Here is a 144,179-nt window from a genome sequence, read left to right as displayed (position 1 = left end):
CACAACCAGCCAGAAAAAAGCACAACCAGCCACAACCAGCCAGAAAAAGGCACAACCACCCACAACCAGCCAGAAAAAGGCACAACCACCCACAACCAGCCAGAAAAATTAAGCATATGGCAAGCATTACTTGAGCCTACGAAAAATCTTTTTTTTGCTGATTTTGGCTTTTTTTGGCTGGAATTTTACGGATTTTCAGTATTTCCCTAAAATTTATGCTTTGGATTTAAGCATCCCCTCAAGCATTTTCCAGCCTTATTAAGCTTTCGACCTAAGCATCTCTGAGCCTGTTTTTGGATTTTTGTATGCTATAAAAAAACATGTAATCATCATTTGTGAATTGGTAATAGTATTGCCAAAGTTTGCGGAATCTTTGAAATTGTTTTTGTCCGAAAATTTATTAGCTTCTTATGTTTAGATTTAATTAGTTTAAATGGTATTTTCGTTAATAATTCGAGAAACAAATTAGTTCGTTATTTTACAGCTTTTATTTAAACTTTTTAATGATTTTCAAAGTAAATTTAACAAAAGAAATCTATGAAATACTTTGACATATAGTAATTTACGTATAGATGAACTGTATATTTAAGTCCTCTGTTCGACGCAAGAAATTCGATTTCCAGTTTCTATGACTTCATCAATAGCGACTTCGAATCCCGGGGGTAGGGATGCAATTCAGGGTCCCAATCTGAGCTTTCTAGAGTCCCACTCGGGGTACTTTTTGTTAGAAAAGCAGAAAATTTTCCAGGGTCTCAAACAAAAGAAATAAAATTAATGACAATTAAAACACACACTGTTCCTAAATATATACATTGAAAATTGGGCTCCAAAGAATGTTTCGATCTTAAGATTCCCTTAGCGTTTGGTATGGTTTTCCCTCAACCATATTACATGTCCACCATTAACCTGGAGCAATGTAAGCTCTCGAAGTTTTCATGACGCCATTATAGATTCAAAAGATTTAAACTTCAGTGCACAAAAGATAAACGATTGATTGTCTTAAAAATAACAAGAAGAACCAACAAACAAAAACTATGCGATATCTATTCCATTTTCTTTTAACTGCTCCTTCTCCTCCTCTGTTAAAATCAAGAGAGTTTTTTCGTCCATTTTAAGCCTTTTAAAATCAAATTCTTCTCCTTCAGCGTATGCAGTATTTGTATCTTGCTCTTTGTCATAGGCTCTTAAACAGGATTCTCTGAAATGAATATATTGAGTCCCAACCCGTTTTTCCTGTCGTCCACGGGACATCCACTTAGTTTCTCCATGCGATCGCACAATAAGCTTTGTGTTATTGGTTATATTCTCCCCACATTTTCCTTGGCAAATCTTTATCTTGCTTGAAAGTAGACTTCGCAAGTGAAGGGTGAAGGTTCGTGATGGTTTAACCCTGTAAACAGATGATAGATTTTGGTGTGTTAAACAGAGTGGACAGTGTTTGAGCTCGAATCAGTTATCTTTAGTTACATCATAGAGTCAAATGAAGAAGAGTAGTGATTGGGCCGTCCTTAACCTTTTTTGCCTACAATGTTCGATGACCATAAAAATAAAATGTTTATTATTTTATTTGCAATCAACGGCCTCACTTGTAATGGCAATAGCGAGGTTAAGCACGGGTTTATTTTGACCGTAAAGTGCGATACCGTAGCCCTGTACATAACTTGCCAAAGCAAACCAAAACTTGTTATGTTTGATTTTCTATATTTGAACTTATATATAAATAATAAAATCTAAAGCTGGGAGCAAACCATCAAACATGGTTCTTCAAACATTTGAACTTTCTTGTTGAATGGTTTGCGCGGCATTTTCCAACATTGTTTCAAACATTCATTTTGTTGAATTACAACGGCTTCTTTCTTTTGTTTACTTTTCAAATCACGCTTTCAAAGTCTTTCAATGTTCGATTAGCAATGCAATGACTTCCTTCTAGGGAAACCCCGAGTTGAATGTTTGAAAAAAATATGAGCTTGTTCAAACATTGTTTCAAACATATTTTTTGATCTTTTTGTTGAAAAGAAACGATTTTTGACTCCGCAAACCGTCAAACATCGATTTCAAACATGAAACGTCACAATGTTTGAAGAACAATGTTTGACGGTTTGCTCCCAGCTTAACTCTTGTGTATACAGTAAAAAGAAATATAGAAAAAATGAATGTAATATTATTATAATGCGTGAAAAGATGGTATTAAAAGATCACCTGATATAGTAGAACAAAGAAGTGATTTAGTCTCTTTCGTCAAGAAAATTGTCTAAATTCAACCAAGTAACTTATTTCCTTATCCTTAAAGAAACCATATCTGTGTTATCGGTCTTAAAAATAAAATTAATGACTGCATCGTCTATGGCGGCTGTACGGTGTACAAGTTCTCCTTCTTGAGGAAGATCGACCTCTGCGGCGCGGTTCTTCCTCGTCACCCACTTGTCTACCGCCACGACCAACACGACCACCTTGTCCCCTCACATTCTCCTCTTCTTTCATGAAAATATTCATTAATGGGGAAGTTAAGTAATTTCTAGGGATGAGCTGGCGTTTTTATAAGATACTTCACTAATTGGTCATTTGAAATAATAGAGATGACGCGTTCTTTAGAAAAAACAATAAAATCCTTTGTCTCAAGATTCAACCATCAACCGAATCATCGAAAACCTTGTAAAACTCCAGCTTGACCCAATTTCTAAGGTACCCATTTTTTGCTGTTATCATCATTATATGACAATATCATGTGCCTCGGGTTACTTTTTATTCGTTCGAAACACTTTTTTCTACGAGATATAGCTCCCTCTTTTTTGCAATAAAAGTGAGTTTTTAAAGAGAATGCATTTTTTAAAGAGGAATGGCACGAGCATCTGTTCTGACGTAATTTGCTCCAAAAGACGAACAGAAATTTTTCTTTTAAACAAAATCTGTACTGATAAAGAGTGTTTTGTAAAGAGATTCTGCTAGACCTGGCTAGACATTTATTATTTTTTTCAAGATTTCTTCACGTTTCTTTGATCCTATACTTTCTCATTCTTTCTAGCTACAAGATTAGTAAGTCCTTGACCTTTCGTGATAATTTTAGTTTGATGAAGCAACCGTAAATGCTAGATTTGTAGATGCTTCGGCTCTCCAGAGGAAAATGTGTCCACGAATAGTCCTCATCCCGATTGGGTAAATCGCTAATTCCACTTGTGGCTGAAAATGATTCCATCAAGAAAAAAAAGAATTAACATATCCCATTTAAAAGTCTTTTATTTTGACTTTGACTTTACTGTTCTAGATTCAAAAGTTCCCTAGAAGATTCTCCTTCCTTTACTTCTCCTAGAATTTAGAAAAATATATATTTAACCCAGTTGCTTTCAGACTTCAATTTCCCACTGGATTAGCTAGCCTTTAGAAAAACCTACTGCTAAAAACAAGTTCTAGACTTTAGATATAGGGCGCACAACGTACGTTAGCATTAACTCACTAACGTTGACTTGTCATGAAATAGGAATTATTTAACACAATTTTTCTCTTTAAAGAGCGAGGAATGATCTAAATACAATTTTTATATCTCTTGTCTTTCGTGTTTCATAACTATAACTTTACTTACGGCCTCTTCACACGGAAAGAAGTCCAAAACTTACTAAGCTTACTGGACCTTACTGAAAACTCAAAGATTCTTTCACATACCTAGATATTGTGGCTACAATTGAATTTCTATTGAAAAAAACAAGGTTTTTGGATTCTAGTATGGTAAGACCGTATAAAACGTCAAGTAATGAAATATTGAAAAAAATCAGGGGTTGAAAAAAGTTTTGATCAGTTATGATACAGCTCTTTTCTACTACAAAGTCGTCTAAAAAAGATTCTTTCTGGAGCAAATGACGTCACACGAAAGAGAGATTAGAAGAAATTTTAAACAAAAAGGGGGTCTTTTAAACACCGGTTTTTGCGTTTAAAAGAGTTTGTGTTTATGAAAGATATATCGATGTTTAGACATTGAAGTTGAGATTTTCGTGAATTCTATGATGTTAGGATTGGTTTTCAGGGGAAAAAATATACCTTAAAAATCACTTTACTTCCCCTTTAAATAAAACGGTTTAGCTTCGGTTTTCATTAATATTCCACTTCTGTGTTGTTACAATCGCTTTTTTTATTCTCCAAAAAGCTTTAGATTTTTTGGTGTTGTCAATGATTATTCTTAATTCAATCTAAGAATGAAGAAGATGGGTAGCCTGGGAGTCCAAGCGTTAAACTTTGTTCACAGTCTAGTTTATGATATTTTTGCTGTTTGTTTAACCCTTGGCAGGTAACTCGCCTGCAGGAAAATTTTTCCCTGCAATGCAAGTTCGAGCTGATTGGCCAGCTTTCGGCGTATTACTCAGCAGTACTTTCGCGCGCATTTTAATAATTTCGATGCGCGCGCATAATTTATGGAAAAAGCTGACTCTGCAGTAAAAATGAAAACATAGATTCATTTAGAAACAAAATGGCTGTTGGCTGGATGTCTAAATACATGTGGCTGATGTTTTGATGTGGTTTTTAGTAGTTTTGAAAGTCTTTAGAGCCTGTAAAAGAGTTTTTATGGTATACTGATTATGTGTGTTTGACTGGGTTTCCAAAGCTCGGAAAGTCTGTCAACAAGGGTTCACACACAGACTGCTTATAACATTCTGTGTCAGACTAAATCTACCTGCAACAAGCTCTATAATCTTAGAACTTTGTGAGGTGAGGTATTTATTTGTGTTTTTCTAAGATTATGAGCTTGGATTCCCAGGCTAGAAGATGGCGAGAAGAAAAAAACGAACTTTGTTCACTTTTGAGCTGTTTTTGAAATGCTCAAGGACAAAGACAGTTGCAATGAGGTTAGTTAACTTTTATATTCATGTCATGGAATCAACTTTTCCTGGATTTTCATGTCTCAGCACCAGGAAGTTTAAAATATATATTGTGTATCAAAGAGTCACCTTGTTTTTTTCGTTCTAAATCTTGTACCTAGTCCATCCTTTTTTAGATACATCCCTGTCTTATGAATGACCTAAAAATTACTCCTTTTGGGACATTTCGCCTGTTTTTTCTTTTCGCCTCCTTCCTAAAAAAACTCACTTTTTCTGTGCCGACCAGGTTCCGCGACTTCATCCCGATCACACCAATCACAGCGGCTTTTAGGGGGCATTACGTAATTATTTGTCTGCTCTGTTATTTTGAAGTTTCCTCAAATCCAATGAATTTCCTTTAGCAGAGTAATGGGTCCCACTAAACCTCCAAATGCAGCGATTGTATTGGCTATCAAAAGGCCATTTTAGATTTTCGTGAAAGCCAGATAAATTGTGCACCGAACCGTGGGTCAGGACTATTTTTTCATCATGCCTACCTCGAATAACATCAGCTCAATAACGTGTGGAAAAAACATTTAAGCACTAAAATTAGCCCTGACCCTGGATCAGGTGCCCCAGGTGCAGGCCACCCTAAACAGTTGTTTTTGAAGCTTAACTCTTGGCCGAGCAATTTTGGGACTTTACTTTTTTGGTCAAGTGCTTGCGGCTTTTAACAGTTTTAACATAAAAGATCACTCTAAACTTGAGCTAAAGGGTTCGATTTTCACATCAAATCAATAACACAATATTTTGAAGTTGTTTATCTGCTCAATGCTTTTCATTATGAAAATCGCGAACATTTTACAGACCAGCAAATTCGCTTCCTTGACGCACTCGAGTCTTCTGGATAAAAAAATTCATGTCACGTGTATTCAAGAACATCATTATGTTCACAAATTATCAGACCCTGATATTGTCACCCATAATCTTGAGTGCTCAACTCTTTTCACTGCTTCAGCCATCAGAAATGAAAGCAGAGCAGCCATTCACAGCGTCGGCATCATTATTCAATCAAAACTTCACTCATTACTTCTTCTGTAAAGAAGATCAGAATCGAATCATATGCGTAACCTTCAAAGGGAACCCGAAAACAACCATCGTCTCATGTTACACACCTCATAGTGGTTACTCTGACGAAGCTCTCTGAATGAGGTAACGAAGAGGTTATCACTTTATGGTTATCATTGGTCGCTTTTCGTACGATGACTCCACCAACAGAAATGAAAACTTGCTCCTCGACTTCACCAGCCAACACAATCTGATCATTGGAAACACTAACTTCCTAAAACCTCGTCCAAAGCTCTGAACGTATCAATTTCCGAACAGAACACTTTCCCAAATTGACTTCATCTTGTATCGAAAGCGCTGGAGAAACATCGTCCCCGACTGCCAGGCATATTCCAGCTCCAACCCAGTCGGTAATGATCATCGAATGGTCATTGCGAATGTTAAAATCAGCGTACCCCGACCTCAATCTCCCCCGTCAAAAAAGCTATTTTGGCAATCCATCCCTTTGAACAAGAATCTCGCCCGCCGAATGGACAACTCAATTTCCGGCAGTTGGATATCAAGAGTCTCCAGGTTAACCGTGCCCATAAGAAAATTATGACCAGCCGTTATCGGGTTATGTTTTGGTGGACTCGGTACGAATAGCTTTAGGCCACCATTCTCTTTCTTCTCTTTGCAGGACACACAAATTACTATTGGTTTAGTCGAGACTTGAATCACAATGCTTTTTTTAGTATGACAGACAGTGTCCCTTGTTATCTAAATATGTTAGTTATGTTATTTAGAAGACTTAAACGACAAATCATCAACCCCAAATATTGACAACAAATGGCCCAAGCATCGGGGGTATAGAAGCACACAATGATACAGGTTGTGAAGCTTGTGTGTTTACGTTGCTAACTGGGATTAATGATAGAGCATGACGCAGCATTCTTAATGCGGGTTTTACTTTTCTTGGTCAGAACTTTAACTTTTACTTTGTTGTTTGGATTGATTGTTTGAATTGATAATGGAATCAGCCTCTAAATGATAGCTTAGATTATTCTTTGGAGTGTGCTGTGGTGTCTGAAGATTGACTAAATCAACCCCATCACACGTTGAATTTGGATCCCTCAGCATAGTGGAGATTGAAGCTGGATTAACTGACCCATCAGATGTTGAAGTTGGATCCCTCAGCATAATGGAGATAGAGTACCGTCAACGGATCTTGAGACTTGTGAGCTAGAGCCCCCCCCCTAGAGTACTGTCATGACGAATCTTTAGATTTGAGTGATAGTCATTAAGATTTGCCGTAATAAAATGACGGATCTTTAGGTTTGTGGGATATGGAACCGTCACTAAGATTTGCCGTAATGAAATGAAGGATCTTTATGTTTGTGGACTAGAGAACCGTCACTAGGATTTGGCCTTAATAAAATGACGGATCTTTATGTTTGTGGGCTAGAGAACCGTCAGTAAGATTTTCTGTGATAAATTGACAGATCTTTATATTTTTGGACTAGAGACCCGTCACTAGAATTTGGCTGTAATAAAATGACGGATCTTTAAGTTTGAGGACTAGAGAACCGTCACTAAGATTAGCTGTGAGAAAATGACGGATTTTTAAGTTTGTGGCCTTGAGAACCGTCACTTAAGATTTGCCATAATAAAATGACCGATTTTTAGGTTTTTCGAACCGTCAGTAAGATTTGCTGTGAGAAAATGACGGTTTTTCAGGTTTCTAAGCTGGACCGTCACTTAAGATTTGCCGTCCATAATTGAAATGACGGGTCTTCAGATTACTCCTTAAGGGAGTAAATTAATGCAGACTTAAGTAATGCGAATTAAATTTAATTAGTAAATTCCGCAAAACTTGAAAATGAAAGAAAAAAATTGTTTTTTAAGAGAAACATTTTGAACGATTCTTACCAACTTTAACACTATTTCGTATTAAATAATTCCATAAAATCCGGGGGGAGGGAGTCAGGGTATTAACCCATAGCCAAGCGTTGGTGTCTATTTTTGCATTTCAAGTTTAGGGGTGGGGTGTGTATTATTCACTCTTCTAGCAAGTACAGAGTACTATTTGGGTACTTTTTCACAAAGTTTTGTTCCTTTTCCAATAAAAAAGTAGTGTTTTGTAATATTTTGACTTTTTTCAAATATTATTTTCTTGATTTGAAACTTTTTTTTACTCTTTCGAGAAATTTTTTGATTTTTGTGAAGACGAAACTTCCGAAATGGTCAAGAAGTGTGTGATCAAAATTAAAGGACAAAATCCTCTGACTCTATCTATAATAGTTAGCTTGAATTATCTGTCCATTTTCAGTCAGAAAAGCGAACATAGTACCCCCTGTTTTGGTCTAATCTGTAAAATATAAGATTTAAGGGGTGGTGTACCGGTTGTTACTAAAACGAGGAACAAGAAGTAACGAGAAGTACTTAAATGAAAGTAACAAGTACGAGACCTAAGTAACGATGCCTATCTGTAAAAATGCCTATCCCCCAAGGTTTTTGGACAAAAATAGCTCACAAATATTATCTTTCGATCTTCCGAGAGAGAAAGAAAAGCAATTGTAAACTTCTTTCTTCTTCTTGACTCAAACAGAAAACTTCTTTTCATGTAGACCAAATTTCGTAGCTGTGCTTGGAAATAATCTGCAATATATATGTGAGCCCCTCTTTTTCTTCTGTATTTATTATTTATTTTCGCGTTAATTTATTCACTTTTAGGGTAGAGAACGATGCACTTCGAAGAGGAAAAGTGTCAAAGAACTGAAGTGCTCCAAATTGTTGTACGTTATTTAATATAAAAGAAGATAAAAAAAACTAGACGTCCTTCAACATAAGAATATAATCAACAACCATCATTTTAACATAAATGAGGCGAGTTGCACCAACATCACCGATTTCCAATTTAAAATGTTTCTGAATAAAAGCTGCGATCAGACCATTTAGATCAACCTATCGTCATTGTCCATTAATTGGTCATAATTAAAACTAACGAAAAATACTTTATTGAACTTAAAAATAAAGATTTGGAAAGGAATAAGAAAAAAAAAGACTGCTGGCACTTACCAATTTATGTTTGAGGCTTCATTTCCAATATTTTCAATGCTTTATTTAATACCTCTAGATTTTCAAGTATTCATTCAATCAAAAGTTATGTTTATTAGTGATTGACCCCAAAAAAGCAGCAAAAAAGGCGTTTTTAGAGGTCAACCATCTTTTGACGGAATATTTTTGAGAATTTGTTTCACAGTATAATGACGTTCAATGATCAAAGAATCACTCCAGTGAAAATGATAGTTATAGCACTTTTGAAGATCTTCATTTTGTTCTTCTTCGTTTCATCTTCATTTTTATATTTTTTTAAAGACATTTTTATTCCAAATTGTTCCACTCACTAATATCTTTCCAACGATATCAAATTTATTAAAATTGAAGAATTCCATCAAAAAGAGTGCACACTTATCGTGAACAGACTTTAATACAAACAGAAGAATGCAATAATGAAAAACAGAAGTGACAAAAATAGAGAAATTCTTTGAAACAGATAGGTAACTGCTTTTGAAAATGTAAATCAATTCAGCAACAACCTGTTCATTAAATCTTTTTACGCCAGCGTGTAAGATTTTATATACATCGTTCAAGAATCAATCATCATGTTAAATCTGAAGTTCAGAGTAGAGTTCCTCACACTTTTCCAGTAATTCAATAGGGGCCTTACAGTTCCCGAAGATGACCCATTGCATTACTGTAAGGCAAACTTCAATATTCTTTGGATAGTCTTGATTTAGAAAATAGTATCATACTATGTATCATGATGTGCCACGAAGGCTGTCGAAGACTCTTCGTTTCCATTAATACCCGTCTATTGATAACTAAAGTTGAATTGACCAATCCTGATTTATTGGTTGCAATTAAGATAACGGGTATAGAGGATTTCACCTTTAGGTAAGGCTCTTCATGACTCTGAAAAAAAGGAAATAGAGATAAGTAAATGTGTCCTGCCAAGCGATTTCCATACAGCAAAAACACACACCGGTTTTGACTCGGTTTTGACTCGCAACACACCGGTTGAGATCGGTTTTTCCCGACTTAAACCGGTTTAAAACGGTTGAGAAATCGGTGTCAAAGTTTCTAAAATTGAGTATCTCGAGCTTGTTGATTTTTACATACAAACCGGTGCAAAACGGTTTGAAAAGTGATCTCTACCGGTTTTGGAACCGGGTCAACCCGGTTTACGGAGCCGACAAAATCAAAACAAATATTGATAAATTGCAGAATGGAATGAAAAGGGAAGATCCTATTGCGACATTACGTTCCGCATTTTAGCCTGAAAGCATGAGCAGTTTGAGCTCTGACCGTGTCTTTCGATGAAACCTTTTTTCTTTGACCTTCACCTTGAGAGGTAGAAACAAAATTTCAATAAATTATTACAGTGTGTTGTTGTCTTGGGGGTGTTTCGATGATTGAGCAAATCAATTTGTTGCTTGGTTTCTGTTTGTTGAAATACCATTAATCTGAAGTACAGTAAGTGTGTTTTTAGATTTAGTTAGTTCTGATTCATTCTGTCTTTGAAATGAGTTTCTAGCAGGGTCCAAGCAAAAAAAAATACGAAAGAGGCAGGATTGGAGGTCAACATATTGTTATTGATATGATAAATTTAAGATTTAATCAGTAGCAAAAACTGTAAATTGTTTCAAATTACTGACTTAAATCCTGTGTTTGGAAGGTGGTTGGTTGCTGTCACCCAATCCTGAATTTAGGGAGGTGGGTCTGATGGTCTATCTTGAAGATTATAACATTTTGAACAATAATCTTTACAATTTACAATCGTTAAATTTAAGATGAAAAAGCTTCTGCAAAAGTAGTTCCTCCCAAAATAATACCTTTAACGCCACTTTTTCAACAAGTGAGTACCAAGCTTAAGGGAACCTTTTTTGGTGAGCACTAATTTGACGAACGAACTAATCTAAGATTTTTTAATTTCGGCGAGAACTAATTTTGGTCAAACAGGAATTTTTTTAAACTTCGCCGAATCAAAGATTTTCTAATTTTGGTAAAAACTTATATTGGCGAATGGGCGAATTCCAGAAAATTTTTGTTACCCCCCGTCGGACGACGTGCATTTTTAAATTTTTTCTAGCCTCGGAAATAATTTTTCTTTTCCAGTGGTGGTCGGAAATTCCGATAAAAATCCATTTACTTTTCCAAAATGCATCGGAAATTCCACTCTTTTTTGCCTACGAGTTTAGAGCAGTTGAATTGAATTGAATTGACGGTACTAATTGGACTCTGTTAGCTATTCCCAAAGATTTTCCATCAAAATTATTCACAAGTAACATAATCTGACATAATGAAAAATTATAACTAATTGAACTGGACTAATACATGAATGGTGTCAAAAATAAACACTCCCATCCTGCTCAACTTGCATGAAAAATTTACAATTATAATCTGTAATGAAACTTAAAAAAACAAAACTTCTAGTTTGAGTTGAATCTTAGAAAATAAAACTTTGAAAATGGTTCAGGTCAAATAGATCTAGACTTTAGACGATTTAAAAAATTAGAAAACTTATTTTACCAGCTATTATGCAAAAAAAATATGTTAACCAAGAATAATCCTGCTCAACTTGCATGAAAAATTTACAATTATAATCTGTAATGAAACTTAAACAAACAAAACTTCTAGTTTGAGTTGAATCTTAGAAAATAAAACTTTGAAAATGGTTCAGGTCAAGTAGATCTAGACTTTAGACGATTTAAAAAATTAGAAAACTTATTTTACCAGCTATTATGCAAAAAAATTTTTAATTCAAGAAAAAAATATGTTAACCAAGAATAAGAATGAACTATAAAATTGCTCAATAGAAGTTTCTTGGACAAATGTTTTGAAAAGTGGCAAATATTGATTTAAAAATCTGAGAATTTCAAATATGGATTCAAAAGTCAAAGTTTCTTTAAATAAATAACCTTTCTTACTATTTTTAGACATTGGAACAGCTACACATCATACACAAACAGCTACACAACATACACAAACAGCTATATAAAATACACAAACAGCTACACAACATGACACAAACAATGCAAACGAGGATGCAGTTCTTTGGGAACTTATAGAGGTAAGTTTTTCTTTGAGATTCACAAAATTTAAGAACGAACATTACGATGCATCTTAATCTATAAAATATCACGGATACCAAACCTGATTAAAGAAAGTCAATTAGATTCAAACTATACTTGAAATTTCCAAATAAACCTCGTCACTTGTACGATTTGCATTAACTTTTCAAAAATAAAGTGGATTTTAAGCAGTTGACAAGTCAAAGGCAATAGGCTTATAACATCTTAATTCTTCAAAAGGGCTATATTATTACTTCTTTTTAAAACTTTACACCTATTTCTAGAAAACCCAGTAATATAAAATTGTTCTTGTAAAAAGTGTGTACTTTAATTAGATCAATTTTTTGCAAGATGGACTTTTTGATCAGATTGAAGAACAAATGCATTTTCAGTTTTTTTTGTTTTTTTTTGGACCCACTTAAGTCTTGCAAAAAGTATCAGATCAAAGTACACTCTAGGGATTTGAGGCTGGTGGTAGTTTGATGTGTTTTCGGTACTGTCTCATTTTCTCACCAAGCTTTGAGGCAACATGCCCTTTGTTGAAATCAAACCCAGGCTCAAGGTTAAACTCTTCCTTGAGCTGTGCAAAAACAATCCGGACACGTGCCTCGTTCAATTTCAACAGCCCATAACCTCCGCCTATATTACCAGTTTTTAATTCGTAAGCATGAAATTCGGTTTTCATTAACGCTAAGCCACGCAAAGCTATTCTCTCAACTTCAGTGCTCTTCAACTCTTCACTTCGGTTCCTCACCAATCGGGGGGTGTTGTCTTGGGTGTGTATCGATGATTGAGCAAATCGATTTGTTGCTTGGGTGTTGTCTTGGGGGTGTATCGATGATTGAGCAAATCGATTTGTTGCTTGGGTGTTGTCTTGGGGGTGTATCGATGATTTAGCAAATCGATTTATTGCTTGGTTGTTGTTGTTTCTGTTTGTTGAAATACCATTAATCTGAAGTACCTCATCCAAATATGTACTGTCCAAATTATTAAAAATTAAATTGTTATCTTCTAGGTCAACCAAAGATTGTTGGCAATTACCCAGGTCCGGTAACGCTTGTTGTGATTTCAGTATCTGGAGGATTGCCGAGATGTCCTGTGATTGACGTTTTACAACAGTGGTCAGTGATTCAACCTCTCCGCGCAGCCTTCTGATCTCTTCCCGCAAATTACAATTGTTGGGGTACTCGTTAGACAGATCAAATGATGGAACGTTTTGTAAAGGAGTTAACCCTATGGGTGATAACGGGTTTTTGAACGATTGAAGGACTGCACCAGGCGATAAATTTATTGAATGACTGGAAGAATGATGTGAGGGAAATTTTGAACGATGGCTGCTGGGTGTTGACGTCAAAGTGCTAATGGTTGAAGATGTTGCTCGCGACAAAGGTTTGCGGATAGCTGTCAGATTGGTCAACGTTGCTTGCGGATTCAAGGAAGGATTAGCTGACGTGGTTATCGTAACCAGAGAACTTGTCGACGTAACCAGAGAACTTGTCGACGTAACCAGTGGGCTCGTGTACGTAACCGGAGAAGGATTCGTTGACGTAACCGGCGAAGGATTCGTTGACGTAATCGGAGACGGATTCGTTGACGTAACCAGAGAAGGATTCGTTGACGTAACCAGAGAAGGATTCGTTGACGTAACCAGAGAAGGATTCGTTGACGTAACCGCAACCGGAGGAGAATTCGTTGCCGCAACCAGAGGTGGATTCAATGACGTAACCGCAACCAGAGGAGGACTCGTTGTCGAAACCAGAGGAGGACTCGTTGTCGAAACCAGAGGAGGACTCGTTGTCGAAACCAGAGGAGGACTCGTTGTCGAAACCAGAGGAGGACTCGTTGCCGCAACCAAAGGAGGATTCAATGACGTAATCGGAGCAGGATTCGTGGCTACAAGCGGAGCAGGATTCGTGGCTACAAGCGGAGCAGGATTCGTGGCTACAAGCGGAGCAGGATTCGTGGCTGTAACCAGGATTCGTGGCTGTAACCGGAGGAGGATTTGATGAAGTAGAAGCACCTGAAGATGGTGGAGGTTGCTTCTGGCAAGCTTTTGACACGGCAGCTACTTCTTTGTCCGGCTTAGGTGAGTTTTTCTTCAGATTCACTTCCTCGAATAAGAAGGAATTCACCAACTTCATTTTGGTACCATTTACAACAGTTCGTTCAGGCTGTAGAAATAAACGATTCTGTTTAAAATTGGTACCCGCTAAGTGAGTGGGTAACATAGACAAGATGGCGCAAGCATTGTTCAGTAGGAAAACTTAGATTAGTGATTTTTACAGTTTTCTGTCCGGGTGACATTTAAGCACAGGCTTAAAAAGCCCAAAAGGCTAGATGTCGTGCTTAAAGCTCTTCCAAGCAAAAAAGTGAATATTGTTAAAAATATTGCTACTATTGTTTTCAAAAACCCAAGAAGCTTCTGATTGGTAAAGCGCTGTGGTTCTTTAAATGAGAAATTTAAACTTTTTTAATTAATAGGGTTGATAGGGTTCCAAATAGGACAGAATCCTCACTTTAAAGACTAATTCAAATTAGCTGACAGTGTTTTTCAAACCTTGTTAACTTTTGATTGAATTTTAATTAAAGTCTGTCTCAAAATAGTTTTCAGCTGAGAAAAAATGGCTGTAACTTTTGACAGAAACGTTAAGATGAAAAGATATTTTGAGCATAACAAAATGCTGTAATAACAGTTAAGATCAAAGCATCATTCTACAGGAAGTTAATTTTCTTCTTCTTCGTTTTTCCATTTTTTTACAAACTAAAGTCTGTCTCAAAATTACAATTTTGTGCCCATTGAAAAGATTTGTGAGTGGAATATTATCAAGCAAAAAAAAAACGAAGAAGAAAATTAATTTCTTGTAGAATGATGCTTTGATCTAAATTGTTATTACAGCATTTTGTCCATACGGGACAAACGAATCTTAACTTTGAAAGGTGACTTAAAGAATAGAAAATTTTACTTCTTGAGTCTTCACGTGTTCTCTGTTTCCCTCTGCTTCCCTGACCTTCTCCACTCTGCTTTTTCTGCTCTTCTTTTCAGCCAATTTCTGAAAATTTAACAAAATATTTTGAAAGTAAGCATCCCAAAATATAACTGGAAGTCTCATATGCAAAGATCCCCTTGAAAAATTATGAAAAAGATGATGTGCTATACAGAAAAAATGTCTTGTACCACTTCTATAGGAAGAAAGCTCTTGTGTGTATTTCAATAAAATTTGCAATGTTTATCAAAATTTCTTTCTGTGTCATATTGTCATTAGACACCTTTCAGAACTTTAAAAAACAATTTTCAATAACTTTAAAAGTTTATTCCTTTTAATCATAATGACTGTAAAGAACATGTGATAAAAAATTCATTCCATCGAAAGATACAGTCCAAATTTTATCTATGATAGACCTTTTCATAAATTACGTCACGAACATCACTTGCCTCGTTTTGAAATTATTGCCATGGTGATTAACTCCCAGCGGATTTTATCTAAACTACTTTCTATTCATAAAAAATCATTTATTGTCACAAGGGACACAATCACCATGGTAATTGTTTGAATACGAGGCAAGTGATGTTCGTGACGTAATTTATGAAAAGGTCTATTGACTTCAAGAAATCATAATAAAAAATGACTGACTATAGTTACCTCTTCCTTAGTCTTTGGTGGTTTCGCTTTCTTTGCGGGTCTCTTCACAGGCTTTTTTCCTCTCTTGCCAATCTTTAAAAAAAGGACAAAAAATTCTAATAACATATCCCCACGCACTAACTGATTGAAATTTCTACTTCCCTTCTTTTATAGGATCGTGATATGAAGTTATTCGCAAAGTATTCTCGGAGCGGTGTCTAGATTCATTAAAGAGAAAATGAAAGTCTTTTCACTGAAACTTGGATTCTTTGCACCAAAAGCTGTGCTGAATTTGAGTGTCAACATTGAATAAATTTGGAAAAAAATTACCTTTCTCGTGTTTTTTTTCTTTTCCTCTTCGTCAGAACTACTACTGCCACTACTGCCCTCGTCGTTTTCAACGGTGTCCTCTCTGTTGCTGTCCCACTCGTTCAATTCCTTCAATGTCCCTATGGTAATAAAATAATATACTTGAAATTAAAACTGATAGAATAGATTTGGGAAATAGGTGCCAAATAAACGGGCCCACCACCGTTGATTAATTTTTAAGAATATTCTCAGTTGGTAAAAAAAAAGTTGCTCCAAAAACCTGATTAACTAATATTTTCCTTAATTTTGGGTTTTCAGTAGTACAATTTCCCTTTATTTGGCACCTATAGCAAAACTAGAAATGATGAGAGTAATTTGGGAAATAACCCTTTTAAGTTCTTTTCACGAGAACGTGAATTTTTATCGGTTGTCATAGCAGTCTCGCCATATAAGGAATTTTTTTTTCCCGACATTATGTGAAGTTGACTAATTGGCGTTTCCTTTGGGTAATTCCCCATATTTTTCCTTACATGGTTAAAATTTCTTTTTAACATCGACATTGACTTTTTTAGTCCTTATTAAGTGAATGCATTCCATATTGTACGTACGCAAAGATTTTCCAAAAATTCATACCCTCTCCCACCCTTGTACGCTGAGAACAATCGAAATGATTTCATTTAAACAATAAATGTACGCCTTTGGGGTACCCCCTCCCCCCTTCACTGCGTACGTACTATATGGAAGGCATCAAATAATTTAACTACCTTTCATCTGCAATACATTGCCGTGAAATTCTACACCGTCCTTCCTGATAACGCACTTCTCGCCTCGTACTGTCCAATTTAACGATTCTGTTTTACGGACAATCGTTCTTCCGTCCACATCAAAATGAATCAATGCCCAATCAGGCAATGGTTGCAGAGGTTCGCGATTTCGCATGACACGTTGTTGAGTTGAAGCCATCTTTAATAATTTACAAATTTAACAGCACCAAACACCGAAATAAGAAAACACTGAGAAAAGAATATGGCGACAGACGACGCTTTTATAGGGGGCTTTATTCTTATCTCCACAACTATAGAACGACATGGGAACGACATTTGAGTTTGCACCAGTCAAGTTTCGAGTTTTAGCGACCAGGAAATTTTAATTGTTCATCCTTTTCTGTATCCACCAATCAAAATTTAGAATTCTGACGACCAGTAATTTGACTGAGGGTGGGCTTGATTTCCACAACTATAGAACGACATGGGAACGACAGTTGAGTTTGTACCAATCAAGTTTTGAGTTTTAGCGACCAGGAACTTTTAATTGTTCAACCTTTTCTTTATCCACCAATCAAAATTTAGAATTCTGACGACCAGTATCGAGACTTGTTTTTGATTTCCACAACTCTAGAACGACATAGGAACGACATTTGTGTTTGCACCAATCAAGTTTAGAGTTTTAGCGACCAGGAAATTTTAATTGTTCAACCTTTTCTTTATCCACCAATCAAAATTTAGAATTCTGACGACCAGTACTTTGGCTGAGGGTGGGCATTACATGGATGTGACGTAAATCAGTGTCCACGATGACGTTTAGAATTCGAACCTATGTATTGCTTTCGAATGTTGAAGTATTTGACTTTTGAATTGATGGTCATTTCGCTTTATTTACTTTTGATTTTGTTGAGAGTAAGAACTAGGATTTAAAATGTCTGAAAAAAGACCTCTTGACGTCGAAGAAGAACAAAAAGTGGATAAATTTTGGACAAATGGCTGTGGTTGCAAAATTGGACCTCAGAAGGAACAATGCTGCCTTCAATTTAGTAAGGATGAAATCGCCGCACTTCGGGACACTATTTTAGAGTTGAGTAGCACTGAGAGGGATTTTTTGGTGTTAGGTTTCATTTTAGCAAACAAACCAAAATCTGGCGATACTACGTATCTTCTTTATGGAAAACGTGTTTGTCGTGCGACCTTTTTATTTCGTTTGGCAATTTCTTCCTCAGTTCTTAATACTTTGTGTAAACATTTTGAGGAGAAAGGCCCGGTAGCTCGTGAACATGGGAATAAGGGACGTTTACCACATAACACTTTTTCGCAAGCAACAAATGAGCACGCGGTTAGTTTTCTTAAAAATTTCGCTGAGGTTAATGCTTATTACCTGCCTGGCAGAGTCCCTCATTATAGAGATGAAGATGGTTCAATACAGCTAATTCCATCACATCATACTAAGAAATCAGTTCATCAAAATTACCTTACTGCTTGCAATGAAATCGACACTCGTCCTATGGGTTTTAGTTCTTTTCGTGATTTATGGAAAAAACATCTGCCCAACATTAAGATTGCTAAGACCATGGCTGACCTCTGCTGGACTTGCCAGCAGGGCAATACTAAATTGATTAGAGCTCGTGCTAAAAATGCAGCAGGTAATCACACTGAAGCAGATGAAGAATATGATGAAGTCCTTCGTGAACACGAGGATCATATTATTCAATCGGCCGAAGAAATCAGATATTATCGAGCTCAAGTAGAAAAGGCAAAGGAACATGCCAAAATTCTTGTTCAAAGCTCAGAAAATTTTAATGCATTCGAAAGCAAACCTAAATGTTCGTTTAGAGGCATTGCCCATTTTTCTTGGGATTATGCACAACAGGTTCACTACCCTTATCACCCACAACAACCTGGGCCAATTTTTTTCAAAACTCCGCGTAAATGTGGTCTATTTGGAGTTTGCAATGACGGAATCGGCCTCCAGTACTGTTATTTCATTGATGAAATAAACAGCACTGGGAAAGGTGCAAATGCCACAATCAGCTACGTCCACCACTTTTTGGAGAATTTCAATTTTGGTGAAACTGAAACTTATCTACATGCTGATAACTGTTCGGGTATGTTAGCTTGTGTCCCTTAATTCTTAGCAGCATTGTTTTTATAAAATTATAAAGTGAAAGGCTAAATGTTCATTTTCCAAAAAATGTAAACAGAAAATTCATTGAAGAAGATTCTCATAGACTGCTCAAGGTTTTTTTTAATTCCTACTAAAAATACCTTCTACTAAAAAACCAAAATTAAAAAAATGTTTTTTGTCAACTTATTAGGCCAAAACAAGAACAATGCTTTCATTCATTATCTAATGTGGAGAATCATCAATGGATATCATGAGAAATTGGAATATTCTTTTATGGTAGCTGGTCATACCAAGTTCAGCTGCGATAGGTACTCATGATGTTACATCTTTCTTTGTCTTTTTTTCAGTTTCCCTGTGTACACATTTATACGAAATTCCTACCTAAATGGGTTTAACTTGTAAGGGGAAAATGACTCTAGCTACTAACGTTCTGCTCTTTTGCTTGCTACTAGCTTTTTCTACTAGGCTTTGAGTTATAAAAATCTTTTGCCAATTTGGATTTTCCAGGGCTTTTGGTGCATTCAAAAAGAAATTACGACGAACTCAGGTGTCATCATTGTATGATCTAAGAGATGTTTGTGACAATACTACAGGTAATGTAGCTGTTTTAGTGGGAACTCATGATAAGCAAGTCAATGTTCCAACCTATGAGTGGACAGAGCATTTCCATACAGGGTACAAATTTAAACCGATTGACAACATGTTAGAATATCACCATTTTACTATGTCCTCGGAAGAGAAAGGCATAGTATATTGTTCGAAGAAACTAGGTGATACACCGGTAAAAGTATCTATCCTTGGAGATGTTCCAATTGAAAAAATTACTAGTGATTTGCCAAAAATTGTCAATCCAAAAGGTTTCAGTACGAAAAGGAAAGAATACCTTTATACAGATATTCGTGAATTCTGCACAGAGGAAACAAAGGATCTCACAGCGCCTGATCCAAGAACATATTAGTATTCCTATGATAGGAAATAAAGGAAATATGTTATTTATTTCTTAGTTCCGAGCAAGAAAAGTGTTTCATCAATTCATTGCGAATTGATGTTAGTTGCATTCAATGTGAATTGCATAAGTCTAACATCTAAGATGTTAGATACTCTTTCTTTATTGCAAATTAAGAGAAAAAAAATACTAGTAGATCATTGCGATCGGTATCACTTTTTGATATGCTCGGTTTTTGTTATTGACTATAAATTACAGTCAGCCCTAATAATTAATTTATCTTTTTTTTAGGGCGGAGTACTAAATCCTATTGGCTTACCTTCACGTGGTGTACTCTGTTACGTACTTTCAACAATAAAATCTTACAAAGTTGTGTCCATTAATACCTTTACTTGTATATACTGACTCTGTTTCAATGTGTTGAAAGTGCAAACTAAAAGCCAAAGGTAGAACAAAGGGTAGAGCTCTGATAATAAGAACAAATCAGACATAATTATTTTCTTGGCAAAACAAATATTCTCTTCTTTTTTACGTTAAGTTCAGTTTTTACTTTTCTTTTTTTGATAGTGAATATTAAAAAATTTAAAAAATGGAATTGACGGTGCAGGCATTCCGTCAATACCGAAAGAAGAATCCGGGAGGTGTTAGCCCGGAAGCATTTCTTATATGGAAGAAGGAAGGTGGGAAAGACAAAGATGGATATGTGTATATCCCAAAAAAAAAGAAAAAACCAAAAAAAACAAAAAAAAAGCAGAACAAAGAAAAAGAAAAAAAGATGACTACATCAATAAAAAAAACAAATTTTATATTTAAAAAAGGTTCTAAACCGACAATTCATTACCATTAAAAGATGTTAAAGTGTGAATTTTGATAATCCGTACAAATTTTGATGATTTCTTTTAGCACCAAAAAAGTGTTGAAAACCTGAAATGTGTTTCTTTTAATGGTAATGAATTTAACATTGTATTTTATTAACCTTATTATTTATTTCTATTTATAAATTTTTCAAAAAAATAAAATTTCTACTTACATGATTATGTATGGAGTTTCAAATTCCATATTATAATTTTGTAGTAGAAAGAACATTAATTTATTATCTATCTATATATCTATATTTTTGCATTACATGTTTTTTTTATAAGCATTGCACTTGTAAGCATATAGGCTATGGGGAAAAATTAAGCATATACTAAAGCATTACCTCAAGCCTATGAAAAAAATATAAGCTACTTTGTAGTATGGATATAAGCAGTATTAGCGTAGTATGTAATAGGCTATGATATCATTTTTTTTTCGGGCTGTACTGAAAATATTGCCCTCGGTCAACGCAACAACCTCGCAAGCTCGGTCGTTACTTGACCTCGGGCAATATTTCTCAGTACAGCCCTCACTAACCGGTCATTATTGTATTAGTTGCAAGTGCAATATGAGAAATATTTTACGAGTTCTGAGATTTTTCCGTACAATATTTACGGAAAATCCGTAAACTGACCCAAAAATTGCACTTTTTGTGTTGGAGGACACTTTTGTAGCAATGTGACGTTAGATTGCTTCTACCGCTTCAATGCAACAACATCTTTTCGTCAATTTATAATTTTACATGTAAAATACAAGATATATTGTACTCTTTTTAACCAATCCGATTGCAGATATTTTTTGGATCGCCGATAAAGCAGTATATAAGCAGTATTAAGTATTACCGCCAACTGCTCTAGCTTGGGACAATTGGTCAAAACATGGGACTGTTGCATATCTGGTCTGTACTTTCACTTACTGTAAAATCGAAAGAGAAATCGTGTATTTTTAATACGCCGTTCCTTAACTCAAATCAAATGACTTTGGAGGTTCAGTGAAATGGTGGCTGAATTGCCGTCCCATGTTTTGTTAGGAAGTCCCAAATTAGAGCAGTTGACGGTAGGATATAAGCATTCATCCTCAAGCATTTTTCGGCCTTATCAAGCTTTTGACCTAAGCATCATCTCTCTCTGAGCCTGTTTTCGGATTTTTATAAATATGTAATAGCTGGACTAGGACTCATTATCTGTTAAAAAGAATGTTACCATCAAAAGAATTTTGGCTGTAGTCATTAGTTCAATAGCTCGTCGTCATAATATCACCTATAAACAACAATATTTTTCTTTGCTTTCAAATAATATTATATCGTATGTATAGAGTACCCTGCCCAGTTGGCGACCAAATTTTTTAATTAAAATTTCTCACTTACTTTTTACTTTTTTGAAAATCCTTTTCGACTAACGGCTAGACAACTTTTAACATGCTTCGTGTTTGTTAATTATTCAAAAATGTGTGTTAAAACCAAAAACCCTTTTTAGTACACTTAGTGTTTTCTATTGAATTCAATAAGAGATGTTGCATATAGACAGGCTGTGTCTTTATTTAGTAAAATAAAGATTGGTACGTCCAGCCAAACACAGATTCGATCTGTAGCTCTCACTATACCATTATTCAAATTATTTAGAATTTACGAAACAATTCTCTCTCTTCAAATCACAAAGAAAACTCCATTGAGAAAAAATGGAACGCTAATCTATGAGCGTTTGATAAAAAAATTCATCACTCTTCATAAACAAAAAAGAAAACATTTGAAAGAAACAACGATGGAATGAAAATTAAACATAACCTTACCTATCATATCTTTAAAAATTCAATTCCTTCCGACTTCTCTGAAGATAGATTTGTATGGAGGGGCTTTGTTTACTTTTTTTTTTATTAAACGCATGCGCAGTATATTACTTTGGAACTGCCAGCAGCCGAAATCTATTGCAAAACCGATCTTCTTCTCTTCCAAACCGGTAGCAACCGGTTCTGATTGACTGAGATTTCAGATTTTTTGGAAACCGGTTCAGATCGGTTTGAACCGGTTGCACAAACGATCGGCACTGGTTCGAACCGGTGTGAAACGGTGCAAAGATCGGTTCTTCGATAACCGGTTCAAATCGGGTGTTATGGAAATCGCTTGGCAGGACACAAATGTTCGAAAACACGCTTTTGATTAGCAAATCTCCTACGTGGATTTGCGAGTTTTAAAATGCTGACGGTATATAGGTTTTGATGATGGACGATGTCATATTTTTTTCTTACGTTGTTTTGTAAAAAAGTTTGAAAGAAAAGGGGTAAGGGTAACCTTTGCCGTCATCGGTCTTTTCTTTGGCGAAACTAACAATTAGAATGAAATGAAATGAAATGAGAGATTAATTTAGTTTCTCGTAGTTTTTAGCACTACGATTTTAAATTTTAACAACTGTAGTAAAAAATAGCTCTTGTAAAAATCCAATTTTTCAATATTAAAGGGTAACTCAACAAATTTGCATTTTTCCGTTTCTATCCTGAAATCGTTTGTTTCAACGATAAATTTCAAGGTTGTAACTCTCCTTTAACTCTAAAAATTTCTTTAATGAGCTTTCAAAAAAAGGCTCCCCTCTACTAAAATGAAATTATTTATCGATCGCCTGAGGGCGATTTTAACAGTGTAGATATACAAGTCAAATCTCGTTTTTGAAACCGAAAGTAAATGTTTGACTCGCTTACCTTTATAAACTCATTAGTTTCCTTACATTTTGTCTGAATAGGAGAGATTTTAAATTTTTTTCAGGCTATATCCCATCCCCTTCCTCGAAGTGTAACTTTTTTCTCTAGGGTCTACGCTTTACTTTTGCTTTGATCATGTGTTATGTACTGACTAATAATGGCAAAAGTTGCAGATCGAATAAAATGTATAACAGCCTTAAGTAGTCTATTGTATTCATCACTTTTGTATTGTTTATGACGTCATTCCCCTATCATTTCAATATTCGTCTCATTTATCCATGTTCATTATGCCACATTATGCTTAGAGCTGTTAAATTGATTTACTTCGTTAAGCGAGACAATAATTTCACAGCTGTTTTAAAACGCATGCGTAAACATTTTGTTTTTTACTACAACGATTTTGATAGTGAAATAAGTGTCCTGAATTGAAATTGCATGGCCTTGGTAACAAAAAAACGATAAAGTAGGTTTTAAAGAGGTAAGGTTCACTCGACCATTTTACTCGACTTTATAATATCGTCTAGCTGCTCTATTCTTGACATAATTTATCAGAGACAGATCCGCATCGCAGGGTGTAAAGTAGGCTATGTTATAGTCTAAGACGAATCACTATGTAAGAAAAAAGCCAAAAGCCGAAGAAAATTCGCAAACGGGTTTTTTTGCCGAAAAGAGTTAACAGTCGGTAGAGTTGCTAGTCGCAGTTGCAGTGGCGGAGATGTTTACAGCGTTTCTTCGAAACTCTCCCGCCGATTTTTTTCCGTATACCGCCATAACGCCATACCGCCATTTTTCCCGCCTTTACTATCACTGTAACGGACGATAACATCGTCTAGGCGTAAAGTAATAAACCTTGCCTTCTACGAATAAACGAACAAATGGACAAAGTGAAAATTGATTTCTTAGTGAACACTACAGAAGGTTCTTTCTCCGATGATTTTGTCGGAAATAAGCGATCGCCAACAGTGTGTTTGAAACACGCTGACCTAGTCAAATAAAAAAGACGCACCTTCAGCTGTTTTATGACGTAGCTGTATTCAGAAAGCCGAAGATGCTTATCTCTCATGCTAAAAAACAGTGAAGACAGGCCTTTCAGTAGAGGGTTTGTGACTAAATCTTTGTGTTTCATGTTGGATTTTTTATTGTTATTCACCCACAATTTACCAGGAATACTTTTCTATGTATTTATTTCTTATTTAAAACAGAACTCTGAAAACATACTGTAGTCATAACTGAATTTGTTCTGTTTTCTGAATACTGTGACGTCTATCTTTTTAAAAAGGAAGGAGTGATTTTTTGAACTTATTTTTAACTGAAGTGAAGAGAAATCTTTCATGATTTTTATTTGAGAGATCGGTCTTATATACTTTCTTTCTCAATTTTATATATAATATTACCAAAAATCAGGGAAAAAATGAAAATGACAAATTTGTTCCCCTTTAAGTAAGAAGCGTTCACATTCATAGTTACCGTTTGTTTGAACGTATCGGGGTTTTCTTCGTCGCCGTCTTTCTTGGGCCTTTGCACTTCCTTAAATGAAAATAAGAATCAATTAGAATACAACTGCTTGGCAAATTTACATGTAGAAAAGGAACGTTGACGTTAGAATGGACTTATAAATAAATATTTAAAATATATATCTATCTAACTCGTCGCTTTTCGGTTTGTTCTCGTTGGACTGCTTCCAAGGAATCCATTATTTTATGAATTAGGTTGAGGGATTAGCAGGTGGATCGAGCGAATTCTTTATATACACAGATGTTGTATGATTTTCTAAAGCTTGTCTCGGCCAATCAAATCAATTTCATAAAAATAGTTGGTAAGATCTCAAAAAATCGTACGAGTTATCAAATAGACTCATAATAATTATTTCAATCCAAACTTCTAGATGCATAACATTCGAAATACATTTTATAAACAAAAAATATCGTACGATATCGCATAAACGTTCTGATTTCCATAATAAAAGCTAAAATCTAATTTTTTTTCATCACGTCTTATTCTTTCAACGAACCAGAATTATGGAGCCAAAAGTTTTATTTCTACTGAAATTAGCCTGACAGACCACTGGTACAACATTATCCGATACAATCAATATAGATTAAGAAATAAATGGCAACGCCGACTTTATGTTGGTATCAGTGCGCCCAGTATGGCATACCATGTTTTTTGAATTAAGCCAGAGGTAAATGTTCCTCTATCCCACCGCCGTGATTTCACGAACGACTATGATATTAATGCTGTTCAAGTTTGTTATCGGGGTGATGTGATTGGCATGATGCCTAAAGATGTTTGTGTCATTGTTGCAGGCCTCATGTTTTTTAGGGGCACCGGTAGGGCTGGGAGCTATTATATATAGAGTCTTTAAATCACACCCTTCAAGTATTTGTTCGTTTCAATTTATGACGTGTCTTGTTGGCACAACCGGTTAGGCTCGGGTTTGGAAACCAGGTTAATTACATTTGGTGGTTCGAGCCGGGTAAGGGAGCATATTTCAGAAATAGGTTAAAAAAGTCAGAATATAACTTAGAACAGCTCAAAAACTAAGAATAACATCAGAAAGTAGAATGGAAGATAGGGAATAGAGAAAGTAGAAAACATGGAGAGTCATTTACAATCCATCCACGACCTTGTGAATCAGTCTAAAATTCACACTGCCAGTCATTGCAGACACATTTTGCCGCTTATATATTTATTTACATACTTGATTGCTGTTATTATATCAACTACGTATCCATACTGTGGCTGTTTTTGCTGATTATTATTGATCGACCAGTAGTTATTCATTCAGCTATCACTGTTATTGGAATTAACAAGCTGGAAAAGGTTACTTTTACTCTTATTTTTCTTGTAATTTTGTGCTAAAAGAGCTTTCTTTATAATCGAAGATATTAAAGGGACATTAAAGTAGTAAAATGTAAACATTGCACGAACCACGTGTCATTAAAGAGAACAATTGAAATCACGTGTCCAAAACAAACTTGTAAAACAATTGAACAATCAAAATTAGCCATATTTGGTTTGATTTTTTATTTTGACATGTGACATTTGTTTTGATTTTGTATCCGCTGCATACAGTTTGTTTACAAATTTCGCAAGTCCTGTTATGTCCCTTTAAGAACCATGTAAACGCCCAGGCCAATCGAGCAGACAAACTGAAATGCAAAAAAAGAGAGAAAGACCGAATTCGAAAAGCAAATGCTCCGTCTAATCTAACGGAAGAACAAAAACAAGAATGAAAGACCGAACACAAAAGGCTAAAGTCCGGGCTAATCTGGATCTGACAGAAGAACAAAGACAAGAAAAGAGGGAGAAAGAACGAATAAAAAGGCTAAAGTCCAGACTCATCTGACAGAAGAACAAAATTATGAAAATAGAGAAAAAAATCGATCAAAAATGGCTCCATCTCGGCAAAATCTGACAGAAAAACAAAGACGAGACAAAAACGGAAAGGATAGAATACAAAAAGCTAACAAAAATGATGCTTTAGTCAATGAATCTGGTAGTATGCGGCGAGTAAATATGTTTAAAAAGGAAATTCGGAAAGGTCCTTTTTATATTTGCGTGATTTGTAACAGAATTCTTTATAAAGAATCTGTTGTTTTATTTAACGAAAATAAATATGACTGTGCTAAAGAGAAAGCGTTTTCATATTGTGTTCTTACTTTGCGTCGTATATTAAAAGATTTGGTTACTGTCATCATACATAACCAGGAGTGGAGTATAGGTCCTTTGTGGCCCCAGGGTTAAGAAAGCAATCGACGCAACCGAAAAGTCTCGGTTCGAGAAAAGAAACAAATTATTGAAGGTAAATTTTTGAAATTTGTCCTTGCCTTGCATAACCAACACTGAAGTTTAGACAGTAAGTCTGTCTCTCTTCCATCTTTGTTGACGTCAACATTCATCTTTCATTCTCATCCTCATTATATTTACTTATAATGCTTAAACTTGTTATTTCATTTAAGGGTTCAGTACAAATCATTGGGCAGTGCAGAGATGGGCACTACTCACGTTGGCGTACAGAGCGCGAACGCATGCAAGAGTTTATGTCCATGCCAAGAGATTGCAAACATCCAGATTTCAGCCCAGCAAAAATCAAACGCGACAAAAGGGCGTCAAAGCAGTGAAGGATATTATTGATTCCATGTTTATTAACCCATTTAAGAAGGTTGATTTGACGAGTATCACATCAGGCGTGGCCCGAAGTTGTTCGGAAGTCTGCGACCAACTAATTGATGCAGAGGTGCTAGGCACTCTCTGCACTAGTGAAATTCCAGCAAGAGAGATTGGAAAGTACCGAAGTTGATTTCTTCACCACCTTGACCAAGCTTAATTTTGACCTTTACAATACTTCTCAAGAAAACTGTCAAAATGAACAGTCAAAGATCAAAGAGGCGCATTTTTCAGCACAAAGTAACATCTTTGGAAAGATTGCCCTGATCCAACAGTTTCGTTCACTTAATCTCAAAGAAGTCTTTGTTTCCCTCTTGGCCCTCAAGGCGGGCAAAATCTGGCGGCTTTGTGTTTAAAAAAACTTCAACATTGTTTGCTCAGCGAGCGGTAGTGGTAAAATCGCTTGATACGCACTCAGTGTTGATGGGTCATCTCAGATGTATATTTGTTCCGCATTTTACTCTATGTTAGTAAACCCAGGGTAATTGTTGGCTTCATGTAACAATGTACAGTACAATGTAACATACTCTATCATGGTTGAAAGTTGGTTTGTTTTCTTGTTTTGGACCAGTAAAGTTGGGGAATATTTTCACATCTTCACAAGCTGTTTTTTTTACAAACTTTGAAGTCTATAGAAAGCTTAATACTTTATTCTCTTAGAAAGCTGTTGCCATCTCTGTGATCTTAAACATTTTGAGAAACTTTCTACAAGTTTAAATTTTTCATTTCGATTAATTTTTCCTGCGGAATTTTTATTTAAAGTGATGATACTTTTTGAGATTCAATTTTCTGACAGCCTTTTTGGATTTTTCTTCACTTTTTGTATGCAAGATATCTTATTGCATGACTTAACTTAGTCTCTTGACAGACGGAAAATATCAAGCAAGTTCATATTTTATCAGTACCAAGATCATCGGATGCCTCTTATATGACTTACTACTTAATGAAATATGTTTTATATATAATTGAGTTTATTTTCTCTATCTAATTTTAGATAAACAAGATATAAATGGAATCATGGACATAAGTATTTAAAGAAACATCAATCAGAAACAAAGAAACTTGTATCTTGGCACTTCAAACTTGTATTAGAAAGCTTAAGAAGAAAAATTACATGACGTCAATATTATCGTGACCCTTATACAATAACTGTAACAACACTGGTTCAACCTGACGTCTACTATCAAGCGTTCAGAGCGTTAAGGGATATTGGCACCGCTATAACAGAGAGAACAGCCAAAGGGAAAGTGAAGCTGCACATACTGAAATTTGACAGACTTTGAGTATTAAAATACCACTTCAACAAAATAACCAACATCAAAAACATTAATGATTTCTTCAAGAAAGATTTTAAAGGGGGGGGGGAAGGAATGATCGAGGTTTCCGCTGAAAAACGAGCCGTGCTGTCTTATAAAATTTCCAAAGGGACTTTGACATTCCAATGCAGCTATTTATGTACCAATAGCTTTGGACATGTTTGTAGCTTTTAATTTATATATATTTTTTCTTTCATTTGTTTTTGAATTATGTCCCCTAAAAAGAAGAAAAGTTATCTAGGCAAGTTCTCAGAAAGTGCAGAAGAAACTCCAAGAACAGTTGATAAGTATAAATCAGAAAAAATGAATCCTGCTAGAATTTAATCAATTATAAAACATCGCTTGATTTGATGAGTACGTTAAAGTTTAATAATGATCAAATTGAAAAAGAACGACAAAAGCTTATTTATCGCGGACGCAGGCTTACAGAACTTGAAGAAAAAAATTAAGCATTTAACCTAAAGAGTATCACTAAAGCTAATTGTCTTATCAACACTATTTTTATTTCTTTGACTAAAAGAAATAAACACAAACTTAACCCTTCAATCGCAGATACTCCTCATATGGCAAAAAAATCTTTGTCGTAGCGAAACACTCCAAGCATGTAACGCTGTACACAGGGGCAATATAGACAACATCACTCCCACGGTAAGTCGGTTTTTTTTTTTTAGAATGTACCTGATGGACTTTTCAGAGGTCTTTAAAATCATATTTTTAGCGATATCTTCTTTGATGTTAGGAATTTTTTGACCTTATTTTCAGAAATGACGTATTTTTCGGAGTAATTTGTGATGAAATATTCCAGAAAATCAAGATTTTCTGATTTTTACCATAGCAATTTTTTAAAACGGTTTTATCATCTAAACTCTTCGGATTCTATTATTGATACCATAAATTTTCAAATTTTAATTTAAGGAGTAGAAAAGGATGAACAATTCCACAATTTTCGATTCCAGGTGCCATAAAAACTGGAATATTTCATCCTATGTCACTCTTTCGGTGAATATATTGCTATTTTCTGAAAGATGCACTCTTTTCTATTACACTCATGTAATTTTCATCCTTAAGATAATTTCCATTAGTTTTTAAAACATTCTTTTGAACAACCCGTTTTTTTGTCAATATTTTTGGAATATCTCATCTTTTTCTACTCTTTTAATCATTTTGCTTACATTTTCTAATAATTTATCGACGGGTATAAAATGCATAAAACATAATAGTATTGTGTAATTTACAGAACGATTTTATATTTTCTAAAACTCTCCTTTGTAGAGGCTAAAACCGCGAAAACCTCTTTAGAAGAGTTTCTTGTAAACATTCCAATAAGAGAGATTTCCCGAGACATAATATTTACTTTTTCGAATTCGAACGAAAGAGAAAAAATTCGAATCATAAAAACAAAGGATCTTCCGTCAGCATAAATAATAAGAAGATACAACAGATCAGAAAGGTTTCCCCCTTCTTCTTTCTCAAAAAAAGGTAAACACATTTAAATATTCGAATGTAAAATGATTCGAAGTCTATTTTCTTTGATCTATGCATTAAGCTCTTTAATTTATATTGGCTGGATATTGGCGAAATTTATTAGAAATTGTTCAAAAAGATCTCCGAGAAAACCCAGAATAAAGATCTGCTTGCTATAAAATTTACATTTTCGAGTTCTCGCTTTCGAAAAGTAATATACGGAGGAGATATTTTCGTATTTTTTCTACACTATACTACGTTCTGTAAAATACAACTATGAAAATCAAAATGGCAAAAAACATTTTCAGTGGATCATGGATTTTCTTCATCATCTAAAATTCAAACTTACAGCTTTCTACCCTGTATTTTTCGGTAGAAGATGGTATATTTGTTTTGTTGAAAGGAACATCTTTCAAATTCTCCTTATTATAGACTCTAAAATTGACATTTTTCAAATATTACGCATTATGCATTATGCATCATGTTCTATGCATTATGTACCAGTCGAATAATTTATATGGTATACCATTTGAGATAATAATTTCAAAACGGAACTTTTCATCCATCCGCACAGAAGAAAGCTCTCATCCTAGATTACTCCTAATTGGTCAGCCTAAGCTGAGCATTCAAATAGGTAAAATTTTCTTCCATCATCAGCATCATCATAAGACGGCAAAAAAAAAATCCGATTTCCCGATCGATCTCACTTTGATTTCTAAACTTTCTTCCGATCGGGTTAACTTTTTGGGTGCTTTTAACGTGCGTTGTTTTTACAGATCATAATGTGGTGTTTCAAGATGGCGGCTCAAGCGATAAGTCAGATGTGATAAGTCAGTGTTGTACCAAAGTATTTCCAGTGTAAATCTGTTGCAAGCTTCAATTTCTGTCATTTGTTTTTTTAACTCGGCAAATCGAGCACATGATTTTCATCAAGGGGATTCTTTTTCTACATGTTTTGAAGGTTTAAAGCCGTTTGCTCAAGTTTTTGTTTATGTTGAATTTTCTGATACTTTTTATTGCTGCTTTTTATTAGTTTTTGCAATAAAAACATATTTTTCTTCTTTGCCTCTAGGTGGGATTGATGGTGTTATAATGTTATTGGAATTTGATAAAGTTTACAAAAGTACAGCTACTGTCTAAATTTGATAAAGCCTGGATGCAATCGTGCTTTTTTGGACTTGGTTTGGACGTGTTTGATAAACAGTCTGGGAAATCCTCTCAATTGCACGCTTATGTTCCGAGGCCGTAAGCGTGCAATTGCACGGTTATCAAAATGGCAGAATTTTTAAGCGTGTAATTACACGCTTATCGAAATTGTTCTGAAACGGGCCGTAAGCGTTAAGCAAGATTGATGGGTGACGGCTTTTGTGGTAAGCGTGTAATTGCACGCTTAAAAATTTCCTATATTTTTGACACGTAATTCTTTTCCGAAAGCTCTGTTGAATTCTAAAAGCCTAGCGCAGTTTTACTCAAAATTTATCGTAGAAGAAGATTCCGTAAAAATGGATTGCCCGTTAAACCATTCCTTCGCCCGAATTAGAGAATTCTGAACCCCTTGAAATCCCTAAGCAATTTCAACAGGGCAGAAAATCAGAGTATTTCATCCTATCTCTTTATCTCAAAATAAATTGAGTTCTCTTTTGTTTACACGCGTTTCGTTGTGACGTCACTTATTCGAAAGTCCGTGATTGGTTAAAATTTTGAATTTTTTTTGAAATCTTGAATTCTGATTGGCCGATCGGAAGAATGGTAACGAGAAACGATTCCCGCGCTATTTGTCAGCTGATTTTCTAGAAAGAATTCTAGAGGCGAAGAGGAGAAGAGAACTACCAAGAAAGAAGACAAAAGTTAGGTTATCTTTTATTTTTATTTGACTTTTCATCCTGCCAGCATCTTTCAGATTTGTAATGAGTTTTTGCACAAGGGATTTTCTTTCAGAGTTTAGCTGGCAGGATGATTGGGTTGAACACCCAGACAGGATTCAAAAGGTCCAAGATCCTAAACTTCTGACAGTTCAAGTGATCTTGGCTCTTTCGAAGCTTGTTTTCCCTGAAGATATAAAGGGGTTGTTTTCTTCTTTTTTGAGTTTACTGCCCGAGGGTTTTGACTTGGCTTTGGTAACAGAATCGAACTTCAGGAGATTGCTAAAAGGGAGGAAGGAAAAAGAGATTAAGTTAGGCAAGAGCAAGAACAAACCTGGCTCGAAATCTGACAAAATGACAGGAATGGAGAAGTATAAAATATTTTTGAATGAGATTTTTATGCCACCCCTTCTGTTTCATCTAAAAGCAAAGATGCTTCACCTGTTTCAGGCCCCTGTCGACCCATTTCTTGCTCTCAATGCTCAACGTTTACACGGGAAATTAAGAGCTATCAAACAAAAGTTGAGACCCTTACCCAAGAAAATCTTGAATTAGTTGCTCAACTGAGAGAGGAGAAGTTGACTTCTACTTTTTTCCGTGAAAAGAGTGAGCAGTTAAATGAAAAACTGACCTTTCTCAGAAGAGTAACGCAGGGTTAAAAAACGCAATCTCCAAAAAAAACTCGCTTGATAAAGTGGTTAAATGTTCGCATGACACTGACGGTTTTGGCTTCGTTACCGTCACTAAGGAATTTCCTGATTGGAGGATGTTTGAAGGCATTCAATATTTCGGCAGCCAATCCTCAAAGAGCAGAAGTAATAGCGGCAAGCCAGCTACTTTTTTTGCTTTTCCATCTGCTACAAAGTGTAATTCTGGTACCTGCAACAAGACCTTGAAAGAGCGTGTCTCCCACATGTTTAACACTGTCTGTCGGTTGTCTGGATTTTCATCTGGACGGATCAGTAAGGGTAAATTTGAAAGTGAGGAACTTCGGGTTCTTATTTCAAAGTTCATCAAAGACCCCAAGGTAAGTGCCCTGGGTAATGTGGGGGTTAGTGTTAATCGTAAGTTGAGCCCAGAAGAGGGGGTGGGATTGCGGGCGATGTTGCGCTTGTCTAATGCGACCTTTCGTTCATTACGGACCATCTTATCAAACGACGGCTTATCAATCCTTCCATCTGAGAAATCTATGCAGCTTTCACAGTCTGTTGCTCTCTTACATTAAAGACGCAAAGTTTTACGTTGAAGTTGAAACTATGCGGCTTTTGGGTAAGAAAGAGGGCTACAGGCCGATTAGAGTTCTCAGATGTGGGGAGCAAGTAAGCTTCATTACTTCCATTGTGAGGAACATGAGACTGAAAGGCCTTATATCTTACCAAGATGATGCTGAAAATGTAGTTGAGTTGCTCTTTGGGGGGGGACAAAGGGGGTGAGCGAATGAAACTGCATTTTGAGGTAATCTTCGGTAATCAAGTTCTTTCAGTTCACGATGTTCACATGTTTGCACTTTATCGTGCATCGGATTGTTTGGAGAATTTGTCCATAGTACTTAAACCATTTCAAGATGTATTGAGAGCTTTGCAGGATGAAGACTTTCGTCTCAGATTCAGGGTTAGAGATGATAGGGTTGAAGAGTCGTACCGTGTTAAGTGGTTGTTAGGTGGTGATTACCATTTCTTGGATGACGTCTTAGGACATCAAGGTTCTTCTTCCACTTACCCTAGCCCTAAGTGGAATGTCACTCTAGCACATTTGAAGAACCATGATGGACCACATACCCCCGAGGATTGTCCGGATATTACCCCCCCCCACTGTTGATGATCTTTTAGCCATGTACACAGGAAATCTGATTGACGAGCGTATGGAGGGTAAAAAGGGTAAGGGCGCTTGTGCGAGGGAGGGGGTTGATGATGATGATGATGAGATGAGTGTAGATGAGGATGATGATGAGGGTGAGAGTCTCCTGTGTACAACCCTCCACGATGTGAAGGGTGCTCAGGGTAGGTTAATTCGTCGTTCCCGTGGTAAACACCACGGGAACATACACCACGCTCTGCTGATTCCCATTGTCTCCTTAGATGATGTGGTTCCACCAGTTCTTCACATAATGCTTGACGTTACGTTAAAACTGTTCTTGCTATTGTTGAAGCAATGCCGATCGCTTGATGCAGCGGAATTAGCACATGCCCAGAAGGAGGAAAAAGAAAATCGCGATAAAGCTTGGCGCGAAGAAAGTGAAAATTTGATTGAACTTGAGGTAGAATTGCGCAAACTGGGCATTATTCATACATACCTGTACAACTATTCTGAAAGACTTGAAGCTTTTTTAGCTGGCGACGAAAACGAAGTAATTGAGGTTTTAAGGCATTCTACGAAGGGTAAGGCTAAGCCTAGGCGCAGCGCAATTCACAGATGTACAGGCATAAAATGCATGGTCACTGAAGAGGATGATGCGCATAATTCGGTTGAATGCGATACGTGTCATGAATGGAAGCATTTCTTGTGCGAAGGTATCCCTGATTCGACAGCAGCTGAAGTTCTGGACAATGAATACATTTGTCTTTCATGCTCCAATGTTGATACTGATTCTTGGCACCAACATGCCAAGAATTTGGTTGAGCAGGCAGCTCGCCGCATGAAAGATCAAAATGAATTGAATGACGCGTGCTTCATCAAATGTTCTGCTCTCCTGGAAAAAGCGCGTAAATTTATGGTGAAAAAAGAACTTGAACTCATTGCATCCTTGGATGCAATGAACGTGGAACGTCAGGCCTTCCATGGTAAAGTCTTTGTTGGAAATCATTGCAAAAACGTATTGAAAAACCACGTATCTCTTTGCAATGTCCTTCCTGAGGACCCGTTCAAGCCTGTGATTGTGGAGCTATTTCGAATTTTTTCTGATCTTCAGCCTCTGTTTTTCACTAAAAGAACCCTTTCAGAGGATGAGATCACCCGGGTTGTGACCCTTTGCAAAGACTTTGGGAAAAAATACCCTGAGGTTTGAAAAACCTTTCCAACGGAAAGTATCACGCGCAAAGTTCATGAACTGATTTTCGACATCCCCAGGTTTGTTTCTATACATAAAATTATTGGGAGGTATAGTGAAGAAGAGGGGGAAAGTCTCCACAATTTAGTTAACCAGGACTGCAGAAGATTTGCTTGTGTCAAGGATGCAGCGCTACATCTAACACTACTTCATCAGGCACAAGAGCTCCGGGCGTGATTAATAGGTCTCCCGCTATACCAAAGCCAAGGAAATGTGCTAAGTGTAAAGGGCTGGGTGGAGCTTCCCCCTTTTATAAGAAAGGTTTTTGTAAGTCTTGTAACACAGCCCAGCCACAAAAGCGAGTAGGAAAGTAATATAAGAAGTTTAATTAGGAATGTTTTGTATTATTTACTTAGATTTGTTTTTCTAGAATATATCAGACATTGCAAGTTTATCCAGAACAGACTCGGATGTTACAAACTTTTCAAGTTCAGAAAGATTTTACAAGTTTTGAAAGTACTTCTCCAGTCAGCTCCAGTCAAATTTGAGAAGACCCAGGTAATTTATTTATTAATCATCATATCTGATAATAATTTAGATCTGTCTATTTTCACATTTTTGAAGCTCGAACAATAATCATCTCTCTACTTTCTCGTTTTTAGGTATTGGATTCAACATTTTCCCCGAACAAATATCCAACCTCATCGTGGCAACATGCCAGATTTTCACAGTCTACGCATCTCACTTTGTCTCGTTATTTTCCAAATCTTTTTGTGTCTTCAAAATAAATGACTGTGAAAGTCTGGCCGACAAACGGAGCTCTGGTACAATCTTCGTATAACGAAACGAACCGTAAACGATTAACGAATGACGTGAGAGAATGCTGAACCATTGCGAGACGTACACGTGAATGATTAACGTAAGAGATTGCTGAACCATTGCGAGACGTGAACGATTGACAAGTAACGTGAGAGAATGCTAAACCATTGTGATACGAACTATATTTCTTTGCTGAGTTACACCAACTTCTTCCAGAATCCAGTTATATTTTCCTTTCCATGAATATTCTCAAAAGAAATGAAAACAAATGAAAACAAATTATTACAAATCACTATAATTAATACCTCGGATTTCTGTTTGTCGTTTATATTTTCTATATCCTGCCCTGTCAAAATTTACCCTTAGACTTTTTCAAAGTTTTCATTCGTTATTCTTGACTTATTTTAAAGCTGTGTTAGATTAGAATCCCCTACGAATGTGAATTGTATTTGAATTGTACAATTCAAATGTATTTCAAAGAAGGTTCAGTTACAATTCAAATAATAATTCATATACATTTCGCAGTTAATTCAAAAGCAGTTCATGAACTGCTTTTGGATTGTATAATTTGGATTGTATTTGAATTATGAATTTCTAAGAATATAGTTAGCACTTCAAATGCACTTCATAATGAAATTTCAAAAGCAATCCATGAACTGCTTTTGAATTGTATAATTTGAATTGTATTTGAATTGTGAATTTACAAGAAAATAGTTAGCAATTCAAAAGCATTTCGAAAACACATTTCAAAAGCAATCTGTGAAATGTTTTTGAAATATCTAATTTGAATTGTATTTGAAACATAGAAGTCATTCCATTGCACATTTCACATTTCAAATGCAATCCAAATCATGCATTGTGGGTAATGCAATTAAAATTGGACAAGATGGCAGAATTTGTAAACACCAGAAGATTCAGAAAATTTGCAAAGTTTATTACGAAAATAAATTTCATTATCAAGAAAGATTATTTTATACTCATATGAAATTTAACAAACCTGTTACCTCCTTTTAATTCAAAACATTCAAGCATTCAAGAAAAAGAATGAGGTTGTTTAGTGGAAATTCAATCAAGACTTCCAGAACATGGACTCCTACAAAACGTAAGATTTTATTTAAAAAGTATACAAGCAGCTTCTCTGATCTCTGTTTAAAGGTCACAAAATAAATGGCTAAAAACTCGGACCCCTCTTTGCTATCTTTTCCTTTAAAACCAAATATATTGATGCAAACTTAGAATGAAAATCCTGTCAAATTATCAACAGGTACAAAAGTCATAAAAAATCAACAACTTACATACATTATTGCCAGGGCGGGAACTATATGAAAATATATAATGTAACAACCATTTTTCAAAAAAGCCACAATCAACAACCTCATAATACATTCTAGAGTATTTCACATTAAAAATATAATTTGTAAAGCTTTCCGTCTTTCAAGTAAAACCTTCCTTGACTATGAAAAATCTTGAAGTGGTTTGTTTTGATTTTGGAGTTCGATTTTCTGACAAGCCTGGGCATGCTCAGTACTGGATTACATTTGAATTATCGAATGTTGCTATTTTTGTTTTCCTGGACATTTCAAATACCATCCATTCTGGATTGTATTTGAAATACATTCGAAAACTCTTTTGAAAATCAAAAATACAATTCAAAAGCATTTCAGATTGTGAATCACATTTGGATTGTTCTTCTTTTATTTCCAAAATATTTCAAATACATTCAGATTTTGAATTGCAAATGGATTGTCCTTGGAATGTATTTGAATTGCAAAACAATTCGTAAGGGTACTACTGTCCTATTAAATCAAACCTATTCAAAGACCTTGATACGCCTATACTAAGACCTATTCTGGACCCTAATGGACCTTCTATCCTACTGCAATATTATCGAGTGTCTAGTTCTTTTTCACCGAGAGCGTTTGCCATCTCTCACCTAACCAAATTGTTACTTGACTTCGAGACTTTACCAGTGATAATTTAGCAATATTATGAGAAATCAGTCTTGTCTTACTACAGCCGATTTAGAAGAAGTATATCTGGCCTATAATGAACCTTAATTGACCCCTTGCATTTAAAATATCCTTTTGGCTGATTTAAACCCATATAATGCCTTGGAATCCTGTTGAATCCCGTTGCACCTTCCGAGAAATGACATTTTGTGTTTTCCCCCACGGACTTCCATCGCCTGTCATGGGCTTGTTTTAGACGGAATCAGGCTAGTTTTTTTTACGTGAGCCGAAATTCTACGTGAAATCAAAAACTTTTTACAGAATATAAAAAGCTTTCTTAGTTCTTGAGATATTCAAGGTTTTGTTGGGCAAGGTAGGTGAATTTTCGAAAAAAATCCAATTACGTCACTTTCTCCACTTTGGAACAGCCGTGAACGATACAATCTAACCGCTTACATGTCAAAGGAGGGTACCTCTGCTCTCAACCTATGTATGTAAAAGCAGAGCCTCTCCATTTGAATAACAATGTGTGCAAAGAAAGTAGCAGGTTCCTTAACAAAAAGTAGGGAGTCCTTGTACAAAGACTTTAATGAGAATGACTTCTTACAGAAATTTATTGAGTTTACACGTTCAAAAATGGGCTGTAATCAACTTGTGAAATGACTTATCAAATAGTATAATGAAAGCGGTGGTGAGCTTGAAGGTGAATTTTCTTACCGTTTTAGGGGGAAAGAGAGCAATGTTTATTTAAGAAAATTTCCATTACTAGCACAAATGATGTTACAAAATTTAAGCACTAATACTGCAAACTTTTGCAGTATTGATGATATTGGTGATTTTCAACTATTTTTTTAGGAGAAACTGAAAATTACGGGGAAAAAATTAGAGGAGAAAATTCTGCAAAATTTTCATAACTTCCAATGTTTTTAAAGACCTTTAAGCATACAGAGTGAAATGCTTTTGTCAACAATCATGTATGCCATAACCTGATAACAGCTGTTCATAATTTTCTTACGCGCACGGTTAACCTCTTAAGGCGCTTGAAAATTATACATCTGAGGAAAATGGTTCTACCACGGAAAATTTTACAACAAGAATCTTGTTGTGCGCCAGAAAGTCAAAAACTGATACAGCGCCCTATTCATAAACACAATCACGCAACTTTGTTGTCATCCCCAGTCCTTTTAGACGAACGCGGTCCTTACGATTTCGAGATTGCATATTCGTCAGTAAGTAAGTAAGTATTTATTTACCATTTAACACTACAAAAAAGATAAAAGTGATGATATGCACAAAAAAATATATGGAGGGAGACCGCCTTATAGTCTAGCTAATCAAAAAGATGCGGCCACCTAAGTACAGATTGCGTTTATAACACTTAGTAAATTATTTATAAATATTTATATTTCTTAAGAATTTTTTATATAATGAAGAATAAATTAAAATAAAGTTTTCTAAACTTTCTTCGTAGGGGAGGGGTGTGCTCAGTATCTCCCAAGACAGTGAGTAAAGGCGAGAGATTTAACAAAACTGAAATCAGATGAGCTCAGGGTAATATTTGGGTGAGATCGCTGGATGCTGTTCCAATGTGTTATGCAAAACTTAGAGAAAGATTTGTTCCCAAAGGTAATGGTGTTGTAGGAGGGAACAAAAAGTAATTTCAAACATGCTCCTCTGGTACTTTGAGTGTTTTCGTCTTCAGCATCGAGCTGAATAAAGTTAAAAAACTCCAGAAGGTCAAAGGGTAATTTGTTATTTAGGAATCTGTGGACAAAAGATATATTAAGGCATTTGACAAGGTCAAAAATCTTGAGAATTTTGAGGTCAGAAAAGAGTGGAGAAGAAGGGCATCGAAAGTTGTTAAAAGTAATAAGACGTAAGGCTTTCTTTTGAAGGATAAATATAGGCTTAGAAGTGGTATTGTCAGTGAGACCCCAGAGTTGGCAACCATATTGAAGATGGGAATGAAAAAGAGCATAATAAATGTTAACTAAGGTTTTTGTTGAAACATAGTGCCTGAGCTTAGATATAATACCATTTGCTCTGGCAAGTTTAGCTGATAAAGATGTGGTGTGGGCTTTCCAGTTGAGGTGCATGTCAATCAAAACGCCAAGATATTTGATATTTGAACTTTGAAAAATTTTCTTACCTCCAATTTTAAGAAAAGGGACAAAAGGAAGAATTTTTCGACAGTGTCTGAAAATTAAAAATTCTGTTTTTCCAGCATTAAGGGATATTTTATTGGCTTTGAGCCAAGTTTGGAGGGATCTTAGGTCACGATTGACTCTGTTGCAAAGGGAAAGAAGATCATCATTAAAATGTAAAATATGGGTATCATCAGCGAAATGAAAAGTTTCACTTGAAAAGATTGCATTGTGAAGATCATTAATATAGATTAAAAATAAGAGAGGTCCTAGAACAGAGCCTTGTGGAACACCATGAGGGATTATTTTAATAGAAGATTTATTAGATGAAATAGAGACAAACTGGGATCTGTTAGATAAATATGATCTGAACCAGTCATTAGCCTTTCCTCTAACCCCATAGTGGTCGAGTTTTGAAATTAGAATAGAATGATCAACAGTATCGAAAGCCTTTTGCAAATCAACAAAGACACCACACACATCATCAAGAGATTTCCGAATACGTTCAATAATATTAAGTAAGGTATGGATGGTTGAGTGAGATCTACGAAAACCAAACTGGCGCTCAAAAAATACTCGATGAGAATCTAAGAAAGTAATAAGACGAGAGTACATAAGTTTCTCAAGAATTTTCTCTATGTTGGAAAGGAGAGATATAGGGCGATAATTGGATATTTCAAGTGGAGAGCCTTTGTTTTTGAAAACGGGAATAACTTTTGAGAGTTTAAGCATTGTGGGAAAACAACCAGATTCAAATGAAAGGTTAAAAAGAAAAGAAAGGGGTCCAGAGAGATCAAACTTTAGAAGACGAAGAATTTTTGGGGAAATGCTATAAGGGCCAGATGATTTGTTAAAGGATAAAGAATTAATTGTTAGTAAAACTTCAGCAGGGTTAACACGATCAAGAAAAATAGAGTTCCTAATGCGATTTTTGAGATAGTGAGAGAAGTGACGATTGGTTGGACCAATTTTGGAACGGACAGTATCTGCAATAGATGTAAAAAAGTCATTGAAGCCATTGGCAACAATGTTTGGATCAGAGCTGAGATGGCCATTGACACGAATAGATGAAGGAGAAGATTTGGAATCAGATCCTATGATATCTCTGATCCCTTCCCAGACTTTCAAAATAGAGAAAAAACTGGAATAATAATTATTCTTACTTTTACGTGTAAGAGTAACTATGAGATTTTTGTATGTTTTAAATCTTTGATAGTAAAAAGATTTCATAATAGGGTCCTTGGTTTGAATATATTTCCTCGAATAAAATTGACGTTGTGAGGTTGACTTAATAATTCCGGGGGTGATCCATGGTTTAGCCCGCGTTTTTTGTTGGCGTTTGGTCACAATAACAGTTGGGACATGTTGATCAATAAGGTCTTGGATAAGATCATAAAAAGTTTTGAAAGCTTGATCAACATCTGTTATATGATATAATTTATTTACCCAATCAATATTAAGAAAATCAAAAATAAAATCTTGTTGTTTAAAGTTTTTCCAGTCCTTTCGAAAGATTTTTTCATTCTTTGGTTTTACAGAGGGACCACAGACAAGATGAAATTGAGGAAGATGATCAGAGATAGAATAAAGCAAATTTCCTGAAAAGGTACGCTTTTCAGAAATTGAAGAAAAAATATTGTCAATAAGTGTCATGGAGTGGTCAGTAATTCGAGTCGGAAGAAAAATATTAGGTATTAGAAAGTGTGATCCAAGGTTGTTCAAATAAGATAAGATATTGGGATCAGAAGAAGTATTCAAAAGATTAATGTTGAAATCACCTAGCAAAAGAATTTGTTTATTTTCTTTGTTGATTTTATTCAAAAGTGGTTCAAGAAGTTTATCGAATTCATCAAGCGAAAAAAGAGGGTGTTTATAGATGGATCCAACAATAGTATTAGTAGAATTTGGATGAAGGATTTCTGCAAAGGTAGATTCAAGAAAGGTTGGGCTATACACACATAGAGTCAAGATCTTTGCGGGGTTCAAAAGAGAAATTGTTTGAAATGTATAACATAGTGCCACCTACAGAAGCTTCTGTAGGCGTGTAAATTGGTTCCTGAAAATTTTCAAGATTAAAGTTGAAAGATGGTTTTTTCCCCTTCAAAATACGGGTTTCGGTGATTGCCATAACATCAAAATTAAAGTTGAGTTTAGAAATAAGAGTGGTTAGATCATCTATGTGTAGAGCTAATGATGCAATGTTAAGGTGAAGAGAAGAAAAAGAGAAGGGCCCGCTTTCACGGACAAGCTTTTGGAAGTCAGGAGTTTTGTAGTACTTACAGTCAGCAGCCATGAGATTATCAAGGTCCAGACAGTTGTTTTGGCAGTGGTCAGAAATTAGGTGAAGATTACGAGCAACGTCAATAAGTTTAGGGTTTATGGCACCAGGGGGGGATGGTTTGGATTTGAGATTAAAGGGAAGAGCCCCAAGGAGACATTTGGGGCAGTACCAGTCGTTAGGACTGGTAGATAAAAATTGAAATTCAGCAAGAGTTAAGCCTGAGCATTTTAGGTGAGTCCAAAGTTTGCAGGAGTCACAGAATATAGAGTTGCCTTCTTCTTTGACTATATTAGAACATACTGAGCATGGGAATAGTGTAGGCATAAAGTAAACTTACTTAATCATGGTGAGTCACAAACAAGACAAAAGTAAAACGCAAGATTTGTAAAACGATAAAAAGTGTGCAGCTAGGCTGCAATTTTGAATGAGAAAGCAAAAAATCAAAATAACAAAAAAAAAAAAAACAAAAAAAAACCGAAAGTGAAAGTAAAAAGAAACTTGCGTGGTTGTCATCTAAACTAAAAAAAGAAACTTGCGTGGTTGTCATCTAAACTAAAAAATGGGTAATCACAGCACAGAGCAAGCGAAAGGGAAAGAAGGGGTGTCCCCGTAAGATGAATTATCAGAGTTATGAAGTTACAGTTGTTTTAAAATCAAATCCTTGAAATATTGACTGTAATTTCTCAAAATGTTCAATCTTCGTGTTGACATTTTCACCATTTTCTATGGTAGAAATAAAAACTGAACCGTTGTATACCCAGAATCTGTCTATGAGTTTTCCATCATAAAGTTTTTTACACTGACTCCACAAGAATCTAGAGTAGGGAGCTAAGACTCAAGTTTTTCTTTCTCTGATGCAGAAGGTCACAAAATTTACGATTGACAAATCTCACGATGGTCCTTGGTGTTTTTTCTTTTCTGTTCTTTTTCAAGCGATGGCAGGCTTCGATATCTTGCCTTTTAATTTTGATTCCAATGGTATCTGCAATGCCTATCACTTTTGATTCCAGGTCTTCCTCATCATCCTTTGGGATTCCACAAAACTCAATGTTGTTACGTCGGTTGTACAGTTGAAGATTATATAGTTCAGTTTCTAAATTGACAACTCTTTTTTGGGTGCTCTGAAGTTCACTTCTAAGCATTTGATTTTCATTTTTCAGCTGTTTTATGATATCTTCCTTAGCTTCGGTTAACTGAGTGGTGAGATGTGATGTATGTTTTCACCAATCCCTTTAGAGCTTCAGCGTGGTGGGCAGAAAACAATCAAAATCTGATCTCAGGTTAGTATGCCATGAATAGAATCATTTAGCAATGAAAATTTGATAATCAGAGTAAATTGAATTTTTGAAAACTTGGTAAAATATTTTTTAGGAGATTTTAGGAGAAAGTATTCAAAATTTCAATTTCCTAAGGAGATTTGAGGAGATTTTAGGAGACTTTTCAAAATTTAGGAGAATTTAGGATTTATTAGGAGGCGTGGCAACCCTGTCATAAGCTGAAGACCGAAGTCTGAGATCAGGTGCGGTACCTTGAGTAAGCATCTCCTGCCACTTTAGAGTCACCTGTCAGTTTAACAAGAAGAAAGAAATTTATAAAACATAGGCACAAAGTCTGACCATACAGTTTAAGTTTAGTACACCAGAAAAGGAAAGGTTGAAAGTCGGCCTAGAACCCGGTTTGGCGTCCCATGCCCGAGCGACCGCCTCAAAGAGGGAGGGAGGAAGAAATGATCAATAAATTTAGACGAGATTGTTGTTTGTCAAAGCAGAAAGTGTCGGATCGGTTCTTTTCATATTTGTTGCATTGCTCAAACCAATTTTCAATCTGAGTGGTATTGCAGAGACTGTTCTTGATTTAAATATTGTCTGTCTCATAGTAAATTATCAGTAGACCATTTTTTCATACGTGGTGTAATTATACTGTAAATATGATATACTTATTTTATACAACTCTTAGATTACCAAATTGTCTACTAACTGAAATCTGCAATAATATTTATGAAAATGCACCTTTTATATGTAATGTCCGAAGTGGTACTAGATGATATAATTTCCAAAACCCGAGATTTTTACGATTTTTCTACCCAATAACGTCACTTTTGCAAGACATGATTTGTTAAAGACTACTGGGCAGAATAATAAAAAACCTTGTAATACAATGCAGGGGTGCGAATTCAATGGTTTCTAGTTTATAATCTCTTTAAATGACGGGCCATTTATTTTTTATACCGTACTACTTTAGGCGTACAAACTTTCCAAAGTCGAAAAATCGAATTTTGGGAAAAAGTTTTTCGCGATCATAAACTAAAATAAGTGGAAAATATTCTTTAAGATGGTTGTTTCTCTTTAACTTTAAAAAGGCATTAAAAGATGAGAATATGTTGAAAATTGAATATTTATTACGATTTTGAGGTTTTTTAGAATTCCAATCTTTTAAAGAATTTTTCGCGAGCATAAACTTTCGCAAATCGCTCTGTTAAGAATTTTCAAAGAAATTTACTTTTGCGAAAAGGGCCAAAATTCGTGAAAGGTTTCTGCTCGCGAAAGTTTGTACGCCTAAAGTACATTTCTTTTAATATTAAAGCAAACGAGTTGCTAAGGGTCCAACCCTAAGAATGCCAAAGAATTAAGCAATTTGGCCTTGGCAAACTAGCCCTGAAACGGAGTATGAAATTGAAAAGTAATCAAAAATGCCTGAAAATAGAGGCTTTTTTGGCATTATTTGGCGTTAAAATGTGTGCCGCTGGTATTTGAATTTTGGACGTATAATGAGATAAAGAGCCAAATATTTGAACCTTCTAAGCATTTTTGGCTCAAAATTCATTCGCAACTTTTTGGCTGAAATCCTTAGCAACTCCGGCTGTAAGCCAAAAATTGAGGCTGCTTATAAAAAAATGTGTATTTAAAAATATTTACACTACCATTAGAATTATCGTGGATGATCACTAACTCAAGCTGATTTCAAAGGTTTAAAGAAATTCTTTTTTCTCTTCTTTTTTTTAACATGATATAAAATTTTACAGGCTAGTAGTAGGGAGTTTCTAAACATCGACCAGAAATGGCGACCACGACCGGCGACCAGATAAATTTGGGTTATCGAGGTTTTTCTCTTTCTCCAGTGTAGAGTGTCTCTTCTTATCATTTGAAAATAATATTGAAGAGTAAGCTCCCCTGTCTCACTTAAATAGAGCCACGTGTCAAATGCTTAAAGCAGCTATTTGGGCGTTCTTGCAGCTTGATTAGGCTATCATTTTCTATCCTTTTGTATTATCAGCATCAAAATAATGACACAATATATTTTGAAATTGGTTTGAAAAGCCTTGTATTTAATCATCAGATTATTATTTCTGTCAAAATTAGTGATTTTGTCAGCGTAAAGACAATAGAATAATTGATTAGATTCATATCTCTATAACTGGCCTTCCCATTTTTTGCCTACTAAATAGTTCTATCTATTCATACTAAAAGCATCTCATTCAGCATGATGAAAATATTCAGTGTAATAAAGTTTATAGACGTCATACTTAATGACCCTGTCAATATTTTAGTCAAATAGTTTCACTTTGTTAAAAAAATGACTGGTTACTTCAAAGGTCACTTTCTAGTATTCTGAGGACTTGATTTGAACCTTTCCACGGTGGAGAGAGCAGATCAACTCGATAACCCAAATTTATCTGGTCGCCGGTTGTGGTCGATGTTTAGAAACTTCCCTAATATTGGGTCATTTCAGACTGCGTGATTTCTGTGATATGATAAACAGTTAACAATAGGAAAACGAAGATAATAATATGAGAAAGATTTTTGACAGTGTGAGCACTTAAATACACGGGAATCCCCCTCGCACTGGTCGAATATCATTAAGCCTGGACACTAGTAAAGATATATTGAATTTCATCAAGCGCTAACCCAGCTTTGGTGCACCACTTTTGATGATTAGTAACAATAGAGGCGTGGGTGTCTATTGTTTGAAAGTAAGACGTTGTGTAAACAGAGAGAACGAGAGAGGGATAATAAAAAATTCAATTTGCTCTAAAAAGAATTATCTTCTAATTATGTGTCTAATTTTGTGTCTGAATGCGCCCTAAATATGGATTAAGGGGAATCTGTGTGATGATTTTCTCTCGTTTTCAATTAAGAGTAAATAACCGATTAAGACAAACTCGTATCATATCTCGCAATGTGAATTGCCCCTATTATTTTCTTGGATTTTAGTTTCAAGTGTAGGTTGTGTGGGTTCACTTTTGAAGTTGGGGTTCGTGATTCGTCAAACAATAGGGCCTGTTCACATGGTCTGCTTGAGATTTGAGGCTAATTATCTTTTTGCCAGTGTGAACGGAAAAATAATTTCCTTTTCAGCAGTCGATAATCAAAAGTAAAGCTCTTTGCTTTTCCTCCAACGCTAGCCCAGCTTTTTCATTTGATTTGAACTTTCGAAACAAAAGAGCTCTCGAATATTTGTTTGTTTAAAATGTACAGCAAAATAGACAAAAGTACTTGGGTGTGTCGCGTCTAAAATTACAAGAAGAGAAGAAAAAATATTTAGAATAATGGAGCTGTGACGTCAGAGAAAAAAAAATCAAGAAGGGAAAATGAATGGTAAAATTATTATGTTTCTAATAAAGAGGAATCTTCTGATTTTAAATCGAGAAATTATCGAAAATCGTATCGTATTGAAATTTAGTGAGAATAGGCCTCTTGTCATATTTGGCCTAATATAATGTTCTCATATATTTTGTTCTTATCTAAAAAACGTATATCCTTGGTATAGTCTTCATTTCATATTACCAAATTAAAGCTAAAATATTCAACAAATAATTTAATAAAAATTCGCCAAAGTTAATTCTCGCGAAATTTAGAAATACCTTATTCAAAGAAATTTTGGCGGGAAGAATATTTGGTGCATTTACCGAATTACGAATCCTCCAAAAATAAAGTTTCCGCCAAGTTTAATTTTTTTTCGTTTTATATCGCAATTTAGCCACTAAAAGTATGCAATGTCAATGTTTTGACCTCGATTTTCAACCTAAAGTCTGTCCAGATATAATTGACAGTGGAAACAAGAATACCTGTAGCTTTTGATAGTCAAATGTAATTATGGAAATTTTTTTTGCTTGTTTCAGAGAATCAAAAGCGCTATATTTGAATGTATTTTTGGTTGAAAAATTCGCGATTTTTAGCGGTTAAATTTGCGATTGCAAAAATTGAGCTTGTTTTCTACCTATGCAATAAAGTTCATTTTTACACCAGTGGTAGTTCAACCTTAGGTTTAGAAGTTTGTTAAATTTCAAGGCGAACAAAAAAGTCCTTCAGAAGATATGGGACCCGAAATACCCCTTGGTAGCACTTTTCTGTGAAATATCAAATCTCCAACTTATTACTAAAACGGGGGTAGTGACATGATAAAACAATTGTTCGATCATAACACATTTTACGATATCTTTAATGACCTCATAGCCAAACTGTGTTTAGTGTTTTGGGAATTAGCAAAGTTCTTTAATACCTTAAAAATAGCAAAGGCAATATAAGTTCATGGTTATCTTTTCAATAAAAACAATTATACTGTGATTTCACTTAGTTTAGAAATAATCAATGATACCAATAATACCAATGCACCAACACTTCCCAACTTTTAATTGCACTGTTCAAAAAAGATAACATAACCCCCGTTTTTAGTAATAAGTTGGAGATATTTCACAGAAAAGTGTTACCAAGGGGTATTTCGGGTCCCATATCTTCCGAAGGACTTTTTTGTTCGCCTTGAAATTTAACAAACTTCTAAACCTAAGGTTGAACTACCACTGGTGTAAAAATAAACGTTATAGCATAGGTAGAAAAAAAGCTCAATTTTTGCAATCGCAAATTTAACCGCTAAAAATCACGAATTTTTCAACAAAAAATACATTCAAATATAGCGCTTTTGATTCTCTGAAACAAGCAAATAAAAATTCCATAATTACATTTGACTATCAAAAGTTACAGGCATTCTTGTTTCCACTGCCAATTATATCTGGACAGACTTTAATATCTGTCGTCTGCCAAATTAAATTCCCGGCAAAAATAATTTTGCCCCTAATCCGCCAAATTAAATTCCCTGTAAAGACTTTTTCGGTAACTAAATCTATAATAGCTTATTGTTTTTGTGTGGTATCGATCGAAACGTGCAAAATCTAAATAACAATAATTAGAAGATAATTCGAATAAAAACTCCAGGACTAAAACGAAGATTGGATGCTTAGAAAATTAATTTCAAGTTGTTTTCTCGGTTATGTAGGAATAAAATGTTGTTACAATTAAAAAGTACTACGAAAACAACACTAAGAATTTGCCGGAAATCGATATACTGTATTATACTTCACGGGTAATCAACAAGAGTGACAGAGTTCAAAGGCAAAAGTTTTTGGATGAGATCGTTTCTTTTTTCTATGTCAGCAAACTCGAAGAAATATATACATCTAAGTTTTGGGCCTAATACAGAGGCACACGATGGCATATGATAAAAATTACCAAGATAATACACTGTGATGTGCTTTATGATGTTTCTGTCAACGTAATCAGCCACATTTTCACATACTTTCCTAGGCATCATTCCGATAGCCTTTTCCTCTACTGGAGAAGGTCCAAAAATTCGAATTGCGTTTGAGTCGTTGCTGTTGTGCGGTTCCCTTGGAACTCTCATCGGCATTTTCACTTCTGGTTTATTGCGTATTTTGTGATACCCATTAGCGGAAGCATAGAAACCCAAATAAACGTATGCATGATTCCACTTCTTTTCATTTCTATACAAATTGTATATCAAAAAGTCCTCAAGATCTTTTTTCCCAATTTCTGATTCTAAGCAGCGAATCCTGTCTCCCTGAGGAATGTGTCTGCGTGCCATCGTCATAGAATAAAAAAAGTAAAGAAGAGTGTTTTGCTTTGTTTTTGAAACAAGTAGCTTTTAAATAGACAGCTGAGATTCACCTGACATATAGAGACAGCAAAAATCAATTATGCATTACCAGTAATGTAAATTATTTGCCGCATATTTTTAAATAATTCTTTTGGAAAGATTTAACACAAACAAAAAGTGTGAAAAAGAAATTGAAAAATCTTTTATACTCAGGCTATATAAAGATATAAGAGTGCAAAGGAATCTGGTGACAAGTTTGATTTGAGTAATAAAAAGAGTGAAAATCATATGAAGACGTTCATCTCAAAATGGATTTTTCCTTAGTATCAAATTCTAGCTCGGAAAATACATCTGAAGAAGAAACAATCAGTGATCAGAGTGATGGTGAAGAAACGGAAGAAACCAAACAGAAAGAAGTGATCCAACTATCATCTGGCGATGAAGAAAGTGAAGAGCCGTCAACGAAACGAACAAAACCAGCATCTGTTTTAATAAATGAAATGAACGAGAAAAGAGATGACAAAAAGAAAGAAGAGGAAGCTCCAAAAAAATTGAAAAAAACTTGCAAAGAATGTGGCAAGGTCTTGCGACTACATTTTAAAACTAAACATGAAAAGAGTAATTCTAAACAATTCAAGTGTACAATATGTAACGCTGGATATGCAGCCTCTTACAGATTGAGAGATCACATGAAGTCAACCCACACAGAGGAATTCGACTACAAAAGTAAATGGTGTGGAAAGGGCTTTTTACGGCTGGGTGCTAAAATAAAGCACGAAAATAAATGTAAAGTTGAGGACGATGATCTTGATGTCTAATCAACATAAAAATTCGAAATTTAACTTTAGTTTGTAAAAATATTCTCATGTTTTTTTTCCTATTCATTGTAATAAAAAACACATACATTAATGATCTAATTTTCTTAGTGCTCGCTATAGTTTATTTTTTCCCTAAAAGTTTCGCTAAAGTTTCATTTCGAAATTCAACTCGTTAAAAGCGCTAAAAGCGTTAGAAGGTTTTTTATCATATCGTAAATTCAAAACTTTCAATGCTCCTGCCAAAACTTCTTTTTCCGCCATCTGGACCAAGACACATGTCCATTACAAAGGCCCCCAGCGGTTTTCGTGATGGCGTGACGGCGGAGCTTTTTCCAGCGTAATTACGTGATTTGAAAATTTTTTCTTCGTGATTGTGTGATGTGAAGTCAGAACATGATCGTGATTTGAAAGATTTTGAAGCCGTGATGCGTGATTTGGACTTTTTTGAAAGGGATTCGTGATCAATCTTTTTGCTCATTTTCGTGATCGTGATTGAAAGAAAAAAAATTGCGTGCTTGGCGTGATCAGACTTACCCTTTTTTTGTGGGTCATTACATATCACCTTGAGTTGGAGCCGAGTATCGAGTATTGAAATTCATCGTATCACCAAATCAAATTCTACCCGAAATACTCATTTCATTATTTTACATATGTGCGAAATTAAAATTAAATCTCGGTTCTAGATACCGTATTTCCTCTTTTTAGCGCCGCCCTCTAATGAGCGCCGCCCCTAAAACCTCAAAAGATTTTAAGAGCGCCGCACCTCTGAAGGGGGCGCTTTTTAGAAAAAAGATAAAGAAAACAGAATTCTATAGTTTTCTTGTTAATAAACTCTTCCACATCTAATTCTAAGATAAGAATGTTCTTTAGTGGAAGATAATGTCTAAAAATCAAAAGGACAGTTGTCAATTTCATGGCATGGGTTGTTTCTTGAGTCTTTAAAGGGACCCCTCGCTTGTTTGTGATCTTTATGAAATCAAATTATATTGGTCCAAAAACCCCTAACAGCATATTCAAAGAACATAAAACTTACTGCTAGTTCCTGTAGAGATATCGAAAAATTCCTCTGAAAACAGTATGGCGTCTCCGTCTGACTGAAACCAACACAACCAGGGCTCATTGGGAGTTCTGAAGCCGATACCGATTCTCCATAAACCCGCAACTCGACTCCAAGCAAAGGGTTTTTCTTAGGAGAAGAGCGCGGATTCTAGACTGTTCGAACCAGAGCTGGCCTCTACACTCGTACTCTAATTTTCCGGTGCATTTGTGTCGACAACTTGGTGCGACAAGAGCGCGAGAAAATTCGAAGGCCTTCAGAAGCCATTTGAAATTTCTGAAAGTTGAGTGAACATCAAAATTTATAATTTGTAATTATGGAGCGAAGAAAGAGTTTTGCGTGCTAATACTTTGGGAAGTTGCTTTTCATATGATAATGAAGTGAGTGTCTTGTTATCATTTTTAAGCGGGGGGTCCCTTTAAAAGGTAGGAAATAAAAAACTTGAAAAGAGCGCCGCACCTAAAATTACGTAAAAATTTAAGAGCGCCGCGGCGCTTAGTTGAGGAAATACAGTACCTAACTTAGGAGTTTACTAGGCAACTGGCACCCATTACAGTAACGGATTCGATTTGAACGATTTGATAACGATTAGAATCTAGAACAAAACATTCGAAAGAGAATTCGTCACTGTAATGCCTTCAATTTTTCTCAATCGAATGCGAGAAGACAGGATGCCGCCTATATCGCACCTCGACGTCTTATGACCAATTAAATCGCTAGAATCTTACTGACTCGCTGTCTTAATTTTTCATCTTTAATCTGCTCTTCCGCAATCGATTGAACTCATCGTTAATCTATAAGAGAAAAGATTTATAGGATTCAGTACTTCGCCCTTACTCCGTACTTAGATTAGACTCAATGGACCCAGCCAGACAGGCTTAAAAGCTTTATGAAAAAGGAGGCCCGAACATGGCCCAAATGACTCGGGGCATGTTCAGGCCAAAAGAATTGATAGGGCCTCTCGGACCGAACGTCAAATATTATGTAAAAAGTAAAACTTATCATAGCAGAAACTTTTTCCAAACTCTCTCGGTACTTGGTTTGCTATTGATTTTGCGATAGATCGAACAACCATATGCATTTGTACACCTTTTCTTGTTTGAGTCTCCTTATTTTCACCAGTAACAATCTTGAATTCTTTTGTATCAAATATTTCTTTGATAACATAATGACCCTTATCCAAATTGATACTAGATATGAGCTTTGCTTTGAAAACCTGTCTCCATGTGCAAACTCTTCAGTATCAACGACAAATTTGGCAGTAAATGGCTCATTCCATGACCCTGGATGAACCGAGTATTCTTCCAGAGCTAAGACAACAACCTTCTTTTTTGAAGTGACCAACTGTCCAGCTTTCATGAAATCGGTAATTGATATACTGAAGCTGGAATTATTGATTGTTCAGGTCTTTTGCTACCAGTATGTGAGATTATTTCTTTAGATTTTGACTTTTGTAGATAGGGGTCCGACTTTTGTAGAAAACAAAGGTATATGAATGTAAATTTCACTAGTACTAATCTGGCTATTCTTCAAAGAAGTATTACTAGCAAGTAGCTGTCACTAAGAATGCCCGGCGAACGCATTCATAATCGAGAATGAACATTTGAAGGCTGCATTCCACCAGATCGTTTTATTGGAGCGCCATCTAATAAGCGCACAGCTAGAGATTTCTATTCGCTGAGCACTTTTCTCGTTCCTTTGAAACCATTGAGAGCAGCACAATATCGAAAGTGTTTTTACGCAACAAAAAAAAACACCAAAATCAAATGTTTTTCTTCTTTCTAATTGGCTGACAAAAAAGAAACGAGGTGTACAGCTTAGCGCACACAGTAAAATATCTTGGTATCCCTTAACTTTGTAGAAACTATTCACCGAAAGGTATATGGCTGTCTATCAAAAGTTATAGATCTGATTCTTATAAAGTAGATACTTATAACAAAAATAAATATTCTCACATTATGCGCCATCTATTGTTTACTTTGTAAGAACTAATACCCAAAGGGTATATCCCCGTCTATCAAGAGTTATTGATTTGATGCTTATAAGAAAAATAGAAATGCTCATGCTATGCGCCATCCCTTTGTTTACTTTGTAAGGACTAATTACTGAAAGGTATATGATTGTTTATCAAAAGTTATTGATTTGATTCTTATAAAGTAGTTGCTTATAAGAAAAATGAATATGCTCATATTGTGCACTGTTCCTGTTTTACTTTGTAAGAACTAAACAGTAAAGATCAATACAAGTCGCAACAAAATAGATAAAATGCTAGGTGTGCGCGAGCATCTTTTAACCGTGGCAGCCTGCTCAGAATCAGAAGAAACATCGACAACAACAACATCATGAATATTTTTCTGGCGAACAAGCCCACTACGTGAAGCAACAAAAGCCCCTGCGGGGCAATAATAATGGGTGTCTGTAGTTGTAGGCTTAATAAACATGTGAATATCATGGATTTTCAAAGCCGGTTTTATTATGGATCTAAATCAAATTTTTGAGTGGATTTCAACTCATTTCGACGCAAATTAAAAGATAATTTCGAGACTTCACTTTCGAGATTTCACCCTTCAAATACTTTGATTTAAACATGTCAAAACAACGTTGTTTACGTAAATTCACTTTTTCTTTTATTTGTGGTGCTTTCTTTTTGTTATCGATCCAGCCCTGTCAAGAAAACTAACAATCTATTTTAAATCATAATACAAAAGAATTATTCAGCAATGTCACAGAGAACAGCATGACCAAAAGCTAGCAATTTCTAAGGTGTAGTTTATATGGCCGGTTTTTTGCCGTGCCTAATTCAAATAACTTCATCAAAAAAACTAATTGAGTGCAGCAAAAGAGCGGCTGTATAAATAAAATTTTGATTTGAGGTGGAACTTAACGATTGAACACGGCAAATTTTGCTGAACTTAATTAAAAAGAGCGGCAAAAGATCGACACTGGTTTAAACGGCCTACTTTTTTGTCGATCTTAATTCAAACAATAATGTTTTCATGTGAAAAGACACCAAGCTTCTTTGTTTCTTTTGTTTAAAATAGGGGTTTCCTCAAATTTAAAGTCAAAATAAATTTTCCAGTTTATACTGTCGATCTCCATTAATATCAAACTTTTGCTTCGTTTTTGCCGATTTTATATATTTGAATCAGACACGGCAAAAAACCGGCCATATAAACTACGCCTAAGATATTGCCAATAAAATTTTCGTTGTTCCTTGAAAGATTGAGTAGATGCAAAAAAACGAAAATTTAAGTAAAATTATTACTCCAACGTTAGCTTTTACAAGACTTTTGTCTTCACCTGAAACTCTTGAAGATAAGTCTTTGATATAACCTCCGAAATCATAGTAGATGCATCTATGTGAAGACTTCATTCCTTTTGCATAATGTTCTTAAGTATTTCTATTTGTTCTGGCGTTTTCTTAATTCTTTTGTGACTTTTCATTTTATTTTGGTAAAGAAGAAAAACACACTAAACATAAGACTTTAACAAACAGCCAATGAAAAATTACTTCGAACGAACAAGGAGATGGAAGTAACAATAATGACAATAGTATAAAGAAAAGGAGCCAAATTCGCATTCATTTATACTCTTAAGGTAAAAACGTTTCTTTTTTGTATAATAATAAGAAAATTCTACAATAATGGGCGGTACTGTACATGGTTGGACATGGGAAAGTATCTAACCGTGAGGCCTATTCACTTAGAGGTATTTTCCCATGTCAAACTAGTTGAATACAAATTGCTTGCTCTTGCTTGAGGCAAGAGAACAAAATTGACTAACAGAAATCATTTTATGACCAACAACTTGATCCATCAAAGACTTGGCAGGGCGATCATTAAATGTTAATAATTTCAAAGGACGAGAAGAATACGAACGTCGTGTGCAGCATAGTGATTTTGCTGTGATTTAATAAAATAGCTAACATCAGAGGTTCCACATATCCTGTGGAGGTGCGCATTGTTAATTGAAAATCTGTAATAATTTTCATTCGCATTTAAAAATTTGAAACCACCACGTACTATTCGACGCAGAAGTCTTTCTTGTATTTTTGGTCCGTTTTCCATTCAGTGTTCTACAAAATAAAAACAACACAAAATTTTAGCGTTAAAGCTCATGATACAAAATGCCTATGGCAGGCTAATTGAAGAACAGTCAAAATATTTTTTCAAAATTTATAAATGGGGTCCAGGGGCCATATACCAGTTTTCCTTCTTATCACTGAAATTAATCCAAAAATATCATCATTTGTCAGATTTGCTAATTATTGCTAAAATTTATTTTGCTACTGCTTGCTATAGTTTCTGGATTAAATTTCAAAAACAGTACAGTAAAATAGTACTTTACCATTTTTTCTTTTTGAAACGACTCAACTTCAACTTCATCATCGTTTATACTTGTTATTGATTTCTATGGAAGTAATGAAATAACATATTTAAATTATATTCAGCACTTTAAATTGCAAATGTTTTACAAATGTTTCATGTTTTGGCCAGTAATTAACAACATGAAGGACTAAAACCCCACTAAAACTTCCCTTGCTTACTGTTATTTGGGCAGATTCGATAAAAAAAAGAAGGTTGATTTTGGTTTGAAGCAATATTAATTTTGACGAGTAAGCCATTTTTTTAAATTTTGACGAGAACCTATTTTGGTGAGGTAGCGATTTTCTCATAAAGTAAGTTGTTTAAAAAATTGACGTTACAGTAAATCATAAATTAATCTATGAAATACTTTACTAGTCAATTGTTCACTTTTTGTACTATAACTAAAAAAAACTTGCCTTGTGGTTTTGCATCAATAAGTTGATACAGTTGGACTGCCGGCCATCTGCGTTGCTTCAAGCTCAGAAATCCTCTGAGTCAAGTAAGGCTGTGGTTACACGTAGCCGGGGTAAAATAAACAAAATTTCACCCCAGGAGAAATTCACTTCGGTCTATAAAGAAAACACTGTTTCTGTATACACATATTTAGGCGGGGTTAAATCGTTTTTAGGTGGGTTGAACTCACCCCGGGGTTGTTTTTTTTGAGGATTTCTTTTGTAAATTTTTGCAGATTTTTACATGTAGACACAATTTTTTTTTCAGCCCGGGTTGAAAAAAAATGTGCGTCTGTTCTTTTTATTTTATTTTGCAATCCTGCAAAGTACTAATTCATTGATATTTTAGCCCAGAGATACCAGAAAACAAGGGACTGTCAAACTCTCACCTCAAACGTAGACGATGATATCTTTGCCTTGCAATGTTTCTTGAAAGAACAGCCTCCATCTGCGATCCCTCAAACTCCTGTTTTTGGGCCAACAGTTTTACAATTAAAACTGAATGAATTTGCATTAGCAGAAGGCTAAGCGATAATATTGTGGTGACACTAGAAATTAACATCGATAAGCTTTTTCTATCAAGAGGAGCCATCTTTCCTACTCGCGAAAGAGTGTGTTTTTCAACGCTACTCGGTGTTGTGTACTGATAAAAATCTAAAGGTTATGCATGTTTCGGTTTTCATGTCGGGGTGAAAATAAGTTAAAATGTTCTCCCCGGATTGAAGAAAAGGGGCCTTATGTCGACGTGTATCCCAAAATAAAATGAAATGAAATGGAAAAATAATTTCACCCCGGCTACGTGCAACCACCGCCTAAGAACAGTTACACTGGCATGATTGTGTTGTTGGAAATACTTCTTTTTTTTAACTGATACCCATCACCATGCAAGTTTATTTTCATTGAGCTTGAATCAGTTTCTCTCAAACTCAAACTTTCTGTTTCAATTGAATCAGCCGAATTTAAAAAGGCTGTGTAACTGGAAAATTGATTATTTCTAACAGTAGATAGATTTGCTCCACCTGGAAGGCTGATGGATTGTCGATCAGATGCAGATAGGTGTGGCTGTATAACAGTAAATAGATTTGCTCCACCTGGAAGGTCGATTGATTGTCGAGCAGATGCAGATAGGTGTGGCTGTGTTGTAGGTGTTGTTGAAATAGGTACGGGTACGTATGATTTTGCCTTTGATGAATGGCTGATTGTGTAGATGCTACAGGTGCAACATACATAACTTTTTGCTTTTTGAAAGGCGAGATTTGCTCAATTTCTGCCAGGGGCAGAGACTTTATTTCTTCGCTATCTGAAGAAGAAATTTATTCAGCCTTGGAACTGAAGACACCCCTAGAGCAATTTGCATTCTCAGATCAGAATGCAGTCCGCTTGCTTGGAAAGAAACAGAGGCGAGTTCATTTTCCAAGAAAATATGGTTGGTCATGGTGGCACATGCAAACTTGTTTATGGACTTTGTTGTAATCTTTAGATGTTTTAAATGGCTTTAGATCTTGTAAAGCTCCTTTTATCGACTTTTGTTTGGCTGCCCTGGGTTGGCTAGGAGAGTTTTGGAAACATGGGTTTACACTTTCATTCTCTAGTGAGACCAAGCTCTATAATTTTAGAACCTTTTATGTTGAGGTAAATTTTGTTTTTTCTTAAAGTTTTGAGCTTTGATATCCAGGCTAGCCTTACTCTAAGATGCGAACAATCTTACTCGCGCTCGGTAGGGCGCTCATAAATTCAGATTTTCTTTGTACCCGCTAGATTTGAGGACGTCGTTGTATAACGGTACTGCTCGATCAAATATTTTCTTCGTCGAGGAGATATTGCTTATCTTATCTGAAATCATGGATGGTATGCGTTTAATTACATTTGGAGGGTGATTTGATTGTGCATGAACGTAGACGGGTTGCTATTTGGTCTGTTATGCGGTCTGTAGGTACCACTTTTGAGGTCCAATGTGATGTCAAGAAAGTTTACGGGGCTAAGGTTAGCGTCTAATATGATTTTCAATTCGAATTCCCCCCAAAAAAGTTCTATAAGATCCTTTTTTGGATTTTGTCTGCTATATTACCAGTGATTTTCAATGGTACTAATATCTTTTTGGTTAGCAAAGTAATGAAACAACCACACTCATAAATTAAATAGCTGAAAACACTTTCTGAAATAATTCGGCAGAAGTTTCGGAGGCTGCTGTGAGAAGTGCTGGGAACAGTTTAGTCTGGATATTTTATTGCAATCAATTCATATTTTCTACCGGGTGCGCCATAAAAAAGTTTCTCTTTTTGAAACTAATTTTTTCGAAATCTAAAATCTTTAAAAGAGCCATTCCTATTTCATTGAAGAAAGAAAGATAAACTTAAATTCTGATGGGTCATTTCTTAAATTAAATTCATTAGATCAAAAGTTATGCTCAATTGAATGAAAAACTTACTTTCGGAAACTGCTCAAAAACGTTAAAAATCGACCTATCAAATTAAACAGAAGCATAATTACATGATAAATCAGTACTTTCATTTCAGTCATTCAAAATGATAATTAGAATTGTAAATGACCTTTTGTTATATACTCGAGGAAATCAATAAGTTGAAATTTGCCAATCTGTTGTTTCTCCATGTTTAAGGCTAAACAGAGCTTTACGCCGAAAATACATGCGAATTTTCAAATGTAAACAGCGCTTTGAAAATCGAATTTTTTGAGTGTTCACACGATAGCGCAAATGGGTTGGTCTAAAAAGCAGGGTAGCCAATTGGGGTAGCCAATTGGGCTAGGTTGTGGGGTACCTAAATATTCTACAGACCAGAATAGAAATACCGAAAATGAATGTATAGAACCACATTTTACTGACCAGGGAGCATGAATCTGATTGATACTTAGATTGATCATGTATGATTCCAAAGATAAACAAAGATATAAATTACCACGTGTTAATGCACGAGGAGTAAGAAATAGAGCTTCATTATAATAGAGCTATTTCAAAAGACTTTTTGTACCTATTATAAGCTGCCATATTTAAAAATTTTGAAAGGAATTAATTGTTTGAAACATCTAAACATGATTTAAATTAAACAATAGATTCAATAATAAAGGATTGTTAAGATATGACAAGATTAGAGATCATATGGCCCAAAGGCGATTCTAAAGCTATTATCATCGAATTACAGCTTCACGGAAATAACAATTAAAAACATAAATAAATCTAAATCTGAAATATTAAAAACTGTTTTGTATATATTTTTTATTCGGGTCTGTAAAGTTTCAAACGAAGCCAAGAAGGAAGACAAAATGGCACCAGGTCTCTTGAGAAGTAACAAAATTCAGTACCTTTGGAAAAAAGGCTATTGTGGCTGAAGTTCGAAAGGAATCTTAAATTATATTACATGGAATCATTAACAAGATGTTGTAATAGTTATTTCCACATGAAAACAGGTTTCAGATTTTCAGATGTTATTTGTCTCTTGATCTTTCGAAATCATTGAAAACTTTTTTCTGAGAGGGGAAGGACTTTCATGTTGTATATTCCTTTCATGGAACAATGTCAAAAAAACTTTTTCAAAGATTTTTGATTTATAGTCAGGAAACACTTCTTAGTAGTTTACACTGTATTTTGGATGCACAAGTTTATTGGGAGGGCGTTATTTTTGCCCAGAGATATAGCTTCAGTTTTGATTTTGATTCACTTCTTTGTTGTTTACTTTCTTTTATTCTGCGTTGTCAATGATGATGCCAGTGCAATTTAAGACCGAAGAAGATGGGAAGAAGAAAAAACCAAACTTTCTTCAGCTTTGAGATTTTTTTGATTTTGAAATGCGTGCTGGAAGCTGCAATAAACCAAAGGTTAGGTTACTTTTATTAATTGTGGATTTTTTATATTTTTCATGTCGCAGATGACAAGGGCAAGAGAATTCTCTCACTGTCAACTGAAGAAGGAGTTGTGAAACTTCTACCACCTTAAATTTGGTCGAAATTCATTGAGAATCCAGCCTGACTCGGCTCATAATATTATTTGTTGACATATGCTAAACCCCCTCCACCCACTTCAATTAGATATTTAATTTCCCTACAGATTGTTCTGGTAGAAAGTAGATTAAAATGCTATGTTTTGCTATGGTCTAAAGAGAATGAAAAAGTAAAAGATGGTTATTTATGCTAACCATCCCTGTCTCACTGAGAGTATCTCCTTTATCTCTAAGGAATGACGACACAAGCCTTGATTTATATTCGATTTATTTATATTCTTTCTTTAGTAAATCAAGTTGATTTTGATGAAGATTTTAAACCCTTTCAACCCTTCAGTTTCAAAATGTATGTGTTTAGTTAATGAAAAATGCTCTTAATCATGTAAAGACTATTGCGATTGCCAGATTTAAAATAAAAAATTGATAGGTCGATTTTTAACGTTTTCGAGCACTTTCCGAAAGTAAGTTTTTCATTCAACTTTTGATCTAATGGATCGAATTTAATAAATGACACATCAAAATTTCTTCCAATGAAATAGGAATGGCTCTTTTAAAATTTTTGTATTTTGAGAGACAATTTTTTTTGTAGCGCACCCGGTATAGAAAGTAAAAATTCTATAGAATGTATCTAGATCTAGAAACAATGGAGGAAAAATAGACCACCTCGGGTAAGTAATGGCATGTCTCAAAATTGGACCAAATTGGACCGAATTTATCATAATTTTTAGATCGCATTAGTTAAAAGATATGAAACAAAACAACTTTTGAGATATGACCTATGGATGTTTAAGTTTTACCTGAGATGTGTAACCTAAGTATTTTCGCGCCCATTACGTCATAATAACGATTTTCCCGCAAATTTTTGAATTTTTACGGGAAAATAAACTTAAAAAAGTCGCGTGAAATGCTGGAAAATAATTATGTTACACCTACCAGAAGATGGTGCACCTACCAGAAGATGGTGCACCTACCAGAAGATGGTGCACCTACGCACTTTTGGACACAGGTGGTCAGAGATGACGTTGCCAAGAAACTCAAACTGAACAAATAAGACAAGAAGATCATCATAACAACAATCAATGACATTGGGACAAAAACTAAAGTCAAAGAAACGTCAATGCGTGTCGAAAACAAAGACGATGGAATTGGTGTCAATATCGACCACTGCCATATTGTGCCAAAATCAAGCTTTCACATGCCAAACCAGCAATATCCTTCAACAATTGTGAAAATGATGAAGGAGGAGAAAGGCATAAAACTACATAATGCTCTTTATGAAGAAATTGGAATTCTTATAGGAGCAAACATTCCATCCGTCCACATACCTTTGGAAGTCAATGAAGGGGAGAATTCCGAACCACTGGCTATCAAAATGATTTTTGGATGGACCCTTTTCGGTGCCAGTGGACAACCAAAGACGGTATCGATGAACAGAATCGTTATCGAACCAGAATCTGATCTCCATCAATGTGTACAAAGAATATGGGATCAAGACTTTATTACAAACCCATCAGACCGTGACGAAGCCCTATCGATAGAGGATAAACGGTGTCACGAAAAACTGGAATCGGAAACTGTTCTCGCTGATGGAAAGTATCAAGTACCAATGCTTTGAAAGAAAGATGTAACACTTCCAAACAAGCTGAGGAGAGAACCAAACCTTCGAAAGCTTTACGACCAAACTATGACCAAATATCTTGAGATTGTTTATGCAAGAAAGATGACTTCAGAAGAGGCAGCTACCGAACACCCAAGAACATGGTATCTGCCGCAATATGGCGTCTTCAACCCAAACAAACCAGGCAAAATTCGTCTTGTGTTTGATGCAGCTGCAAAGTTTCAAGGAACAAGCTTAAACGATGCTCTATATACTGGACCAGACCTGCTTAACAATATGCTTGGAGTACTGATGAGATTCAGAACACACCACTTTGCATTTTCTGCATACATTGAAGGGATGTCCAAACAAGTGAAAGTCAACCAAGAGGACACACAATCATTGAGGTTCCTTTGGAAAGAAGATATTGATTCACCTGACCAATCGGACACATATCAATTGTTGGTTCATATTATGGGTGCTCTAAAATGATGTGCAAGGGATCACTTAGAAGACTTCGACCCAAGCACCATTGAAAGAATCTTACGATTGTTCTATGTGGATAACCTATTAAAATCTACAGAAAACATCGAAACTGGTCAAAAAATTATCAAAGAAGTTATTGACATTGACATTGGCGGAAATCGCTTAACAAAGTTCGTTAGCAACGACGCGGAACTACCCAAGAACGTACAAGAAGAATTGACATCACCTTCAGTACATATTCAGATGGAAGATGGACAAAATCATTCTACTAAAGCACTTGGCATCACTTGGAATACCAAAGAACATGTGCTGACATTCCTACCAAACATTGTGAATGCTTCTTCAACCAAGAGGGGAATCCTTAGCGTTATTAGCTCACTGTATGACCCACTGGGGTTTCTTTCCCCTTTCACCACTACTGCAAAGATAATACTACAAGATGTAAGGGAAGATGGCACAAATTGGGATGAACCATTCAAAGAAAGTGGAACAGATGGCAGTCTGGCCTATCCACTATCGACATGTTCAAGTTGGAGAGATGCTACAACATTCCGATATCATCCAAAATAGTAGAGGGCATTTTGTAAAATCGCTCGATCGTTTTGTTAGAAGCACTTGCTTGTTATACATTTTTGGAAACTTCAACCTTAGAGGAATCGAAATTACAGTGTTTCCAATTTTTTTTCGGACACTTTGGTGTGATGTGAAAGCTCTCAAAAAATTAAGATTAGAGATATATTGCAAGTATAGGTGATTTTTGTACCTAACTCGAGATATTGAGCTTCAAAAAGCGCAAAAACTACTGTTTCTGGCTGAAAAATACAGTTTTCAAGGGTTAATATCTCGAGTTAGGTACAAATATCACCTATACTTGCAATATATCTCTAATCTTAATTTTTTGAGCGCTTTCCAAAAATATACAACAGGTCTCCGTTTTCTCAAGCTAAAATTTCATTAATTTTTGACCCTATGATTTTTGCCTGAGACCGTCATATTTGTCCGAAAATCACACCAAAGTGTCCGAAAAAAAATTGGAAACATCGTAATTTCGATTTCTCTAAGGTTGAAGTTTCCAAAAATGTATTACAAGTGCTTCTAACAAAACAATCGAGCGATTTAAAAAAATCGAACAAAATTCCCCCTACTAAAATTCAACTACATATCTTTGGCGATGCATCAGAAAACGCTTATGGTGCAGTTGCTTATCTCAAAACAACCACAGAACCGATCAACGTTAGCTTTGTATCAGCCAAAGGAAGAGTTGTACCGACAAAACAAGTCCCTCTACCAAGATTGGAATTGAGTGCAGCAACAATTGCAGTACTATTATACAGCTTAACCATCAAAGAAATTGACTTGCCAATCGAGGACAGTCATTTTTGGAGTGACTCGACACTGACCCTCCAAAAATAACAAATGAAAGGAATCATTTCAAAATCTTCGTAGCAAACTGAGTCTCAGAAATTCGAGAATTGGCACAACCTACACAATGGCATCACGTTAATGGTAGAGAAAATTCTGGTGACATTACCACAAGAGGAGTCTTCAGCGTAGAAGAACTACTTCAGGGAAACAAAAAACGAAGTTGGCTCAAAGGACCATCATTCTTAATGGCAGACGAATCAACTTGGAAGGACAAGAAAATTGAAGAAATCGACCCTGGTGATACCGAAATCAGAAAAACCTTCATTTCAATGATTAGACAGGACAATTCAACCTGGTTACCTTACACGGATTACTCAAACTTTAACAAGATTGTACGTTACATGGCTTGGGTTCTAGAAGCTAAAAGAAAACGTAAGAATTTCAAGAAGAAACGAGACAAGGGAAAACCTTACCTAACACCAGAAGAAATCAAAGCTGCAACAATTATCGTCATCAAGGATGTTCAGCTATCAGAATTCGATGAAAAAATCGATGACCTTACAAAGAAACAGGAAGTTGAAAAGGAGAGCAAACTCTATCAATTCAAACCATTCCTAGACAAAAATGGTATCTTGAGAATCGGTGGTAGACTCAAGAATGCCCCTGTTTCATTAGAAGCAAAACATCAAATTGTTATCCCCAAAGGACATGTTGCATCACTCACTGCTGAGAAATATCACAAAGAGAATGGTCACAGTGGTGTAAATCAAATCTTATCCGAAGTTATACAGAAATATTGGATATTATGTGGAAGACAAGTAATCAATACAGTCATAAAAGCGTGCGTGGAATGTCAAAGATTTAAAAACAAACCTGAGATTCCGATGATGGCTGACTTACCTACCAGCAGAATGCAACTCAACCAACCACCATTCACCAACACTGGTGTGGGTTTTTTTCGGACCAATCCTCGTTAAACAAGGTCGCAAACGTCTGAAGCGCTGGGTTTCACTATTTACATGCATGACGGTCCGATGCGTCCATTATGAAGTTGTAGCAAGTATCACTACTAGGTCTGAAAACATCAATTGTGGACACGGTTGATGTTTTTTATCCACAGTCGATCGTTTTTATGGACAGTTTTTTCTTTTTCTTGACAGTCGATGCCTGGAAATAGACAGTCAATACTTTTCATGAACTGCCGAGATTATTTAATTGACTTTCGATATCTGATATCCACTGTCGATTAGCTGATCTCGGCAGTCGATAGCTGATCTCGGCTGTCGATAGCTGATCTCGACTGTCGATAGCTGATCTTGACTGTCGATTAGTTGATCTCGGCAGTCGATTCTTACCTTGACTGTCGATTAGCTTTTATCTCGACTGTCGATGGCTGATCTTTTACTAGCCAAGAAATTCTAACTTTCAAAGGATCAGATTATTTTTTAGGTTACGTCATATCTTCCTTCGTTTCGAGCGTAAAAACTCCTACACTTCGTAAGTAAGGCCTAAAAGCCTGGAGTTGTTTATTGTGTGGACTACACTTTTATTTTAAGAAACTAGTTTTACCAAGCAGCCTCAATGTTTCTTAAGAAATCGACCTTTTGAGCCTTAAATGTTTCTTACATGTTTCTAAACTTTTTGACATAATCAGCCTATTTTTCATGCAAAGAAAAAGCATTTGTTTTGATTGGAAGGTTCTTAAAAAACCGAATTAAAAAAATTCTATTTTCTCATTCTCAGCATGTTTCTAAGATGTTTCTCAGTTTTTAGGCATTCTGAGCCTCCTGTTTCTTAAAAGTGTGTTTCTTAAAAAAAGAAAAAACGTGTAATTCTTTTCCTCACGCTACGAATATTATGTTTTGTTTTGACACGTGATTACCAATTAGCCAATCAACATTCGGAAGAAGGGAGCTGAAATGGTTAGGATAATTGATTTTGGATTACTTTATTCAACGGGCTCGGATGGTGCTCAAATAGTTGGGACCAAAGTTCGTAAATATGGATTCAAACGGTTAGGATTGGAAATGATCTTCAAGGGGTTCGGGACTGGTCAAACGATTAGGAGCAAAGTGAAGAGAACTGTGCACGTGAGGATGCTCGAGGTCACTACTCAAGAAAACACAAGATTGGTATTTTCATCAAAGGATGCAAGATTTTTTAGCCGTATATATCCAGGATGTTTGCTGTTTGAGTCTTCCAATTTGAGGAAAGGAAAAGAAAAGGCAAAGGTAAATATTTTTTGGACACTTTTGCTTTAAAAGGATAAACAGTTAAATATGAAATTCAGTCCAGAGATTTCTTTTTATGGTCCTGAGCAAAACCTCCAAATTTTACAAGCTACAAGTTTTTCAAAATTGAGATATTTAGGTTTGGGATTTACTAATTCTGCTTGAAAAGAAATAATTTTAAGGTGAGGTACGATAACCTCATATTTTTTCCAAAAGTCATATATATTATATTGACTTCAGGGTGTTAGTTCCTAAAGAATATTTGGAAGACTTTGAGTGGAATCTTTTAGCCAAGTTTCATTTTTTCATGTTATTCCTTTTAAAGCAAGGCTTTATTTTTATTACCACACTCCTTACACAATAATAACAATAGCCTGATTAAATTCTAATCATACATATTGGGCCATTCAAGAATTTGTCTGTATGTAACAACGCAAGGGGGGGCAGACGACACAAGAATTTCAAAATTACCAAGGCAAGAGAACAAACTATTAATTTCCATTAAAAACATAAAAAAAGAGTGGAATTTTCAATGCATTTTGCGTCGTTCGACAGGTGGGTTACAAATATTTTCTGTAATTGCCCATTTCAAGTACACATTTTTTTATAGAAGAACAAACTATTTTATAAAAGAACAAACTATATAAGAACATATAAGGCTTTGGTAGCCAAAATCTTAAGAACAAGTTAAGAATATTTTTAAGGTTTTGTGGGCTTAAAACTGATCACTCAGAAAAATAAACAAAGATACTAAAAAAATGCTGAATAATATAACATAGTAATAGTAATAACATATTAAACATTTTTAGGCTTGAAATTGAAAAGTTACACCCTCGACTCCATGGCTTATCTAACCCCCTTACGCTATTGATGATTCTGATGGACGCGTTGACGGGGGATATAAGCCCTGGTGCACTTTAAAAACGAAAGTACTTTTAGGCATGTACGCGAAACGTATGTCGATTAGCATAATCCCGCCATTTTACAAATTCCGAGAATTTGAAAAAATCAAAACAAGCTAAATATGTAATGAATGGCTGATGTAAATAGTAAATTTAAAAGTCAAAGACAGATTCTCAACATGAAGAAGTTGAAGTATGAAGAACTCTTGGCAAACCAATCAATTGACAAAATTGAAAAATGTCATTTAAAAAAATGAAACTTGATTGGCAGAGAAAGATACTATGAGACCTTGATAAGCAGTCTATCCCTGCACTGAGCGAACTGGAACTGCTTGTAAAACGATTTTTTACAGAAAGACAAAAGGACTATGGAAAATAGTTTAAAGATTCACTCGAAAAGACCCTCTGCTGTCCACACATAATTGTTTTGCTTCAACTGATTTCCAACAGCAATCTTGCATGTTTCTTTATAATCTGATCACTCGTGATGAATGACTGACTGATGTTTATGCATGTTTATGCATTTTGACATCTTGTCCATGACCATGGCATGGGCATCAGGAGTATGAAAAAGAAAAAAGCATACATCTCCAGTGATTGCTTGACTGGTAGTCAAAATGAACTGATCGGTGAAGAAGCTTTTTCAGAAAAACTTGAGATTACGTACAATACAAACTCACTGCAAAAATGTTCTGGTTATGGTTTATACAATTAAAAGCTTGGCAATTATGTGAACAATTCTAATCAACTGATGAATGTGTAAAAGCAAGAAACTTCAAGTATTGAAAAAGAAATAAATCTGTTTCTTTAAACATATCCTATTACCAGACTGAAAATTTATTTATATTGACCGTAAATGTCAAAAAGTATACAAATTAGTATGGTACAGTGTGTATATTGGACTAAATTTGACAAAAAATGTTGAAGCTGGAAGTAGTTTTTTTATCGGGATACAATTTATGCAAACATATAACAAATCTGTCATCTAGATTATCAATTATGACATGTTAGACTTTTTTGGATTTCAGTTGAATTTATTCTGACCTAAAGATTATGTTTCACTGTCGTCATCATGTTCTGATTTGCTACATAACAAAATTTTTGGAAAGTTTTCCATAGAGTCTTCAGTTTTTAACCTATTTTGAGGATAAAATCAAATAGGAGTACAGTCATCTAAAGTATTATTAAGTGTCAAATTTTATTATTTTATAGATGAATATTTCTGGACATTGTTTCAAAAGATAGCAATCAACTACATTTTGGTCAAAATTCCAGAATAGAACTTTAAGATTATATATGTCTTTTCAGTTCAAGTTCTGTTATTTTGATACAAAATGATTGAGAAATTTACTACAAAAAATACATATCTCTGCTTTTTTTTTGTAAATGTCACATTTTCTTTGGAGCAAAGCTGTTTCATTTTAAAGCATCTGATACTTTGAAGCTGAAAGGACTGATAAAACAAGATTAATTTTTGGAACTTTTTTCAATCAAAATTAGGAACCATTAAAGGCAAAAATAAAATTTGGAATTTGTACTTTACCTTCACTGTTCTCGAGACTTGACAAAATTGATAATAATACCTTGAAGCGTTGAAGGAAGAAATTTTTTGGCAGGAATTTAATTTGGCGGGTGGTTGAAAAAGTTTTTTCAGAGGAATTTAATTTGGCGGATGTGGCTCTTCCAGAAAAAATCCGTTCATGGGGGAGTGGAGGATATATTATTTTTTTCATGAATTACCCCTGGACATTTTGATTTTTAACCCCCTGGACACGAGTTATATCCCTGGACAAACATCAAATCAACCCCGTGGACACAAAAAATTACCCCTGGACATTGGAATTTACCCCCTGGACATTCTTTGGTATTTTTTCAATACCCCTGGACAATTCATCCTCCACCCCCCATGAACGGATTTTTTCTGGAAGAGCCCATTGCTAGAAAAAAGAAATTAGGCGAGAATTTAATTTGGCGTTTGAAGGATATTTTTGGCCAAAAAATGTTACCAAATAAGTAAAAACCTGTTTTTAAGGCCTGAAATAGCACAAATTTGGAGAATACACGAGATAAATTAAATTTGGCGGGAATTTAATTTGACGTATGGCGGAAAAAAGAAACTTTGGTGGAAACTTAATTTGGCAGATTCCTGGTAAATCCGCCAAATTTTATTTCCGTCATAATTTATTCCTTTAAGGTAGTCCTTGATTACAATAGACCTCTTTTTAATATTGAAATTCAACAAAATCTAATATTATTTTCAAGCCTTTCCCATGAACATTTTCCATAGGACCAGTAAATATTTCTAACTTTTTTTGTTAATTGAATAAAACGAAATGTTCCAAGTTTATTAAAGTTTCATGTAAAATGTATTTTTGATCATCTGCCAAATCTCTAAAAAACTTATTACGCCATGTTTTTATTATCAAAACCCTGAGTTGAAAATCGTTTAAAGATTCACAAGAAAAATCTTAAAAATGGCACGTATAAAGATTCACACAAGATTATCAAATTCATTTTACTAGTCAGAAAACTCATATTACTGTAATTAGAATTTAACTTCAAACTCTATACAATGATTCATAGCTAGCATTAAAATTTTCATAAAATTTCAAATGGGTATTTTACATAATTCAATGTGTTCTCTAAATAAAAAAATAAATTCTTAATGAATGATGATATAGTAACAGAACAAAATTCACCAAAATTAGTTATCGCCAAAATTGAAAGAATTGCTTCCTCACCCTGCCTCACCATAATAAGGGCCCCTAATAAGTTCTTGCCAGAATTAAAATTTCCAGTGATTTTCCTAAGGGGCCGTCCACATAGTACGTACACACTAAGGGGGAGAGAGGGTGTCTTCTCAAAAGCATATGCTTGCGTACAGAGGGGAAGGGGTCGAAAGAAAAAGTAAGTACGCAGAAAAGAAAAATTTACAGCCCTTTTTTTGCTTGTAAAATTGGTTGAAAGAGAATAAAAAGAGAATTATTATTCGCTTGTTCCTTACAAAATATCAGCTGTTTCTCTCTCATAGGAAAAGGGGAAAACCCAAGCCTTTTGAATTTGATTTTTTTTTCAGCCAGGGGGGGGGTGTGAATGAAAAAAGTACGTACTCACCAGGGTGTATAGCTATTTGCATCTGCTTGCCTATAGGGGGAGGGGTATATATACTCAATTTTTGACATTTTAGTGGGTACGTACTATATGGACGGCCCCTAGTAACAACAAAGTTCTATTTGAAACACTAATTTTTTAGCATAAAAGAACCACTTTATACACTACGTGCTATTTGCCCAAATTAGTTTTTGCCAAAATTAAAAATTGGATTTCTCTTCAAAACCACATTTATAAAAAAATTCTATTTTATTTAGCTCCTTGCCAAAATAAGTTCTCTCCAAAGTAATTGTATTCCCCAAATCCTTATTTTTTCGCAAATTTTGCCTCTTGCTGATTTCACCATTTTATCTCCAATTGTCCCTTTTCGTTAAATAATTGTTTTTCAGCAGTGAAGTGAAAGTAACAAAGATCAAGCATTTTCACTCTTAATTGTTGCACATGTCCATAAAGTGTCCATCAATCTTTTCTTTCTTATTATTTAAACCAGTTAAACATCATAACAGTGGCCAAATGTTTAAAATTAACTTCAACTGACACTGATGACTGAGCAATGCATTTAGTTATTTAGCATCCTGGAAAACCAGGGCTAACAAATAGTGCAATCTCTCAGAGTTTTTATAGCTCATGCTTACTCCAATCAGCCAATTAGTCACAAAAGCAAGATGCAATGATGATGTTGAGGGCATGATACTTTTCATGTTTTTACACACAAAAACATTATGTTGTTGTACAAAATTCTGATTGAATTCAGCAGGCACGACGCAACGGGTACGGCAGGTACGGCGGCCGCCGTACCAGATTTTCACAAAAATACCCGAAGTTTTCGTCTTCGTCGGTAAAATCGCTACAAAATTGCTTAAATTTCCTCATTCGCCGTACCAGATATAAAAAGCTTCCGTCGTGCCTGAATTCATCCTACTGCTACTGTCACTGTCGTTCATCTTTCCCAGCTGTGGTGACATGATATGGGTGGACAATTGGAGTTTACGTTCTTGAGGCTGGATATAAAAATTCTATCGGCTACTTTTTGGATGAGCAGCATCAGCATCAGAGTCAGCCAGCAAAAGCATTAAAGCCGATGAAAATGTTTTATTTATTTTTCACATAATCTAAAAGTGAGAAAGAAAGCAATAATTTCAAGGTTGAAATTTCTTTAGATTTGCTGAGTGTGTTTAAAGCCAGTTAATTTATAGCTTTAACTGTTTAAGACCAGTTCACAGCAGTTTTCTGCACCAACCCTAAAACTTCACCACAAAAAAATATCCATATCAGAGAGCCAAATTTAAAAAACAGTAATTGGAAGTTGAGACTTATTGCAAGGCTACTAATTTATTTTGAGCAAGTAAAAAAACATTAAAAGACAGAGGAAAGCCATTCTCTATTCCAAACAACAGACACAGTCATTTTCTACTTGCATTTCCCTTCCAAATGTCCAAATCAACATTATTTTCGTTTCCCATGCCAAATGGTCATACGGAGAAGAACTATTTACAGCATTTTGATATAAATTATTTTAGTAAGTGTGCTCGCAGCTCGGCTGTACTTGTCTTCGCAACATATTGCCCACACTCAAGCTGCCAGAGTCCAAAGGTCGAAAAATATCAAGATTCTTGATATTTTCTCTTCTAAAGTACCAGGGCCCTAAACGATTCCTCCAATTATACGGTACTGGCCTCTTTAAGTCGCAGAATCGTTTATCGGCCCTGGCTCGCGAGGGTGGAAAAGTTAAGAACATCTGAAGCCTTCAAAAATTTTGGACATATTGTTATGAAATGTGTAGCTATCAGTGAACTAAGACCAATGCAAATATCTAACATAACAAAACGAATACCTTCAAGAGACATAAAAGTAGTAAAATGTAAACAATTAAAATCACGTGTCCAAAACAAACTTGTAAAACAATTGAAACAATCATTTTTTTATTTTGATTTTGTATCCCGCTGCATACGGTTTGTTTACAAATATCGTCAGTACTTTTATGTCCCTTTAAGTGGGTAAATTTTTGTGTGTACTAATTTTTGCAAGACGAGATAATATGAGTTAAATTTCGCGAAATGACCTTCTTTATTTAATTTAGCGACTATATAAATTGTAACTAGAAAAGAGATGTGTGTTTTTTAAAGGAACAAAGGCAGACAAAGTCCAAAAGCTTTCAAAAAAATTTTAGGAGGTTCATTGAGTTTACAATTGAAATGAAGGGTTGAACTCGTAATGTAATAATTTGATTTCTTTCTTTCATTTCGCGAACTTCTATTTTCGTGATTGTAAAATTCCAAATAATTTCTTGTGGACTAATTTTCACAAATCAAAGGCCTTCAAAATTTTTGCGTGGACTAAATTTTGCAAAAATGGCCAAAATTCACGAAAACTGTGAAAATTTATCCATTTTTAAGGTACGTAATAAATTAATATAATATAAATTGATAATCTCTGAAATTTAAGGAAATCTTTGAGACAATCCAAGTCACTCGTTTTCAACAATTATAAAAAATATTAGTTTAATGATAGATATTCTGATATCGAAGTATAAAAACAAAACAAAACAACTAAAGCTTAATGTGTGCTTTCATCCAATGAAATTCTTCAGACTGCTCATGCCCAATAAACCAAATGTTATCGTTCTCAATGGCAACAATCATTGGTCTTGTAAGAGAACTAAGCAACACAGGATCTTCAATAGTGCCCACATTATTCCCATACCATAGGCCAGTTTCTTGATCTTTGAAAGCATTGAAGCTTGTTATTTCTGCATATACTTCATTTTCAATTTTGATCAACTTATTGATCTGAACAAACAGTTCTTTGGTTTTAAAATAACAAAATTCTCCAACTTTATAAAAAACATGATCCTCAATCTCATCACAATCTTGTCCAATTTTCTTGAAACTTTTAGCTATCAAGCTGTTTGTTTTGAAAAATGTTTGTTGTTCTTTGGTTAATGAAAACTCTTTTCCTCGATCAACATTTTCAATCACCCCTTCACGTTGAAAAACAGCATTACTCAGTGCACACAGGGTATTGTTCCGATCGTATAAATGGCTGAATTTTCCCATGAACTGTGAAAACAGAACCCAGTCAAGAATCTAAAAGTGGAAGAAACATTATTTATCAATACCCCTATTCTATCAGTTTACCCTTTTTTTATAAACAACTCCATTTTTTGTCATGCCTGGATTTGCTAACGATTTTTCGAAATAATTTTTGCAGGAATTACTTTTCACTTTTTTCATGGGTTTTCGGCAAAATCCTGAAAATTTGAACCCACGAAATATAATTTTTGCCAATTTAATTGAAAAAGGTTTTTAGATATCAAATACTTGGGTAATCTTACTTGTGTAGTTTCCATGATACATTCCTCCACTTTTGCTCGATTCATGACTCGTCTTGTTATCCAGCTATTCATCCTCTCAAAGGCGTACATCCAAAAGGCGTAGAGTGGACCATTATCCCTGATCTTGTTGATGATATGGTGTAGTAAATGGGTTGTTATATTCGCAATTTGGATTGTACAATCCCTTTCAAGAAAAGTTAGTGCGACTTCCATATCTTCTGTCAGTGCTGTCAGTTCTTCTTCGTCAAACTGCCTGGCATGACTTCTAGCCAGCACGTCAAAGAAGAATACCAGAGTGCGCCGTTGTTTCAACTCCAGCATATCCTTCAGGAGATATGTCCAAACACGATTTGCGGTGTACTAGAAGTAAAGGTTACGAAATGTAATTGTAATTTCAAATCTTTGTTATTGGGAACTCTTTTTGAACATGCTGAGAATGAACAAACTCAAAATTATTCTACAGCTCATCTGGTAGTCTATTACACAATATTTAAAACATCCAAAAGTTTACTCCACCATTAAAACATAAAAGTCATTAAATTAATTCATAAATATTGATCTTATTTGCTTCATACCTCTGTACAACCATGTGTATTTTTCAACGCAACTTTTGGTGCAGTGAAAACATCCCCAGTGAACCCAGAGCAATGACTTGGAAACCTTAGCTCCTTTTTACACCTGTTAGAAAAAGATAATTCATTCATTTCTAAGAAATTAAACATTAGGCGTACAAACTTTCTTCACGAGCAGAGATTTTCCAAATTTCAAAGTACACTTTAAATCTAGGCAAAAGAGTTTATGTAAAAATTTTGTCTTTAGCTGCTAATTAAGAGGGAACGATTTTTGTTTCAATATTTGGTAGATAGCACTCACCTGTGATTTCCAATGTTAATATCATCTTCAGTCAATGTTTTGAATTTTTTTGGACGGCAATTCTTCTTCGATATGGCAAGTTCATCCTCAGCATATTGCATTTTCTGTTCATCCACTTTACCTAAAGTCAAAAGGAAAATTGCATAGTGTGCATAGCAGTGCATAGGGGTCTGAACTCCCTTTTTTTCATACCAGTCTGTACCAGTAGGGTATAAAAAAGAAATTCTGCCCAAAGATATGGAAGGAATCTGGAATTTCAAATCGTCATATCTTTAGTTCTTAAAAATATTTGGAGATGTTACTTCAGACCATGGAAGGCTATTTTATTCTGCCCATCCAATTTTGATAACAAGATGATGCAAATTTATGTGATAAATATTTTACCTATCAGCCAGTTAATGATTGTGTGAACAACATCAGTGATCGTGTGCATACCATCTGGTTGATAATGTTCATGGTAGCGATGGTAGCTCAATTTCATGAAGCAGTATGTTCCTGAAAAGAAAATCAATTTCAGATGAAGTCTTTCACAATTTACTTCTACAAGTGACAAAAAATTAAGAGCCTCTAGCTCCCTGGTGAGAACGAAATGACTAAATTAGCATTTTTACATTAGATTATTATCATTTACCTTTAGTGCCTTTTTCTTTGGCGTAATTCTTTTTTTGGTTTTTAGATTTCAGAGATTCAAATTTCTTCCTTGTATCAGCTTCTTCCTCTGGTGTAAACGAAATAGGTTTTTCTCTGTTCTCGATTTTGCTGTATGACTTGCTTTTCCGGAGACAATGAGTTGCTTCTAGATATCTGGAAGACGAATGAAAAATAGGAAAAGTCAAATTGAAATTAATTGTTGGGGACTTTTTGCAATATTTGGGGAAAAATCGCCTCATATCACTTTAGAAAGAGCACCTCTACTTTTTTTCTAAAAAAGTCAGGAAAAGTATGGCGCAAAAAATGCTAAGAATTGACATTCTGCGGTACCTCGAATCTAATTAATCGACTTAGGTTGACAAAATTATTTTACATACCCCTATTGTTTGGGTACAGTTTGCTCAATGCATGGCAGTAGCAACCTTCGATTTTACACCATGGACAAGGCATCCGACCACCAGTACCTATAAAAGAATGAGATAAATTTTAAAAACAAACAATTTAACAAATATTTTTGCAAATTTTTCATTCTTTCTCTCAAAGGTGTGAAAAAGGCTTAAAATTTCAGGGTAGTTCAGAAACTTTTATGCTTATATAAAAATAGTGTAGAGCAAGAGAGAACCAATTTGAAATTTTTTTCAGATCTCAAAATTACCAACCTGGCTGTTGTAGAACTTTACCAATAGCAGGGAAGTCCAGGATGTACTGTAAAAGGCGCACTTTGATCTCAATAGGAGCAGCCATATACTCTGGTTGGTACATTTGACAATGGGATAGAACCATCAACTCGTCAACTAAGATGTCTAGGTACGGGTCTATATGAAAAGCTTCTTTTCGGCCATTGCCTGGGATTATGCCAACAAGCATGATACCACCAACTGACTTTCTTAGTGCACTGGGGAAGTTCAGCAAGGAAATCATCAGGGGCCACATGGAGTAAACTGTGTGCATAGTTTTGAATGGGTTGACCCCATCACTGCAGAAACTCATTGCACATCCATTTGATCCGTCAAATTCCCCATCTTTACTGAACCATTTTCCCCATCTTGCAGTGTCCCAAATATCCTTTATGTACCCATCTTTTGGGCGAACAGTGTGTGCATTTAGAATTCTAACCGAGTTCTCGTCTCCATATAGGCGAGCAATCCTCGGTCCTATTGGAAAATACTTGAATGTCTTTTGCTTGCTTCTGTCTTTGCCACATGTTGGACAGTTTGTGAGCGTTGAAAATTCATCACGGAAAACAAAACAGTCTCCTTCACAAGATTTGAAGGTTTCAATCGGGATCAGAAAATCCTTGATCTTTGCTTTGGCTTCATCATATGATACACACGATTCATTAGGCTTTGGCAATTTGAAAAGTTTGTCACATCGGAAACTTTCAGAAACTGTAGCTTTTGCATAGCTTGGGTGTGAAACAAACTTTCTGAACTCTAAATAAATGTGGTCTAGGACTGAGATGTCAGACCCTTCAAATAAATGTGTGGTTGCAGCTGGGTGGTCATTGAAGAGGGTAGGGTAATTAGGACATTCAATTGTTGGTAGTTGATTATATTGGTCGGATTTGGCTATATGTAGCAATGCGTCTTCACTTGCGTGTCGATAAACTGTCTTAGAGCAGCGGATACGACCATTACATCTATGGCTGCTGCAGAAACAAGCGACAGCTATAAAAGAATTGAAGTTGAATTCATCTTTTTTTACTTTCACAGCCATTCTACTCGAGAGGAAATCAAAGACACAAATATCAAGAGCTACTCTATGGCTTCTACCAGAACTGTAAGATTTATTGTTTAAAACCCTCACGTGCTTCACAGCTTCTCTTGCCTTCTCTCCCCGGACAAAATACATCCTCCACCCGGGGTGTACGAGCATTTTCTAGAAGAACCCAATCGAGTCTAATGCTTAAATTTTCATAATATCTGAGTCTAGATATGCTTATAAGTGTAATGCTTATGAAAAATGTATTTATATGTTAAGAATATTTCACCCTAAATTTTAGTAATTTTAGTAATTTCTTAAATACTTGATGTATTGCTTATTGTTTTAGGTTTCAATACCCGTTGTCGAAATGCTTCACAATCAACCTGGCAATAAAACATCAAGTAAAACAAGCGATCATAATTTCAAGCAAAATTAGTGATTATCGAGAAAACTGGGTAAGTGAAGGATATAATTGTAATGTTAGATTGACCTTGGTTAACCATAATCGTTTATCTCTATATTTTTATCTCCACTCTTCAAAGCTTGCATGTACTTAGCAAAATCAGGTCAATAGCACTTAATTATGCCACCCCTCCCTATTTTGTTAATTTTTATTTGGAGTATCCACCCCTAGGTAAGGATTGAAAATTATCGGTTAACCTGGAACTGGTCACAGTGTATAAGACAGTATCACTGACTAGTGATAATAGAATATAAGGAGAACATTTATTTATCACTTATTTTCTTTTAGATAACAGTGTTGGAATAGACAGCTTTACGTACTAATGACGCTCTTTTTCGTTTTGATATGACGGCAAAATGCTTTATGATGCTTCAAATTTTTTTATTGTATTATATTAGTAGATCACATATTTATTTTTATAAGCATACATGTTTTTTTTTTATAAGCAAGTGTATGCCCCTTGGTCAGGCTCGTGTATGCTTAAGTTCTCAAAGCATCCAGGCATAGTTTATGCTTATTATATGCTTAAGAATTATGCTTAGGATTCACCCCGAGCCAAGTTTTTTAATGAAATTTCAGAAATTTTGTAAAAAATTTGTTCAGATTTTGGGAGCAGTGGAATGTAGCTAGCCGTGGAATGTCTTATTTTTTACTTGACCTCTGGTAGAGGTAAAACCAGATAAAAATGAAACAAAAACAGATAAAAATGACCACTTGAAAAATATTTTAGGCTGACATATATGCTCATGTTATGCTTAGGAATTCTGCAAATCTGAGCCTTCATATGCTTATAAGCGTTATGCTTATAAAAAGGAAAACATGTATTAAGGTAGAAATTTGAGTAAAAGATAAGCATACGACTTCACGAAATGCACCAGTGCTTAGAAAATTTGTCCCCGTTAACCTACCCTATTATTTTTAAATCAGGGCACTCTATTTTAACACCCTCCTTGAGTTGTCGAAAGAACCTCAAATTTTGCAGGTATGTTCCCTATGAACGATTTTGGGCTTATAAATTTTGTAATTTCTCGGTTTCCCTATTTTTATTTAGGAAAAAAACGATTTTACCCCCGATTAAAAAAAGGTTACCTTGCAACAAGAAAAATGCCTAAATTAAAAAAGTCTATAAGTCCAAAAAAATTTTTTTACTTACTCTTAGGTGCCAAATAAACGCCCCCTCCCGCTTGTTAATTTTTCGAAAATTTTCCAACTCCCCCCCCCCGGACCTTATTAGGACGCCCCCTCGTTTATTAATTTATAAGAATATTATCAGCTATCAAGGAGAAGGCCCCCTATTTTGCTCTAAATAGCCTTATTTTGGGTTTTCAGAAGTACAATTTCCAACCCCACGGCAATTAGCCCCCCCCGTTTATTAAAATCTCGAAAATTTTCAACCCCCCCTGTTTATTTGGCACCTAAGAGTAGGCTATCCCCCCTCTAAGCATTTTCAAGCTGAAATGCCTAGATAATCGTTGACTTTTATAATGTACCTTAAAGGAAGAAATTTGGTGGATTGTCATGACAATAGATCTAAAAGGATTAGGATTAAAAGTAAATCCATTTTCGAACACTACTGGCACTTTTCAAGAACTACTCTTAGTAGGTGCCAAATAAACGCCCCCCCCTCTTGTTCAATTTTTTCTTGTTAAACGCATTAAGGCCGGGGAAAATATTCGTCATTTTTCCCCGATAAGGTATATAAGAAACCGAATTTTGTTATTTACTTTCTCGTGTAAGAGCTTTATAAAGATGATTCATAGTTGGCGGAGGAGCGGAATCGGCCCTGTTTTTGGACGGAATGGCGGAATTTTGCGAAAATTAGACGGAATTTCGGAAATTGGGTCCTCCGACGGAGACGGAAAATTAGACAATTTTATTGCAGAAAAACGGAATTCAGCAAGAAGTTTTACGGAATTTTAGAATTTGCAAAAAATAATCACAATTCGCACCCCCTGAAACACCCCTCCCCCTGACAAATGATATTAATTGGTCCGATATTAAGGAGGGGGTAATACTAGGGTTGAGGGGATACGGGGTAGCCAGACCTCCAAACCCTGGACCCTTAGAGATACTGATTTTTGCTGAAATGGTGACCCTTAGAGAGACTGAAAAATTCCCTACCCTTATTATTATAGAGAGCCTCTTGGTTGCGTTAAAATTGGCTTGACACGAAAATTGGAGTTGCTTATAAAAAAATGTTCAAGGTTTACTACTCAGGGAGGCATGTTTTTCAACTTCTGTCAAGGTAGAATATAGTAGTGTTCATCTCTATCTGTCTACAAGTTCTTTTATAAGAACATTTTATTGCATTTTTAACCTAATTTTTCTTTGGAAACTGCATGAAATTGTTCACAAATGTCCAACATTCAAGAAAAGTGTTGGAGTTGCTTATAAAAAAAAATGTTGAATGCTCTACGTTGGAGGGTTACTCTTTCGAATGTATTACGCAATCAAATAAAAACAAACTTTAAAAAACAAGAAAAAAAAAGGGTTTACGAATTTGAAAGCTGACTGTTCTGGACTGTTAGTAGAACCCTTAGAGAGACTTTATTGAAAAATTTTCTTCAATTTTTGAAAAATTCCCTACCCTAATTATAGAAACTTAGTTGCAATTTTTACCTCAGTGGGCAACACCAGGCTTGACACGAAAATTGGAGTTGCTTATAAAAAAAATGTTAAAGGCTCTACGTTGGAGGGTCAGTCTTTCGAATGTATTACGCAATCAAATCAAAACAAGAACGTTAAAAGAGAAAAAAGTAGATTTACGAATTTGAAAGCTGACTGTTCTGGACTGTTAGAAGAAAGATGAAAGAAGTTTGGCATATTCTTGGACATCATCAGTGAAGAAACCCCCATTTTTACTGCTAAAACAGAAGCATTTCAAAAAGTTAAGTATACCTCTTTTATTTGAATTCATTTTTCAGGAAACCATATTCTTTTGAAAAAATCTGAGACAGTTTGTCGAGATTGTCTTGATTGTGTAAAAATTTTTAAAGAAATGCATATTTCAGAATTTTTGAGCTGTTTTATAGCTCCAAAATCTAATTTTAGAACAATTTATCAACAGTCGTTGCCTTAAAGAATAAAATCGAACGATCCCTCGACTGTCGATAAGGTAAAATGGAACGTTAGAACACATTTATCGACAGTTGATATCCAATCGAACGGCAAATAGAACTTTTTCTTGGCAGTCGATAGTGAATCGAATTATCGAATTTTTTTCGGACAATTTTTGACGTGAATTCAAATCTTTGTTTCATTATTTTATTTCACGACTGGATTTCAACGCTAAAAGATGTCTGCCAACCAACAACAACAACAAATTTCAACATCACCACATTCGTCAGCCGGTATTTCACCAGAATTTTTACGCCAAGTATCCAGCTACAGAGCACTGCTGCAAGAACCAACCAACAACAACTGGATCATGCAAGCACTTCATTCCGCCACTCTACCTAACAACAATCAGCTTCAACAACAACAATTACACACCCCTCCAGCAGCTTCCCTCCAGCAAACTATCGATTTCAATTATTCGGACGATGAAGATCAAGAGACCGCCGACACGACCAAAGGCAAACCATCTTATGAAGAACTTTATGAATTTTATGCTAAGTGGAAAGATGTTGTACCCTTTTGCATGTGTAAAGAGGTAACCTACGATTACCGGGACTTCATTGACAAAAAGTCGCTAAAATACAGTGCTGCACACCCTGTTTACGTGGTAGGTTTCACCTTTCTCCCTTCAAAGCCCTTTGTGTTAAAATTAAAGTAAAGGATTTTTTTTTAAGAATTTCTGGGATTACATGTCTTTTTTATAAGCATTACACTTGTAAGCATATCTAGGCTCAGATGGGGGAAGATTAAGCATATGCTAAGCATTATCTCGAGCCTATGAAAAAGTATATGCTACTTTGTAGTATGGGTGTAGCAGCATATAAGCAGTATTAAGTATTAGGATATAAGCATCCCTCAAGCATTTTTTCAGCCTTATAAATTTTCGACCTAAGCATCTCTGAGCCTGTTTTCGGATTTTTGTATGCTTATAAAAAACATGTATTTTGGTATTTTATTTCACGGTTTACACGCTTTTTTTTATAAGAACCAATAAATTTTGTGTCAGCCTGGACTGTTCATAAATTTTCGAATTTGTTTAGTGTCTTTTAGTGATATTTTATAAATTACTAGTTAAGATTTTTTTCGCTTTGCTGGGAGGGATTTTTAGAATATTATTGAATGTTGTGACATTAGTTTCATGGTAATTTTCACTTGATTCTCTTAAATTAGCAAAATCATACGTGGAAATCACGAAAAAATGGCAAGTAAACAAAGGAATTTTCTGTCAGAAAGGTCTCCATTTAGTAAAGAATTTGATTAGCAGATAAAATAGTTGATCAACCTGACACCGAGGCTCTTGCGTCTACCAAAAATAACGAACAACCTTTTCTTTTTTCTAGAATATTGCTAATGTTGCTCTGGATCGATACAAAATTGGTATTGGTATGGAGAATATGAAGAACACATATTACAAAAAGAAAGCTGTCAATTGGGTATGTTTTAACACCCCTGTCTCAGTGCCCCAGTGGAACTTTTTCTCAGAAATTCCTATAATGCCAGTGGTGATGGTTTTGGATCTTTTCAATGCAATTTCAAATGGGGATTTATAATTATAGGGCAATTCCCCAGTAGAATTGAAATTTTGGTGCTTTTTATTTTACCAGGACGATTTTTCGACCATGTTTTCCAGAGGGTGTGGGGGTCCACCGGAACTATGATACAGGGGTGTGTTTTAAGTAGAGTTCGTTTAGTAGCCTTTGATTGAGTATTCATTTGTATTTCATCTTGTATATTTATATATATAACACTTTCTTTTCTCTATACAGATAATGCAAACCTTGAAAATATCGGCCAAGCAACACCCGGACGCTTCAACCGAACTGAGCAAGAAGCTTTCGTCAATATTAGCTGGGAAAAGATATTCTGAAAAAGAACAGTAAGCCTATTTCTACCACAGCATAATCACTTACTACTCAGGGAGGCTTGTTTTTTCAACTTCTGTTAAGGTAGAAGAATATAGTAGTGTCTATCTGTCTACAAGTTCTTTTATAAGAACATTTTATTGCATTTTTAACCTAATTTTTCTTTGGAAACTGCATGAAATTGTTCACAAATGTCGAACATTCTAAGAACGGTTCTAGTCTTAAGATTTAAAACTCAAGATTATTTTTCAGTTTCATTTTCCAAAATTTCATTTTTGGAGTCTGGGAAAAGGCTTTTCATCGAAACGAGGCTAGACTGTAATATTTCCTTTTTTTCGTTTCTTTTCAAGGAAAGAGGCTGATTCAGAGGGTGTGTCTGTGTACCAATACAGACAGAACAGAAAAAGGAGGAGGCAAGAGGAGGCAAATCAAAACCAAACATTTACGGACGAACAACGGGACATTATCGAGCAAGCTGTTCAAGAACTGGCCGAACAAGAACCAATTGAGCAAGAACTAATAGAGCAAGAACGATCGTCCCTCCTATTACAGTCATATCCACCCAGAATTTCAAAAGGACAGTATGTTGCAGTGGCTTGGAACACGCGCCTTGGATTGGCTGAGGTAACGGAGGACCTTGAGGAAGGAGAGGATAGAAAGGTGGATTTAATCGAAATCAAGACAAAGGCGAATGAACTTATGTTTAATTGGAAAAGAAAGACTTACGGCGATGTGGAAAGTAAGTATATTTTGGGAGTTGTCAAGAAGGATAACAATAACCAAATTACTAATATTGAGGAGCTTGAAAGTCATTATGAAGCCTATTTTGATAAGTATTTTGCAGAACCACCTAAGGATTCTTCTGAAGAGTAATTTTGCTCGAACAAAGTGCTCTTCAAGTTTAGTTTAGAAGGTTTGACACTGTGAACACGATTGTGAAAATTTTTCCTATGGTGCTGTCTCTGTTTCCACTTATCATAATGGGTCTGTAATGACTATCAAGTTTTTTAATATTAGTACCTCTCTTTCCTCATATCGTTGACAAAAAGACCCTCAACTTAGTGCTATACTTTCCATTAGAATAAGATTACTCTCACTTTTGTTCGGCTTTATTGATTTTGTTTTTGGTAAGGGCTAATAGTTGTTGTTTAGCTTGCTCAATCATGTTTAGTTGTTCGTTTGTAAATTTCAATTAGCCTTTTCGCGCCACTTTTTCTTTATCTTAAACAATACAACCCTGAAAAGGGAGTGTGAATTTTTTCGTGCCTTGCGTGCCTTCGTGCCCTTCGTGCCTTTCAAAAAAAAGTTCGTGCCTTTCAGAAAAAAGTTCGTGCCTTTGAAAAAAAAGTTCGTGCCTTTGAAAAAAAAGTTCGTGCCTTTGAAAAAAAAGTTCGTGCCTTTTGAATAAAAGTTCGCGCCTTTGAAAAAAAAGTTCGTGCCTTTCGGAAAAAAGTTCGTGCCTTTGAAAAAAAAGTTCGTGCCTTTGAAAAAAAAGTTCGTGCCTTTTAAAAAAAGTTCGTGCCTTTCGAAAAAGTTAACCAGAAGCTTCATTTGGTTAAAAAAACTTAGAAGGGTGATTCAAACTACACTTTTTAATAAGAGTGCCTTTAAATCCTTAAAGTTTTTGGGCGGACACGGGTAGAGATACTTATTTGTGCCCGGGGGCACCGAAAAGGAAGGGCGCAAAAAAGGCTCTGAAGGCTCTTCAAAACACTGATTTCAGCGCCCCTTTCCCCTTTCCCCCTCAAAAACGGCAGTTTTTAGCCCTATAATAAAATGAAGATATGTCAAATATGTCGAAACATTTTCGCACTCGCTTTTCTCGCGTTACTTTTTTACAATTTTTCCTAGTAAAGGGGCGCCAAACTGCTGATTTTACTATTTAGCCTCCCCAGTGTTTGCCAAGATGTCTTCCTCACGTTCGATTGAGAATAAAAAAGACATGGCATAGTGACGAATCCATGTGCTTTCGAATGTTTAGTTCAAGATTCGAATGTTTTGATTTTGAAAAGACAAAAAATAGAATATAAACATGAATTGTCGGATTTGAGAAGTCAACAAGCCACATGCAAAATTAGCGCAAAGAAGTAGTGAAGGAGAGCTAGAAATTTTTTTTTCGAAAGAAACGAACTTTTTTTCAAAAGGCACGAAAGTTTTTTCAAAAGGCACGAACTTTTTTTCAAAAGGCACGAACTCTTTTTCAAAAGGCACGAACTCTTTTTCGAAAGGCACGAACTCTTTTTCGAAAGGCACTAACTTTTTTCTGAAAGGCACGAACTTTTTTTTGAAAGGCACAAACTTTTTTTGAAAGGCACGAAGGGCACGAAGGCACGCAAGGCACGAAAAAAATCACACTCCTGAAAAGGTATCTTGTGAATTATGAAATGGTTAAAATCTTGTTCGTTTTTTACTACCGTACTTTTTATACAAAAGAACTTAACTGATACACATAATGGCAAAATGTGCTTTTATGTGACCGGAAGAAAAGAGATTGTCACTTTTTATACAGTAACAATTTATTTATGCCACTTTGATTTGAAATTTATTTAAATGTATTAACATTCTATCATATATTATCTATATATAGTAAGTACAGGAAGTGGTTCACTTATGCGCGGATTTTCCGCTAAACAGAGTACTTTTTTTGCATTCAAGAGTCTCAAAAATGCCAACATTAAGAGAGACAAGTATCCCTTTAAACAAAATAATCTTTGAACATTTTGAGAGAGTCTAACATTTCCGTCTTTTTTCGCAAATTTGAGTCTCACATAGGATCAATTTTAGGGATCATTTTAGAATACTCTGGGATTATACCGGGTGTGTCAAAAAAAACGGGCCTAAAATTGAAATTTTGACGTAGCTTTTTGTATTCACGCTAGGCTCATAATATTTCGCAAATATGACACTGAGCCTATTATAAAACTTTTCTGAAAGTCTCATTCGTATAGCTTATTTAGTTTTGAAGATATATAGAATTTGCTAAAGAGTATGCAAATGGAATTGTTTATAGATTTGACGTCAATTTTTTCCTTTTGAAAAAAAAAAAAATATTTACAAGTTATTTTCCCTACTTTCAAGAATTGAAGAATAAACCTAACATATAATAAAACGATGAATAACTAGTCGATAATTCTTCACGAGTAAATCATTTTTATTGATGACCCATTGCACTCGTGAACAGCGGTGAGCCGTCCGACAAACTCTTTCATTGATTTTCGTAGCGGTTTCAAGTTTGTGGCACATTCTTTCCACACGGCTTTAATCTTTGCAATCATCTCATCCTCTGATTCAAATGGCCTTTTCAAACGTCCTTCGTAAACTTTTCTTTTGACCTCATTCCAAAAATAGTAATCCAAAGGATAACTATCAGGGCTTTTGGGAGGCCATTGATCCTTTGCAATAAATCTTCGAGGGATCGTCTCGTTTAAAAAATGTTGAACACGATTGCTCGTGTGAGAACTGGCATATCTTGGATGAATATCCAATCGTCACGAGGGTAAACCTTCTTGATAGCAGGAAAGAGTTTACGTTTCAAATGCGATTCATAATTTCGGGCATTAACCTTTATCCCTTCACGGCCAACAACAATTGGTTTGGTAACACCGTGCCAGGCGAGACCAGCAGAAATCATGACTTTGACAGATTGACGATTCGTTTCATGAAACAAGCTTGATTCACGCACATCCTTCTTCAAACCTTTAGAATACACTCGATCATTCTGGGTGTTAAGTGGAACCTGGAGAGGAAAATCACTCTCGTCTTGAAAAACAGCCCGTTCGATCATTCTCGGGTTGCTTTTGAATTTCTGAGCAAGACCTGCAGCCCGATCAACACGTCTTTTTCTCGTTGACTCATTCATTTGAGGGGTTTTGAGTCTTTTAAATTGGCCATAGCCTTTCTCCTTGAAAATTCTGCGGACTGAGGAGTGTGAGATTTCAAGCTCGGTTGCGATGTTTCGAGGTGTTACATGCGTACCGGGCTCGTCCTCTTGCGAACAAATCATCTCCTCAACCAAATGTTCGTTTTCCTCTGTTCTCGCACTTCGTGGTCTACCAGAACCTTTTCTTCTATCCATGTTGCCATCTTCTTTAAACTTTTTGATAAGCCGTTTTACCGAAGAATAATTCCACTTCTTTTCAGGGTTTTCCTTGCATATTTGATAACCGGAATAACCTTTTCCAACATAGTGTTTGATTATCGCTTTATCGTCTGCCGAAAAAAAACATCTTTTTACAATCTGCAAAGTTTTAGAAGTGTTCTGCCATATTGAATTGTTGGTCGTCCTGGACTTTATGTAAACAATTGTCAACAATGCAGCGGCTTCTATTCAAATTGACACTGTAAGGCTTCAAATTTTAAACAAAAACAAACTACCAAATGCACTGAGCAAGGTTTACACAGAGACGTTGATGACAAAGATAGTGCTGGGGAAATTGGCGTCAAATCTATAAACAATTCGATTTGCATACTTTTTAGTAAAATTTATATATTTTTAAAACTAAACAAGCTATACAACTGAAACTTTCAGAAAAGTTTGATATTAGATTGAAGATAATATTTGCAAAGTTTTATGAGCCTAGCCTAGTAGAAAAAGCTACGTCAAAATTTCAATTTTAGGCGCGTTTTTTTTGACACACCCGGTACTAATGCCATAATTTTTACAATTTTTATATATTATTTTATCAGTTTCCAAATTTATTTTATATTTCATAACTTATTATATAAATTTGTAAATATATCAATCAACTCAAAATATTCAAATTGATTTATAATAATCATTATTATACTCTAGCAGTTCTACTTATCATAAATAAACGTCCATCATGATCAACGTTACCAATTTGTCTACGTTTTTTGTTCAAAGTCGCGAATTCCAATCGAATTAATATCATCCCATTAGCATGATCTGAAAACAGGTGATCATTCTAAAAAAAGAGTAACGTCGTCAGATTGACATAAATTCTTTGAAAGTGAAAGTAAAGAGCAAGACGCAAAGTTTTATTTATCTTGTCGAAATCTTTTTTTTGGCCTTAAATTACGTTAAGCTGTATCTTAAGTCTTTGTAACATCGTTTGAAATAAAAGATTTTACCGTTTCGTGTGGAGAAACTCTTCATCTACTTTAGATTTATTTATCGTTCGATTACAGGCTCTTTTCTCCAAGTATTTCGAATTCACTCATCTTTCGATTGCCGATTAGTGGTCTAAGAAAGTAAGAAAATCATTTTAAGATCAGACTCGTGGACAAGTATTAAAAACCCGTTATAAATTCCGATTTGGGATGTATGGACAATTCTTTTTGTAATCAAACATTTCGCTTTTCGCAAGGCGATAAAATTAAACGACGAGAGGGAGAAAAATGGTTTCAAATTAATTTCCCAATTCCGCTACACTCTATATGATAGAATTTCTTGGCATTCAAGATCAGCTATCGACAGTCGAGATCAGCTAATCGACAGTCGAGATCAGCTAATCGACAGTCAAGATCAGCTAATCGACAGTCGAGATCAGCTATCGACAATCGAGATCAGCTATCGACAGCCGAGATCAGCTAATCGACAGTGGATATCAGATATCGACAGTGGATATCAGATATCGACAGTCAATTAAATGATCTCGGCAGTTCATGAAAAGTATTGACTGTCTATTTCCAGGCATCGACTGTCAAGAAAAAGAAAAAACTGTCCATAAAAACGATCGACTGTGGATAAAAAACATCAACCGTGTCCACAATTGATGTTTTCAGACCTAGTAGTGTATGGAAACTGACGATTTTTTAAACGCACTCCAACGCTTCATCAGTCGCAGACAGAAACCAAGGAAGCTGCTCTCGGATTGTGGCTCAAACTTTAAAGGTGCGGGTAACGAGCTCAAAGAAGAACTAAGAAAATTGAACCAGCACAAGATTGGGGAATTTTGTTCACTCAGGGAGATTGAATGGCAATTCAACCCTCCATCGGCACCACACATGGGTGGAGCCTGGGAACGACTAGTTCGAACCGTCAAAACAAGCATGAAATTTACCCTGAAGAATCTAATATTAACCGAATTTCAACTTATGACATTCATAACTGAAGTGGAAAATATCGTGAACAGTCGTCCATTAGCTCCAATCAGCGAAGATCCTAAAGCTTAGAGGCACTAACACCCAACCACCTGCTAAAAAGATTCAACAACGCAGAAGTCCTATTCAATACAGACAAAGCTTTGAACATCACAAAATGCTATCGCAAACGATGGAAGCACATTCAGATTTGCTTAAAACACTTCTAGAGTAGATGGAGATCTGAATATATCCCAACACTGACAACAAGAGGAAAATGGGTCGAATAAAGGATACACCTGCAAGTTGGTGATATGGTCCTACTGCAAACGGATGCACCAAGTGGACAATGGCCACTTGGTATTAGTTGGGAAACAATACCCGGACGAGACAATCGAATTCGAATGGCGTATGTAAAAACGAATGCTGGTACATACCTCCGACCCGCTTCAAAGATTTACAGACTTGAACTTCCCAACGTTCGTTAAGGGGAGGGGTATATTGTAAAACAGGTTGTGTTATTATTGACTTCAACGCACGCACATTTAAAATGAATAGTTTATTTGATACATATATTAATTTCCAAATGACTTACAAAAATTTGTTTGTAATTTATCTAGCTTATCTAGAAATCCCTCCTATTTCTTTTGTATGATTGTATTCCCTAATGACATTGTTAGATATTTTGACATGTTGATATGCTATAAAAGCTGTTGAAATTTTCATTTAATCAGAGAAGGTTGTGAGGGTAGCTCACGCCACATTTTGAAATGTTTTTTTAACAGAGTTTATATCAAATCATTGAACAACCTCGCAACACTCATTCTCTACATAAAGATTTCAACATTAGTAGCTGCATAATGATGAAAGAAGTATGCTGCTTTCTTGTTAAAGAGTAAGATCGTATTTTCTTATTCTTTGGTTGGTTCGAGTCAAGCCACGTTAACTTGGTCCAGACCGCTGCTTGCACTTCGGGATAACTGCTTCGACTCTTGGTTTGGATCAAAGGAGATCTGGTTTGTTGGATCAACGGTGATTGCTTGCTGGTGGATCGAGGGGATTTCTGGCTGGTGGATCGAGGTGATTGCTGGTTTGGTCAACGGAGATTGGTGGGATTCGAGTCAAGCCACGCTACCTTGGTACAGACCGCTGCTTGCACGTCGGTACAACTGCTCCGACTCTATCTGCAAAGACTTTAATTGCATCAGTAAGACTCTATTTACATCAAAATTCCTTTGTAATCTGTTTCAAGTTTTGCGACTGAGGATAACCTGGTGTTTTCAGTTCGAGTCATGCTTACGTTACCTTGGTACAGACCACTGCTTGCACGTCGGTACAACTGCTTCGACTTATGTAAGACTTCGATCGCAACAGTAAGACTCTATCTACATCCGAATTCCTTTGAAATCTGCTCCAGGTTTTGCGACTGAGAACATTCTGGAGTTTTCAGTTTGAGTCAAGCCATGCTACCTTGGTACAGACCGCTGCTTAGACGTCGGTACAACTGCTTCGACTCCAACTGCAAAAACTCAACTGCTTCGATGCTGTCTATCCAGCTTCGTTGGTAAGGCTCTGTTCACACTTTCAACTTGTTTTGTGAAGTGTTCAACTCAACTGCTTCGACGCTGTCTGTCAAACGTCACGTCGACAACTCAACTGCTTCGACGCTGTCTGTCAAACGCCACGTCGTCAACTCTACTGCTTCGACGCTGTCTATCCACGTCACGTCGTCAACCTTAACTGAGCTTCATTTGTTCGGCTTTTGGAAAGGTTGCCGGTGCAAAAGTAAAAATTGTTATCTTCTTCGCACTGCTCAAACGTGGCAATTACCAGATCATAAAGGCTGTAAGCATTTCCTTGGATATCTAGAAGCATCATATTTCTCCTCGATTTTTCAAAATTGTAATGGACTAGCGATTGGGCAGGGTGTAGAACTTTTTCATCAGGAAGTCGAGGCATGGGAGAACATTGACGGTCATTATTTATAAATTTAGTGAAAGCTCCTTTGATGTATTTTTCGATCGTGATTGGTATTTTCTTTAGCTCACCCTAATAGTGGGGGGCGTACGAGGCTTTGAATTACCGCCATCCCGGCTAATTTTTTGAAAATCACCGTTATCCCGTCCAAAATTTTCAAAAATACCGGTCCCGCTGTTTTTGCCATAAAATTCTAAGGACTAGAAGTCAAAAATTCGGCAGAATGGAATATGATGTGTATGAGGTAGATCACTATTTTCGTATTTTGTTTCGATTGTACAATTTCATCATAATTAAACATTAGAATTCTTTAGCCTGTCCCAAAGTTTCTAGACTCGTTTTGAGGCTAAAACTCGTGACCACGCCCCTTAATATCAAAATTTTGAAAAAATGAAAAAAAACACCCCCAGATATTCACCCATAGAACAAGTGTGCAAAATTTCAGCCTAATCTGACAATTTTTAAAGTCTCCAGCCTGCACCAAAGTTTTTAGCATCGTTTTGAGGCTAAAATTTTTTGCCCACGTCCCAAGAAGTCAACATTTTGAAAAAATGAAAAAAAACACAGATATCTGTATCTGTAAATCCCAAAGGGCTAGATCCGCGGCCTTTGATCAAAAAGTGAGGCTCATCCTTGTTTGCTTGGGTGAGTTAAGGCAAGTCCTCAACATATTTTGCGTGTTGCACACCGCTTCCCAACACTTTTACGAAGTCATGTATAGCTTTAAAGAAGCGTATTAATGAGGGGATTTCGAAAAGTGCTGGGCCATAAGCATAAATTCAAACTGACAGTTTGACGAGTTTTTTCAACGGATTTCATAACGTCAAAATCAGTTTTTGGCCGATATTTCAGCACTTTTCGAAATCCCCTCATTAATACGCTTCTTTAAAGCTATACATGACTTCGTAAAAATGATGGGAATCGGTGCGCGTCACGCAAAATATGTTTAGTCCTTGCCTTAACTCACCCGAGGGGGCTTTGGTAGGATTTCCTACCAAAGTCACGTGACTAAAATCATGCAATTTCACTGGTTTGAGAGTTGCGAAATAGCGTTTGCCGCCTACTTTTCTTGATCTCGCACTCCGAGAACCCGAGAACAATGAAAATGCTAGATCCAATCCATCACCTCGAAATGCAAAAAGTCACAAAATCGTGGCTTGTTTTTGCTGCAAATCTAGAAAAAAACACCCCAAGGAACAAGAACAAGCATAAACAGTTTCAGCCGAATTCGACCATTTTTGAAGACTCCAGCCTGCCCCAAAGTTTCGAAATTCGAATCTTTGTCTGGTTTCTCCGCGCCGCATTGATAATCGAAATAAACAATAAACTTTCATATTTGCATTAATGTTTCAAATAAGGTTTTTAATGAAATGGTGTAAGATCCTTATTTTTTTTTGGGTGTTTTTCACGTTTTTTTACCTTTTTGCTGACTCCTAAGACAAGTTTTTTTATAGCCCTGAAATTTTATGTACCGTCTACGAATGACTTTTACCGAAATACCGTTGTTTTTTATAAGAATTACCTCATCCCGGACGAAAAATCAGGTGTTTTACCGTCACCGTGGCTCTTGCAAAATACCGTTTCCCGAACACTTTTTATCGTTTTTACCGCTTCCCGGCCCTAAATTAGGCCTTATCCCGAGTACCGCCAGATCGTACGCCCCCCACCTAATATACTTTGTTGTAGGAAAATACCTCTCCGAATTCACTTGGCGCAGCTATAGTAAATTTCTGTGTCATATTTCTTGCGCAGCTGTGTAATTGCACTTGCTTACGTGCATGTTCTTCCAAGGTCATGTCAACCAAAGCCATATTTTCAATGGCTTTAGTGTGGTACCTTTTGACAACCCAAATACTTCCATCGGAAGCGTCAACTGCTTTGTAGGCATCTCGGAATCCTCCACGAGCAAATCTTTCTTTCTCGACAACAAATGATTTTTCGACAGGTTCCCACATACGCAATTGAATATTAAAGGCTTCTAATTCAATTTTTGTTGGCTGCTATTTCTTAACAAGTTTTCCAGCACGAAGGAGATCGGCTACTGAAACTGAATCAGCGTATTTGGTAGGTGGAATTTCTTGTCTGGAGGTTGTAGGGCCTTGTAGCGACAGCATGATTGTTTGGGCGACGATGTGCGGGTACTGAAGCTGGAATTGGGTGGTTCTTTGGATTTCCTAGGTAAACCTTCTTTCCTTTTACCTGGTCCGTTCTCGTACAAGAGGGACCTCTGTCCGTGTCAAGAACGTCACAAGAGCCTGCAGGCATATTGTAAAAGTTTTCGCACGCTTTCTTGATGTTTTCAATGGTTAAATCAAAATACTGCTCAAAAGGAACGAAATCCATAGTGGCTAAAGGTTCATATTTCTTTAGTCGCTCAGTGGGTGTAGTTGACATTCGTTGAACATTTATGTCGCTGACTTTAATTGCTGGTATCAAATCTCCTTTTCCATTTCTTTTATTTCCTACCCGATCCTCCAACTGATCCCAATCAGCGGGTCGTTTTTTATTTCTCATGTCTGCTTCCACTCACTTTCGTTCGTGCACGAGTTTCACAAAAACAATCAAAACAATAGAGAATAGACAATAAACAATATAGACATCAATACAATAGATATTAAAAAAATTGATATCAAAACAAACGCTCTTCATGTTACCTATTGTTTGATGAATAATTTTGTCTGCAAAAAGAAGTAAATTTTTCAAGAAAATACAACCCACTAGCCAAACAAAGAGCAATAGAAAGGAAACGCACTGCGACGGAGAAAAAATCTCTCATTTATGGTACCATAGAACACTGGAGTAAAGGTAGCCTGGGAATCCAAGCGTTAAACTTTATTCACAGTCTAGTTTATGATATTTTTGCTGCTTGTTTAATGCTTGGCGCAGGTAACTCGCCTGCAGGGAAATTTTTCCCTGGAATGCAGGTTCGGCCTGATTGGCCAGCTTTTGGCGTATTACTTAGCAGTACTTTCGCGCGCCTTTTGATATTTTCGATGCGCACGCATAATTTATCGAAAAAGCTGACTCTGCAGAAAAAAGGAAAGCAAATGAAAATGAAAACATAGATTCATTTCAAAACATAATGGCTGTTGGCTGGAAGTCTAAATATATGTGGCTGATGTTTTGATGTAGTTTCTAGTAGTTTTAAAAGTCTTTAGAGCTTGTGAAAGAGTTTTTATGGTAAGTTAATTATGTGTGTTTTCCTGGGTTTCCAAAGTTCAGAAAGTCTGTCAACAAGGGTTCACACGCAGACTGTTTATAACATTCTGTGTCAGACTAATCTATCTGCACCAAGCTCTATAATCTTAGAACTTTATGAGGTGAGGTATTTTTGGTTTTTTCTAAGATTATGAGCTTGGATTCCCAGGCTAGAGTAAAGGATATCATTTTATACTCTCCTACACATTTGTAACAATGTTTGGGGTCTAAGCACTAAGTTGTTTTGGCCTTGATGGGCCGTGAACTGTAAACATTAACAAACCAATAAGTAACTTCAAGCTTTTAAGCCTGTAGGGGTATGGAGACAAAGCTGTCTTTGGCACTGATGGGCTACGTGAGAAGTGATTTTAAAAATAAAAAAACAAAATACTTTTTAAAATGATATCGAGAAATAAATGAGAATTAAAACAAAATTTAAATCATTTGTGTGGCCTTGCTGGGTCGTATTTTAAGTTGTTTTTTAAAGTCATTTTGAAAACGAAATTACTTTTAAATTGTAAAATGAAAGTTATTTTCATTTATAAAATATTTTTTTTGAGTTTTTCAATAAAAAATTACTTGGCACTTATGGGTCACCATAGAGATGTTTACTGTGCTGTTTTATCATCGTCACATAGTTTTGTTTTCATATGTAAAATTGTGAACTAAACATTTTTTTATTATACTGTATTAAGGCGTGGCTACATTACATTAATTTATTTCTAAATTTCTGAAATTTTTTAATCAAGTCTTTATGATTAAAAAATTTACCCTCTTTTAAAGAAAACAAAGACGTATAAATTCTTTTTTGCGATTCTTTACCATTTTTTTGGTGTAAAGAGTTTAAAGTTTTTTTCTTCACTTCTCTCGAGATCAAAGCCACCGACATGATAGTTCTGTACATTTTTTTCGATGAATGGATTTTCTAGCGTTTGGAATTTTTAAAACCTAATATGAGATAGGGGTGAAAGATAGGATAAGTTCTAAATAAGATCTAAATTCTTCTTGGTCACGTCATAGAAGTATTACCTTAAGGGAACTATTTTTTGCGGGAACTAATTTTTGTGGTTCGCAGTTCAAGATTTTAATATTTAATATTTGCTGGAACTTAATTTTGCGGATTTCTCACTTGAAAGAAAATTAGAGCCGTACTGTGAATTATTCAACCTTTGTTTTTCGCATTTGAAAACTTTTGCGGGAACTTAATTTTATGGTTTGGACCTAAATTCACAAAAACCGCAAAATTTAGTTCCCGCAAAAATTAGTTCCCTTAAGGTAGACGAAGTTCAGCAATATGTTGTTGTAGGCAATTATTTCGTTCCTCAACTTTAACCACTAGGCGTACCCAGCAAGACCTTTTAGCTCGACTTTTCTTTTTCGAATATTTCCTCTCAAATCTCCGTTTCAAAAGAATTGCCTCAATCTTGGCCTTGATGTCTTGGAAGTTGAGTTGCATTGACTTACATCCCTTGAGAAGCTGACTCCCTTCATCAACAAGTAATTTCTTTGGGTAGCCAACTTCACATGCCAAACGTGTGAATGCTTGCACAAAGGATGTCGTTGTGTAATCTTCCATCAGTTTGATCTTCACGGCAGTTGTGGTTGCGCAACAGAAAACGATTAACCAGATTTTTACTGTTGTTCGTTTGTGATGATTCGAGTAGGATAAAAATGGTCCAGCCAAGTCGGTTTGGGAGCAATAGAAGGCTGGAGCGATGTTGAGACTGTCTAGTGACGTGGGCCCCATAGATACATCAAGTTGTTGTTTCATCAAGAATCGACATTTGGCGCATAAGGATCGAATCTGTTTTACGAGGTATCTTCCTTCAATGATGTATGCTACTTGAAGGATATATCTCCAAGTGGTTTCGACTCCTGTGTGACTGGCTGTCGGATGATTCCAATGGATGTCGTTTACAATGACATATGCCAGCGGTGAATGTCGATCAATGATTGGTACATGAAAGTGAAGTGCTCCTAGATCCTTCATGACATTTGTTGCATTGCCAAGAATCGTGACGTTATCTGTTGGAAGAATTCGTCCTGTATAGTACAAGATTCCATCTTTCATTTCCGAGATTTTCTTCACCTTGTTCGTAGGTACAAAGGTGTTGACTTCCCATGTTGCCTTTCTGAAGAGGTAATTCTTTGCTTCTTCTAAGTCATCCTCTTGAATCTTTGTTTGAAGATGTTTCGGGCGAAGTGATGAGATCTTGAGATGAGTTTTGATGAATTTTCTAATGATAACCAAGATACGTACAATAGAAGAAAATTTCCTGGCGTTTGGATCAACGAGATAATTTGAAAGCTTGTATCGTTTAGCGACCTCATCTGCTATGATGATTGAAGATGAAAAGAATGCCTTCGCTTCTGGCTTGCATTCTTTATAAGCCAATTGACGTTCTTGAGCACTGAGTTGGATCTTGTCCTTTGATAGGGATGGAAACAGTGTAGAAGGTAACTTCATCCAACTGTATCCATTGATCCAGTCTGATTCTTTATTGATGGTGTCGACAGATGAGCATCTGCGAGTTCCGATGTCGGCAATCATGTCTTCTGATTTGACATAGAACCATTGAGATCGGTCAGTGAAGCGTAGAATTTGGATGACTCTGTTTCTTGTCCACTTCATCAGATCAAGGTTTGGGTTGCAGATCCAGTATAGAGCGATTTGAGAGTCGGTGAATTTGATTGACGATTTATGACGGTCTCTAAATGCTAGCTTGACTGTTTGGCCAGTATGACTGTTGAGAAGGGCTGCCAGGAGCTCTCCTCTTGGTTGGGTTGTTTCCTCTAAGACTTGCGATATTGCGAAGATGAGTTGGCATGAATATGTTTCATCTTTGAGCTTGAAGCGGACGTAAATTGCTGAACATGCCAAATATTCACTGGCATCGCCAAAGTCAAGGGTTTCGATGCTGAGATTAACGGCCTCTTCTGGTACAATAGCGCGTTTGTATTGGATGGTCTTTATCTCTTTCATCATTTCGAAGTGTGATACCCACATGTTGCGGAGGTTGTCAGGTAAGGTATCATCCCATTCAAATTTGTGCTTGAAGATTTGATGCATATCCATCTTCATTGTTGCAATGAAAGGTGTGACGATGCCTGAGATGTCGTATAATTCTCCAAGTTTGGATGAGCATTGTCGATGTCAGAGATTGAAGTTGTTTTCGACCACGATACTTTTTCGCGAAATTCAGATCCTGAACATCAATTGATAGGGTGTCTTCTTTTGGGTACAACTTGAGTCCAGCAACTGATACAGAATGACTGTCCTTGGAAAGCTTTTTGATTGGATCTTGGCAAGAGAATGTGAAACCTTTGAGTGTGAAGCCACCATTATTTACAACAGTTTCGAGTCGATCTGCAGTGTTGATGACCTTGGGAAGAGTCTGATCACCTGATAAGCAATCATCCACATAAACGTCCTCTGATACGATTCTGTAGATGTCAGGGTGATCATTTTGGAATTGCTTGGCTGTCTCCCGTAAGCATCGTTCTGCCTGGTTGCCCGATGATTTGACACCGTAGATTAAAGTTTTGATAACTTTTTGTTCTGGTGGTTTGGTAGAATCAAGTGTTTCGTTCCAGAGATATCGTTGCAGAACCCAGTGTGATTTGTCTAGCTTGACCGAGTTGTACTTCTTTTGCACATCTGTGTGGAATCCGAATCTGTATCCCCTCCACCAAAGGAAGATGTTGAGAAGCTTGTTCATATTGTTTCTCCCCTTAGCGATGATGTCATTTAGGGAAAAACCGCTCTTGGTTGGCATCGAAGCATCAAAAACAACGCGACAAGGTGTTGATACAGAGTTTTCTTTCCAGACTGCTCTCCATGGGATGAAGTTCTGGATATTAGATTGATGAAGAAGGTCTTGGTCTGCTTGAGAAAGGTTTTTTACATAATCAACATACCCTAATGATTGAAGTTTCTCTTCAGATTTGATGATGTCAGCTTTGTCATCAGGGTTTTTCTCCAGACGTTTGAGCTGTTGATTGAAGACTTGAAGAGCGATGCCACGATTTGGTTGAAGACGATCTGTGCTGGCAATGAGAGGAAGGGTTGCTGTTGAACTTCTCTCCTTGATGTTGACTGTGACAGAGTTGTTGATAATCTCTTGCTCTGCCTCCTCTTTGATGCTACATATGTCGTTGAGTGATTCTTTGCAGGTTGAACAGTCTCTGCATTTTGTACATCGATAAGTGATTGAGCTTCCGGCTTCCTCAACAGAGTTGAAGAAGTGCATTGGATTTGTTGTATCGTCTTGGACATCTCCAAAATGATTGTTGTAGCCTAGAAGATGGACATCTGGATTGACGTGGTATCCAAAGGAGTAGAGTCTGAGTTGATTGGTGACAAAATTGGTTGATTGATTTTGGTGAATGAAATTGAATACCTGATGTGGTCCTCCAATCAAACCAAAGGAACCCTCGTTACTTTCGAAGGATGACTCATAGATGGTGAGACCTGATAGCATTTGGAAGATGGGTTTTGGAAAATGACGTAGATATTTGATACCAATGATGAAGTCGACATCACCACCGACCTTCTCTGGAACTGTTGGAAGTGTCGATGCATTGCCTCCATTCGTAATGAAAGCTGTCTTGATGTTGTTGAAAACTTCCCCATTGAGTGGATACATAGGGAACGTATTTGTGACTCGATCGAGACAAGGTCCAGTCATCAGTGCATTACCCCCAATTCGTAGAGGTAAGTTGACTTCATAGATACCATGATTGGTTGGACTTGAGATGCCAGCAATTCCTTTCATATGGATTGTGCCATCTTAGACTTGTTTTGCTCTTGATGGACCAAGACGTTGCACGGATTGATAACGACTGATAAAATCACTACAACCGTTATCGTAGAAAATGTTGAAGTTGGAATTTTCAATCCTGATTGGTTGAAGGATGAAAATTGCGTCATGTTGATCGTCAGTTGGTGAAGGTTTGATGAGTTGAGATTTGAAGATCGAATGGAAGATGCTGATGTTCTTTGAATACGTAGGAAGTGGTTGTTTCAGGATGCATCTTGCTTTGTAGTGTTCAAGCACGTCTTTGTTGTGTTGATCATTTTTGTGCTCGTCGCACACGAGAACATGCTTCGTTCTTGGGAATCTGTTGTGTGACGAGTTTTTGCAAGCGAACTGATGTTGACACTTCCCATCTCGATGTTTTCCTTGGTTGACGTTTGCGCCAGGGTAGAGACATTGGAAGCAAAAACCATTTGTAAGAAGAAATTGAAAACGATCAGCAGGTGACATGTCCACAAACTTCTTGCATGCAAAGTATTGGACAAGTTTGGTCCCATTTGGACCATTGGTTTGCACGTGATCAGTAGCACCACACACAAAACATTCAGTGATTGATTGACCATTTGCTTGACCACCTGATTGACTACCAGATTGCCCATTTGATTGATAACCAGGGTGACTATTTGATTGTTGACCTGATTGGCCAGTTGATTGACCACCAGATTGCCCATTTGATTGATAACCAGGGTGACCATTTGATTGTTGACCTGATTGGCCATTGGATTGACCACCAGTGTTTGAGTGATTCCCAAAGGATGATGGTTGTTTCTTGGAAGGTTGTTTTGGAGCTTGGTTGGACGCAATCTGTATGGCAGCCTTTTGCTGATGCACCGCCATTTCAGTTTCAAGGAAATCAATCATTTGCTTCCATTTTCTCTTCCCAGTTTCTGGAGATTTGCACGAAAGTTGCAGCCATCTCATCATTCTGCTATCTCCTAGATTGCTGACGATCTGAGAAAATGCGTTACTATAAAAAAGTTCATTTTCAATATTGTGTTTTGCAGCAAGTTGCATGAGATCTCTCATTGTATTAGTTATTTTACTCAGAGAGTCTATGATTTTAATTGAATCTTTCAGTAACTTTGGATTCTTTGTCAATTCCATGAGTTCGTGGAGTTTGTGTTGTAAAAGTACCTCCTTATCACCGAAAATTTGTTTCAGGCGATCCCATATGTCTTTGATGTTGTCAATACTTTTACAAACAATAGCCAAGGCTTGTTTATCGAGGTAATTGTTCTTGAGAAACTCTGGCTGAAGCGACTTGGGTACAGAATCGGAGTGAAGTTTATCAAACTCATCAATAAAAGTATAAATGTCAATTTTTTAATCATACCCGGTGAATTGTGGCAGTTTGATTTTAAGTCGGCTCTTCTTGAAGGATTCAAGCTTGTCAAATTCTCTAAGTTTGACTTCATCATTAAGCTTTACGTGGTATGCTGCTCTCGATTTGATGAGTGCTTCATACTTTGTCTTCAAACTGTTGTATTTCTCCATATCTGGACGAAGGCCGAGTAGTTCACGAAGTTTTGATGGTATTTCCTTCAGCTCTTTGGATTGCTCCTCAATGTGTGATTTACGCTGCTTGAGTTCTTCATTACTGAGGAGGGTTGCAATACAAGTGCAGCTTGCGTTGAGGTAAGTGATTGTGCGATCAATTTCGTCAATCAAAAGACACGCTTGGTTGGTTGAGATCTGAGTGGCAGCATTGACCTCTGCCGAATGATGAGACTCAGTGAGAATGTTCAATTGTTGCAAATACACTACCACTTGATGTGTGATGTCTGTGTAGAACGGTTGATAATTTGTTTGGTATTCCTTGGGATCCATCAATGCAGCAATGGTTTTGTGGATGGACCGATATTGAAGGCGTAGCTCTTTGATTTTTTCGGCGCTTGAGTTGATGAGCCGTAATGAGCTCTTTACAATATCTGGTCAGTTTTCTTGGATAGCATCGGTGATCTCATCTCGAAAAGTAGACTCTTCAATGAGAAGCTTCTTTAATTCAGTCTCCACTATGATGCCATCAGCTTTGGGTTTGATCGCTTCTTCTTCCATTGGCGGATGATAAGCTTCTTCGGCTAGCGGATGGGTAACTTCCGGAGATGTTGGCTTTATGACTTTCTTGCCGGTAATACCATAGATATCGTATCTGATATTGGATTTTGATCTTCTGGGTCGATCTGACATGAAACGTTGATCGGTTGACAAACAACTTCAACGCTGTTTGAATGTAGGGATTCACGGAGTGGGGAGGAATAAATTGGAAGCGGTCACAAGTGTTTGTAACATGTGTGATGATAATGTTCAAACTGAAAATTGAAATTGAAAAAATACTAAATATTGATCACAAGGACAAAGCTTAAGTCTAAAGTAAAACTAAAGTATAAGCCTGTTTGAATGTATAAATTTGAATATTGATTGATGAAATTGATTGAATAGTATTAGTTGAAAATAAAGTAAGCTAGTCCTAGCCTAATCTTAATGCCTCATGATGCAAAGCATCAAGAAAGAAAAAAAAACAAAATGGCCGACAAAACAAAAACAAAATGGCTGAAAAAAACTTACCAGCTTGCCTGAAGTGCGAGGCTGGAATAATCCAGGCAGTGGTGTGATAAAAGTTAATAAACTAAACTCATATTGATGAGAGAAAAGTTTATAAGTTATGTGACTAAGTCTTGTTTGAAGTTGGACTTAGAAAAAATTGATGTTCACTCCATGAAATTTCTTGTTGAACTGATGTGAAAATGAAAGTCCTTGCTTAAATAGCAAATTCTAGAAAATGTGTAATTTACAGAATGATAAATTCTAGGTCATAGGTCAAAGTTGATAAATGATAAAAATGTATAAATTACTGACGAAAACCAAAAATTGGGAAAATGCATATTTTGAATAAATTAACATAAATAAACAAATTAGAATCCAAAATGGTGAACACTGAGAACAGAAAAACACTAAAAATGCAGAAAACATGAGAAAAACTGAAAAACCGAGAAAAATGAGAAACACAGAGAAAACCTGAACAAATGTGAGGGAATGCCAAAAATGATGAGCAAAACACTGAACTGAAAAGGCTTAGCCGTTACAGGGACAATACACAGCACAATACGTGCTGCTGCCTTCTTCCTTCCACTCGTTTGTTGAGTGAGAAAATGAGTTGAGAAAAAACTAATGCACATTTGATACAACATACAAAAATTTCAAAAAGACTTTAAAGATATTAATGTAGTGTAACCACGGCTTTACACAATTAAAAAATATATTTCGGCACATTTCACTTGTTTATAATATATATAGTTTTTTTTTGTTTTGTTCAGGGGTGAATCCACAAAAGGTTCAAAGGCTTTTTGAGATTTCGAGAGTCTTTCAGTCGACTTAGTGAATTACGTTCAACTTGAAGACAAAATGTCCATGTTCTTGCTCTGAGTGCTACAATCGATTAGGACTTGACTCAGTTGGTTATTGGAGTGGATTGTTATTATGCGTGAATGTGTGAATTGAAAAAAGTTGCGTGACCGTGAAAATTCACTTTTTGATTGCGCGAATGCGTGAATATGGGCTATTTTGTGCGGAAATACTTGAATTATCCCACCGAGCAGTTTTCCCGATTTTTCAATGTTTCCCCGATTTTCCCCAAAAATTTTCCGATTTTCTGTAAAATCGGGTTATTGCGTGAAACTCAAGGAAAATTTGCCTGAATGCGTGAATTTCGTAACAAAATTGCGTGATTGCGTGAATTGAATGTCCGCTGGGGGCCTCATTGGAAGCTGCAATTTGTCAAAGTCGTTGAAAATTATATCAACATGCAGTGACCGTCCACACATTTTCCTTGAAGTTATTAAAGTTCCGAAACAAGAGAATGTTGAATGCCTTCGTTGGATTCTATCAATTTTAGGTAAAGATGTTAATGAATCACCCAAATTTGTAATCTTCTGTAAATCTGTTGATACCGCTGGTATAGTATATCAACAACTGAGAAGATTAAAAACCAGGAAGAAAAAGAAAAATATTGTCTTGGAATCTTTAACAGAAGTGGTCTTGTTAAAGGTTATTGTTGCAACAAGTAGCTTGGGGTGTTGGGTCAACATGAAAGATGTTCGGTACATTATACATTATGGTCCTGCATTCCATTTGGTCGATACTGCGAGCAGGTAGAGATGGTAGCAGTAAGTGGTAGCATGCTATTTTATACAGTTTTCCTCACCATGCCCATGTCAGTCGGTCAACGAAGAAATTTGTCACTGAAGCAAAAAACAAGTGCCTCAGATCAACCCTATATACACCCTTTAATGAAAACTGCGAAAAAGTGGAACCATTGAACCTTGGCCATTCTTGTTGTTCGTTTTGTGCTTCAAGTTGTGACTGTGATGGTGGTTGTGACTAAACCTTGTTTACCAAAAGTTGAAGAAATGGAAATTTGCAGTGAGAAAAAATCAGAAATGACACCAGAAAACAACACCCTTTTATTATAAGTATTTTATATAGAGTCCAAATTTATTGATAAAACTTAGCCAATTTCTAGATTCTAGATTGCCGTATTAGAGTCACCATTTTTCTTTTTATGATACAGCTGCAGAATGGAAATTAAACTTCAAAACTCAATTTGTTGGTCATGGTTCAAATAGAATAGTCCATGTTGACACCCCTCTCTCTTGCTATGATGTTTGATGACTAACAATTTATTGATACAACACGGAATTTTGCTGAATATGAATTTCTAAATAGGTTCCTGGCTCATATCCTTGTCTCTATCTAGGACATTGTAATAAAGCTTTAAAGTTTATTGATATAACAATTTTCTTTATTTCAAAATCAAAAAATGATAGGGTGCGGCAAGAAAATATTTTCGGTAGAGTTGGAGCCAATGAACCCGGGAAAAAAGATTCGTACTCTCTGGTATACGATTTAGTCGCTGGTTCAAACACGTGGTTCCCAAACAACTGAATGGTGTTGATTACAGAAAGTACTTGTGAAATTAATTTGATGTTGCCCATTGAACCGCCAGGAATTTTTGTCAATCCCCAAGGGACATTGACGATATTAAAATCTTCATCTAAAGCACGTACCATAACACCGTTGAGCTCCATCCAAAATTTCTGTATTCGATCATTGAAAATAGAATAATGTTTTCCGAATGGCCCTCTTAATACAGAATAAGGTGAGTAATTCAATTTTGTACTACCACTTTCTTTAAATGTATCTAATATTGCTTTCTCAAAGTCTACAATATTATGTTCATTTAGTCGCACGCGGAATGGGGGCTCGAACGTCTTACCATCAACTTTAATTCCACCAAAATGTGTGTCATGATATTTCTTGATACTCATTTGGCCGTGGTTGTAAATGTCAACTGTAGTTTTCTGGGAAACGTTATGATTGACTCCAAACAAGATACTTGATAAGCAAGCAATTGTTCTGTGCAAATTCCTCGCAAGGACTTCTAGCTGGGTCACAGAGACTTATTCTTGGATCAATCAATTGACCTACATTTATGAATTTAGGAGGACGGGCTTATGGTTTGAAAGAAAGTTTAACGTCACGATCATGTTTTTTGGCCTTGATAGTCTCTGCATTCGTGGTCGACAAGTTACCTTGTTTGTTTACTCGCAAGGTGTTGTTGGATTTTTTCGAAAAAACAATTCCTGGCTCATTCTCATCATTGATTGGGCGCTTTCTAGAATCGGTGGATGACGATTTTGTGGCTAAGGATGAGGTCGTGCTTGAGGACGAATTCTTAGGCTTAGGTGTTACATGGAGCTTAGTATGCAACTGGGGTCTCAAAATATATTTGCGATTATTTGGCATAGCAATGATATCTTTCTGATATATGTCCCACAAACTTCGATAGAGTCGTCAATACTTTTCTTACTAGCTGCGATTGCATCCCACTCATTGATAAGATCCTCGATCTTTGCAGATTCAGGTAAATATTCTTGAAATCCTGCAGGATTCCTGGAAGTTCATTGTTCATGCAAAGGTTGCAATAAAGCCAATAAAATGTATCAAAACCCTGATCGCCACTATTCGAACATTCTATTGTCATTTTGTCTTTTTTGTACGTAGCCTTTTGGAGAAATGACATATTTTCTTGTACATCAGTTGGCAAAACATTAAAGTATCGACATTTTTCTGCTGCCAAAATACCCTCGAGGTAATTTACCATGCCTAGCGGTGAGAAGTGCAGTTGTGTAACTTCGTGTACTTCGCCATCTCCATTGTCATATTTCCACACACGCTTTATGACAGTGTATTTTATTTTCAACTCTTTAAACTTTCTCCAATCACCTTCGACTTTGTTTTTCGTCAATGCAGCAAGACGCTTAGCTGTCAAATCTCCGCGAATGCCATCGAAACCCTTCACGGATCCACGCTTTGGCTTATTACTTTTCTGAATTTCTTTATAGTTCATCTATAACACAGAAGAGAAGTATAATACCGAAAATGTTCCATAGAATATGAAGTTCACAATAAATTTATTGGCCTTGTATAGCTAGAGGAAAATTTTCCTTCTATAAAAAAATAATATTTTATAAGGAAAGTAAACATTTTACTAATGTTTTCAAGATTAGAAAAAATTTTTATTGAAATTTGATGACGTTATAGATGATATGACGATAGAGAGATATTTTTTATTTTTTCATAGGGTATTTTTCAATGTCTTAAAAGGAAATTGTTATTAGAATTTGCAAATTTTATAGTAAGCCCACCTGAGTTGGAGTGATTCAACAGAATACCATCAACTGCTCTAACTTGGGACTTTCTGACAAAACATGGGACGGCAATTCGGCCACCATTTCACCGAACCTCCAAAGTCATTTGATTTGAGTTATAACGAATGGTGTATTAAAAAATACAAAAATACACAATTTCTCTTTCGCACCGAGTAGGCTTTTAAATCAAAATATGAAAAAAATCCATAGTGGGACACACGGGAGTGTCTGTCCACTCTAAGAGGAACGAAGAAGTATGATTGATAAACTCGGTGGAGTTATCAAAACAATTTTACATAAGATTAAAACAGCAATCAATTATTAATCTCAATCTTATCAATGGTTATACCATGGTTATCAATAGATTGATTAAATTCATAAATTACGTCACGAACATCACTAATCAAATTACTTTCTATAAAAGTCATTTAAAATATCTCAAGGGACATAATCACCATGGTAATTGTTTGAATACGAGGCAAGTGATGTTAGAGACTTAATTTATGAAAAGGTCTATTAGCTATTGATATTATCAACTAAATCAGGACAAATAATCAAAGATAATCTATCGATAGCTAATCACAAGGTCAAAATAATTGTGAATATCGATATTAGCTATCGATATCTGATATCTTTCAAGCCAACATGCTCGATTTCTTCTTGCATCAAAATGAACCTCATCAAAATACAAATCTTTCGTAAACATGATTTGATGGCCGTCTTTAGCTCATCGATCACTCAACATCATTAAAATAATTTAAAATTTTCTCCAAAGATGCATTTGAATGCAAATTTTCAAAATATTGATGACGTCAGCATATTTTAAGGATTTCAGTTTTTAGGCCGAAAAGTGATAACGTCATCAAATTTCAATAACATTTTTTTCTAATCTTGAAAACATTAGTAAAATGCATCTTTGGTCAAAATCTGAAATTATTTTGACGATTCTATCAAAAGCTATTGAAATTTCAATTTTTATGACGTCATCAAAATAGCGCAAAATTGAGGATTTTTGCGAATTACGCAATTTCAAAATAAAAAAACATCTGCCTGGACTAAATCTTATTCTATTTAGTCATACGCTTCGTTTGAGCCCAAAATGAGCTTATGGAAATGATTTATAACGTTGCAAGCATTTTGACCCCGCCTTAATCCCCAGGGGGTTATTACTTTTCACTCAGATGTTTAGGAAATTATCAAAATACTGCCAAACTTACCTGAAGAAATTCCAGTCATACGTCTTTTAGCTAAACTTTTTTTTTAAGTTGTCAAATCAGTCATACATTTTTCATTTTTCTCTGAAATCGGATAATCGGGGATACTTTTTTCCGAATTGGGAAATATAAGGAAATCATTATTTTTAATCATCTTTGACGAAATCGGTGAGACTTTTTTTCCGAAATCAGAAAATCGGGGATAAGATATTATAGCAATTAGCCACTTTCACGGTGCGCTCGCCGTGCTGCAAATTTGTTTTTTTGGGGACGGGGTTTTCATAATGGCGGCATTTCCACTTTCGATTTCAGTCGAGACACTGCAAAACAATGGCGGGAGCTGCAGTTTCTGGCTTCACAAAGGAAACTGCGGTTGTATCGCTATCTATCCAATACCATCATATTAAGGAGATAGCAGCTATTACATTACAATAACGATATAACACTATTATACATTGATATAATATGAATACAATAAAAGATAATATAATATAATTATATTATATTGTATACTACACACTCATGCATCCACATATCTATGCATCTACATATCTATGCATCCACATATCCATGTATCTACATATCTATACATCTACATATCTATGCATCCACATATCCATGTATCTACTTATCTTTGCATCTACTTATCTACGTATCTACTTATCTACGCATCTACATATCCATGCATCTACATATCCATGCATCTACATATCTATGCATCTACACATCGATGCATCCACATATCCATGTATCTACATATCTATACATCTACATATCTATACATCCACATATCCATGTATCTACTTATCTATGCATCTACTTATCTACGCATCTACTTATCTACGCATCTACTTATCTATGCATCTACATATCTATGCATCTACTTATCTACGCATCTACTTATCTATGCGTCTACATATCTATGCATCTTCTTATCTATGCATCTACATATCCATGCATCTACTTATCTATGCGTCTACATATCTATGCATCCACATATCCATGTATCTACATATCTATGCATCTACATATCTACGCATCTACTTATCTATGCGTCTACATATCCATGCATCCACATATCTATGCATCTACATATCCATGCATCTACTTATCTACGCATCTACTTACCTACACATCTACTTATCTATGCATCTACATATCCATGTATCTACTTATCTACGCATCTTCCTATCTATACGTCTACATATCCATGCATCCACATATCTATGCTTCTACATATCTATGTATCTACTTATCTATGCGTCTACATATCTATGCATCTACTTATCTACGCATCTACATATCTACGCATCTACATATCTATGCGTCTACTTATCTACGCGTCTACTTATCTATGCGTCTACATATCTATGCATCCACATATCCGTGTATCTACATATCTATGCATCTACATATCCATGCATCTACTTATCTATGCATCTACTTATCTACGCATCTACATATCCATGCATCCACATATCTATGTATCTACTTATCTATGCATCTAATTATCTATGCATCTACATATCTATGCATCTACATATCCATGCATCTACTTATCTATGCATCTACTTATCTACGCATCTACATATCCATGCATCCACATATCTATGTATCTACTTAAATCACAAATCATCATTTAATAATGAGCGCTACAAAAATAGCACCACACTCTCGACACACATCTGGGATATGAAATCAAAAGGCGTGATTCCCACATTAAAATGGTCAATTGTTTCCCAAGCGAAGGCATACAATAACATTTCCAAAACATGCCAATTATGTCTGAATGAAAAACTCGAAATCTTAAGCTATAAAAACAAAAAGGAACTCTTAAACAAAAGATCAGAAATTATTGCGAAGTGCCGCCATATTAACAAATATGTATTGGCAAATTATAAATCAAAAGATTAACTTTTTATTTCCCAATAGAATTTCTTTTTCAAATTTTACGACACGTATTGATTCCCTTGTTAATTACTCTAATTATTGTACGATGTATGAATAGGAAGAGAATTTTGTTCAACATTTAGTTTACAACTGACGATTGGAAACATGAAACTTAAAGTATTGTAAAAAGCAAATTTGGTTAATTTTCTTTTCTTGATATGTATCTACTTATCTATGCGTCTACATATCTATGCATCTACTTATCTACGCATCTACTTATCTATGCGTCTACATATCTATGCATCTACTTATCTATGCATCTACTTATCTACGCATCTACTTATCTATGCATCTACATATCTATGCGTCTACTTATCTATGCATCTACATATCTACGCATCTACTTATCTATGCATCTACATATCCATGCATCTACTTATCTACGCATTTCTTATCTATGCATCTACATATCTATGCGTCTACTTATCTATGCATCTACATATCCATGCATCTACTTATCTATGCATCTACTTATCTTCGCATCTACTTATCTATGTATCTACTTATCTATGCATCTACTTATCTATGCATCTACATATTTCTTGGTGTGTGAACATTTTGGCATTATGTTACACTTTTGTTTTCTGTATGGTTACGTAAGGTACTCAAAACTAATGATGGAGAGTGTTTCTTTTGTTATTATTCCTTTTATGGGAGTAATTGCTCTCCTTTAACACCGCCATTTACCCTTTCGCAGCGAGAGTGTTAATATATTGTTTTCCGATCAACCAATCACATTTCATCCATTTCGCGGCGCGCGAAAGTGGAAATTTACGGAAGCCGATTTTGGAAACATGTGCCATCCAAAAGGAAAGAAAGTGAAGAATTAATTAGTGGGGTGTTGGTATATCCTGCATGCAACTGAGAGCTGATTGTTTGAATGGATATTAAAGTGAATTAAAATGAAGATTTCAGACCTTTGTAAGGATGTTATTAAATTGATTGTGAACAAGGGCGACGTTTTTCGCTCAAAATATTTTGTAGATTTGGACCAATATGTTTGTGAGCTAAATCAACAAGTTAATAATTATCAAGATGAGGCAAATCACAAACAAAAGGATTTGACATTATTGCCAAACATTCTATTTTTTGACCCTTTTGCGCAACTCAAAGACTCTGAATTTTTTTACTGTCCACATTGCAAAGAAGATAAAAAATTCGCGAAAGTAAATGGTCGCGAAAATCCATCAAAATACGCGAAATTTCCCGAATGGCCTGACTAGTGAAATTTTCTGCACGCGAAATTTTGTGACATTTAAGTACTCTCTTTTTCTATAAGCACACGAAAAAATCAAGTCGAGACTCAATATGCCTAGGAAAATCTCATTTTCAGCCCTCGATTTATGCGCATTTATATACTTAGACTTCGACTTATCGAAAATTGGGAACTGTTTATATGGGAAATATTTATGGAAATATGGATTTTAAAAAATTAAGGGGGTCCGTGTTTTCGTAAAGGTCCGGGGTCCGGGTTTTCTCAGGGTCCGGGTCCTGGTTGTACAGTACGCCTTTTATTTCCAAAACCCAATTTGCTTGAAAATTGGGCCTATAGCATCAGCAATCTAAGAAAAGCGTAGTTTTGGAGATAACATTGTCCTACGAAACGTTTACCATCTGCCGCATAATATCTTAAATTTTCTTTGGTAAGCTTGAGTACATAATCTCCTGTTGATTTTCTGAAAGCTCTTTAGTTTTGCGACAAAAAATCACATTTCTTTTATAAGCAACCAGGTTGCTAAGGGTCAAGGCCTCAAGTTTGCTTTTTTTTTACTATTTTGTAAAGTAAAAGCATTTTAGATAATCTAAACATGACAGACGATGTTAAAAATTCCAAATGGCTTTTAATGTTTTAGAAAACTGTCCTTATGGTTATGCGGCTAATCAGGGCTAATGGCAATGGACCTTTTTTAAAGTATGCCAGCAGTGAAATTCTTTAACCCTTTCAGTCCCGAGGTTCTGACGGCTACTGTCCCAGAGCAAATTTTACGAATTTCACTTGCCTGTAAGTAATGGGCCATATCTCGATAGAGAAGCGTTCGATTTTGTAATGCAATTTGCACCCTTTTTTTCTCATAGGATTTAGGTTATTTTGACACCAAAACCTTCCCAATAAAGTTTCTCAATCTTGTAAAAAGAATGCAAATGTGACCATGAAAATGAGTTTTTACCGAAAATTTTGACTTTATCGACAGAGATAAATAGTATAAAAAATTATACAGTGATCGGACAGCCAAATATCTAAAATATAGGTTCCTATCTATCATCTTGCAAAAAATTAGCAAATATAACTGTCAAAATCACTCACAATCAAGATTTGAATTTCAAAATTCGACCTTTTTGGAGATAGGAGGTTTTGCCCGGGAAAAATTTCATCTATTTTGCATTTTTCATAAATTTCGATAGAAAATTGCTATTGACAAGCGGTTTTTTGTATGGTGCGCCAAAATCTCTTTATTTTGATTTTAATTTGGTTCCAGTCCCCTTTATTACGCCAAAACTACACAAATTGATAAAAACTAGACCCCCCGCCCTGCGGGTGCGTGGGACACAGTGAACTTACTAGGGTACCCGCCCTGCGGGTTCGTGGGACTGAAAGGGTTAAGGATATATCAGAAAACAATACACGTTGAAAGTCTACCCAAAAACACTGATGTCCCAGAATTTCCCGGCTGTTTCTGAAAACCATAGACGCATACAACGAATCAGACAATCCAGTCAAACTAACAACCTTAATTGTGAGTATATCAGATAAGCTCTGTCTAGGTAGACTTTTAATAATGGTGTTCTACCTGGCTGCCGAACTATTTACAACTCTGCCTTTCAGATTGAAAGATAGGTCTACATGAAAATTAATTCCCTTAAAAATATGAAATTTAGGAATTACAGAATTAATTTCTGTTGTAGATTGCTACAGATTTTCAATCAAAGTTTTCGTGGGTAGACACCCAAAAATAATGTGATTATTATTATTATTCCCGCTAAAATTAGTCTCTTATTAAGGTAGCTACAACAGGCTACAAAGTATTGTTTAGTATTCAGCATTTTAATAAATATCAATAACCATTTAATACTTTTTCTTTTCTTTCTTCAGCGTCAGGGTAAGCAAAGTGAAGATACCTGGGCTTATCGAGTTCAATCAGAGTTAAACAGACCTGGAGTGTTGTTTTTTAAAAGGATTAACGGAAAAATTCAAAAAGTGGAGGAGGAACAATCGGGCTATACAGTTACCACTACCAGTCAAAAATTCAACAAATGTCTTGAACTAAATTGTAAGCATAATTTTTAATCCTAAAATACTCTTCTTTTTTTTCTTTATTTTTTTTTCAATGATTTATTTGCCTGCAAAAAATAAATTTAACAGTTGGAAATAGAAAAATCAAAAAGGAAAGCAGGCCAGGAAATTACCATTCACCTAGATGTCTAGCATCTAATCAAAATGGCAACCTCAGAGAGACTTTTCAAAAGATTTGGTCCAGGGGGGCTCCTCAGAGAATTTGGGTGTGTTTTAGGAGCCTATTCTCAAATGATACAGCCTGTTTATAGGACAAGGTATGATTTTGATTTCTTTGGCTTCATTCCCAGATCTTGGTAACTGTTTTAAATGGGCGAGAAACTGTATGATTAAAGAAGGTGTACCGCCTTGATAACAAAACGGTTTTAGCATCTAAGTAGATTGAAGATGTTTAAAATGAAGTATGTTTATTCTAGAAATATCATTTCTCATATTATTGACTTTTTTCTAGTACAAGCTGACATGAATTTCAAGAACATGATCAAATTCGTTCAACAAAAGTCAGGAGCGAATTTTCCTGCAGCAATCCAAATCTTTGGGGCCACTTTCATGGCCCTTCATTTTAAAACTATCATGGACGAGTATGGGTTCGTTCCTGTGCCATTAGTCATCGGAGCTTCTGGTACAACAAAGTCCACCATGGCCAAATTGGCTCTTGCATCTATTGGTGTTAAAGGAAATAAATTTGGTAAAATATTGCTTTACTATTATAAATTTGAAGAGAGATTTAAACTAAAGTTGATTCTACATGCTGCAAAAGGTAGTAGGTGCTGCACTTGGATAATTACACTGCATGAAAAGTTGTCTTCTCTAACGCAAGATATATGACGAAAAGTTAACTTTTCTCTCAATTTTCTTGTTTTGAAATCATTGAATTTTCTTCTGTGCGAAAACAAGTAACAGTGAATCTTCACTATTTCTCGAAAAGCTTAAATTTTCTAAATATCGACATAATTAACTTTTCGATGTACAAAATGATTACATTTTTAGCCACGAAAAGTACTACTTTTCTCTGAAGTGAAAATATAAGACTTTCTCCACGCAGTGAAGATTCACTTTTACTTGTTTTCTTGTCCATGGAAATTTTAAATTCAAAATTGAGAAAAGACGAACCTTTTTTGTAAAAAAAATAACGAAATTCTTTTAATGAAAGGAAAGATTAACAATTTATTATTTACGCATTTTCGAAAAGATGCAGATGTCTAGACCAGAAATAACCAACGTTTCGTTATTGGGAATATATATTCTAGCTTAAAAAAATACTTGATCCGCTCCATTTCATAACATTGAAAAGGTAAAAAACTTCTAATATGGAAACATTAAATTTCTGGTTACTGTAGCGACAATTAGACGCGAGGTTAAATTCGATAAGATATTAAATTATTAAATATTCTTGGATGATTTTCTTCTTTAAAATTAAAGTCAATATTAAAAAAACCATATTAATATCTATGTACACTCATAATTCTTGTGCTAAAAATCTAAAGTATGCCTTATTTACATAAAATGACATAAATTAATAAGATAATGTAAGATAATAAATCATGATATATAATCTTTAAAACAATGGCAATAATTGATGTGGTATAGAAGGAGCTTATAGGGTTGGGGGATATTTCTGACAAAATTTGACATTGTAAAGCATTTTTCGAATTTAAGAAATAAGATTTAGGTTACGGTTCAAGAAATTGTATTGGTATAAAAAATGATGAACTAATTAATATAAGAAGTACAACAATTACTCCTTCAGTTGTATATCGTTCCTCTTTTCCCGAGGGTTCTCCGATTCTTCGTTCATTGTCATTGAAGATGTTTCTTTTGTTGTGTTGTCGAACAATCATCTTTACTTCTTTTTCTTAATACCATTTATTTCTTGGTCTTCTGATGAGACGATGTTCATTTTGTGATAAGTTTTCTCCACACGTCTTTGACACAGAATTGATGCTTCGGCTCCCACCGCCGAGCTCGCGATACGTTTTTCGACTTTCTGTAGAGAGAAAATGATAAAAATTATACTTTACTTTTTAAACAGGATTATCAAACAGATTAATTGTCCATTTATTTTTATTGAAAATTGAATTGAACTTTAAATTGAAAATAACTAGTAAAAATCCAAAATGACTTGAAGATTACAAAAAAACATAATAGCAAGAAAGAAATTACGCGTTTTAGACAGGTTATTTCAAAAATAACTTGAACGAGTGAGTACTTACATGATCATTACATTGCCTCTTTAGCATTATTGACGCATATTCATCGCCAAGTCTTTACTTGTTTCACTTTAAAGTTCGTGTGAAAGCATATTACAAGATTTCGTGACAAATCAAATTTCTTTCCCTCTTTTAATTTCTGCCAATTAAAATCTCTTTATCAATATTTTTCTATAAGAGACTTGATTGGACTACAATTGAAAATATCGTAATTTCTCCACAATTATAAATGTGTTAACACAGGGTCCCAAAGGGAATGGTGTTGTTCAGTTCAAACAGTTAATTGTAATTTTTTGATCAAACCGCCGAACAAATTTTTCAGCCTTTGAAATATCGCCAAAAAAGAGAAACTACGAATCGTTCTTTTCTTCCATCAAGTTAAAGCATTCGAGTTTAATTTTAACAAGTTTAATTAATTGAACTGTTTTTAGGAGCTCTTCGTACACACCACTGCCCCCATTTTACGAGAATTAGTTAACGCAAAAGCTTAATACTACACGTTTTTTTATAAAAACAAACTATATAAGAACATAAGGCTTAAAAGGCCAAAATGTTAAGAACAAGTTAAGAATATTTCAAGGCTTTGGGAACTCAAAAACACCCGATCGCTTACGAAAATGGCCATAAATACTCATAAAATGGGGGGGGATAAGAACATGTTAAGCACACTTTTTAGGCTTATTTCCGAAGGCAAAAATTTTGGATGTTCTTATAAAAAATCGTGTATTCATGAAATATCAAAATCAAATTGTTTTCTTTTTATATACATTCCTGATTCGTTCTGTATGTAAAACTCGTCAAACTCACTGACCATAAAAATTAATTTTGGCTGATTTGCAAAATATCTAATACATCCAAAAATTTTATGCCATCTATAATGTAAAATACAGGCTTAAATGCAACCTACTAGCCGTAAGCAAAGCGTCACAAACGCTGCGAGGCCCAAAACAGTGAATCGCTATACATTCAAAAAACTCAAACGAAACGAAGGTAGCTGTCGAAGGATTATACTATTTTCATTTTATGAAAGAATGCCTCAAATAAATTGTTCTTCTTTCCTCCTACAAAATAAACACCCTTGCATTTGATTCAAATATATAAGGAGTAAAGATTGCCTCGCATTACATTTGTCAACTATAATGAAGTAAATCGAGATTAAGACTTAAATAAAAGATCTTTGAAAGATTTTGAAAAGTTTTGCAAGTTTTACAAAAACACAAAATTTTAAAAATAATCTCAAAATGGAATGAAATGAAAGCTTTAAGTCATGTATAATGAATTTGAAGAAGATTAATTTGAGCATATCCAGTTTCCAGCCCTTAAAACAAAAATCGTTTCTAAACATCTCCAATTAGTCTAGTTGTAGAAAATCTGGTGAAGATGCTAAAGCACAATGCTTCAAAGCCAAGAAGGGGAGGATTTGTAAAGCTTTTTTAGTAGATTGACAAAATGTATAGAAAATATTTTAAACTTTTAAACTAACACGAGTAAACGTATCGATGAATAGATTTTACCGGTATTTTTGTAAAGATTAAATATTTCCAAGAAAAATTTCAGGCGAATTTTCAGCTATAGCCTCACCTAAAACTTTTATGTTAATAATGAATTAATGAGTTAATAATTTTATGTTAATGCGTATAAAATCAAAAAACAATTTTGCATACAATGCATTAAAATCAATAAGTAATTGAAGAGGGAATCTTCATACACAACTATTTACTCAACTCCATTGAGACACCCCTGTGTCAAGACCCGCCGCTGGATAAACAATTCTTTCAAAATCCCAATGGGGATAGAATTTATATACTTTTTGAGTTCAAAAATATAGTGGGATGGTTTCGAACGCAATTTCTTAAATATAATTTTTATATGGGGATGAATTCAAAGTCAATTTCCCAGTGGGGCTGAAATGATAGGGTATTTTTCATTAGAGGATGAAGTTTTTGCTAAATTTTCCAGTGGGTTGTGGTTCCATGTGGGAAAAAGTTCCACAGGGCTGTGAGACAGGGATGTATTGAGTTTCTTTAAAAGTAGTGATACAAATTTTACAAAATTGGCCTGCAAATAATGCAAATAATGCTGAGGTTGCGCGAAGTGTGGTTTGCACTTTCAACAGTTGTTGATCTGACTTAATTGTTAAAATTAAAGATTTAAAAGAAAAATCTAGAACTTGAAAAATCTGTAAATCATAGAGTACAAAGAGAGCTAATTACACCCCTGTCACAGTGTTACAGCCCCGGTGGAGCTTCTCCCACTATGGGGATGAAAGTTTATACAGTGCAATTTCTAAGCGGAGACGAAACAAAGTAAAAGATGTAGGACATTTCTTTCTCCTTTCGCCTTAAAACTTCTAATTCTAAGGTGCGAAAAAGAAAAGCGGCACCTAGTTTGGTCAACAGAGGACACCTCTTCTTTTTCCTGTCATCACGCTAACAGGCACAGGGGTCGTTGGACAATATAAAATTTTTTAATTAAAAAATAATCTTGTCAATCAAGCGATCAATCCTAAAAAACACATTCTCATCTTGCTCCCATAAAATTGAAATATTTATTTTACTTTTGCCAAATCAACTACAAGAAAATCTGCTCCTTACTTTTATCCCGACGTAGAGATTATAATGTTTTTAAAAAACGAAATTATTACCTTTTTTTATTGTATTTGATGATTGTATTTTCGATAAATTTGGCATGAAAATTTGATATTTTCATGAAAAATATTTTCGTTTAAATTTCAAGACGAAAACTTTGTATTTTCTTGAAATACAAATGAAGAAAAGATAGTCATTCTGGAAACATGAAAGATTTCCTTTTTAATGAAAAACGACAAAAGAAATTATCCACCTTTTCGAAGCAAGAAATATTTAAAGATTATCTTTTTTCAAGAACTTAAAGAAAAAGAATCTTTTCTTAAAACTGTAAGGAAAAATCGATATTTCCGCAATCGTACGTTCGAAAACATTAAGTTTTCAAGGACAAGAAACTGGAAAGACATTTATTTCATGCAGTGTTATTATATATTGAATCAGATTAAATTTGTATTATTCTTTTAAAAATATATTGCATTCTTTCTGGAAATGGAGTAATTAATTTATTTATTATGTGTTTTTACCAGATCTTTATTTAGACTTTAAACTTCTTTTTGTAGATCCGACTTATTCATCACTTGTGAACCTTGTTTCGAAAACCCAAGTACCTTTTCTTTGGGAGGATGCTGAAGATTTCAATTGCCTTGGTAAATTGGTGATGCTGATATATAATGATGTAAGTTCAGTAATGATTCGAAAATTATTCTCATTTTGTTTTGAAAGGCTTCCTGAGAGATTTAATACTGAGGCGAAATAATTTTTATTTCTAGTTCTTCAGGCTATTTTTCTTTACAAAAATCCACAACTGTTAATTTTTCACATTAGTTATTGTAAGTTTGTGTAAAAGAGCTGTTAAGATTTATTCCGCAGCATTGATAAAATGTGAAATTTTGAATTCAAAGCACTATAAATTATCAAACTTCATCATAGGACCTGAAATTTTAGGTAGAACCTTGAACTTCCCCCTGCACACTATGACGGTGTATTGCTTATTTATCCATTTGTTAGGAAATGGAAAGCAAAATAAAATTAGTGCACACTTATCTTGAATAGACTTTAACAAGCAATAACGTTTTGATACTTTTTGCTCTACCCATGAGTCACTATTTGGAGAATAACTGATCTATCAATTGACAGCTCTCTTAAAATATTAAAGTGTATAAAAATGCTCAAAATCATAAATGGTACATGATGCAAGATATTAGTCGATTAAAAATTAGAAAGATTAGATTAGAAAGATTTAGTAAAATGACGTGGGTTTTTGTATTTTCTTTTAGTCTGAACGAGAAAAGTATGAAGGGTCATCTGAAAGTCCACATACGATGCCGGTATGCACTACCAACGGCACTTTCTTTGACAGTCTCCCTGAAGGAATACGCTACAACAGGTAAGTTTGCTATGTTGATGAAAAATATTCAGTCACTATGTTCGTAACAATATTGGGTTCTTCAAAAGATTTATTAGTTGACCACTTCATCAGGACAATCAAGAGGTCGTGTAGGCGTTTCTTTTTTTTAATATAGACGATTGTAGTATGGTGAATTCTGCCCAGATGAATGTGTCAAAGCAATAAGAAAGCAATAAGAAAAAAATATTGAATCTTTTTATCACCAGATACTTTTCTTTATTCAGATTCGTCCAACGTACACTTTTGATACCGTTCAATGAATATGAACACCAAAAATTGGGTGTTATTGGAAAGTTGATGTTTTCGCATACGCTGACTACCGAGATGGGGCCGAAAGCTAGTGCCCTTTTCCCTCAGTTTTTGGAACTGGAAGAGGTGATAAAATGAAAAATATCGAAAACGATCCCCTTATGAAGGGTTTAGAGAAGACCCTTCTTGGAAAAGAACTGTTCCATGTGTCAGACTTGAGGTCTGACAAGAACTATGCCTTAATGATGTTCTTCACTGGTAAGGTAGGTTGTTTTACTTTCAGTCAACAGTTTAAATCTAATTATTTTCTCATTTGCAATCTATCCCCTCCCTTGTGATCGATATTCGGTCCTTTGATTTCAATTTTACCAACTTTTATATAGCAAAAAAAGGTTCACTTTACTGGTCTGTAATTAACAGCTAAGTTTTGAGCACCTTTGTTCTTGTAAATTGGTGTCACGTGAGCAAGTTGATAGGATGATAGAAGGACAGAATGATGGTATGATAGAATGATAGAATGATATGTATGATAGGATGATATTATGATAGAATGATAATATGATTCTATGATAGAGTGATGGTATGATAGAATGATAGTATAATAGATTGTCAGAATGATGGTATGATACAATGATATAATGATTGAATGATAGAGTATGATAGACTGATGGTATGATAGAATGATAGAATGATGGTACGATAGAATGACAGAATGATGGTATGATACAATGATAGAATGGTATTATGATAGTTTGATAATATGATAGACTGATGGAATGATATGGAATGATAATATGATAGTATGATAATATGATAGTATGATAGAATGACAGTATGATAGTATGAAAGAATGATGGTCTGATAGATTGGTAGTGAAAGTATCATTTTATTACATTATGTGTATTAACCTGATACTAATTGAATAGAATCATATTAATACACATAACAAGTATTTATACATGAAGTCCTTCCCCGATTTTCTTCCACAAATTAAATTGTTTGTTGAAAGAACAAAGAAAGTCTAGAAAAGAAAACAATTTTTAATACTTCTTGCTGAAATGCACGAGATACGTTTAAGCAAAAGTAATGATTACTTTGTTTTGTGTGGTAGAAGCAACTTAAGTGTTGAAGCAACGAACTTAAATTACCAAACAAACTGCTCGAAATTTGATTCTCGTTTTTACATGCCAAATCTGTTCAAAGCTGTTTGTTCTGTCTGTCACCATTATTTTCTGGATCTTAGTCACGGATTCTTCATTTTCGTCGTTCCATTCATGCATTTTTGCGTTTCTTTTCTCAATCAGATTCGACTTATAATAATATTGTTGGAAAGAAACAGGCTGCCGCGCCAAAAGGTACTTGAATTTTTCCCTCATCTTTAACTTCTTCTTTGATTCTGGCTTGATGTTGTTCCATACGTAAGTAACCGATACAATCGATTATCGATTTTAATTGATAGAATCAATGTGAATATCGATTAGTCATCTAATCGTAGGATGAAATTTTTTCCTAAACTCTATCTTTAAGCTAAAACCGTGCGATTAATTCCTAATTTCACGTTTTGCGTCTCTAATCGCACGGTTTAAGAAAATTTAACAATTTTAAATGTTTTAGATATCAAAAGAGTAAAAGACTTTCTTGATTACACTTTGGTTTGCCCTCGTGAAACTAATTCTAAATTGCCCACCTTCCTATACGATTATTAGGACAAATGATATCGATGAACAATCGATTCTATCAATTAACTTCTATTATCGCTTTTTTTCTCGATATTATCGATCAAAAAGTCTAACTTTAATCATCAGGTAGGTCCAATCAGTATTCCCGCTTGTTGAGATTAGATAATTCGGGGGAGGGGCATCGAATTAGCTGTAGCTACTACGAAAGGAACTCCTTTTTCTCGTTTTGATCTTACATTCGTTTTTGAGAAATATTTTACTTTCTGAGTCATTGAGTTTTGATTTAAATAGCTCTGTGGATAAGGATTGAATTGCTCGTTGATGGAAGGTGGAACCGTTGTCGAGTTTCAACAGATCATCGAATGATGAGTTGTAGTCTGAGTAAACGATTCTCAAGCATCTTTTATGTAGATTGTTGATTTTATCCTCTAGAGCTCTGCTATGAAACATCCATATGAGAGGACAGTAATTGAAGTGGCATTTAATGAAAGCATTCATCGAGCGTTTCTTTTTTTCTAAAGTGAGATATGTGCTCATTCTGGCTAAGGCGGTTATTTTCAAACTAGCTTTCTTGCAAAGATTTTCTTTATGCGATTCAAACGTCAAAAGATTATCGAAGGTTACTCCAAGAATCTTTGACGTTTTGGTATTGAAAACAGTTTCTTCTCTAATATTAAGATAGAGCGAGTCGTCAATGATGTTAACTATTAGCTGACATTTGTCAGCATTACCAACCATTTGATTAATCGAAAGCCATGTGAAGATTTTTTCTGCTACAGAGCTTAGTTTACCACTTACTTCAATCCAGGTAGGAGCACTAACATAGGGTGTGTCGTATCGGCCGCATAATTCGCAACCTTAGTATCCTCAATGATGAAAAAGAGGTCACAGATATAAATATTGAAAAACAGAGGGCCAAGGATTGATCCCTGGGGAAAACCATCCTTGATCTTGATCCAGTTACTCAGTTCGTTGCCTACTTTTGTCTTTTGTTGCCTATTTTCTAGATAACTCTTGACTAACCCAATGGAAAGGTCATCGAACCCGTATGCACTGATCTTTGCTACAAGTAATTTGTGGCACATGCAGTCAAAGGCCTTAGAAAGGTCGATGAGCAGCAGTGCCCCAAAAACATCTTTTTTGTCATTGGCTAGCTTCCAGAGCTCTTCCATTGGGAGAAGAGAGGTTTGAGTGGAATATCCTTTCCTGAAACCACATTGTTGTTCATCAAAGTAGTGCTCAAAGTATTCTGATATTTGATTGTGATATACTCTTTCGTAATTTTTGGATATTACCGGCAGTATACTTATTGGTCTATAGTTACTTTTATCGTTTTTAGAATTTTTCTTGTAGACTGGGGTGACTGTCGCGAACTTGGAAATGTTGGGAAAAATACCTGAGCTGAAGGAGTCATTTATGCTTATAGAGAAGCAGCTTGCAAATAAGTGAGAGTATTTTTTAATTATTTTCGCTGGTATCATTTTCCGCTTGAGACTTATTTGTCTTAAGGTTACTAATTATCTTCTCTACTTCGTCTTCGGTGGTGTTTCTAAACTTGAAGGAGTTTTCATTGTTTCATACCTTTTCTTTTATTTTGAGTATACTAGGGTGGTTTCTAAAAAGCATTATTTCATTTTGAAGAATATTATCAGAAAGTTCATTGAGAGGCACTGGTTCTGTTGGTGGTTGATTGAGATCTAATTTTTCAGTGATATTTATGAAGAACTCATTAAACATTTTTCCAATTTCTTTATCATCTTTAATCAGTTCATCATTTTCGACTAAGGTTATTTTCTCACTTATTGGTCCTTTATTAGAGAAAAAAGGGCGCACAGTTTTCCAAAATCTTTTATTGTCAGTGATTTGCTTTTCATCCAGAGATTCATAAAATCTTCTTTTAGTGTTTCTCAGGAGATATAAGCATCGGTTTCGCTGTTGGTTGTAATTATATTTGTTGATGTTAGAGGGGTCTTTTCGTTTAATGTTATTAAGTCGAGATCGATGCATCATGGCCTTTCGTAGTGATTTTGTCATGAAAGGTTTATCATTACCTCTTAGTATTTTAGTTTTTATCGGTGCTTCAGCGTTTAGAAGATTTACTACACTTTTCATTTTATGTTATGTTGCGATTCGACTCTAGTACTTGTGTTAAATGATTTTTGAAAAGATCTTCGTTAAGATTTTTGTAGCATCTATATTTAATGGCTTTAGGTGGACACTTTTCAAAAGTGGTTTTTAAGACGCTTATTGTGACGTTGTGAAAGTCCGATAGGCTATTAGATACAGAGGAAGAGCCCTGAAAACTTCTTTGGTAATTTGTTAGCATCAGATCAATGCATTTCGGATTTTCTGCGTTTTTGAAGCACGTAGTTTCATTTATCAAGCTAGAAAGCTCCCTGCTAGCAAGAAACTCAGGCATTTTATGTTTGTCGATTTCACAATTGAAATCCCCCAGTAGTAAAAGTCGGTCATGATCTCCTATAGAATCAAGGCTATTTTGTAAAAGCTCTAAATGTGAATTTATATTGTCTACATGCGGATTATAAGAGCAACCCAGTAGCCAATTTTGCTTCTTCAGATTGACCTCGATGAATATAGCTTCATAATTCTTGTATTTTAATACGAGTTTAGAAGGAATGCCCTGACGTACGTAGAGTAGAAGACCTCCTACCTGTTTGTCCCTGTCCAAGCGATATGGACGCGAGTAGTTTTCAATAATGAAATGATTTTCAGGGAATGATTCGTTTTCTTAGTTTCAGATACCAAAAAAATGTCTACGTTATCTTTGATAACTAATTTGAGACCTTCAAATTTGTATCTTATCGAGTTGATATTAAGATGTCCTATGATGTCGTTTGCGACGTTATTAATACGGATTTTTCTCAGAGCCTTTTCTTCGAATTCATAAGTTTGTGTTTTTTCTTGGTATTTCTTTAAGGTTCGTTGTGTAGGGTGTTAATGTTGGTTTTCTCTTCGACGAAACTTCCTGAGGCCGTAACCGTTTTTTGAGTTTCCCCGAACGCGTTGTACCCATTCAGTATCGTCTAAGTTCAGATTATTTGCTTTATCCAGCCATTCCTTTAGAACTGCTCTTTCAGTTCGAGTTAGGTCTTCCGTAATGCTTATTCCTTTATATTCGTCATTTCCTTTGAGGGCTGATAGGCTGTGAAGGAGGGACAACTTTTCTTTTTCTGAACCAAGGACAAGTTTTATTGGTCTCTTTTTGTTGGTTTCCTCGGTACCGATTCTCGATACGTTCTTTATAGTTGGAGGTGGAATTTTTACCGTCTTGATGAGGCTTTCAATATACCTTTTACCACAGTCGTTTTTATCTTCACCAGTCCATTCAGCAACTCCATGGATGACGACATTTCTTTGCCGCTGGTCATGGTCTTTTTTTTCTTTTATCTCTTCGTAGCGAGCCTCTTTTATAATGGACTTTAAACCGCTTGTTGTTACTTGAGACGTAATTTTAGTTGCGTCAGCGTAGGACGTGTTGGCTTTGGTTACTTGATCCTCAACCTTGGTCAAGGATGACTGGATTTCTTCTAGAATTGAGATTTAATTGTCTCCCCAAAAGTTTTAAATTGCTCTTGAATCTTCCTTTGTATTTATCTTGCCAATCGACATACTGAACAAAAATGGAAATTGTTTTTATGCTTCCATTCTATTTTAACAGTTTTTAGGATTGTTTATTCTAGCCTATCATGCTTTATTGGACAACTCAATGACGCCATGAATGTCGCAAGACAGTGCAACATACTAAAGGAAGGTTGCTTTTTTCGAAGATTACTTTGTATTTATCTTGTCAATCGACATACTGAATGAAAATGGAATATGTTTTTAGGCTTCGATTTTATTTTAACAGTTTTTAGGATTGTTTAATCTTGCCTAAGATGCTTTACTGGACAACTCGATGACGCCATGAATACCGCAAGACAGTGGAACATCCTTAATGAAGGTTGCTTTTTCCAAGATTCATTTGTATTTATCTTGTCAATCGACATACTGAATGAAAATGGAATATGTTTTTAGGCTTCGATTTTATTTTAACAGTTTTTAGGATTGTTTATTCTTGCCTAATATGCTTTACTGGACAACTCAATGACGCCACAAATGTCGAAAGACAGTGCAACATCCTTAAGGAAGGTTGCTATTTCGAAGATTCCTTTGTATTTATCTTGGCAATCGACATACTGAATGAAAATAGAATATGTTTTTAGGCTTCCATTCTATTTTTTCAGTTTTTGGGATTGTTTATTCTTTCCTATCATGCTTTACTGGACAACTCAATGACACCATGAATGTTGCAAGACAGTGCAACATCCTAAAGGAAGGTTGCTTTTTTCGAAGATTCCTTTGTATTTATCTTGGCTATCGACATACTGAATGAAAATGGAATATGTTTTTAGGCTTCGATTTTATTTTAACAGTTTTTAGGATTGTTTAATCTTGCCTAAGATGCTTTACTGGACAACTCGATGACGCCATGAATATCGCAAGACAGTGGAACATCCTTAATGAAGGTTGCTTTTTCCAAGATTCATTTGTATTTATCTTGTCAATCGACGTACTAAATGAAAATAGAATATGTTTTTAGGCTTCCATTCTATTTTTACTTTATTTAGGATTGTTTAATCTTGCCTAATATGCTTTACTGGACAACTCAATGAGCCCATGAATTTTGCAAGACAATGCAACATCCTAATGGAAGGTTGGTTTTTTCGAAGATTCCTTTTTATTTATCTTGCAGATCGACATACTGAACAAAAATAGATTATGTTTATAGGCTTCCATTCTATTTTTACGGTTTTTGGGATTGTTTATTCTTGCCTATCATGCTTTACTGGACAACTCAATGACGCCATGAATGTTGCAAGACAGTGCAACAATCCGTAAGGAAGTTTTCTTTTTCGAAGATTCCTTTGTATTTAGTTTGCCAATCGACATACTAAATGAAAATGGAAATTGTTTCTAGGCTTCCATTCTATTTTTACAGTTTTTAGGATCGTTTATTCTTGCCTAATATGCTTTACTGGACAACTCAATGATGCCATGAATGTCGCAAGACAGTGCAACATCCGTAGGGAAGGTTGCTTTATCGAAGATTCCTTTGTATTTAGTTTGCCAATCGAGATACTAAATGAAAATGGAAATTGTTTATCGGCTTTCATTCTATTTTAACAGTTTTTAGGATTGTTTATTCTTTCCTATCGTGCTTTACTGGACAACTCAATGATGCCATGGATGTTGCAAGACAGCGCAACATCCCAAGGGAAGGTTACTTTTTTCAAAGATTTCTTTGTATTTATCTTGCCAATCGACATACTGAACGAAAATAGATTATGTTTATAGGCTTCCATTTTATTTTAACTTTATTTAGGATTGTTTAATCTTGCCTAATATGTTTTACTGGACAACTCAATGACACCATGAATGTTGCAAGTGAGTGCAACATCCTAAAGGAAGGTTGCTTTTTTCGAAGATTCCTTTTTATTTATCTTGCCGATCGACATACTGAACGAAAATAGATTATGTTTATAGGCTTCCATTTTATTTTAACAGTTTTTAGGATTGTTTAATCTTGCCTAAGATCCTTTACTGGACAACTCAATGACGCCATGAATGTCGCAAGACAGTGGAACATCCTTAATGAAGGTTGCTTTTTCGAAGATTCATTTGTATTTATCTTGCCAATCGACATACTGAAAAAAAAAAAGAATATATTTTTAGGCTTCCATTCTATTTTTACAGTTTTTAGGATTGTTTATTCTTGCCTAGCATGCTTTACTGGACAACTCAATGACACCATAAATGTTGCAAGACAGTGAAACATCCTTAAGATAGGTTGCTTTTACGAAGATTTCTTTTTAAAGAAGCATCCGACGACGACCTTTTTTTGAATATCTGCTGTTCGACCATAGTTAACCTAGTTTTTTGGATCTGTTGTTAAAATTTTTTGAAATCCCTACTCCTAGAAATATCTATGTGCTGTTCTCTTAAAATGTCAAGATAACATTAGAAACCCTTCTCCTAGAAATTTGGATCTGTTGTTCAGCTAAAATCTACTTCTTCTCTCTTCCTAGAAAATGTTTTCGATCTGCAGTTCTCCCTTCTCCCCCGCGCTTTTCATCTGCTGTTCCACATTTTTATCCGCCCTTCTCATCTGCTGTTGTACATTTTTATCCGCCCTTCTCATCTGCTGTTCTACATTTTTATCCGCCCTTCTCATCTGCTGTTCCACTTTTATCCGCCCTTCTTATCTGCTGTTCCACTTTATCCCCGCCCGTCTCATCCGCTGTTCTACCATATCCTTCTACTTTTATCCATATCTGTCCCGCCCACCGTTCAGCCAGCGAGGAGAATAGAACGAATACATCTAAGCTATTTGACCCGCGCACAATGAAAAAATATTTCCGGGGTAAAGTTGAATCTTTCATGAAAGATTTTAGTAGAAAATAACCATTATCTTGTCCTTCGATCACTTATTTTTGGTTGATAATGATAGCAATATTAGTTGTTGGTGGCCTTTTAATGCCTATTATTTGTTGTTTAAGTTATAAAAAAATTTTTGACCGCTTTTGTTTTATCCTAAACCCCCTGTATTCACCACAAACAAGATAAAAATATTTGCGCGCCTAAAAGCACGAGGAGTAAGAATCAATATGGTCGATGGGAGCTCCTATCTGGTCGATGGCCACTTCAAAATTTAAATATTTATTTATTGGGAAAGTATTTTGTCTTCAATCAATTTGATGGTACATTATGGTACTTTTTTATTGCTTTTTTGTATGCTTCGAGGGCTTATTATAAATAGAAGCCAGCTTCTTGTTTAATGTGTTAATTTTTTTTCGAGGTAAAAAATTGTTTTTTAATCTTTTTTCTCAAACTGTCAAAGAGGTCAGATTTAACACCAATTTACACAACAGAGACCTATATTCAGAGGTAGACTATTTTCAGTAGTTTTGTAAAATGTCATTCTAATTGTGTTTCCTAAAACAAGGGGGTGGGAAAGATCTGCTTACAAGAATTAAATCGTCTCAAATATCTGAGGCAGTGTTTAGGTACGTTTGCAGCTTCTATTTTTCTATCAAAAGAATGTTTTATGAGAGATCTGCTTACAAAAATTAAATCGTCTCTGTTATCGGAGGCAGTGTTTAAGTACGTTTGCAGCATCTATTTAATTTTTGCTTTAAAAAGTGACTCTTAGAATGACAATTAATAAAAATTCAGCCAATTTTCATGTATATATTTGCAAGGTTCATTTTTTTAAATATTTCCTAAAAAAAGGGCGGTGGGAAAGATCTACTTACAAAAATTAAATCGTTTCTGTTATCAGAGGCAGTGTTTAAGTACGTTTGTAGTATCTATTTTTCCTTCAAAAAAAGTGTTTTTACAAGATCTGCTTACAAAAATTAAATCGTCTCTACGTTTTTAGAGGCAGTGTTTAAGTACGTTTGCAGCATCTATTTTTCATTTCTTCAAATTGAAATAGCAGTGGAGAGATCTGTAGACAAGTATGAAATGTATGGTCTCTGTTATTAAAAGGCAGGGTCTGAGTGGAACCTTTACATAATTTCTTTCATGTTTCCTACCAAGAGTGGGTGTTTTTTTACCCAAAAATTTGGTCTCTGTTGTCATTTGTAAAAAATAATTGTTAATTTTCAGTAGTTTTGCAAAATGTCATTCTAATTGTGTTTCCCAAAACAATTAAGGGGTGGGAAAGATCTGCTTACAAAAATTAAATCGTCTCTGTTATCGGAGGCAGTGTTTAAGTACGTTTGCAGCGTCTACTTAAATTTTGCTTCCAAAAGAGTGACTCTTAGAATGACAATTAATAAAAATTCAATTTGCAAGGTTCATTTTTTTTATCTTTCCTAAAAAATGGGCGGTGGGAAAGATCTACTTACAAAAATTAAATCGTTTCTGTTATCAGAGGCAGTGTTTAAGTACGTTTGTAGTATCTATTTTTCCTTCAAAAAAGAGTTTTAACAAGATCTGCTTACAAAAATTAAATCGTCTCTGTTTTTAGAGGCAGTGTTTAAGTACGTTTGCAGCATCTATATTTCATTTCTTCAAATTAAAATAGCAGTGGAAAGATCTGTAGACAAAATATTAGATATATGGTCTCTTTTATTAGAGGCAGGGTCTAAGTGATGTAAGTGGAACCTTTGCATAATTTTTTTCATGTTTTCTTAGCAAGAGTGGGTGCAAAAAGGTTTCTTACCAAAAAATTTGGTCTCTGTCGTCAGTGGTAAAATTAATTGTTCCTTAAGTTTACAAAAATTCAATCAACTCTGTCATTAGATGTAGAGTTTGTTTTGAGAATCTTTCTTGATAATTGTACCTAAAACAGGGGGTTGGGAAAGATCTGTTTACAAAAATTAAATCGTCTCTGTTATCGGAGGCAGTGTTTAAAGGGGAATTAACGTTTCAAATTTTTCAACAAACAAATGACAGATTCGAATAGAGCTCATTGAGACGATTTCAAATATACATGGTTCATAGGGCTTTACTCTTCTACATCCGGAATAAGAGTTGTTTGAAAATTCTCTTGTGTTGCTATGGATACGAAAAATGTGACGTAGGGTGCGATCTGTGTTTCTCTTTTTTATAAGGGAAGAGTGTTGAATGATGATTTAAAATGCAGTTTTTGAGTTTCTTTTTACCGTTAGAGAATTTACTGCACCTTTGGAATACTAACTACATTCTCCTAGTTTTATATCTTCAACGTTTTGCTATAATTACTCTAAAAAAGATTCATTTCTAACGTTTTATATCTCTTTAACAACCAAATAGAGTGTAACAGTGAGAATAGTTGGGGCGCACTTTACGTCACAAAATACACAGAGGGGGAGTTTTTCTCCATTGTAGAGTCAAAATTGTGAGAAATTAAAGATTAAATAACTCAATGAATAAAAGACATTTTGAAGTGGTTCTTTTTTTGTTCGATCACATTTTTCTTCCTCTTTAATGTTTCGAAAAAAAATCACAGGGTTAATTCCAAACGTTAATTCCCCTTTAAGTACGTTTGCAGCTTCTATTTTTCTATCAAAAATGTTTTCTAAAAGATCTGCTTACAAAATTAAATCGTCTCTGTCGAGGCAGTGTTTAAGTACGTTTGCAGCATCTATTTTTTATATTTTATTAAAACATTGGCTTCAGAAAGATTGTTCACAAAAAATGAAATATTCTCTATCATCCAAGTCAGAGTACTTTTGCAGGTTCTGTTTTATGCCACCTTAAAAAGATTTATTTAATTAAAAAGAATGCAAGAAGGGAAAGGATGTGTCTTGCATGTTTCTATGGGATTTTGTTTTCAGTTTTCATTTTTCTCACTATTGCTTTTTTGTCATTATTGTTGTTATTTCAATGTCTCTTTATTTGTCTGTATAGAGAGTTTGTTTCGACATTGTGTTGATCTTATTTGTTGACTCATTTCAGTTGATTTTGTCTCTATTAAGGTTGCATTAGCTTGGATGGTTGTTTTGGATTTGACTGGGTTTGACTTGGATTTGTTTAGTTGCAAACGCATGTGGTAGTTTGACAGTTGTTCCCAGGCCATTTTTCATGCTCTTTTAGCAACTGGTATCTAATGCTGTCCCCTTAAAATTATTACAGCCTTTTCACTGGAAAAAAAACTAGAAAAAGTGCATTTTTTTGCCACCAATAGATGTTGCCCTGCCTTTCTAAAGAGAATGGCCTGGTTCCTCAGAACTACCTTGCGTACCTCCATGTTCTGCATTGTTGTGTTTTGTATGTATAGTGTTTTGAAGGAGGTAACTTGCCATCGCCCTAGAACACTGCCTGAAAAATTATTCCAATTCAAAGTCTTTTCATTAAAATATGTAACAAAACCAGTGTTTTACAAAATATTTTCAAATATCAACTTCCCCTACCACTGTATAACTGAATCAAGTCTAGGGCGATGACTGGTCCACAGTCCAGGAATAGGCATGGTTCAATAATATCTGCTATTTGAATCTGTCAGTAAAAAGGATGGGCTCCTTCAAGTACTTAAATTTTACAAATTTTTTTTGGAAGCTAGTCGTCAGATGATTTTCTTTTTCCAGAAATATATTACACAAATTACCATGCTGGATTGCCATGTTTTTGAAGAGTTTGAACTTTCTTCTTATCATAATTCCTACACATTAGAGCTAAAGCTTCATATATTTTGTACCCTCAAATTAGTTTGATTCTTTTGCTAAGAACATTTTAAGGCTTTGCTAATTTTTGTAGACTCGAAATCACCTGGTTTCTGAGGAAAATGGATAAAATTACTCACAAAAGATGGTGAAAAAAAGAACATGTGTTAAGAACCAGGGGGGGGGGTCGAAATTGTGAGAAATTAAAGATTAAATAACTCAATGAATAAAAGACATTTTGAAGTGGTTCTTTTTTTGTTCGATCACATTTTTCTTCCTCTTTAATGTTTCGAAAAAAAATCACAGGGTTAATTCCAAACGTTAATTCCCCTTTAAGTACGTTTGCAGCTTCTATTTTTCTATCAAAAATGTTTTCTAAAAGATCTGCTTACAAAAATTAAATCGTCTCTGTCGAGGCAGTGTTTAAGTACGTTTGCAGCATCTATTTTTTATATTTTATTAAAACATTGGCTTCAGAAAGATTGTTCACAAAAAATGAAATATTCTCTATCATCCAAGTCAGAGTACTTTTGCAGGTTCTGTTTTATGCCACCTTAAAAAGATTTATTTAATTAAAAAGAATGCAAGAAGGGAAAGGATGTGTCTTGCATGTTTCTATGGGATTTTGTTTTCAGTTTTCATTTTTCTCACTATTGCTTTTTTGTCATTATTGTTGTTATTTCAATGTCTCTTTATTTGTCTGTATAGAGAGTTTGTTTCGACATTGTGTTGATCTTATTTGTTGACTCATTTCAGTTGATTTTGTCTCTATTAAGGTTGCATTAGCTTGGATTGGTTGTTTTGGATTTGACTTGGGTTTGACTTGGATTTGTTTAGTTGCAAAACGCATTGTGTAGTTTGACAGTTGTTCCCAGGCCATTTTTCATGCTCTTTTAGCAACTGGTTATCTAATGCTGTCCCTCCTTAAAATTATTACAGCCTTTTCACTGGAAAAAAAACTAGAAAAAGTGCATTTTTTTGCCACCAATAGATGTTGCCCTGCCTTTCTAAAGAGAATGGCCTGGTTCCTCAGAACTACCTTTGCGTACCTCCATTGTTCTGCATTGTTGTGTTTTTGTATGTATAGTGTTTGAAGGAGGTAACTTGCCATCGCCCTAGAACACTGCACTTGAAAAATTATTCCAATTCAAAGTCTTTTCATTAAAATATGTAACAAAACCAGTGTTTTACAAAATATTTTCAAATATCAACTTCCCCTACCACTGTATAACTGAATCAAGTCTAGGGCGATGACTGGTCCACAGTCCAGGAATAGGCATGGTTCAATAATATCTGCTATTTGAATCTGTCAGTAAAAAGGATGGGCTCCTTCAAGTACTTAAATTTTACAAATTTTTTTTGGAAGCTAGTCGTCAGATGATTTTCTTTTTCCAGAAATATATTACACAAATTACCATGCTGGATTGCCATGTTTTTGAAGAGTTTGAACTTTCTTCTTATCATAATTCCTACACATTAGAGCTAAAGCTTCATATATTTTGTACCCTCAAATTAGTTTGATTCTTTTGCTAAGAACATTTTAAGGCTTTGCTAATTTTTGTAGACTCGAAATCACCTGGTTTCTGAGGAAAATGGATAAAATTACTCACAAAAGATGGTGAAAAAAAGAACATGTGTTAAGAACCAGGGGGGGGGGGTCGTTACTAAAATCCCAGACATCATGACATTTAGTGAAGTGGTGGTACTGCAAAAAAGCTCAAAAAAAATTTTAGTACCATGTGTACTAAAATACCAAAAAGGGTGGTCCCTTAAAGAAATTTTTGAAAAATCTTAGTATTTTGTCTAAAATCAGCCAAAATGGAGCATTTTTTAATAATTTTGGAAAAAATTTGATTTTTTTCTTCAGAAATCTTTCAGAATTTTTCCAATTTTTTAAATATTTTTTAAAAATATTTTTATGTACAGTTCAGCACAGTTTAGTAATAAAATTATATTATTTTGCAGATTGATACACTAAATTCGACTAGGTTTGTAACAATGACCCCATTTTGGTAAATTTAAAGCCGTAAAAGGGCAAAAAATGGGTGGTATCTATGTTAAATTGCTCAAAATAATTTTAGTACATGTGTACTAAAATAACATTTTCGAAAAATAGGTGGGGGCATGTCAAAATTGGCGAAAGCCCTTTTAGTACTCATGTATGTCTTACATTTTAGTACTGACCCCCCCCTGTAAGAACATTCAAAGGCGTCAAAAAATTAAACGTTCTTATAAAATAACGTGTGTTCAAGTTCTTTGCAGTTCTTTGTCATGTATAAATTTTTTTATGATTAGAAAAATTATTTTGAGAATCTATGTATCAAAACTTTTATAAAATTGACAACAGATTAAAAATGAACCACTCTGATGAAGAAATTTGGCTTAGTAAACATCAAAGTCTGTCAAATCATGCCTGTCAATATGGATGCCTGTCCAAACAAATGTCACAGGTAAGACATTTTTTCTTATTACTTCCATTGGCCTATCAACAGGGTACCATTTCCTGCAACACCGTGAAGACATATTCAGAACAATGTGGAATCTCTGGTTGGATCCTTATAAAAAGACTTTCTGTGATATCTGTTCTTTTCTGCCAGGGTAGACATGAATTGAAGGACATACCTTTAGCACAAATAGATCGAAGAGGCGTTTCAATGTGTGCTTTTATCGTTCAAACAATCATCCTTTATATTTTTAAGGTATTTTGGCCAAGAAAAGTTGAGGAAAACTCGTCCAAGTAAAAGAAGGAATTACGAAATCCTTTTTCACCAATTTTATGAAGCAATATTCACCATCATAAGATTCGATTCAGTCACATTGAAAGGTACTGGAGTGATTCTTTTCTTATGGCCATAGTGCGGAAAGGGGTCTGATCCCCCATCTTGGCATCCCCTAACCTTTAAAAATGCCTATCCCCAAGGATTTTGGACAAAATAGCTAACACATATAATGGTGAAATATAAATATCTTAGAGAGAAAGAAACGGAATAATAAACTTAACTTTCTTCTTTTTGACTCAGACTACTCTAACAGAAAACTTGCTTTCATAAAGACCAAACTTCATAACCTGTGCTTGAAAATAATCTATATACAATATATTTTTCATGAAAATTTCTGACCCCCCCCTCTTTTTCAATTTTTCGGAAGGTGTCATCCCTCCCTTAAGAAAGGGGGGACGAACTATGATGGCTTCATATAACACATATTGGACCAATAGATAGAACTTTTAAATGTTAAATTTAATGTTTTCCTATTAGAGCCTTGGGGGCACTTAATTCAGCGGATTTGGCAAAAAATCCCCCAAATTTAATTTTTTCTGTCGCCAGCCAAATTTGAATTGTATTATGTATTCATTTGATACATGTTTTTTTTATAAGCAAGTGTATGCCCCTTGGTCAGGCTCGTGTATGCTTAAGTTCTCAAAGCATCCAGGCATAGTTTATGCTTATTATATGCTTAAGAATTATGCTTATGATTCACCCCGAGCCAAGTTTTTAATGAAATTTCAGAAATTTTGTAAAAATTTGCGAATGTAAGCTAGCCGTGGAATTTCATATTTTTTTTACCTCTACCAAACTTTTTTAAACAGATAAAAAATGACAACTTGAAAAATATTTTATGCTGACATATATGCTCATGTTATGCTTAGGAATTCTGCAAATTTGAGCCTTCATATGCTTATAGAAAAAAACATGTATGGTTTTTGCTAAAAAATATTCTTCATCTGCCAAATTAAACTCTTGAAAATTTAATTTTTTAAGCCATTTGCAAAATGAAATTCCCTCTGTTTTTTTACCATTCTCTATTCTTTTTTTTAAGGTACTCCTAATTTCATGGCTATGATTTTCCATTTTCTACCTCTTAGGTTTGGAAAGATCAGTCTTTGGTCAACAGATAAGTTGTTTATTGGGATCGTGAAAATTCTGATTTTTTATTATAAAACTGTCAACGGATTCACTCGTCGGAACATTTAAAAGTCTTCATGAGAATTTTATCATTAGGAAATATTTTATTTTTTCAATCATTTATCCCTGGATATTTCATTAAATTTAGCCATTGTTGGACATAGCCATTTTTCAAGATTTTTTCAGGGTTATTGAAAGCATCCTACATTCCCCATGAACAGGTTTTTTGGTAAGATTCCAATTCATTTTTTCTTAAGTGGAGGTCCTCCTTATCGACAGTGGGTTGAACGTGGACTACTTTAATCGTAGAAATTTTAGAGATTTATCCACGCGAAATTTCTGGTTAAATTGCCTTGATACATTTTTAACAATAGGAAGGGTTTTAGTGCAAAGAAATGCTAGAAAACGAATTCGATCAATAATGTAATACGAGTATTCGCTAAAATTTATCCACGCGAAATTTTTTGAAATCGTGATTCGCTAAAATAAATCCAAAAAAATCAAGATTTTTCTGGCTCGCTAATATACGCTAAAATTAGTCTCGCTAAAATTTCTACGATTAAAGTACCTTAAGGGAGCTAATTTTCGCAAACATTAGCTCCGCAAAATACGATTTTCAGATCTGCAGAACTGCTAGGAAAACAAGAGAATTTCGGCAAAAATTGGGTGTCAACCGCGAAAATACAATCGACAAAAATCGTTTATTTTACAGCCTCGCATAGCGAAAACAGTTCCCTAAGGTAATGAATTCCTGAAAACTCTGAAAAGTTTAGTACCCGTAAATGTTATTTAATATAATCATAGAATTATTGATATAATTTCCTCACCTTACAAATTATAGTTAAGGAAAATTGTAATCTATTTTGTACTAAATCAATGACTAATTTTAAGAAATATTAAACGAGAGTGAAATACCGTCATTCTTCTAATTTAATCCTCCGGAAAAAATAATTATTTTGAAGGGGTCGTACTAATAATAAGAGGAAATAAAATACCTTGGAAATTGACGTTGATTGTCGTACTAATAATTAGAGTAAAAGAGATATCAAATCGTATTAAATTAGGGGTTGAAAAATTTAAAAACACACTTTTTGGTACTTTTTATTTATTTTTTCTTTCTTTTTCAAACTCTTATTTTGACCAACTTTTCTCTTTTCTTCAAAAGTTTCCAGTTCCTTGAGAACTTTCTCTCTCATTTGACTGTAAAGTTTTGCATTGACCGTTTTGAAAATGAAATCAGCTGGTATCTCCATACCTCCTTGTCTTTGAAGTGTCTTTGAAACAAAAAAAATTCGTTTATTTTTACTATTCGTACTATAATTAGAGGAAAATTTGACCTTTATCGTACTAAATTAGAGGAAAATCAGAAATTCGTGATCATGGACTCGTACTAATAATTAGAGTTAGATAAATTATTTCATTTTGCCAAAATAATTAATTCGTACTAATTAGAGGACGGATTAAATTAGAAGAATGACGGTAAACCTATTCTTAAATCCTACCATGATTTTATCAAACATACACATTTCTCTTAATGATAGGTTGCGAAAAAACCTATTGAAAAAAATGGTCCTGAGAAGACCAAAATTGGGTGGTCTCTATGTCTAAATGGCCCCATAAATTATAGACTAAAATACCAAGAAATGCAAGAAATTCTCGTAAACCTTTCTAGTACTCATTATGTCCAAGATTTTCGTACCGAACCCCCCTCCCTGTTGTAATATGTGTCGAAAGGAGTAATATCGCGAAAACTAATGGTCTTCAATCAAAGTTAAGATTTTGGTCCTTTTAGACATTTATTTAAGGTGATTTTTCGCCTTTCTGTACTTTGGCAACATCGGGTATGCCTAGTAAATTACAAACAAAATCTTAAATCTGCTGTACCGCTTGCTGGCTCGCTTAGTTGAAAATCTATCTGTTTTGCCCGACCTAGAAAATACGATCTGCTGTTCACTGATTACGTCATCATCTAAAAATTATTATCTGCTGTTCATTGGTGGGTTTTGCCCGATCTAGAAAATACGATCTGCTGTTCAACGTATTACGTCATCATCTAGAAATTATTATCTGCTGTTCATTGGTGATGTCGCCATCTAGAAAATACTATCTGCTGTTCATGAATGATATCTTCTCCTGAATAAGAACAGCAGATAATTTGAAGAAAACAAGCCATCCTAGAAAATGGGATGTGCTGGTCACTTTCAAAGAAAAACCCTTCACCTGGCAAAGAACAGCAGATATTTCGTACAAATGGCTCGCCGAATGCTTCTTTTTGTATTTATACTGTCAATCGACATACTGAACAAAAATGGAAATAGTTTCTACGCTTCCATTCTATTTTAACAGTTTTTAGGATTGTTTATTCTAGCCTATCATGCTTTATTGGACAACTCAATGACGCCATGAATCTCGCAAGACAGTGCAACATACTAAAGTAAGGTTGCTTTTTTCGAAGATTACTTTTTATTTATCTTGCCGATCGACATACTGAATGAAAATAGATTATGTTTATAGGCTTCGTTTTTATTTTAACAGTTTTTAGGATTGTTTAATCTTGCCTAAGATGCTTTACTGGACAACTCAATGATACCATGAATGTTGCAAGACATTGCAACATCCGTAAGGAAGGTTGCTTTTACGAAGATTCCTCTGTATCTATCTTGGCAATCGACATACTGAATGAAAATAGAATATGTTTTTAGGCTTCCATTCTATTTTTACAGTTTTTGGGATTGTTTATTCTTGCCTATCATGCTTTACTGGACAACTCAATGACGCCATGAATGTTGCAAGACAGTGCAACATCCGTAAGGAAGGTTGCTTTTTCGAGGATCTCTTTGTATTTAGTTTGCCAATCGACATACTAAATGAAAATGGAAATTGTTTCAAGGCTTCCATTCTATTTTTTTAGTTTTTAGGATTATTTATTTTTTGCTATTGTGCTTTACTGGACAACTCAATGATGCCATGAATGTTGCAAGACATTGCAACATCCGTAAGGAAGGTTGCTTTATCGAAGATTCCTTGACGCCACGAATGTCGCAAGACAGTGCAACATCCTTAAGGAAGGTTGCTATTTCGAAGATTCCTTTTTATTTATCTTGGCAATCGACATACTGAATGAAATTAGAATATGTTTTTATCTGAAAAAGCTAATTAAAATTCAGAAAACGCGTGTCAAACTAAAAGTCAAAAACATTAAAACTGAGCGAGAAATCATTTTCACCAACTTGACGCAACAAGGACAAAAGTTGCCAACAAAACAAAACAGCGACAAACCTTAAAACCAACAACAATAACAAAATAAAAACAAAGAACCAAAAAGTAACAACCCACAAATAAACAATCTTACAATAGACAAACAATCAATATAAATCTACAAATTTAGCGGAGAGAAAACCGGTAAGTGAATTTAAAGAAAGTTGAGAAATAAATGGAAAGCGGATAGATGAAGACCAAAGTCTGGCATCAGGTGTGGCCATGAGTAAGCTTGCCCTGCTACTCTAGAGTCACCCGTCATCTAACCAAAGGTTAGAAAGTGTTGCAATCACAATCTAGAAAAGAAAAGATTTAGAAAGAAAGACGCATAATCGAAAAGTTTGAAAAGTTGGCCCAGAGCCCGGTTCGGCGCGCCGTATCCGAGTGGTCGTACGAGAGAAAAAAGAAGGAAATGAGGACTTCAAACAAAAAACACACAAATTTATATCAATACGTGTGAACTTCTTTAACCAAATTTTTTACTAATGTGAGTTGCTAATTCACATATCCTGCAAACAAGTGGAGCGCTACTGTTATAGAATCGAAGAATAGATTTGTTAGTGTTTTAGTTGGATAAGGTTTTTGTTTGCCTGAAAGATATAAAGTAAGAATATATATAACACTTTCCCCTAGTAAATAAAATATGACAGTATAGCTAAAAATATAAACCTAAGAATAAACATATAACACTTTCCCCTAGTAAATAAAATAAAATGTATATAAACCTAAAATCAAGTGAAAAGAAAATAACCAAAAGCAAAGGTTACTTCATAACAAAGTCATCAAAACGTTTTGGGGTTTTAGAAACCCTTGTGCTTCTACGTGAGCTTGGCGATTCATCAACAACAGTGCCCTCTTGAGTATTCATATTGTTCTCAGGCTCAAGAGGGGGTGTAATGTGCGGAACAGTTTGTGTTTCAGGAGAGGACTCTTCAGCGAGTACCTCAGAGTTCAAGATGTCCGTTCGTGTGTTCTGAACTGGTTCAAAGTCCCTTAATGTTTCTGGGTGTTGGGCAATATCTCGAAGATTTACAGTCGTTTCAACTCCAGATTGAAGGCGAACGTGTGCATACTCTGGATTAGCATGAATGAGAGTAGCTGACGTGACAATGGGATCATTTTTACTCTTTCTTGGTTGATTTCGAATGTAGATGGGTCCTGGCTTAACCCATGATGGAATTGAGCGTCCTGAAGTTGATTTGCGAGTGTAATTAAACATTCTCTCATGGGGTGTTTCGTTGGTGGTGGTGCAAAGTAGCGATCGGATTGAGTGTAGTGCGTCGGGAAGAACGTCTTCCCAATCTGACTGTTTTAAGTTGCGAGAATCTAAGGTTACTTGTATAGCTTTCCATAACGTCCCGTTCAGTCTCTCAACTTGACCGTTACCTTTTGGATTGTAGCGGCTAGTTTTCGAGGTGGCAATTGATTTACTCAGCAAGTACGATTGCGTTTCCTCGGATAAGAAATCTGTTCCTCGGTCATTGTGAACCATCTCGGGCATACCGAACATGGAGAAGAGGTTGTTGAAGCACTGATTGACGGTTGAACTTTTGGTGTCTTTGCACGGAAATGCGAATGGAAAACGAGAGTACTCATCAATCAATGTTAGAAGAAAACGATTTCCCCTTTTCGAAGGTGGGAGTGGTCCTTTAAAATCGATGTTCAGTTTTTGAAAAGGTGCTGTAGCGTTGATTAATGTTCCTTGAGAATTTAAGAACTTTGGTTTGTGGAACATACATGATTTACAAGTATTTGTGACTGTCTTAATTTGTTCCTGGGAGAATGGTAGGTTTCGCTGACGAACGAAGTGTGATAATCTTGTGATGCCAGGATGACAGAGTTGTTCATGAAGATTACGTAGTTCTTGGAGGGGGTGACACATTGCGGCTATCCTGGAAAAGGTGTCAGCTACAAGATTCTCACTTCCTGGTCTGTACGATATGTCGTATTTGTACTGAGATAGTTCTAGACGCCATCTAGCAATTTTGGCGTTTTTAATCTTGGATCGTCTACGGTTATCAAACATGAAACTAATACTTCTTTGATCAGTTATAAGCTTGAATTTGCGTCCAATTAAGAAATGTCTCCAATCACGAATGGATTCTACGATGGCTGCGGCTTCCTTTTCAACAGAGTGGTGTTTAATTTCATTGTTTTTAAGTGTCCGTGAAAAGAAAGCAACTGGACGGCCGTTTTGGTTTAGCGTAGCAGCAATACAAAAGTCACTTGCATCTGTCTCTACGACGAAGGGTGTTTCTGGATCGATAGGTTGAAGAGTTGCATTTTTCAAGTCCTCCTTGAGTACATTGAATGTGTCTAAAACTGGTTTTGGAACTGGAAATATTGTATTCTTGTTGAGTGTACGAATTTTCTCTGAAAATTTATCAATGAATTTACTGTAGTACGAGAACATTCCTATGACGCGTTTCTGTGACTTTAGATTAGTAGGTGGTGGCATATCAAGTAAAGGTTGAAGGCGACGTTCATCTGGAGATATCGAGTTATTACTAACAATGTATCCAAGGAGCGTGATTGACTGGGTACTTGAGATAGTTTTATCTGGGTTCAACGTAAGGTTGTACTTTTCTCTAGCGGCATGAAAGTTCTTGACGTTTTGATCATGCTCTTCTTTGGATCGACCGGCAATAGTAATGTTATCAACGTAAACAAAAGTATCTTTTAGATTCTCAGTTTGGACGACCTTATCCATTGTACGCTGGAAGGCGCTAACACCGTTGGTGACTCCAAAAGGTATACGGGTGAACTCCCAAAGTTGTCCATCAGCCTCGAATGCAGTGTATTTCCGGTCTGATTGTTGGATCGGTACTTGATGGTAGGCTGATTTAAGATCAAATGTGGAATAGTACTGGTATTGTGATAGTTCTTGTACCATATCGACTGAGTTTGGCATAGGGTAAGCGTCTAGTTCTGTAAAGAGATTTATAGTTTCACTGTAATCAACTACCATTCTACGTTTATGGTTACTTGTTTCTTTTGTGACGAAAGCTTGAGCTCTCCAGGGAGATATGGAGGGTTTGATGATTCCTTGCCTTTGTAATCGTAAGATTTCTGTTTTGATGAATTGACGATCAGCTGGGGATTGACGGCGAGACTTGGTAGCAACTGGCTTAGTCTTCTTTGAGAGGTATGTGAATAATGGCGGACTAGGGATACCAACTGTACAGAATGGGAGGGATTCAGCATTACTCGGTACATCTTTGGGATTGGGATCGATTGCTCCGAGGACGAGGTCTTCTTTTGACCCATTGAAGTTAAAGATAACCCGTTTGTGTTTCTTAAGAGTATCTTTTCCGATGATAATGTCTGTGCATAAGTCCTTTATGACTTCTGCAACCACGCCCCTGTGTTCTCTACCGTTGAATTCAATGTTAATCACAACTTCACCTACTATTTTGGCAACGAGGTTATTGTCAGCTAGGGGTATTGTTCTGTTTTTCGGAATAACAAAAAGTTTCAATTTCTTTGCGACGGATTGTTTGATGAATGTCGATGAGCTTCCAGAATCAATCATGGCTTTAATATCTGATGCACCATCGATACGACAAGTTGTATACGAAATGTCACTGTTGCCTAGTCAGGTAAGGTATGAATCATTGAAGCCGGCTGCTCCCAGGGTATTCGGTGAGGTAGATCTACAAACTTTCGCCCAATGTCCTTTCTTTTTACAGTTTCTGCACTCAGATTCTCTGGCTGGACAATTGGATCTGGCGTGTCTCGAGTTACCACAAAAATAGCAAAGTTCCTTTGATTTCAGTTGATTTTGTTTGGTAGTATCAGAATTATCTGAAAATGAATTTTTGTTTCGATTGATGGCGCCAAGTGATGCTTCTTCACCAATCGGTAAGGCAGCAATGGTACTGTTCTCGTAGGCTGCAGATTGGCTTTGAGCTTGCTCTAGGGCTCTTGCTTGTGCGAATGCATCATCTAAAGATAATTCTCCGATATTCTCAAGGAGTCGTTGACGGATATGGGCTGATGATATGCCGTTGATAAATGCGTCTCGAACATATTGCTGTCGATACTCTTCAGCTGTAATTTGTTGAAAATTACAGTTTTTCGATAGTCGTTGTAGTTCTTGTTTAAAAGTGTCGATGGTTTGGGATGGTCCCTGTTTACATGTGATGAGCTTGTGTCTGTTGTAGACTACACTTGCTGGTTTGATGTAAGCTGCATCAAGTAACTGAATGGCATTGTCATAGTTTGCTGCTTCACTTACGATGTCGAAGATGTCAGCGGATATGTTATTGAATAACGCAAAAAGTTTCTTACGTTCAATGTTTGCGAGTTGATTTACTGCATTTTCTGCTCCCTCCGGAATGGCTGGGATAGATGTTTCAATATAGTTAGCGAATGTCATTTTCCAATGTCGATAAAGTTTTTCTGCATTTGGGTCATTTGAGTCGGTTTCAAATACTTTTGGGCGTAACAGTTTATCCATGATGATGAGGAGGCAAACAAAATTGTTATAGAATCGAAGAATAGATTTGTTAGTGTTTTAGTTGGATAAGGTTTTTGTTTGCCTGAAAGATATAAAGTAAGAATATATATAACAGCTACCAACCACTAGACTTTCTAATAGGCTTCCATTCTATTTTTAGAGTTTTTGGGATTGTTTATTCTTTCCTATCGTGCTTTACTGGACAACTCAATGACGCCATGGATGTTGCAAGACAGTGCAACACCCTAAAGGAAGGTTGCTTTTTTCAAAGATTTCTTTGTATTTATCTTGCCAATCGACATTCTGAACGAAAATAGATTATTTTTATAGGCTTCCATTTTATTTTAACTTTATTTAAGATTGTTTAATCTTGCCTAATATCCTTTACTGGACAACTCAATGACACCATGAATGTTGCAAGGCAGTGCAACATCCTAATGGAAGGTTGGTTTTTTCGAAGATTCCTTTTTATTTATCTTGCAGATCGACATACTGAACAAAAATAGATTAAGTTTATAGGCTTCCATTCTATTTTTACGGTTTTTGGGATTGTTTATTCTTGCCTATCATGCTTTACTGGACAACTCAATGACGCCATGAATGTTGCAAGACAGTGCAACAATCCGTAAGGAAGTTTTCTTTTTCGAAGATTCCTTTGTATTTAGTTTGCCAATCGACATACTAAATGAAAACGGAAATTGTTTCTAGGCTTCCATTCTATTTTTACAGTTTTTAGGATCGTTTATTCTTGCCTAATATGCTTTACTGGACAACTCAATGATGCCATGAATGTCGCAAGACAGTGCAACATCCGTAAGGAAGGTTGCTTTATCGAAGATTCCTTTGTATTTAGTTTGCCAATCGAGATACTAAATGAAAATGGAAATTGTTTCTAGGCTTTCATTCTTTTTTAACAGTTTTTAAGATTGTTTATTCTTTCCTATCGTGCTTTACTGGACAACTCAATGACGCCATGGATGTTGCAAGACAGCGCAACATCCTAAAGGAAGGTTGCTTTTTTCAAAGATTTCTTTGTATTGATCTTGCCAATCGACATACTGAACGAAAATAGATTATGTTTATAGGCTTCCATTTTATTTTAACTTTATTTAGGATTGTTTAATCTTGCCTAATATGCTTTACTGGACAACTCAATGACACCATGAATTTTGCAAGACAGTGCAACATCCTAAAGGAAGGTTGCTTTTTTCGAAGATTCCTTTGTATTTATCTTGCCGATCGACATACTGAACGAAAATAGATTATGTTTATAGGCTTCTATTTTATTTTAACAGTTTTTAGGATTGTTTAATCTTGCCTAAGATGCTTTACTGGACAACTCAATGACGCCATGAATGTTGCAAGACAGTGCAACAATCCGTAAGGAAGTTTTCTTTTTCGAAGATTCCTTTGTATTTAGTTTGCCAATCGACATACTAAATGAAAACGGAAATTGTTTCTAGGCTTCCATTCTATTTTTACAGTTTTTAGGATCGTTAATTCTTGCCTAATATGCTTTACTGGACAACTCAATGATGCCATGAATGTCGCAAGACAGTGCAACATCCGTAAGGAAGGTTGCTTTATCGAAGATTCCTTTGTATTTAGTTTGCCAATCGAGATACTAAATGAAAATGGAAATTGTTTCTAGGCTTTCATTCTTTTTTAACAGTTTTTAAGATTGTTTATTCTTTCCTATCGTGCTTTACTGGACAACTCAATGACGCCATGGATGTTGCAAGACAGCGCAACATCCTAAAGGAAGGTTGCTTTTTTCAAAGATTTCTTTGTATTGATCTTGCCGATCGACATACTGAACGAAAATAGATTATGTTTATAGGCTTCTATTTTATTTTAACAGTTTTTAGGATTGTTTAATCTTGCCTAAGATGCTTTACTGGACAACTCAATGACGCCATGAATGTCGCAAGACAGTGGAACATCCTTAATGAAGGTTGCTTTTTCGAAGATTCATTTGTATTTATCTTGCCAATCGACATACTGAAAAAAAAATAGAATATGTTTTTAGGCTTTCGTTCTATTTTTACAGTTTTTAGGATTGTTTATTCTTTCCTATCATGCTTTACTGGACAACTCAATGACGCCATGAATTTCGCAAGACAGTGCAACATCCTTAAGGAAGGTTGCGTTTTTGAAGATTCCTTTGTATTTACCTTGCCAATCGACATACTGAATGAAAATGGAAATTGTTTTTAGGCTTCCATTCTATTTTTACAGTTTTTAGGATTGTTTATTCTTGCCTATCATGCTTTACTGGACAACTCAATGACGCCAAAATTTGAATTGTTATTTACTGCAAATTTTTGAATTGTTTTCAAAAGATAAAGGTAAAGATAAATCTTTAGACAAATTGACTACGGATCGGCCTGATACCACTTAATCTTTATCTGGATAAATAAACGCTCATAAAATGCTGTTATCTGAAAAATATATGTGTGATTTGAAGTGCGATATCTCACGAATGAAAAGTGCATGGAGGTTGCCTGATACAAAATAAACAGATGAATGTTTATAGAACAATAATATCTAATTAAAAAGTTCCTTCTGTGAGGCTGCCTATAGGAAAATACACTTTTTCTAACCCAAATTTTGGAAAAATATACATCACGTGATCGATTCTGTCCAATAGAAGGTTGCAAATGAAGCAAGTTTTTATTTAATTGCACTTTTTACGATGCAAAATGTCATTAATATTTTTACAACCGTAACACGGATGTTTTTTGAGAATCAAGGCAAGTTGGTTATCTATTATTTTTACATCGTTGGTCTAACAGTCCCGGTGGAACATTTTCACAAAGTGGGAATAAAAAGTTCTCCATCGAAAGCCCGACAAGGATAGAAATTCTATTATTCTCAGCTAAATCCGATGGGGATGGTTTTGGAGACGAATTTTTAAATTGACTTTCGAATGGGGTTATATTCAAAAGTCAAAAAACCGGTAAAACTTTTGTTTGATCGTCAATTTTTTAGTTTCTTAATAATTAGTTCTTCTGGAACCCTGCGTACTGGCCAAATTTGTCCAATTTGTCTCTCCAAATCCATATAACTTAACTAAAACAGCAGTTTCAATGTAATTTTACTATAAATCCTCGATTTGATTATTTTCTTTTAGCCTTATTTGCGATTTTCACAAATTTGGGCGTCATTTACGGCATAATTAGTGCAATGATATCAACTCATAGATTGACGTACGCCTGGAATTAAAAAGCTATATACTCTAGTTAGGCATCGGGTAAAATGTTGTGGGATCCGTAAATTTAGAGTCACTCCATTATACTCCACGACGACTTGAAAATGCTGTAACCCAGAGATGTATTACACCGATCATAGTCTCATTTTCAAAACGATTCGCAATAAGGAATCTTTATAAATTGAAAGATGCTCCCATTATTTACCTTAAGTGGAGAAATTTTCATGGAAAGGAATTTTCACGGAATTTAATTTCAGGGCTCACAGCTCAAAATTCGGAATTTTCGCGTAATTTAATTTCACGGTTAAGATAATTTTTGTTTAGAATATGGCCTATTTTCTCGTTAAAAGACCAATTTAGAGGT

General features: G+C 35.3%; 8 protein-coding genes and 2 long non-coding RNA genes across 10 annotated transcripts; 6 read left to right on the top strand and 4 right to left on the bottom strand.

Annotated features, from left to right (window-relative positions):
- Positions 1 to 11,970: 11,970 nt before the first annotated feature.
- LOC136797790 (serine-rich adhesin for platelets-like) lies at positions 11,971 to 17,880 on the bottom strand. The gene is made up of 6 exons (XM_067054374.1): positions 16,659 to 17,880; positions 15,916 to 16,034; positions 15,607 to 15,678; positions 14,929 to 15,015; positions 13,938 to 14,136; positions 11,971 to 13,882 (listed from the first exon to the last, which is right to left on the bottom strand). Exons 1-6 carry the CDS (start codon positions 16,855 to 16,857, stop codon positions 12,420 to 12,422), a joined length of 2,139 nt encoding a protein of 712 aa, XP_066910475.1. The 5' UTR covers positions 16,858 to 17,880; the 3' UTR covers positions 11,971 to 12,419.
- Positions 17,881 to 61,530: 43,650 nt separating this feature from the next.
- LOC136797789 (uncharacterized) lies at positions 61,531 to 62,463 on the top strand. Its single transcript, XM_067054373.1, has 2 exons — positions 61,531 to 61,885; positions 61,991 to 62,463. The coding sequence occupies exons 1-2, from the start codon at positions 61,531 to 61,533 to the stop codon at positions 62,461 to 62,463; spliced, it is 828 nt and encodes a 275-aa protein (XP_066910474.1).
- A 1,040-nt stretch (positions 62,464 to 63,503) lies between these two features.
- LOC136797788 (uncharacterized) lies at positions 63,504 to 64,235 on the top strand. Its single transcript, XM_067054372.1, has one exon. The coding sequence runs from the start codon at positions 63,504 to 63,506 to the stop codon at positions 64,233 to 64,235; it is 732 nt and encodes a 243-aa protein (XP_066910473.1).
- Positions 64,236 to 65,128: 893 nt separating this feature from the next.
- On the top strand, positions 65,129 to 76,893 carry LOC136797774 (uncharacterized). Its single transcript, XR_010845297.1, has 4 exons — positions 65,129 to 65,489; positions 76,073 to 76,139; positions 76,411 to 76,519; positions 76,816 to 76,893. It is a non-coding gene; the product is annotated as an uncharacterized lncRNA (long non-coding RNA).
- Positions 76,894 to 79,822: 2,929 nt separating this feature from the next.
- LOC136797786 (uncharacterized) lies at positions 79,823 to 82,379 on the top strand. Its single transcript, XM_067054371.1, has 4 exons — positions 79,823 to 80,179; positions 80,985 to 81,077; positions 81,411 to 81,520; positions 81,857 to 82,379. The coding sequence occupies exons 1-4, from the start codon at positions 79,823 to 79,825 to the stop codon at positions 82,377 to 82,379; spliced, it is 1,083 nt and encodes a 360-aa protein (XP_066910472.1).
- Positions 82,380 to 84,930: 2,551 nt separating this feature from the next.
- On the bottom strand, positions 84,931 to 85,581 carry LOC136797785 (uncharacterized). Its single transcript, XM_067054370.1, has one exon. It carries the CDS (start codon positions 85,579 to 85,581, stop codon positions 84,931 to 84,933), a length of 651 nt encoding a protein of 216 aa, XP_066910471.1.
- Positions 85,582 to 93,993: 8,412 nt separating this feature from the next.
- Positions 93,994 to 95,730, bottom strand: LOC136797784 (uncharacterized). Its single transcript, XM_067054369.1, has one exon. It carries the CDS (start codon positions 95,728 to 95,730, stop codon positions 93,994 to 93,996), a length of 1,737 nt encoding a protein of 578 aa, XP_066910470.1.
- Positions 95,731 to 110,084: 14,354 nt separating this feature from the next.
- Positions 110,085 to 117,412, top strand: LOC136797773 (uncharacterized). The gene is made up of 6 exons (XM_067054361.1): positions 110,085 to 110,146; positions 110,503 to 110,680; positions 111,155 to 111,391; positions 116,059 to 116,174; positions 116,776 to 116,885; positions 117,131 to 117,412. The coding sequence occupies exons 3-6, from the start codon at positions 111,166 to 111,168 to the stop codon at positions 117,291 to 117,293; spliced, it is 615 nt and encodes a 204-aa protein (XP_066910462.1). The 5' UTR covers positions 110,085 to 110,146; positions 110,503 to 110,680; positions 111,155 to 111,165; the 3' UTR covers positions 117,294 to 117,412.
- A 13,902-nt stretch (positions 117,413 to 131,314) lies between these two features.
- Positions 131,315 to 133,030, top strand: LOC136797772 (uncharacterized). Its single transcript, XR_010845296.1, has 3 exons — positions 131,315 to 131,432; positions 131,682 to 131,806; positions 132,848 to 133,030. It is a non-coding gene; the product is annotated as an uncharacterized lncRNA (long non-coding RNA).
- Positions 133,031 to 139,740: 6,710 nt separating this feature from the next.
- Positions 139,741 to 140,604, bottom strand: LOC136797783 (uncharacterized). Its single transcript, XM_067054368.1, has one exon. It carries the CDS (start codon positions 140,602 to 140,604, stop codon positions 139,741 to 139,743), a length of 864 nt encoding a protein of 287 aa, XP_066910469.1.
- Between the last annotated feature and the right edge of the window lie 3,575 nt (positions 140,605 to 144,179).

The sequence above is a fragment of the Clytia hemisphaerica genome, unplaced genomic scaffold (assembly GCF_902728285.1).
Source record: "Clytia hemisphaerica strain Z4C2 unplaced genomic scaffold, Clytia hemisphaerica genome assembly, whole genome shotgun sequence".
Lineage (NCBI taxonomy): Eukaryota > Metazoa > Cnidaria > Hydrozoa > Leptothecata > Clytiidae > Clytia > Clytia hemisphaerica.
The sequence above is the reverse complement of the archived record's forward strand: the minus strand, read 5'-3'. Positions and strand labels throughout refer to the sequence as shown.

Coding starts and splice junctions, on each gene's coding strand:
- LOC136797790 (XM_067054374.1), bottom strand. CDS start 16,857: ATGGCTTCAACTCAACAACGTGTCATGCGAAATCGCGAACCTCTGCAA. Junction 15,016..15,606: donor CACCAAAGACTAAGGAAGAG/GTAACTATAGTC, acceptor TTAAATTTTCAG/AAATTGGCTGAAAAGAAGAG. Junction 14,137..14,928: donor AACACGTGAAGACTCAAGAA/GTAAAATTTTCT, acceptor TTATTTCTACAG/CCTGAACGAACTGTTGTAAA.
- LOC136797789 (XM_067054373.1), top strand. CDS start 61,531: ATGACTTCAGAAGAGGCAGCTACCGAACACCCAAGAACATGGTATCTG. Junction 61,886..61,990: donor ATTGTTGGTTCATATTATGG/GTGCTCTAAAAT, acceptor TAAAATCTACAG/AAAACATCGAAACTGGTCAA.
- LOC136797788 (XM_067054372.1), top strand. CDS start 63,504: ATGGCAGACGAATCAACTTGGAAGGACAAGAAAATTGAAGAAATCGAC.
- LOC136797786 (XM_067054371.1), top strand. CDS start 79,823: ATGTCTGCCAACCAACAACAACAACAAATTTCAACATCACCACATTCG. Junction 80,180..80,984: donor CCTTTTGCATGTGTAAAGAG/GTAACCTACGAT, acceptor TCTTTTTTCTAG/AATATTGCTAATGTTGCTCT. Junction 81,078..81,410: donor AAAAGAAAGCTGTCAATTGG/GTATGTTTTAAC, acceptor TTCTCTATACAG/ATAATGCAAACCTTGAAAAT.
- LOC136797785 (XM_067054370.1), bottom strand. CDS start 85,581: ATGGATAGAAGAAAAGGTTCTGGTAGACCACGAAGTGCGAGAACAGAG.
- LOC136797784 (XM_067054369.1), bottom strand. CDS start 95,730: ATGTGGGTATCACACTTCGAAATGATGAAAGAGATAAAGACCATCCAA.
- LOC136797773 (XM_067054361.1), top strand. CDS start 111,166: ATGAATTTCAAGAACATGATCAAATTCGTTCAACAAAAGTCAGGAGCG. Junction 111,392..116,058: donor TGTTAAAGGAAATAAATTTG/GTAAAATATTGC, acceptor TTCTTTTTGTAG/ATCCGACTTATTCATCACTT. Junction 116,175..116,775: donor TGATGCTGATATATAATGAT/GTAAGTTCAGTA, acceptor ATTTTCTTTTAG/TCTGAACGAGAAAAGTATGA.
- LOC136797783 (XM_067054368.1), bottom strand. CDS start 140,604: ATGGATAAACTGTTACGCCCAAAAGTATTTGAAACCGACTCAAATGAC.